This window comes from Phacochoerus africanus, chromosome 5 (assembly GCF_016906955.1).
Source record: "Phacochoerus africanus isolate WHEZ1 chromosome 5, ROS_Pafr_v1, whole genome shotgun sequence".
NCBI lineage: Eukaryota > Metazoa > Chordata > Mammalia > Artiodactyla > Suidae > Phacochoerus > Phacochoerus africanus.
The window spans coordinates 10,830,403-10,941,935 of NC_062548.1; the positions used below are offsets into that span (position 1 = coordinate 10,830,403).

The 111,533-nt window shown below is 58.8% G+C and overlaps 7 protein-coding genes and 1 long non-coding RNA gene across 16 annotated transcripts; 2 read left to right on the top strand and 6 right to left on the bottom strand.

Moving 5' to 3' along the window:
- Positions 1–6,895: 6,895 nt before the first annotated feature.
- Positions 6,896–18,573, top strand: ORAI2 (ORAI calcium release-activated calcium modulator 2). 2 transcript variants are annotated; one of them, XM_047779779.1, is made up of 3 exons: positions 6,896–7,305; positions 11,247–11,484; positions 15,412–18,573. In XM_047779779.1, the coding sequence occupies exons 2-3, from the start codon at positions 11,260–11,262 to the stop codon at positions 15,952–15,954; spliced, it is 768 nt and encodes a 255-aa protein (XP_047635735.1). In that variant the 5' UTR covers positions 6,896–7,305; positions 11,247–11,259; the 3' UTR covers positions 15,955–18,573. The 2 variants fall into 2 exon arrangements, with proteins under 2 accessions (XP_047635735.1, XP_047635737.1); XM_047779781.1 differs by lacking the exon at positions 6,896–7,305 and adding an exon at positions 7,519–7,657.
- Positions 18,574–20,460: 1,887 nt separating this feature from the next.
- On the bottom strand, positions 20,461–28,173 carry ALKBH4 (alkB homolog 4, lysine demethylase). Its single transcript, XM_047779778.1, has 3 exons — positions 28,010–28,173; positions 24,844–25,041; positions 20,461–21,336 (listed from the first exon to the last, which is right to left on the bottom strand). Exons 1-3 carry the CDS (start codon positions 28,130–28,132, stop codon positions 20,749–20,751), a joined length of 909 nt encoding a protein of 302 aa, XP_047635734.1. The 5' UTR covers positions 28,133–28,173; the 3' UTR covers positions 20,461–20,748.
- Positions 28,174–28,232: 59 nt separating this feature from the next.
- On the top strand, positions 28,233–34,420 carry LRWD1 (leucine rich repeats and WD repeat domain containing 1). Its single transcript, XM_047779777.1, has 15 exons — positions 28,233–28,429; positions 28,908–29,142; positions 29,249–29,365; positions 29,789–29,929; positions 30,156–30,260; positions 30,496–30,618; positions 30,694–30,796; positions 30,977–31,086; positions 31,298–31,505; positions 31,872–31,944; positions 32,024–32,164; positions 33,487–33,578; positions 33,720–33,875; positions 33,950–34,062; positions 34,149–34,420. The coding sequence occupies exons 1-15, from the start codon at positions 28,350–28,352 to the stop codon at positions 34,293–34,295; spliced, it is 1,944 nt and encodes a 647-aa protein (XP_047635733.1). The 5' UTR covers positions 28,233–28,349; the 3' UTR covers positions 34,296–34,420.
- Positions 34,421–34,682: 262 nt separating this feature from the next.
- Positions 34,683–38,538, bottom strand: POLR2J (RNA polymerase II subunit J). Its single transcript, XM_047779782.1, has 4 exons — positions 38,393–38,538; positions 37,168–37,257; positions 35,669–35,843; positions 34,683–34,899 (listed from the first exon to the last, which is right to left on the bottom strand). Exons 1-4 carry the CDS (start codon positions 38,443–38,445, stop codon positions 34,864–34,866), a joined length of 354 nt encoding a protein of 117 aa, XP_047635738.1. The 5' UTR covers positions 38,446–38,538; the 3' UTR covers positions 34,683–34,863.
- A 4,625-nt stretch (positions 38,539–43,163) lies between these two features.
- Positions 43,164–68,726, bottom strand: RASA4B (RAS p21 protein activator 4B). 5 transcript variants are annotated; one of them, XM_047779784.1, is made up of 22 exons: positions 68,463–68,723; positions 63,583–63,639; positions 61,883–61,996; positions 61,313–61,374; positions 60,052–60,181; positions 57,858–57,939; positions 57,117–57,248; positions 56,819–56,913; positions 54,901–55,018; positions 54,498–54,648; positions 53,781–53,845; positions 53,155–53,267; positions 52,719–52,911; positions 52,416–52,553; positions 51,657–51,801; positions 51,291–51,460; positions 49,215–49,352; positions 47,754–47,889; positions 46,049–46,169; positions 43,899–43,963; positions 43,623–43,782; positions 43,164–43,412 (listed from the first exon to the last, which is right to left on the bottom strand). In XM_047779784.1, the coding sequence occupies exons 1-21, from the start codon at positions 68,525–68,527 to the stop codon at positions 43,661–43,663; spliced, it is 2,412 nt and encodes an 803-aa protein (XP_047635740.1). In that variant the 5' UTR covers positions 68,528–68,723; the 3' UTR covers positions 43,164–43,412; positions 43,623–43,660. The 5 variants fall into 5 exon arrangements, with proteins under 5 accessions (XP_047635740.1, XP_047635739.1, XP_047635743.1 ...); XM_047779783.1 differs by having other exon boundaries at positions 43,164–43,782; XM_047779787.1 differs by lacking the exon at positions 68,463–68,723 and adding an exon at positions 67,736–67,754 and having other exon boundaries at positions 43,164–43,782.
- A 1,268-nt stretch (positions 68,727–69,994) lies between these two features.
- Positions 69,995–80,602, bottom strand: LOC125127170 (uncharacterized). Of its 2 annotated transcripts, XR_007134880.1 has the most exons (5): positions 80,428–80,602; positions 78,758–78,850; positions 75,009–75,081; positions 73,104–73,222; positions 69,995–72,349 (listed from the first exon to the last, which is right to left on the bottom strand). It is a non-coding gene; the product is annotated as an uncharacterized LOC125127170 (long non-coding RNA). The 2 variants fall into 2 exon arrangements; XR_007134879.1 differs by lacking the exon at positions 73,104–73,222.
- Positions 80,603–85,399: 4,797 nt separating this feature from the next.
- On the bottom strand, positions 85,400–97,098 carry LOC125127168 (uroplakin-3b-like protein 1). Of its 3 annotated transcripts, XM_047779807.1 has the most exons (7): positions 94,700–97,098; positions 93,497–93,800; positions 90,131–90,283; positions 89,731–89,924; positions 89,119–89,195; positions 88,775–88,895; positions 87,631–87,921 (listed from the first exon to the last, which is right to left on the bottom strand). In XM_047779807.1, exons 3-7 carry the CDS (start codon positions 90,269–90,271, stop codon positions 87,813–87,815), a joined length of 642 nt encoding a protein of 213 aa, XP_047635763.1. In that variant the 5' UTR covers positions 90,272–90,283; positions 93,497–93,800; positions 94,700–97,098; the 3' UTR covers positions 87,631–87,812. The 3 variants fall into 3 exon arrangements, with proteins under 3 accessions (XP_047635762.1, XP_047635763.1, XP_047635761.1); XM_047779806.1 differs by lacking the exons at positions 87,631–87,921; positions 93,497–93,800; positions 94,700–97,098 and adding exons at positions 85,400–86,327; positions 92,480–92,918 and having other exon boundaries at positions 89,731–89,950; XM_047779805.1 differs by lacking the exons at positions 93,497–93,800; positions 94,700–97,098 and adding an exon at positions 92,480–92,912 and having other exon boundaries at positions 89,731–89,950.
- A 5,635-nt stretch (positions 97,099–102,733) lies between these two features.
- UPK3B (uroplakin 3B) lies at positions 102,734–109,475 on the bottom strand. Its single transcript, XM_047779808.1, has 6 exons — positions 108,702–109,475; positions 108,394–108,543; positions 107,881–108,118; positions 105,744–105,823; positions 104,678–104,807; positions 102,734–104,219 (listed from the first exon to the last, which is right to left on the bottom strand). Exons 1-6 carry the CDS (start codon positions 108,781–108,783, stop codon positions 104,060–104,062), a joined length of 840 nt encoding a protein of 279 aa, XP_047635764.1. The 5' UTR covers positions 108,784–109,475; the 3' UTR covers positions 102,734–104,059.
- Positions 109,476–111,533: the final 2,058 nt, after the last annotated feature.

Below are 111,533 nucleotides of genomic sequence, written 5' to 3' on the forward strand. Positions count from 1 at the left end.
AAAAAAAAATCAATCAATGAAAAGGACTTTCCATCCAGATTGGGTCACTTGTAGTAGTTGGCATGTTGTTCTTCCAATGATATAAATCAGAGTTGAAAAAGAGGAGCGGACTCGGATCAATCCCATCAGCTGCCAGTCTCAGCATCCACATCACTGGGGTCTTGCCTGAATGGATATTGCCCCCCCCCCCGAGTTTGAGTAGCTCCCTGGCCAAATCGAGTGCCCTGGCGGGTGTGTGTGTGTGTGTGTGAGGGCCATTCCTAGTGCTCCATCCTCAGAGACCAGAGACCCAGAGCCTGAGGCTCAGGTGCCAGCGACAAGGGGGCAGCAGCACCACCACCTGGGGCAGAGGAGGGGCAGAGGGTCCAGCTGCACCCACAGCCAAGTCGCCCTCCTTTTCATCAGATTCAAGAACCTGTTTCCATGCCTGCCCTTCCGGCTGGGCCGTAACCTTACCGCTCTGCACAGGTTGATCTGATACAGCAGCAGGAAGGACTGAAATGAAAGTATTTCATCCCATTTACAAAGTAAATCTAGATGCAACATTGTATTGGAACTTAACAATACATTTTCAGGCCAATTTGCTCTGGAATTTAAAGGATACAAACAAAACCAAAACCAAACACCACCAGAAACTAGAGCCCCAGGCCTCGAATCCAGGGATGGAGCACCTCAGCCGCCAGAAATTTCTAATTTCTACCCAGATTCTGCCCAGTGGGCCTCCAACCTAGGACCTGGATGGGAGGCCAAACCATGAGGCACAGGTTTGTTACTCAAAAGATGTCTTCCAAACCCAAACCTACAAAACTTTTTTTTTTTTTTTTTTTTGCTGCAAAACAAAACTAAGCACCGAAGGTCCGAAGCGCCTCACCAAGGAAATTCGGGGCTCAGCCCTGGAACAAAAGGACAAGGCAGCCACTCAGCTCTGGATACAGGAGGGGCCGACAGGCCTCCGGCTGAAGGTCTAAACTTACCTCCTGGCTGGTTCCCCCACTTTATCCCCGAACCTACTCGATTTTGCTTGATGCACAACAGCCAAAGCGCTGAGACCCAAGGTTTGCAGCAAAGAGGGCTTGTTCACACAGCAGCCAAGCAAGAAGAGAGACACCTCAAAACTGCCTCCGGGAAAGGCAGGATGCGCTCGGTATTTAAGGGATAAAAAGGTCACGGGTGGCTCGCGCAGGCCCAGTGGAGGGATCCCTGGTCCTATCAGGTCTTAACCAGCTCAGCTCAAACCACACACAGCTGATTGCGAGCTGCGGCGCACAACTCCGCAAACATCCTATCATTGAGGCTCCGTGTGCTCGGAGGATGCGCAGTTCTTAAACGACCTTGATGGGTGAGGCAGGTGAGATGCATTTGACTCTGATCACCCAGCAGGGACGTGACAGAGCCAGCCCTTGAACCCAGGCAGCGTGACTGCAGCATCCAGCCTCCCAGCCCTGGCCCCAAAAGGCTGTGCCGCTTCAGGGGCGGCAGAGGCTGTGAGGAGCCCAAACCCAGCGGGGAGGGCGCCCACCTGAAGGCCACTCTGCTACCGAGCCCCTGAATGTCTGATGTGTGTCTGTACCCACAATAACACAGCTGTGTCGCCTTACACACCAGTTTTAAATACAGTCACTCCTCATGGTCCATGGGTCCTATTGTGTGACACCGAATTCGCTCAAGTTTATTTGTAACCCCAAAATCAATACCCGCGATTCTTTTGCTGCGGTTGGCAGACCTGAGCAGACAGGTCAAAAGTTGAGTTGCCTGATGCGGGTGGTCCCAGCTGAGGCCAAACAGGCCAACACTCTGCCTTCTTGTTTCGGCTCACATGTGTCTATTTAATGGCAGGTCTTTTTTGCATCTTTGTGCTTTTTCTTGATGATTTTTCCATCTTGCATGGTGCTGAAGGGCTGGCTGGTGTTCCTGAGCGCAGGGAGGCCGGCGTGTCTCAGAGACGCCTCCTGCGGGCCTGAGTCGTGGTGCCTGCCCTTGGCTGCGAGTTCAGCATTAGTCAATCAGGACTAGACTATTGAAAGGGTCTTTAAATACAAACACATAAAACAAGGTTGTGTATTGATCGGTGCATATGACCAGAGGCTCACAGAAACCCAGCCCCCTATTCGGTTCGGTCTTCGCTAACTCAGGGCTTGAAGCAATTGTATAGACTCTCCCCACCATGGAGGAGAGTGAACTGTGTGTCTGGAGAGCGAGTGATGCGCTAAGCAGCCCTGCGAAGGCAGAGGCCGGCGTGTCCTGAGGCAAAGGAATCGTACTTTAGAGCAACGGTCCTGGTGCCAGCAGCCCTGGATCTCCCCCGGCCCAGTCCCAGGGGAAGGCAGGAGCCTGGACCCAGCTCTCCTGAGGTTTACACTGCCCTCATCTATTCACTCGCTCACTTTCCAAAAGGCAGTTACCTGTCCTCCCTCCCCAGACCTCCCCCCGGCCCGTGACGGTCTCACAGGGACCTGGACAATGCAGAGCCTGCAGGCAGCCCCCCAAGCCCAGCAGGTCAACCCCCAGCCTGCTTCACAAGCGCGTGCATGCTCACACACACACACACACAGTGCAGGATATACCATCTTTGTCTCCTGGCCCCTTCCCCACAGCCAGCAGCCCGGCATCTCCCATCCTGAAGCAACAAACCAGAAGCCCTGTCCCCATGTTCTCCTCACCTGCCGCCCCCTTCACGTCCTCCCCCCGACCGCAGGCCAAATGCCCCCAGGGTTCTCACTGTGTTTGCCTCCGACTCTTGGCTCCCATCCCTCTCCAAGCTTTCCTCCCTGTCAACCTGCTGAAATCCTTCTAGTCGTGCCCAATCCAGCCCTTGGTAGTATTCTATCCAGTTTTTTACTCTTCTTCTAGCATTTTCTTTTCTTTTGTCTCTTTAGGGCTGCACCCGCAGCATATGGAAGTTCCCAGGCTAGGGGTCAAATTGGAGCTGCAGCTGCCGGCCTACACCACAGCCACAGCAACACCAGATCTGAGCCGTGTCTGCGACCTACACCACAGCTCACGGCAATGCCAGACCCTTAACCCACTGAGCGAGACCAGGGATCGAACCTGTGTCCTCATGGACGCTAGTCAGATTTGTTTCTGCTGAGCCATGATGGGAACTCCTAGCATTTTCTTTTCATTTTTGGCTGCACCCACAGAATATGGATGTTCCCAGGCCAGGGGTTGAACCTGGGCTACAGCAGCAACCGGAGCCACAGCAGGGACAGCACCAGGCTTTTAACCCCTGAGCCAGAGGAAGTCCTGTGAGCCCTCCTGACAGCACCGGCTCCCGGCTTGCTCTGCCTTTCTCTTGCTTCTTTCCTTTCTGCTCAACTCTAAATATTGGAGTCACCCAGAACGCAGAGATCTTATGTAACCTGTGGCTTTAAGCACAGCCTCACTGGTGTCTTCTGAGTCTGTGGCTTCAACGTCCCTTTGGAGACCAGACGTGAAGCCACCTGCGTCCCCAACGTCCCCCTTGGGTGTCTAATGGGCACCGTGAGTTCAATATAAGAAAAACTTCATTTCACCCCCAAGCATGTTCCTCCTCTATCTTCCCACATTGGCAAATTGCACCCCCATCCACCTGGTGAGCCCCTAACCTAGGAGGTGGGGGCCTCTTTGGTTCCTGGTTCTCACCGCCCCCCACGTCCATCCACTTCCCTGGGCCTGCTCACTCTCAGGGTCTCTGCCTCCTTCACCCCAGTCCACGCCACCAGTGTCTCTAACTGGGATGGATCCTGTGGGCTTTTTCTTTTCTTTTTTTGCTTTTTAGGGCCACACCTGGGGCATGTGGAAGTTCCCAGGCTAGGGGTCGAATCGGTGCTGCAGCCACCAGCCTATGCCACAGTCACAGCAACGCCAGATCCTTAACCCAGTGAGGCAGGCCAGGGATCGAACCCACATCCTCATGGATCCTAGTCGGTTTCTTTAACTGCTGAGCCACAAAGGGAACTCCCTGTGGCCTCTTTCTACTCGAGTTCCCCGCAAACCAAGGTCTTCTGCTGAGTTATGACTAACCTCTCTATCCAGAACTTTATACACGTCCCAACACAGGCCTGTTCCCCTCAAGACTGAGGACAATCAAAGAAAAAGGGGGTTGAAACTGAGCAGGACCCTGCGGACCCCCCAGGTACAAAGGTCTTTCCACGTCCCCTGTTTCTTGTTTGCAGAAAAGGGCTTTAGGAGTTCCCACTGTGGCACAACAGGATCAGTAGTGTCTCTGCAGCTCCAGGACACAGGTTCAATCCCTGGCCCTGCTCAGTGGGTTAAGGATCCAGGGTTGCCATGAGCTGCGGTGTAGGTTGCAGACACAGCTTGGATCTGGTGTTGCTGTGGCTGTGGTGTAGGCTGGCAGCTGCAGCTCCAGTTCAACCCCTCGCCTGGGCAGTTCCCTACGCTGCGGGTGCGGCCCTAAAGACAAAGAAAGAAAGGAAGAAAGAAAAAGGTCAGTGCAGTGTCACCGGGGTGCTGTGGGCCTGGGAACCATGCCTCCAGGACTAGGGGAGAGTAACTCAGACCAGAGGTGACAATGGCCTGAATTATGAGAGGGACCAGGGGGAGGGGGAGAAGAGGGGAGAGTTCAGAGACTCGAAGGGCAGGACAGGAGGCAGGGATGGCACCAGACCTAGAGAGTCACCAGTTGGGCGGGGGGTGGAGCCCTCCGTGGGACAGGTGACCTGGGGGGTACAGCAGGTACGTGAGGGAAAGAGGAGGGATTCAGCTGTGCGCAGGCGAGGCTGGCAGATTGGGACCCGCCCTGCCAGGGTGGGAAGAGGTCAGGGTTGTGGGTGACGACTTGGGAGTCATGGGGGGAATGCGGGCGTGAGGCCGGGCGGGGAGAGGTGGAGAGAAAGGGACCCAGACAGGACGTGAGCAACACCACCTGCAGCGGACAGAGGGCCAGAGGGCAGCGGAGTCCAACGGGGTCCCTGGAGGAGGAAGGAGAGTTTCCAAATGGAAGGCGGGCACAGGCAGGGCATCAGCTGAGACCTTCAGACGCAGCAGACAGTGGGCGAGGGGGAGACGAAGGCAGTGCCTGCTTCAAAGGGGGGAGAAGGGAAGCCCGAGAATCAAGAAGTGAGACGTGAAAAGGAGGCGGAGAGGTGAAAGGTGTGTCTCAGCAGGTGAAGGGGGGGCTGGGGATCGAGTGAGGAAGAGCAGGTCGGAAAACAGTTAAGACCTCACAGAGGGTGATCGTAAGTGCCAAGCCGTGGGAGTGACGGGCCAAGGGGACAGACCTGCTGGGTGGGGGGACCGGATGGTTGTCCAAATGGGGTGTTCGGCCATCCTGGATGAGACTGGGGGGAGAGAGACAGCAAGGCCCATGGGGTTCCCTGGACACGGGGCACTCGCTGCTGAGTGGTTTACTCCCAGATACGCCTCACAGAATTGGTCTTCCTCAAATGTGGGGTAGCAGAGGCCTTGGGAGAGGAAGTCGCTTTTTGCCAAGACAGCGAACCAGGCAAATGACACCCAAACCGCAGCCAAGACATCCCAGCCGAGAGGCCCGGACTTGGACTGTACCTGACCCTCCCTCCCACTCAACGACCTGGGCACCTGGTATTATGATCATTAACTCTCTCTCCTGGAGTTCCCACTGTGGTGCAGTGGGTTAAGAATCAGACTGCAGCACCTCAGGTTACCGCAGAGGCACAGGTCCGATCCCTGGCCCAGAGCAATGGGTTAAAGGATCTGTCGTTGCCACAGCTGAAACACAGGTCGCAGCTGTGGCTTGGCTTCAATCCCTGGCCTGGGAACGTCTATACGCTGCAGGTGCAGCCATAAAAGAAAAACAAACAAAAAAGAAACAAAACTCTCTCCTTTCAACATGCTGTCGTCACCTTCCTTAATCTTACAGGGTGGGGAGAGCCATTTTCTGGGTTTGGTTAGGAAACTAGCTCTGAAACGCAGAAGTAATTATGACTTAGGCTTTGCTTCTGCCCAGACACGCCAGATGAACGTGCTTGGGGGGGAGGCACGGTGGCTAACTGGCCCAGGAAGTTTCAGAGCTCAAGGGTGAGAACTCCGGCGAAGGACTCGGTGGCCGAAGGAATGTTCACCTGTGATGCAACTACTGCAGTTTATGAAATCTGTAAAGTGTTTTCTTCCTGTTTTCCAGGCCATTTTACCAACTGCTGGAAGTGTGGTGGCCACATTGTGATTACTTTTTGAGAACTTTGCTTCTTGAAAGTCAATGATCCCTTTCCTGTAGTCGTGGGGAGGGGTCGTGGGGGAGGTGGCACAGTCAGAAGCTGGGATGTCGCTCTGCCCTTTGCTAAGGCTGCAAGCAGGGGCAAACTGGCTCCTTCTGCTCTTAAGGGTCCTCCTGGATTAGAAAGCATCATTCGGTCTCTAAAATATGTCTCCAAGTATAAATGGATTTGGCTTGGCACCTACTAACATGAGTCAATGGTCAGAAAACTTGAACTGGTTGACGCAAGTGGAATTTTCTCTCGTTTTTTGTTTTTTCCTTTCGTTTAGACAAATGTGTCACGGTCCAACGCTGTTGTGACAGATGGAGAAAATCTTATGTGGGGCACACAGGAAGGATTCTGAGGGGCCCTCTGGCACGGTGGCCCTCTCTCCTCTCAGTGCATTATTCACCTGCACTTCCTGAAAAGAACGTCCCTGTCCCGAACGTCTTGGTTGTAAAACCGCAGAGCTCCCCATTCCCAGTGAGAGGTTCCCTGAGTCGCAAAAGGAAGGACGCGGCCCCCTCCGCAAGAACACCCTCTCCCCTAGCGCTCTGCCAACTGAGGACAGCTCTCCGGGTGCGAAGCGAGTGCCGCACCCGGGTTAGGACCCCGCAGGTCTCGCTGGGCCTGTGGGTGGGGGTGCAATCTGGGCGAGCAGCTCCAGGATACGCTCCGCCTAGTGCCACTGTCCACCTGGCAAACTCGGGCTGGCCGCCGGCAGCTTACTAAACGGAGCCTCTCCTACCCCCTTTCTTCCCGCAGCACCCACCAGCCGCCCGCCTACCCTGCAGTCTGATAACGGGTTCCCACCCCTCCGCGTGGCCAGGGCTCTCACTCCGGGAACCCGGTGCTCCCACTCTGCGCACAGACCCACACACCTCCGGCCGAGCAGGGCTCTCCCTGCCCTGGATTTGCTGGCCAGACCCAGGGGGGCAGAGAACGCGGAGCCTCCCCCTTCTGTCGCCGGGGCCCACGCAGCCCAGGTGGCCGGCGGGGCGGGAGAACGAGGGTGCCCAGGCTTCCGGCTCTCCTCGCCATCGCCGCTGCGCAGAGCCCCGTTGACTGCTCCCCGCGGCGCACCCAGGAGACAGGAGAAATGCGCGCCCTTCGCAGGCTTTCTCGCCGGGTAGGAGCGGGGTCCACGCCGCAGGTACCCCCGGCCTCCCGCGGGAGGGGACTCGAGCCCCACCCATCCGAGCCCGCAGGGTCACGTGGCCAAAGGCGCCCCCGCGGGCGGGTCACGTGGCCACCGCGCCGTTGCCCCGGCAGCGGCTGCGGCGGGCTGGCGGGGGCGGGGCAGCCGGCGGGGGCGGGGCCGGGGGACCCCGCGGGACGGGCGGAAAGAGGGAGGGGGCCGCGCTCGGCGCCCCGGCCCGGCCGCAGGGCCACGGGGCCACAGGGCCATACGGCCACGCCAGCGCCGTCTGCCGCGAGCCCGAGCCGGAGCGGGAGCCGGGCCGGGCGGGCAGGGCAGCTCGGTGAGTGCTCGCCGCGGGGGATCTGGCGGGAGCTATGGGGTCCCAGCCGCAGCAAGGGGGGACCGGAATTGCCCCGGGAGACTCCACGGGGGAGGGGACGGGCTTCCTCCTGGGCTGGGTTGGGACATGACGGCTGCGGATTGGGAGACAGCCAGGTGACCCCCACAACCCCGCGGGGTTCCCGGGCGGGGTACAGTGCGGAGAGGACTCGGAGGTCCTGGGCTAGGGCCAAGCTCGGGTCCGGAGGCTGCCTGGTCTTCCGAGGGGAAAGGACAGGGATGCAGGCTTACTCCTCTGGGAGACCCCGGGGACGCGGGGCTGGGCCTCCGCCCGGAGGGAGTGTGACAAAGAGAGTCAGACGTTTCTGCGTGGCACACGCCATTACTCCTGCCCCAGATGTTTAAAGGAAGTTAAGACAGGCAAACCCCAAAACCTACCCCCTGGAAATGTTTCCAATAGCCCTGCTAAGAATAGCTGATCTTTAGAACATTCCCGTTATTCTAGGGGACCTCTTTTCTCTGACTACTTCTATACAAAAACAAAACCAAAAAAGCTCACAAGGTTCAGCCAGGAGAGCATCCTCTGGAGCCTCTGCCACCTGACAGCAGGGGGAGGAGGGGGCTCCATCTCTCCCCACCCCACCCCCTGCCTGGGCCCAGCCCTGGTGTGTGAGGACCAGACTCTATCCCTCCCCTGAGGCAGGGCCCAGGGTGGGACGCTGGGGCCGGGAGGGTGAGGATGGATTTGAATCCCATCTGGGCTGCTTCCTCTGCAGGAAGTGGCTTCTCTGTTTTCAGGACCCACAGGTCCATCTCAAGACCCAGGCTCCAAGCAGACAGCCCTTCCTTCCCAACCCCTGTCCCTCTGAGGACATCTGCAGGGCTGAGGCTGCCCCGGCCACTGCCCAGAGGCCACCACGGCCCAGAGGCCAGCGTCAGCTCTCCATCTCCGCTCTCCAGCTTGAGCTCAGCCACATGTACTGACGGTCCCGGTGCTTCCCCCTTCTGTACTCCAAGCACCCCTCTGGAGGCCGCCAAGCCCTCCTGCCCCTCGCAGTTAGCCAGGTGTTGCAGTGGGCACAGAGACCCAACTGACCCCGGACTGCTCCCTCACCTGCTCCTTCCAAGCCCCTGCATCAGGGCACCCCCAGAACAGGTCTAGCACAGTCACGCTGCCTGGGCTCCACGCCCTCCGTGCATCCTGCCTTCCACCCCCATCTCCCCGACCCCCTCTGCAGCCAGCTTCCCCGCCCGGCCTCCCAGAACGCTCCCAGGTGAGCAGCATCTTGCCTTTGAGGGGGGGTCCCTCCGTGCCAGTGCTCCCTTCACCACCTGCGTCCTTGTCCCTATCCTGGCTCCCTAGCAGAGACCCTTTCCCTGCGAGTAGAGGCAGCCGCGCCTCCTCCACTCCCTCAGCCCTCCCCCCTCCCCTCCACGAAAGCAGCAGTTAGTTCCCTGGATGAGAATCATCGTGATCTCACTCCCCCCACTGGATCCTCGCCTTGCATCTTTAATGCTTAAGCGCCAAGTGCAGTCTTACCTTAGGGCCCAGGAAGCACTTATTGAATGGAGGATGGAGAGCCGGATCCTCTGAGGGGGCAAAGGTTGTGCCTTTCACCCCTCCACATGCTGGAAGCGTCTTCATCTGCCCATGGGCTCACTTCTGTGACACGGGGAGGGGGAGAGAAAAAAATGCCTTTCTAGACGATGCCATTCTGAATCATTTGGAGCTGGCCAATGGCTTGCCTGGCGAGCAGCATTTCTCTGTATGGCCCCCCAGGGAGGAGATGTTCCTTTGATTGAAGTGCTTGAAAGCAGGGCTGCTGGCTGCAGATGTGGGCGAGGGGGGAGTGACCAAGGTTCCCAAGTCGGCCCTCCTGTAAATGGCCCAGTAATTGGCATCCAGGGCAGAAGTAAAAGAGCACAGAACTGTTCCCTGGGGTCCCGTTGGCCAGTAAAAGCTGTGTCTCTGAGCCTCGCAGGAAACAAAAGGCACCCCCAAAAAAGAGGGCCCTTCCCCACCTCCAAGAGCATCCCAGACAATCCCTTTAGGGAGGGTCTGGCACGGCCGGAGCAAGTTTGGGGCATTTCCTCAGCCCCTGACCCTGGTACGCACCCTCTATCCTGCCCTCCACCCCCAGCCGTGCTCCCTGGGACCCAGGACTGCTGATCTGGCGGTAATAGCCTTAAGCAGGCTTTTCCTGGGGCCTGCGCGGGCCTGAAAGAGCAAGTTAGTATCTGATGCCAAGTGAGCTGTGAGGTGCCTGTGCCCTTGACGCCTGCCCCGCAGATTAATGAGAGCTGATCCTGAGTGCTGCTGCACGGCCGGCCCCTGGGCCACATGAGACCGCCAATCCCCTATTTGGATTAGTGGAGATTTGGGTTTAAAATCACAAATCTCGACAGATCTGCCCTTCTGATCTTCATCCTGTGCTGCTGTCAAGTCAGATGCCTACCTGGGATCACTCGAGAGGTCCCCAGCCTCCATTTCTCAAAAAAAACAAAAACAAAAACAAACCCTTAACATACAAAACAGACATGCTCATGTCCATTGGTCAATTCAAGTTTTCATTTTGCCAGAGGTTTCCATTGCAGCCTGAACTGTGACTTGACTTTAGTTATATAAACCAGGTATTTTCAGGGTGAACTGTGCTGATTAAAATTTAAGTGGGACTTGAGAAATTAGCCGCTGCTCGGAAATGTTGATTTCGTGGTTGGCACCTGGCCTTTCGAAAGCAGGTTTGTCTTTGGGTCCGGTCTCTGATGTAAGAGCCCTGTGGGGAGGGGCTGTCTTCGTGTAGAGATGAGCCCATTGGAAAGGTCATGCATCCTGCACACCAGCAGGGTCGCATCCAGAAGCGTTAGGTACTAGAAGCTTCCTAATCACTATAGCTCCCCACTCCCTGAAGGAATGGGCGCCTCAGAGGATTCCTTCAGTGCTTTTGGCCAAGCTTGGAGTTCCATTCACCCAAGAGCCATGCTCATTTGGAGCCTTTCTTTTTTTCTTTTTTGTTACCTTGGGTTTTTGGGGGGAGTTTTGGGGGGGTTTTGCTTTTGCTTTTTACGCCTGTACCCATGGCATATGGAGGTTCCCAGGCTAGGGGTCGAATCAGAGCTGCAGCTGCTGGCCTACACCACAGCCACAGTAACGCCAGATCCGAGCCACAGCTGTGACCTATACCACAGCTCATGGCAACGCCGGATCCTTAACCCACTGAGCGAGGCCAGGAATCGAACCCACAACCTCATGGATACTACTGGGGTTCGTTAGCACTGAGCCACGACAGGAACTCATCATTTGGAGCCTTTCGGAGCTCAGTGGGAGGCTAGACTCCAGCTTTGGGGGAAGGCTGGGTGCTGCGGTCCCCCGGAGACGCACCCCCGGCCTCCTTTCTGGCAGATGCTCCCCACATTCCTGTTTAGGGACAGCCTCGGAGGCCAGGGCCCCACATGCACGCACCCCTGGGTGTCATGACCCTGGCATAGGGTGTCTACAGTGGGCCTCAGGGAAGGGTCAAGGAACCTGGGTTCCGGCTTTTCCAGGCCCAGGGAAGCCTCTGGGATGCCTGAGTGTGTCTCTCCCGCCCCAGCCTGGCTCCCACCATGAGCGCAGAGCTCAACGTGCCCGTGGACCCCTCCACCCCTGCCTGCTCTGAGCCCGGCCACAAGGGCATGGATTACCGCGACTGGGTCCGCCGCAGCTACCTGGAACTGGTCACCTCCAACCACCACTCCGTGCAGGCCCTCTCCTGGAGGAAGCTCTACCTGAGCAGGGCCAAGCTGAAGGCCTCCAGCCGGACTTCCGCCCTCCTCTCGGGCTTTGCCATGGTGAGTGCACACACGTGGGAGAGGCGGCCTGGCAAGTGGGCTTTTGCTCATTGAACTCCTGTGATGCTTCAGGGAGCAGAGCACTGGCTCCGGCCCTGCCAGCAGCCAGGAGGGACTGTTAGGAAGTCTCTGCCCACACCCACCTCCTCCAAGGGGACCATTCTGGCAAGGGGACTCCCAAGCCCGGAGCCCTCAGAAAGCCCCCCTCACACACGCATAACTTGGCAAGGAAGTTAGTGGGGTAATTAAAATAGCTTCAGGATGCAGGGTTAGCTGAGGGAAAGCACGGCCCTCTGCCCACCTCAGACACCACCCGAATCTGGAATGGGCGGGCACAGGAGCTGTGGGGTTGATGGGGTGTGATCAGTTTCGCCCCACTGGCAACGCAGATGCTCCCTGAATGTGGCCTCTGGGGTGACGAAGCAGAGCCTCTGGCGGGACTCCTGGCCACGGGCTGTTTTCTTTCTGAGTCATCCCCCAGGACAAGAGTCTGTCTGGGGAAAACCGCATGCCCTGAGGAAGGGCACCTCTGCCGTTGACTCCAAAGCCCGCAGACCCACGTCCCTTGGGCAGATTGTCAGAGGGTGGGAAGGTCAGGATTCTGGATTCGGAGTGACTCTCAGCCACTCCTCCGCTTTTCCTGTTGTCTGCTTAGAGGCCCTGTTGGGCTTGAAGCAATTTTTTTTTTTTTAATGTAGAAACAATTATTTTTCCATAGCCCAAGCCTCAGTTGTCATGGACACGCAGAAAATGAAAAGCTGTCCCAGGGAGCCGGTGCCGTCACTCCCAGGACGAGGGCTGGCCCGTTGCAGGCGCCTGTCACCCTTGCACGACCTCGTGCAGGACAGGGCAGACGTCACTAGGTTTCCAGGGCAGTCAATTTAGTTTCTGTGTGTAGTTTAAAGCAAAGGCTCATTTAGGTCTTGCGTTTTATTTTTCGACACATAATTACAAAAATCGTAATCATATGGTGCATAACTTTGGCTCAACGTGGTTTTCTTCCATGGCATTAAAAAAGGAATATTTTCTCGAGCTTAATTTTAAGAAACATGCACAAGAAGTTTAGAGGTCACTATTCAAATGACCTCACAGAAGAATTAGAGCACTGCATTCAATTTTTCTGCCTGTACTGATTATTATAGACGTATTTTTTAACTCTGGCACACAAATGCTGAGAAGTATCACGTGATTTATTGCAGGAGGACTGTTTCCTTTCTGAGTGGGGCCCGGGTTGTGGAAATCACTTCCTGTCTGTGCCTGTCTTTCGAGACCCTGGTCTTCCAAACGTTTGGTCTGCCCAGTTGATGGAAGAGTCACTGTTTTTCCAAGAAAATGCTCACTATAGTTGAAGGCCACAAAAGACCTCATTAAAATTTGAAAAAGAGGGAGTTCCCATTGTAGTGCAGCAGAAATGAATCCGACTAGGACCCATGAGGTTGCAGGTTCAATCCCTGGCCTCCCTCAGTGGGTTAAGGATCCGGCATTGCTGTGGCTGTGATGTAGGCCGGTGGCTGTAGCTCTGATTCGACCCCTAGTCTGGGAACCTCCATTTGCTGTGCGTGCAGCCCCAAAAAGCAAAAAAAAAAAAAAAAAGAAAAGAAAACAAGCTCTGTGAATAAAGTTATAAAACAAAGAGTCAATTTTGGAGTCTTTTGGGACTTAATGGCAGCCTTTCAGAAGAATGAAGTGGCCTTGGAATGAGAATAGGGACCACTAGGAGGCAGGGAGGGGGCTAGTCGTTCATTTCTTTAGCATCGATGTCTTCTCTCTGTTGGGCCTGAACAGGCAAGTGCTTGCTTCAACCACTGGGGACCCATTTCAGAAGCCACACAGACCCCAGCAGATCACATCATTGCTCCGACTGCCGAGATGGGTCTGGAGGAAGCGATGAATGTGGCCTGCTGGTATTTCCACAGTGGAAAGCATGGCCGAGGAAGGGCAGGCACGTGGGCGATGGGACAGGCTCTGGGTGGAGGGCGGCTTTACGTTGCGTGTCCCCTAATTAGAACTGCAGTGCAGTTCCTTGGTCCAGCGAGCACTTAGCCTGACCTGAAGCTTATTTCTTCACCTTTACCCATCTGCTAACACAGAGAACCAGTGATCCGAGGCCCCTTCATAAAATCTTAGCATGAACACATGGAAAAATGACCTTTCGGCCTTTTCTCCTCTTGAGGTGGAACAAAACTGCTTTCCTTGTAGGGCTTTTTTTTTTTTTTTTTTTTCCTCTTTCTTAGGGCTGCGCCTGTGGCATATGGGAGTTTCCAGGCTAGGGGTCAAATCGGAGCTGCAGCCTATGCCACAGCCACGGCAAGGGCAACACTGGATCTGAGCCGCACTTGCGACGGCTTGCAGCAACACCAGATCCTCAACCCACGCGGCAAGGCCAGGTATCAAACCCACATGCTCACAGATTTTATGTCCGGTTCTTAACCCGCTGAGCCACAACCAGAACTCCCTTGTGGGCCTTTTAATCATCTTCGTCTCTTAGGTCGGCTCGCTCTGAGGTTTACACCATGCCTTTTTGTTGGGCCCTATCCTCTGTGGTCACAAGAGCCTACCTAGGCCACAAGGGCACTGAGAAAGGCCCACCTCTCAGCTCAGTAGTCTGGCTACTGACTCTTTGGAGCAGTAATCTCTGCTAAGTTTCTGTTCAGCTGTGGTCCACTAGGACCAGCTATCTTTTTTTTTTTCTTCCAGATGTTCCATCTCCACTGAAGGCAGAGTGAGGGGATAAGGGTCTCACTCTAAGAGGCGATTGTTGCGAGAAGTTGTTGTGAAATCCTTTTTGCAAACTTTTTAAAACAGAGGTGGCTCACATCTAGGAGACAAACTGAGTGGGAAAACTTCCTCTGGCTTCTTCACCTCCCAGCTACCCCTTCCTTGATGGGGCTGACTTCTTACCTTTGGGTGCCTGGAAGAAGGCCCTGGGGGAGCCGGGAGCTGGGGTTGGGTGTGGGCCGCAGGGGGAGCCATCCTGAGTGGACTGGGTGTAACCTGGGGAAGCTGGGAGGAGCGCAGTGCCCAGGCTGGACTGTGACAGCCCCTTGTGATGAGCAGGACCTGGCCTAAATGGCCATAGACACTCGCTGCTACAGAGGTAAGCTGGGGCTTCTGGTCCTTCCGTAGGCCTTTTATTCCCTTTCATTTAGAAGTCATTTTTGTTTTATCAAAGTTAATGCATGCACACAGTTTAAGTACTGCAGAAGGTCTGTAACAAACCCCAGCAGCCCCATGGTTCCACCCCCTGGAGGCAGCCACCCATAGCACCTCCATCTCCACGAATCGAATAACATTCGGGAGCTAAGGGTTCTTGACTTATTCTTTTTAGACATTGCCTGTTGGCCTCCTGTGACTGCTACTGATGATTCAGTTCTGTTTTCCCAGCCCAGCCCCCTTCCCAGCTTCCCCTCCTCACTGCTGTCCTCATTTATATGACCATTCTCTGCCTTTGGAGATGAGGCTGCTCCTTCTGGCTTTTGGCTTCAGCTGAGAGGCACCCTGTGGCTTGTGCGAGGCCATCCAGGGTACAGGTCTGAGTCCGAGTCCCAGCAGGAGCCTCTGGTACTACTTTTTTGCCTCTTGAAAGGTCAGCTTTTAGTTTTTTGAAAAATAGCAGTTGTTTTACAGCTAAGCCCCACGGCAGCCGGGCCCTGATAATCAACAGCAAAGCCCCACGTTCCCTGGGAAGTGCAGCCTCTGTCCTGGGCAGGAGCCCAGACACACCTACCGTCCAGTTCCAGGCACCTAGGGTGTGGTCCCTGCCCCACAGCGTGATTCTTTAGCCTCTTCTGCACTTTTTAGATGTTCCCTTACTGAGATCTTCTTTAGCTAATCAGAAACAAAAAAAAGCAAAGTTCACATTACTTGATGGTGAGGAGGGCGCTGTCTGCTCTGCAGCCCCGCCCAGCGTGCCCCTCTGCCTTGCAGGTGGCCATGGTGGAGGTGCAGCTAGAGACGCAGTATCAGTACCCGCGGCCGCTGCTCATCGCCTTCAGCGCCTGCACCACGGTGCTGGTGGCCGTGCACCTCTTCGCGCTGCTCATCAGCACGTGCATCCTGCCTAACGTGGAGGCCGTGAGCAACATCCACAACCTCAACTCCATCAGCGAGTCGCCCCACGAGCGCATGCACCCCTACATCGAGCTGGCCTGGGGCTTCTCCACCGTCCTGGGCATCCTGCTCTTCCTGGCCGAGGTGGTGCTGCTCTGCTGGATCAAGTTCCTGCCCGTGGACGCGCGCCACCAGCCCGGCCCCTCGCCCGGCCCTGGCGGCGGCCACACGGGCTGGCAGGCCGCCCTGGTGTCCACCATCATCATGGTGCCCGTGGGCCTCATCTTTGTGGTCTTCACCATCCACTTCTACCGCTCGCTGGTGCGCCACAAAACTGAGCGGCACAACCGCGAGATTGAGGAGCTGCACAAGCTCAAGGTGCAGCTGGACGGGCACGAGCGCAGCCTGCAGGTGGTGTGACCCCGCTCGCTTTGCGCGCCCGCGGTCTGGGGGTGCGGGGCCGCGTCCGAGTCCAGAGAGAACAAAACGCTCCTGCGTCGTGCCCGGATCCCGCCGCGGTTCGAGACCAAAGCCCCACTCCTGTCTTAATGCTGTAAGCCTGGGTCGTTGTCCCTCAGGGGATGGACGTCTTCCGTTAAACCAGAGACTTGGACGCTAAGCGCTCAGGGCAAAGAGAGGCTGAGCCCTTGGCCCTGGGGACTTCCTGAGGCAGGAAGCCAGGCTCCGAGCAGGACCGGGTGGTCACAAGTCATCCAGGAGACCTGGAACCAGCGGCCAACGGGGGTGGGGGCCTGGAGCTGGGCAGCACGTCTGAAGGTACCACTTTGCTGGGATTAGATGGGGCATAGGATGAGAGCTTGGCCTGGTGCTTCCCTCCCCGCCCTGGAGGGAGTTGGATGGCCTGGCTTATGGAGAGAAAGAAGGTGGGAGCCTGGCACATGTCAGCCCAGCAGGTGTGGTGGGTGCTCAGTGGGTGTCAGACGTGCCAGGCCCTGGGGGGGACCTTCAAGGGTGGAGGCCTGTCTGTAGGCATCCGGGTGAGGTGCCCCCTTGAAGTGGTGGTTAACCAGGGTGGGTGCTTGGAAACACATTGGGCTTACATTCTCTTCCCAGCCAGCCTAGCGCCCTGGCCACATGGACCCAGCGAGGCCACTAGGCTGGAGAAAAGGCCCACAGTCCAGAGGCCACAGGATGCCCCAAGTCTATCAGCTGCCCCTGAGGGTCCTGGCTGCACAAGGCAGGGCACTGGCCTGGGCACCAGAAACTGCCCAGCTCCCTGCTGCCTGTGGTCCCAGGTGGCGGGAGGGGACAGCCTGGGGGACTCCGTGTCCAGACAGGGCCATGGCAGCCCTGGCCAAGCGCGGGTCCTGCTTATAATGACGCAGAGCAGCGGAAGGCGACACCACGTAGAGCTCCCCTCCTGGGCCTCCAGACACGGACCCATCTCTCACTTTCACACAGCCACGCACAGCGCCAGTTCTGGTGTCTTCTCAAATGGCAGCTGGTAGACCTGAGCCCGTGTTTTTAGGCCAGACGCATACATGCTACAGCTCAGCGTATGCATGAGCCTGCCATGCCCTGAACTGCATTTACCACACGGGCCAGCAGCCGCCCGAGGGGTGCCTGCCTTCTGTTTTCACAGTCTCTGGACGTCATGCTCGGATGGCATGTCTATCCACAGCCTGGCAGCTCGGTGCGGCCTGGGTTGCCTGTGCCAAGACATCCCGGCTGGCCCGGCTGAGGCCTCTGGGCTGTGCACATTAACCTTAACGAAGGCTCTGAAATGCAGAGGCTTAGCAGTGTGAGTCATGGCATTTATGAGGAGCCTGGACGTCCTGTCCCGCCGGGAGGGAGGACAGCCCTGGTGTCTTCTGAAGGGTGTGTCCCCGCATCCTCTGCGGACCTCTGTCGTGACTTGCTTGCTCCCTAGCGCATGTCGCTTCTCTCCCGGGGCCTTGCTGCAAAGGCTCGTCTGCTTTACTGTGTTTGCAGAAGAATGTCGGCGTCACTGCAAGACATCCGCTTTTGTGTCCTGGCAGAGACAAGACAGGCTGGCTCCTTCCCAAGGCTGGGAGGCCCCCCTCAAAAGGCCCTTCCCCTGGTCTAAGCCTTTTGAGAGGGAGCCCTGTTAGGTAGGCCCACTTTCCTGGGCCATCTGATGCCCCCACCCTTTGTGCTGGACCCAGAGTGCCAAGCTCCCCAGCCTGTGGCAGGCATACCCTCTGTTGCTCCAGGCCTGTGGGCCAAGCTCTCTGGCCGGGCTGCATCAGGGTCAGATGCTAGGTACCCAGTGATAGTGCCACCCGGGTAGGAAAGATGCCACATACCACATCTTAGACACTGATTAGGAGAATAATGTTCTCGTAATTTCTGTTTTCACCTCACGAGCTCTCCCAGCTCCAGCCTTTCCAGTTCCCAGAGGTATGGGGCAAAGAGAATTTCTGTGGGAACAGAGAAGACTCTGGGCCTGGGGCCTGGTGTTTGGGGCAGGGGCAGCCTCGGGGGAGCCCCAGAGCTTGCTCCGGGGATGGACAGTAAGCCGCTGTTTGGAGCTGCGGCAGCAACTCAGCAGGGCAGCCTGGGGAGGAGGGAGGCGAAGTACAGGCTAGAAATTCCATTTCTGGAGGTTTAGCCCGACTGTTCCAAGCGCAGCGGCCTCTCTACGCTGAGAGGCGCCAGGGCCGCCCCAAGCCGGCAGGGTTTGCCCTATTTTCCGCCGAGCAGAGCTTCCTGGTGCTCATGAAACAGACACCCGCAGACGCGCGGAGGCCCTTCCTAAAGTGGAGCATGGTCTCCATTTAGAACCTGACCAGACGTTTCAAAACGCAAGGGTTTCTATTCTAGACAAACTGCCAGGGCAGACTGTACTGCAGTGTCTTCTAGGAAGGTCTATGGAGGATAAAACCGCACACGCCTGAGCAGATGGAGGCTCACCTGCAGTGCTTACCTGTCTCGTGCCGATTAACTCACATGCATGACGCCGTGGAGGCCACGCGTGGTGTGCACACCCCCTGTCCTGTGTACGGATTTTTAAAACAGCTGCCCTGGATCAAACTGAATAAACAAGTAACGCTATGAGTCGGTCTGTGCTCTCGGTGGAAGGGCACGGAGGGGGTGAAGCCCTCCCCCAATCGGGGGTCACCAGTGTTCTAACAGATACCCAGGTGAAGGGGGCGGAGGTCTCTGGGATGGACAGGCAGGGCACTCGGACCCAGACATGCTCTGCAGCTCCTGCCCAGTGCCCTCCTCTCCCCCAAGAGAGCTGAGCGCCCCTGCGGGCTGTTCCCCTTGCCAAGGGGGGCTCTCCCTTTCTGGAAACAGCACGGGGCAGCCAGTGTGCTCCTGGGGGCCAACAGGGCCCTCTGGACAGGGGTGGTTCGAGCGCCCACCCGTCCTCTGGGAGCCACTGGGGCTCTGGTCCTGCAGGGCTTTTTTCCACCGCGGGTGACTGAGACTCTGGGGTGAGGCTGGGTGTCCAGCTGGGCAGCAGAACTGCACAGATCCACCCTCGGCCGGGCAGCACCGAAGAGGAGACCCCAGAGAGTCTATGTTTTAACAGTTGCCCACTGAGGGAGAGGCCCCCTTGTAGACAATGTCTGTCCTTGGTTATTATTTTTAAGGTCCTGGCACTTTAAGCCAGAGGCTCCAAGGAATCAGGTACAAAGCAGCTGGCACAGGGTACAGAAAAGCGGCCCATCCAGGGGGTCAGACTGCCTCTGCAGCCCAGGAGGATCCCCCAGGCCCCAGGGGCCCTGCGGAAGGCCCGGGCTGAGTCTGGAGCTCCAGGTGCACAAGCCGCCCTGGACCATTCCCCAGGGAGCCCGGCCAGCCTGCGCAGGACACTGTTCTGACTCGGGTGCCTCTGGGCGGGGGACGGGGGACAGGACTGAGGCCAGAGTCTCCTCACCAGGCCCACCTAGAACCTGCTGAGCCCGCTTTCCAGCCTCCACCATCCCTCACAGGTGGCTGGGGACCTGGCTCAGGCAAGAGTCACCCTGAGGACACTCCCTGGACCGAGCTCAAACAGAGCCCTCTGCTGGCAGGGCATCTCGCCACTGCACCCAGGGCCAAGCTGCCCCAAGGCCCAGCCTGTCAGGCCCCTGAGCAGGCTGTTGTGTCTGGGCCTGCCTGGTGGCTGAGGCAGCAAGACAGGCTGGGGCTCTGGCTGGGCTTGCCCAGGCGCCAGTGTGAGGGGTGTACGAGGGCTGGTACAGAGGTCACCGGCCCGGGGAAGCAGCCACCCCCCACCCTCCTGCAGACCCAGGGAGCGGCAGTCAAGGTGTCTGCAAGCCCGCTGCCCCCACCGCAGCCAGCGGCTGGGCTCACTCGGTCACTAGAGGCCCACGCAGCCTCTCTGCTGGGTCCCTGCCCGGTTTCTCCAGTTCGAGCCCCTGGCTCCATGGTCAGTGCAGGGCGGCCAGCAACTCTGCCCATCTGACCGGTTTTAGAAAGTTCCAGAGTGACAGTGAAAACCTGTGCTTGGAACCTTTTCAGACTGTGATGGGGCCCTGGTCCCCTGAGTTTCGCTCCCAGCATGTGCTCAGTGAGCCAGGTATATTTTGTCATACATCCGCAGAAGAGGGCTGGCCACCCAGGCCCTGGGCAGCCGCCTGTCCAGGTCAGCACCTCTCACAGCACTGGTGCCAGGAAGTGAGCCACCCTGCCCTATGCTGGGGCCTGAGGGGACTCCCTGGTCCCTAGTTTTTAATAGTGTGGGGGGGGGATGTGCAGGGGACAGACTCTCAGGAGATGGCCCTGTCCCCATCACATCCCACACCCCATGGGGTCAGGCACGACCCGGGCACAGCCTCAGAAGCTGCCACCAGCTCTGAAGTCTGAAACAACAATAACCTCACGTCTTCCGCCCGTTCTGTTCTCCAATCCAGCCCGCTCCCTAGGCGAGGGGCCTGCAGGCTGGGCCGTCAAGCGACCTCATTGAAGAGACGGATAAAGGAGAAAGCAGCCTGAAGCGGGAACCATTTTTTAAGCTCGACTTACGGCACTGCCCTCAGACGGTGACAAATTAAACAACCCAGACAAGCGGCTGCAGGACCGGTCAGAGGGAACCCCACCCCGTCGAGGCAGCTGGTGAGCAGGGCTCCCGCAGCCGGGCACCAGGGGTCAAGCTGTCTCTCTCAGCCCTGGGAAGGAAGGTCCTCGTGCTGGGCGCCCCCTTCCATCCGGCCGGTTGGTCCACTCTGGGGCCGGCGCCCCCCAGCCTGCAGCGCCAGCTCCAGTCCCCAGGGAGGTGGCTCACGTGGGTCTCCCCTGAAAGGACAGCGAGATCTGCAGGAGCTCCCGCCCCAGGTCGTGCTGCCTCCCGCCGGGGCCGAAGTCGGCCGACAGCTCCCTGAAGGTGGCGCTCACGCGGCGGGCCTCGATGTGCCGGCGGTGGATGGCGTGTTTCCACTGGTGCCGCGCGGCTCCCGTCAGCACCAGCAGAGAGCGGCGGGGCAGGGGGACGGCCACCTCCACCTCCTGGCACAGGACGGACCTGCTGGGGGCCACCGCCCCTTCCACCAGGGCCTCCGGGAAGCCGGAGGGGGCCAGGCAGAGCAGCAGGCTGCCGGGCGCCTCCCGGGACATGGACAGCACGGTGGGGGACAGCAGGTTGAGGCTCACCAGCCGCTCCCCCCAGAGCCAGGCGTCGTCCAGGTGGGGGTCGATGGCCGAGCCCCGCTCGGGGCAGTAGTCCAGGTTGCACTGCTCCACAGGCCGGAAGTCCTCCAGGACGGGGTAGAGCCCCATCCTGCGCACCACCTCGCGGCTGAAGCTCGGGAGGCCTCGGAAGCTGGCGGTCTTGAGCTTCTGCTTCCGAAAGTTGACTTTGGGGCCGTAGTCCTGGAAGACGAGAACGAAAGGGAAGTGGGGAACTGCCTGCGTTTGTGGAAGGGGCGGCACACACCGGGGCTGAGCATCCCGTTGCGGTGACCAAGTCGAGCAGAGACTTCTGACTTCGAGGACCTGACATTCCCGCAGGAGGAGGCCGACGCCAGGGACATAACCAGCAAACAGGGGGCGGCAGGAAATGCCGAGGAGAAACTAAAGCGGGGGTGGTGGGGGTATGAAATGCCGGGGACATGTCTCTGCCCAGGTTCCCCAGGAAGCAGCGCCAGAGACAAGAGGCTGGGGGCGGGTGGCGTCCAGGATGTGGTGCTGAGGAGTCAGGCCTCTGGAAGGAAGAGCAGCGAGGCAGGGCAGGCCAGCCCAAGGCAGCCGTACCCGACGGGTCCACACGGGGCACAGCTGGGCTCCGGGACTATAGACGAGATCCGTTTCCACAGGACCCAGCTGCGGTTCCAGTCCCAGCTTCCCCCTCAAGACAATCAAAACCACACATCCAGGCGTTCCTGCTGTAGCACAGGAGGATCAGCAGCATCTCTGCAGCACAGGGACACAGGTTCGACCCCCAGCCCAGCATAGAGGGTTCAGGATCCTGTCTTGCCCCAGCTACAGCGTAGGTCACAACGGCAGCTTGGATCTGACCCCCAGCCCGGGAACTCCCTATGCTGGGGGGTGGCCAAAAGAGAAAAGAATAAAAAAAGGAATTCTGAGATTAAAAAACAGAACAAAACCCGCCACACAGAAACCGACGCTCGAATGTTCACAGCAATATTCACGACAGCCAAAATGTGGAAACAACCCAAGTGTCCACCAGCAGCAGAACAACGAACAAATGGCAGTCTAGCCACACAATGGGACGTTCCGCTGCCAAAAGGACCAAAGCCCTGATACAGGCAGCAAAGCGAAGAACCCTGAGAACACTGAGCCCGGTCCAAGACACCTGACTCAAAGGCCACGGACTACATAATCCCAGGCATTGGACTGTCCCAAAGAGGCAAATCCAAGAGATGGGAAGTAGATGAGTGGTTGCTGGGGGATGAAGGAATGGGGGGAGTGACTGGTAATGGGTATGGGTTTCCTCTGGGGTGATGAGAATGTTCTAGAACTAGAGAGTGGTGATGGCTGCATAGCACTGTGGATACGCTGAAAACCAAACAAGTGCCTTGTACCCTTGAAATGGGTGGGTTTATGGTAGGTGGATTCTAACTAAAAAACAAAACTAAGTCAAATATGCTTACTCCAGTAAAATGTATTTAAGGCATTCCCGTCGTGGCTCAGTGGCTAACGAATCCGACTAGGAACCATGAGGTTCGATCCCTGGCCTCGCTCAGTGGATTAAGGATCCCACGTTGCTGTGAGCTGTGGTGTAGGTCACAGATGTGGCTTGGATCCTGAGTTGCTGTGTGTGTGGCTGTGGTATAGGTCAGCAGCTGGAGCTCCAATTCAACCCCTAGCCTGGGAACCTCCATGTGCCGCAGGTGAGGCCCTGAAAAGCAAAAAAAAAAAAAAAAAAGGTTACTTAAAAAATAAAATACATAAATAAAAACCAAACCAAAACAGCACTAGGGAGAAGCCCTGGAGGATGAACCGCAGATCTGTGGCCTGAGGTGAGGGGACCCCAAGTGGAGGGTGGCTCCATCTGGAGGGGAGTCTCGCCCCTTCCCCGTCCCCACCACTCAGTGCCAGGCCGGCCGGCCCCAGAGGGCCACCTGACCCCAGAAAGTGGAGACAAAATTCAGGCTGGTGGCCAGTGCAGGGTCTTCCGGGGCATGAGAAGGCCTGTGTGTCTATGCTGAGACGGGAGGTCTGGCGGGTTGGAACACAGCAGTGACTCAATCGACCAGGTGTCAGTGGGGTCACTTCCTCCCTATTGAGACTTCAGAGGGGCTGGGGCTGCAGTGGCAGTGGGGGGTGGGGGGGTGGTCTCAGGTTCAGGATATGTTTTGAAGGAATAAAGAGCTGACAGGAATTGCCAGGGAAAGATAGAGAAGAATCTGGAAAGATCCACAGTTTCTGGCCTGGGCAGTGGAAGATGGAACTTGCCAAGATGGAGACGAGGCAGGGCTGCGGGTCTGGACCTGTTGCCACAGCTCAGCTTAGGGGCTGCAGACACGAGTGGGGAGCCCAGCTGCCAAGCCGGACCCGCCGACAACTGGCCGCTGAGTTGAGACGTGGCGGTTTTCTTGTGGGTTAAGCAAGGAGAGAGGAAATAACTCTTTTGAGAAGCTCTGCTGCAGAGACGGGAGAAACGGAGCTTCCTGGGAGGCCGGTGGGAAAGATCCGCCCTTGAGGAGAGAGGGGAGGGACGGGGACGAGGGCTTCTGAGAAGAGGGGCTGGCAGCCGGCTCGCAGCTGGAGGGGGCCTTGGAGAGAAGCTGGGCGCAGGCAGAAGGGGGACAGTGTGCACACGGGTACCCCCGTGGAGGCACCGATTCACCCAGAGAGGTGTGGTTGTCAGCGGAGGGCCTGCGGGAGGTCGGTCAGACCGCTGAGCAGGAAGAGCCTGCTCTGGGTGGAGAGCCAGAGCCGGGAGGCCGGGGGCAGGTGGGGAGGCGGCTGGACCCGCTGGGGCTGTGGCGGAGCGGAAGGGCCTGACACTGAGAGAGGGAAGGGGCGAGGGACTGAGGATGGGGGAGGCCAGGTGACAGGGGGAGGGAAAGGTGGCCGATGGCAGGTCCCGGAGGGGGCGAGGGCTGCTGGAGATGAGGAACAGGAGAGAGGAGTGGACCCAAGGAGGAGGGGCTGTGATCCCCAACAAAGAGAAGGTTCAGGATGTGGACACCTGAGCATCAGTGGCAACAGGCATGAGGAGATGAGAAACTGATGGGGAGAAAACTTGGGACGGGAGGGGGCACCTGGCGACCTTCAAGAAACTATCCATGGGAATTCCTGTCGTGGCACAGTGGTTATCAAATCCGACTGGGAACCATGAAGTTGCAGGTTCGATCCCTGGCCTCTCTCAGTGGGTTAAGGATCCGGCGTTGCCGTGAGCTGTGGTGTGGGTCAAAGACGAGGCTCGGATCCCGAGTTGCTGTGGCTCTGGCATAGGCTGGTGGCTACAGCTCCGATGACACCCCTAGCCTGGGAACCTCCATATGCCGCAGGAGCGGCTCAAGAAAAGGCAAAAAGACAAAATAAATAAATAAATAAAAAGACACAGTTTGTGAAGGGCACCAGCCCTGGGCAGCTGGGGAGAGGGCGGGAAGAGCTCAGGGCCGTCTGCCTGAGCCCACCCATGCCAGCGGGGTCTCATCAGGAAAGTGAGCAGGCCGTGCCCAGGCCCCGCCCCTTCCCTGACACACACCCCCTTCAGTAGCCTGGCCCCCCTTCCTCCCCAGATCAGGCGGGCTTGTCCCCAAGGGCCCTGGGAGGATAGTGCTTGTGGGTGGATACAAAGGAAGGCAGTGAGAGGGAGGTGAGCAGAGGGGCTCCGGGGCCAGGAGCCCGGAAGGGCCCCCCTCCGTGACTGGCCGGCCCTCCTCCCCCGGCTCTGCACCGACCTACCTGCTTCCTCCGTCCAGACTGTGAGAGCTTCCAGGGGTCACGGTCCATCAGCTGTACCATCTCGGCTTCTTCCTCCCGGGTCACGAAGTCCTCAATCAGCGTCACCCCAGGGAAGGGGAAGGCCCAGCCTTCAAAGTCGGACTCCTCGGCCCCCACAGCCCAGCCAGTGTCGGTGTAGTAAATGAACCGGTGTGTTTTCTGCAAAAGAAAGATGGGGTCCTGGAGTCCCTGGGGCCCTTCCTCAGCCCTGGCCTTTCTCACTCTCATCTGTCATAGGGAAGAGCATCTGCAGAACCATTCTTTTGTGCTCCGTTTCACAGATGAGGAGACCGAGGCTCAGCAAAGTTAAGGACTCGCCCATGGCTGCACAGCTGGGGAGCTGCCTTCGAGGCCACTATTCCTGTGTCACTGTGGGGCACCCTCTGTCGTCCTCAGGCTGGTGAGGATGGAAGGAGAGGGGCGTGTGAAGACAGCCAGCCCTGGCCAAGACCTGGAGAAACATTTCCGTAAAGATGAGGCCCCAGGGCTGTTCCAGGTGAGCAGCACAGGCTGGGAGGCCAAAGGGAGAAGCCCTTTCCGGCCACAGCGGGGGTGTCTCTGGGTCCTGCCCTACACTATGGCAGCACCTGCAGTTCAATTTCTCTCAGAAAGAGCAGAATTTGCCAGTCACCCTGGAGGAGTGCTGCGCTGACAACCTTCTCCAGCAGAGCCTTTGGGATCAGCCTCTGATTTTGAGCAGAGGCCTCCATCCCAGGCCTCCAGCCAGTAACCCAGGCCTGGCCGTTTCTGCTCAACACAGGACTGCCTACCAGGCATCTTTGCTCTGGAGCTTCCAGTAGGCTGGTCAAGACTCTGTCGGATCTACATGGACGTCTGCGGTGCTCCCTGCCCAGTGAATTCTGCTTCCTCTTCCTTTATGCTCCACAGGCATCATCAGCACCTCACCCTATCTCTGAGCCACCCTGTCCACTGTCTCTTGGCACCTCACATGTGACACATGGAAAGTAAGGAGTGATCGTGTGTGAGTTCCCAGGCCAGGGAATGAACCTGCACCACAGCAGCTGACCTAAGCTGCTGCAGTGACCAGGCCAGGTCCTTAACTGATGTGCCATAAGAGAACTCCTGAAAAACCTTTTTTTTTTTTTTCTTTCTCTCCTTTTTTTGCCTTTTTAGGGCCAAACTCGTGGCATATGGAGGTTCCCAGGCTAGGGGTTGAATCGGAGCTGTAGCTGCTGGCCTACACCACAGCCACAGCAACACCAGATCCGAATCTCATCTGTGACCTACACCACAGCTCATGGCAATGCCAGATCCTTAACCTGCTGAGCAAGGCCAGGGATCAAACCCACAACCTCATGGTTCCTAGTCCGATTCGTTTCTGCTGCGCTACGACGGGAACTCCTCTGAAAAAAACTTTTAAAGTTTTAAATTTTGGTAAAAAATATATACAATCACGTATTTTAAAAATAATATTTATCCTCCAACTTTATTTTGTTATTTTTTTTCTTTTTAGGGCTGCACCCATGGCATATGGAGGTTCCCAGGCCAGGGATTGAATCAGAGCTACACCCGCCAGCCACAGTCACAGCCATGCCAGATCTGAGCCGCATCTGCGATCTACACCACAGTTCAAACAACATTGGATCCTTAACCCACTGAGCGAGGCCAGGGATCCAACCCACAACTTCGTGGTTCCTGTTTGGATTCGTTTCCACTGCGCCACAATAGGAACTCCTTAAACCATATTTTAAATGCACACTTCAGTGTATAAAATATATCACACTATTGTGCAACCAACCTCCATAAATTTTTCATCTTGCAAAACTGAAAGTCTACCCTTTAAATTACACCTCCTCCTCGCTCTTCCCCCCCAGTTGCTGGTACCAGTCATTCTACTTTCTTTTTCTGTCTTTTTAGGGCTGCACCGCCGGCATATGAAAGTTCGTAGGCTAGGGGTCAAATCGGAGCTGCAGCTGCCAGCCTACACCACAGCCACAGCAACACTGGATCCAAGCCGCATATGTGACCTAAGCTGCGCCTCGTGGCAACTCCAGATTCTTAACCTACTGAGTGAGGCCAGGAATCAAACCCACATCCTCATGGATACTGGTCGGGTTCTTAATCTGCTAAGCCACAATGGGAACTCCCATCATTCTACTTTCTGTCTGGGTGAATGTGACTACCCTAGGGACTTCATGTAAGTGGAAACATGCAGTGTTTGCCTTTTTGTGACTGGCTTATTTCACTTAGCCTAATGTTCTCAGGGTTCGTCTTTGTTGTAGCAAGTGCCTGAATTCCCTTCTGTCCTTTTCAAGGCTGAATGATATTCCATGGCATGGATGGACCACGTTTTATTCATCCTTTCATCTGTCCCTGGATACCTGGGTTGCTTCCACCTTTCAGCTACCGTAACCGCTATGTAGCTCTTCAAGACCCTGCTTTCAATTCTTTTGGGACATACCCAGAAGGGGGACTGCTGGGTCATATGGCAGCTCTACTTTAATTTTTCTGAGGAACTGCCACTATTTTCCACAGGAACTTTCAAGCTTTTTCAAGCCTGTGGCAGTTGCTTCACTGGCTTCCCAGTCTCCTTTCCTTCCCATCCATTCCTCCCCTTCCCGGGACCTCTCTAAAATTCACATGTAACTCCCTTTGAAACCCTCAAGAGCTCGCCATGGCCCTCAGGGCAAGTCCAGCCTGCCTTCTGTGGTCAGGGCCACCAGCCTCCCTCACCTGAAGCATCACCCACCTTCCCCAGGCCTCGGCTCAAGCAGTTCCCCAGCTGGAACGCCCCTGCCGCCCTCGTGGCCCAGGATCCCTTTTTTATGAGTTCATTGGAATGAATTTCCTCCTTGCCCACTTCCATTCGAGGCCCCCTGCCCCGGTTTTCGGCCCCATCTACTCTCTTCGTGGGTCTCGTCACCGGACCCTAAAGCTTCCCGCCCCAGACATGGGGGCGCTATGTTTGCTGTCAGACTCCACACAAGTTCGGGGTGAGCTGCTGTCGAACCTCACCCACGTCCCAGGCCCTTCGCCACTCCCAGCTCACTCCTCAAAGCCGTCATCTCCTCACCCCGCTACGCCCCCCTCGGTAGGACCGCTGACCGGTCTGATTCCCGGATGAAGAATGGAGTTGTGGGCGCGGCCCTTCTCTCCCAGCCCTCACCTGCGGGGAGTGCTGCCAGGGCGGGTCACCTCCGCGTTGCCGCTCGCAGATCAGACAGGTCCGGATGCCCTTGCAGCCGCATTCCCGAAGGACCTCGGGGGCCGCCACCGCCGCAGCCGCCATCGCCGCGTCCTGGCAGCCAGAGCGCAGGCGCGGGACCGCGGGGGCCGCCGGGAGTTGTAGTCCGCGGGCGGGACACGAGGTCCGCGGGGCCGCTTCCTTCCGGTCGTCGCCGGCGACGGATTCTCGCGGCGCCACCTCCTGGACTCGGCAAACCGCTGGCGCCAGCACCGGAGTCCCGTGCCGCCGTTCGGGCCAGCGCGAGCCGCGCCTCCCCGCCATGGGCCCCCTTTCGGTGCGTCTGCTCATCCAGCGGGGGAGACCCAAGAGCGACCGGCTGGGGAAGATCCGGAGCCTAGAGTAAGGGCTGGGGCTACACAGCCTACCGCCGGGCCTGGGTCGCCGGGCGATTGGGAAGAAAACCTGGGATCTTTCCTCTCTCCCTGTTCGGCCTCGTTATCACCCTGTCGGTTCCACAGAGTCTTTAATCATTCGGCCCAAAGGCCTTCTTCTCGCTATGAGACGGGTCTGGTGGGCCTGGGCTGCTGGGGAGAAAATCTTGCATAAGGAATAGGGAGCAACCTGTTGAGATAACTACAGAGGACCTGGAAAGCGGAGACACCTCCCCCCCCCCCCGCCCCCAGAGGATCAGGAAAAGAATCCTGGAGGGGGCCAGCTGCTCCAGGTTCTAAAGAAGTTCTAAGCTAAAGGTGGGGGATGTTGGGAAAACGCGGGAAAATGTCAGGCAGAAAAGCCTTGTGAAGTGCCTGGGTTGCCATGGGTGCAGGTGGGAGGCCCGCACACCCCCTAAGCCCATCCTCTCTGCCCCTCCCCCCAGCCTGTCAGGGCTGAAACTGCTCTCAGAGCATCTGGACCCCAAGCTCCTGAGCCGCCTGAAGCAGCTGCAAGAGCTGGACCTCTCCAACAACCAGCTGGAGACGCTACCCGCCAACCTGGGCCTGTCCCACCTGCGCATCCTCCGCTGCGCCAACAACCAGCTGGGCGACGTCACTGCCCTGTGCCAGTTCCCACAGCTCGAGGAGCTCAGCCTGGAGGGCAATCCTTTCCTGACAGTAAGTGTGGGCCCCCTGCGGCTCCATGCCCAGGGCCAGCACTCTATGGGCTTGGGCTCAGCCAGAGGCTGAGGCAACCACAAGCTCTTCTTCCCTCACCCCCCAGGTCAGTGACAACCTGAAAGTCTCCTTTCTCCTGCCCAAGCTCCGCAAGGTCAATGGCAAGGATGCTTCCTCCACTTGCTCTCAGGTGGAGAACCTGAACCGGGAGCTGACCAGCAGGGTAAGGGGCGGGAAGGTGTCTCTGGTGCTTGGGAGTCGTTGGGGGCCTTGAGGAGCCAGTGATGGGAGTGAATGTTTGGAGGACACTGAGGGTGGGGTATTGCGGGGAGCTGAGCGGTCCTGAACCTGACACTGGTGCTTGGCGTCTTGTCTGTGGAGGTCTGCTCCCCACGTGTACAGTCCCAGCAGTGGGGGCTGGGATGCTTTCATGGTGACTCGCCAGCTCCTCCCTTCTGGGGCTGTTTCTCCATGTGTGTTGCTGGGGTTTGTGCAGCATGCAGCTGAGGAGGCTGTGGTTTGGGGAGGCTCCCCGGAGGTGGTGAGGTTGAGACACTTCTGGCCATGGGATTGGAGGCAGAGGTGCCACAAAGGGTCCAGGAGGGCTGCGGTGTGCCGGGCTTGAATCTGGCCCCTCTCGTGCCAGGTCACAGCTCACTGGGAGAAGTTTATGGCCGCGCTGAGTCCAGAGGAGGAGACGGAGAAGGCTCAGGCGGACTTTGTGAGGTCTGCCGTCAGGGACGTCCGCTATGGGCCCGAGTCCCTCAGTGACTTCACGCAGTGGCGGGTATGTCCTCACCCCTCTGTGCTGGGAGTCGCTTCTCCCAGCTCCTCCTTGGCTCCCACGGCCTGAGCTGCCCTGGATGTCTCTGGCCGCTAGGGGATGTGGGGGGGGGGGGCGGGTCAGGGAGGGCAGCCCTGCTCACCAGAAAGACCCTTCCCCAACTCAGGAAGCACCCTCTGCCTGGTGCCTGGGGAGGGTCTGCCCGGCTTCCTAGTGGCCTGGCCCACAGGTGCGGATGATCTCTGAGGAGCTGGTGGCTTCTGGTGGGACCCAAGTACATGAGGCAGACATCCCAGAGAGGCCCCCCAAAACCAGAGCTACCCGGGAGCCCAGGGTGAGTGTGCTTCCTTCCTGCCTAGAAAGGCATTTGGGAAGCCGGGGGCCGGGGGGCCAGGGTGGGGGTGGGGCAGGAGATGCATCCAGATGGTTCTCTCTGACCCTGATACCCTTTGCCTCCCGTGCCCACGGGCGGCTGGGTGGGGGTGCAGTCCAGCCTGTGGTGGGGAGGAAGCCCCAGGAAGATGGGTGCGAGGTCATCATGGCCTCAGCTTCCCCCGCCACCTCCACAGGCCAGGCCAGTGGCCTTGAAACGGCCAAGTGACATCCCACTCAGCCTCTCTCCCAGCAAGCGGGAGCACACCTCTCCACTGGCCCAGGCAGAGGGCAGCCCGGTGGGCTCTGACGGCAGCCAGGTGAGCTAGCAAGGTGTCGGGGCGTGTGGCGGGAGCAAGGGCTGGGGCAGCCGTGACCCCCCTCTGCCCCCACAGCTGGAGCCCCTGCACTTCCTGCAGTGCCACAGCAAGAACAACAGCCCCCGGGACCTGGAGACCCAGCTCTGGGCTTGCGCCTTCGAGCCGGCCTGGGACGAGGGTACAGCCTTGGTGGGCAGGCAGGGCGAGGCGTCTGGGAGTGCCCCCCCAAAGGGAGCCGCCCGGGTGGATGGATGAATCGGGAGGGACAGAGCTTAAAAGGTGTCGCCAAGGTCAGAGGAGGGAGCTGCAGCGGGGACTTCATAGGGGACGTTTTCACCAGGCCGACCCCTCCCAACAGGGCACACAGGGGCCACATCCCAGACGGTGGCCACGTGTGGCGGGGAGGCTGTGTGTGTGATCGACTGCCAGACGGGCATCGTGCTGCACAAGTACAAGTCGCCCGGCGAGGTGAGCGCCAGGGCCCTGCTCCTGCGGGGTGGTGGGCAAGCCCCGGCTCCGGGGGCAGGAGCGCTGGGGTCAGGGGCCGGACTTGCCACCTACTCACCAGGTAACCTTTTCCTTTGATGCGGGGCTGCGGTGCCCCAGGCTGCCTCGGCGCGCGTGTGCACACTGGTAGCTCTGCCCCTTGCTGACCGCTCCGCGTCCCGCCCCGCCCCAGGAGTTCTTCTCGGTGGCCTGGACGGCCTTGACGGTGGTCACACAGGCAGGCCACAAGAAGCGCTGGAGCGTGCTGGCAGCTGCAGGCCTGCGGGGCCTGGTCCGGCTGCTGCACGTGCGTGCCGGCTTCTGCTGCGGGGTCATCCGCGCCCACAAGAAGGCCATCGCCACCCTCTGCTTCAGCCCCACCCACGAGACCCACCTATTCAGTAAGACCTCTCCCCACGCCCCCACCCTGCAGCCTGGCGCCTTGGGGCTCCCTTCCTGGCTGCCCAGGTCAGCTCAGATTGTGGGAGGAACAATGCTTTGTGGCTCACTGACGAGGCTTTGAGTCCTGTCCTTTCTCCCAGCCTGTGGCCTGGGAGTCGTGGCTGACCTGGGTGGGTACCCGGGGCCCCAGGTGTGGGGGGCCCAGTGAGGGTGACATCTGGTGTGGGGCATGTTAGGTTAGACGAGATAAGGGTGGCAGGCCCGAAGTCGTCTGTCTCCCTGCCGGGCCCGCCCTCCCTGCCATGGGACCGCGCTCAGCCTGGGCTGCCTCCTCAGGCCACCTCCCTCCTTCCGCCCCCCTTCAGCGGCCTCCTATGACAAGCGGATCGTCCTCTGGGACATCGGGGTGCCCAACCACGATTATGAATTCCAGGCCAGGTGATGCTCTGAGGCAGGGTGGGGGCGGGGGGCAGCCCCCTGAGCCCAGCCTCACACTCTCGTCCTCGCCCGCCGGCAGCCAGCTGCTCACACTCGACACCACCTCCATCGCCCTGCGCCTCTGCCCCGTTGCCTCCTGCCCGGATGCCTACCTGCTGGCCGGCTGCGAGGGCGGCTGCTGCTGCTGGGACGTGCGGCTGGACCAGCCCCAAAAGAGGAGGTCAGAACCGTGGGGATGCCCTGAAAGCCAGTCCTCACTGCTGAGCGGCTGCCGGTCCAGGCGGCTGACCCCGGGCACCCCTGACAGGGTGATGCCCCCTGCTCGGGCAGCCACAGAGGCTGTTTTCAGGGGTCTCTTCTCAGAGCTGACCTGTCTCCACCTCCTGCTCATGTTTTGAGCAAAGGCCTCTGGGCTGTGATCACCCGGCGCTGCTCTCACCAGCAGTGGGACGTCCCCCTGTCCAGCATCCCCAAGTCTGCAAAGTGGGGACAGTAACTCACGTCCAAGGGCTCGTGGAGGGAAGGGGTATGGTTTCCAGGCAGGATTGAGGCTCGTCTGTGCCACCTGCAAGGCCCGACACAGTGCTTGGCAGGGTCCCTGCCCTCCTAGGGCCCAGAGCTGGTGGGGGAGATGGGCATCAGGACCCCGCAGGGAGGCTGCTGGCAGCCAGGAAGGAAAGAGTGACTGGTGCTCCGAGATAGGCAGGGAGGCCGAGGGGAGAGGTGACCCAGGGCCGATGGGCAGGCCTTCGGGCTCATGCTGTCCCCGTGAGGCCCGTGACAGAGTCTCCTGGGCGGAGGGATGTGTGCGCAGAGGGCCAGTGGTGGGGAGGGCTGGCCCTGGCTTGGAAAACCGGAAGGAATGATACAGGGTGGGGTGGCAAGGTTGCCTGGGCCTGGGGACAGTGGCTCTGTGGGCCACGATGAGAATGGCCTGGGAAGAACTTTGGGGGAGCGGTGGTGGGAAGGAACTGTGGCGGCGCCTCAGCACAGACCGGGACCGTTGTGCAGCTGGGTTCTGGGGCCCTGCCACACCTGGGAGTGAAGCCCTGGGCCCGCCTCCTCCCTCCCTGTCCGCCCACGTCTGCCCCCCGCCTCCTGTGTCCGCTTCTTGTGGTTGGTACTCGGCTGCCTTTCAGGCCCCAGGACCCTGGGCAGCTGCTGGGTGGCCCCTCCAAGCAGTGCGATGCCCCCGCCCCCAGCTTGGAATCATTCAGCAGCCACGGCCCACTGTCCCAGGGTCAGAGAGGACCCCTCCCCAGTCTCTTCTTTCCCAGGCCCCCAGCCCTTGGCCTAAAAACGCCCTCTGGCTGGTGGCCTGCTCATCTCAGCCCCAGGGGTGTTGCTGGGGGCCCCCCCCACTTCTAAGCCCCAGCCGCCTGTGCCTGTGAGTCCGAGCACTCTGGTGCTGGCTTCCCCTTCCAGGGCCTGGAAGGGAAGGCAGGGGCCCAAGTAAATACTGGGCCGGTACCTGACCGAGCAGGCGGCTCTCTGAGCGGGCCTGCTACCTCCCTGGCCGACCAGCTGCTCTGCCGCCCGCAGGGTGTGTGAGGCGGAGTTCATCTTCCCCGAGGGCTCCGAGGCGTCTGGACGCAGAGTGGACGGGCTGGCCTTCGTGAACGAGGACGTCGTGGGTGAGTGAGCCCAGCTCGGGCAGGCTGGCTTCCTGGCACCCAGGTGGGCTCTGGTCAGGCCTTTTGGGGTCCCAGGGCTTCTGAGGGGTTCCCGCTGTGGAACAGGAATTGCCAGGCACAGTCCTTCATTCTCCCTGCCAGCCTCCAAGGGGAGCGGCCTGGGCACCATCTGCCTGTGGAGCTGGAGCCAGACATGGCTGGGCCGGGGCAGCCAGTCCACAGTGGCTGTGGTGGTCCTGGCTCGGCTGCAGTGGTCACCCACCGAGTTGGCCTACTTCTCGCTCAGCACCTGTCCTGGTGAGTCGCCCGCCTGTCCCCTTGCCCCCCGTCCCCTGGAGCTCTGCCCACTCAGCTTCCACCTGTCCTGGCAGATGAGGGGCTCGTGCTCTGCGGGGACGAGGAGGGCCACGTGTGGATCTACGACGTCAGGCACATCCTGACACAGCGGCCCCCGCTGCCCGTGGCCCCGCAGGCCCCCACGCAGGTACGCACAGCGCTCCTCCCGCCAGGGCCAGGGCGGCCGAGGGCCCGGCGCAGGAAGCGGGAGCCCACGCCCTCTCTTCCCACCAGATCCTGAAGTGGCCGCAGCCACAGGCCCTGGGCCAGACGGTGACCAGGACTATGGTGAACATGGTGGTGGCCAACCGCACCTTCACCTACCTCACGGCGCTGACCGACTCCAACATCGTAGCCATCTGGAGGCGGGCGCGGCCCTGACTGCGCAGCAGCGCCCCGCTCCGCCAGGCGCCCGGACACAGCCTAACTTATTCTGCCTTCAAGGGGGTGGAGGGATCTTTTTATTGGTAAATGTTTTTATTAAACTCTACTATGTCAGAAGAGGAGAGCTGTGTGTGGACCCTAGCTGGTGTCCCCATTCCGAGTGACACAGGCAGGCCTGGCAGCCGAAGCGTGCAGAGCAGAAACTCTTGCAAGCACGTGGAGTTTCCGTGTCCTGCTCGAGACCCTGTCCTGAGAGCCCCAGGCTCCCAGTTTTTGTCCAGAATGAGTCTGTTCCTGCCCCCAGAGCAGCTGTGGAACAGGCCCTCTGCCTCCACTGAACGGATGGTCCCTTTGCTGTGTAGTCACCTCAGGCCACAGCTGGGCTCTTCCTTCCACATTTATTAGGAAAATAAAACCGTCTATGTACAGGACACAGGTGCGCCAGGGGCGAGGGGTCACTGGCATCTACAGGAGGCCCATGGCTGGAGGACGTGCGCTCTCCACGCGCTGCCTGCAGGGCCCGGGGCGGGGCAGCAGGTGGCCGAGCAGGACTCCTTCCGGCCCCTCACTCGATGCCTTCTTGCTTGTCTTTGATGGCCACCTGTGTCAGAGGAGGGAGGCGGCACCCGTGGCTGGGGCGGCTGGGCTGAGGAGGTCCCAGGGTCCCTGACCAAGGTCTGCCAGGAAGCTGCTGCCTTGCTGGTCCCCAGAGCACAGCTGCGAGGCAGCACACCAAGGCCCTCCACCGTGTGGGGCGCTGGGCAGCCGGCCCCAGCCACCCCTTATGTCTTCGAGGCCCAGGTCCTGCCCCCTGGGGCGGGAGGGAGTCGGTGGAGCGGAGGTGCTGCCTGGGAGCCGGTGCCTCAAGAGGGAACTCTGACAAGCCGTGGCTCCCTCCCTGCTAGATAGTCCAGACTCTGAAGCCCCCTGTGTGAACGGTTGTGACCACACCCACTTGGACTTCTTGATGGTGGGACCCCATTAATAGGAGTGACCCTTGAGACAGACAGACAAGCCCTGGAAGCAGCCGGGCCTTAGAGACCCCAGGCAGCAGGGGACAAGGACCGTAAGCACACAGGAGCCCCTGGTCACCAGGTGAGGTTCACTCCACCCGTGGGTGGACGGCAGGGCCCAGGCCTCAGCTCCGTAACCCCTCAGTCCACACTTGCTGCCCGCTGTGGGGGACGCCCCTGCTCTGTCATCACCTCTGCTCCTCCCACTCCCCACCCCAAATACATCCGCGGAAACAACCTAGGGGCCGTGCCAGTGTGGGCAGGAGGACGCCGCGGCTCTGGGCACACAGGCTGGGGTCTGCCAACAACCGGCCCTGACCCCCCGACCCCGCCGCAGCTGCGCGCCCAGCTCCTCACCCGGAAGCGCTCTTCCAGCAGGGAGAGCTCGCTGATGAGGTCCGTGATGGCGTTGGTGAAGGCCTCCTGTGGGCTGTAGTCCGGCGTGGTCTGCACGCGGATGATGATCTTGTGCTCCAAGGGGTGCGGGACTTTGTAGCCAGCGAAGAGCACCTGGGGGTCCTTCAGCAGCTGCCTGGGACACGGGACGGGCGGGGGGCGGGGAGGGTGAGCCAGGGCCCCGGGGGCTCGGGCCCCTGCGGCTTCCCAGGCCCTCTACCCAAGGCGTCTTCCTGTTGGGTTGGGGCCTGGGAGCAAAGGCAGCTGCTCTCCAGCTTCAGTCGTTCGGGTCCCCACTTCAAGTAAAACGGACACGCTGAAGAAGATGGACCATGTGGGGCCGCCTCTCCCAACACACCTACCTCCACGATGCTCAATGGCCCTCCCTAAGGAACAGGGCTCCCAGCAACCTCCTCTCTCAGGGGACATCAGGGACCCCACAGTGGCCCAGAAAAACCTCCCCAGGCAGTAAAATCCCAGCCAGTGCGCAGGAAGCCAGAACATGGAGCCCCCGAAGGGCCTCCGGTGCAGTGAATACAGGCAGCAGCGGGAGGGGCCCAGGCTCTGAGCAGTCACTGAAGTGGAAAGAGAAGTCCTCCGGGCACTTGAGGTCCTCCTCCCTGAGGCTGTGAGCGAAGCCTGCATCATGTGAGCACATGGGGTTTCTCCAGAGCAGGCCTGTCAACTGTGAGCACTGGGGGGTGAGGATGGCACAGGTGGGAACACTGTGGGGCCAGCAGGGCCCCAGGAGAGCTTTGGTGCACCACTGGCTTGGCTCTGGGCCAGAGTCCTCCAGACAGAGGGTGGGCCTCGCCAGCCCCTGCTCATGCCAGGAGGCGGGGTAGGCTCCTGCCCACGGACTCTAACTTGCAAACGTGGGAAAGACACCGCTTCACTGGTAGCCCTTCTCAGCAGCAAAACAGCAAGTCCCTGGGCCAGAGCGGCTATCACACTGCTGGCCACCCACCTGGCCAGGACTTCACCGGTGCAAATAACACCCACCAACCAACATGAGGTACCCACAGGATAGAGCACCTGATGGCCACAACCCCTCTCCCACGCCCTCCCTTATTCTACTCAGCTACAGTCTCTGGCACATCCATCTTAGAATACCATGCATCATCAAGGTCATTGTCACAAACGGTGGCAGGGTGGGTGGCCAACCCTGACTGCTTCCCCAGGCTCGTGAGCACAGCGTCCCAACCGGGCCTACTTCGCAACTCACTGCACGTTCCCTTCCTTTAGCCAGATAACTGAGCCAGCGCAGACACACGGCTACGTGAACAGATAGGGGCCAGTGTCATTTTGAAGAAAAGGTACTAGGATGTGAATTCCCAGAGCCAGCACCCAGAAGGACTGCCTGGAGCTTAGAAAGACTTGAGATCATCTGGAATTTTTGCTTGTCCTTCCAAAGAGCCCCGTTAAACACAACCGCCAAAAGCCTTTGACTTGGAGCTTACGATTTAATGATATTTCCCAGCGTGTGGTCTTCCTTGTTGATGGTGAACAAACAGGCATTGGGCACCTTGGTGTCCTTGTTGATGGTGATCCTAGGAAGAGGCAAAGGCGACAGGTGGGGGCTGGGGGTTCCCTCCTTCCCGGACTCTAAACCCTGCCCTTCAAGGCAGGCTCAGCCCCACCTCCTCCTCCTCCTCCTCGAAGCCTTTCCCCATCTCTTCATCAGGAAGACCTCTCATTCTCAGAGCAGCAGTGTGGCTATACCCCGAGCCCAGCCACGTCTGGTTCTGTGGGACTCATGCCTACTCTGGATTGCTCCTTCTCCACCTTGGCACCACTGCCATTTTAGGTCAGACAACTCTTGTTTGCAGGGGGCCGTATGATACACTGCGGGATGCTGGCAGAAGCCCGGGCTTCTACCCACTAAATGCCAGGAGCATCCCCTATATGACAATCAAAAACATCTGCAGACTCTGCCAAAGTTCTTTGGGCGGGTGGGTGGGGGGCAAAATGGCCCCCAGCTGAGAACTACTGCCTCTCAAGGGAGAGTGACAGGGATGGCAGGGGCTAGAACACAGAGCCCTGCAAAACAGGTAATTATGAGAAGGAAGAGCCAGTGCTGAGCCCGGGACTAAATACTTTACATAAAGTACCTCGTTTAATCTCCTCTTAGAGGATAACCTATGATTTAATACAGTAATAAGCCCTTTTTCTAGATGGGGAAAGTGGGCCTCGGGCAGATTAAATCACTTGCCCAAAACCACAGAGTCCTTAAATGGGGGATCCAGGAGCCAAGCCCAGTCTGCCTGAGCACTGGATTACACTTAGCTTCCTCTGCAAGCAATGAGCAGTCCCTGGAGGTTTTACACCAGCGAATGAAGATCCGGTGTAAGTCTGAGAGCCATCCCTCTGGCTGCAACAAAAAGGATGAAGGCGGCGGAGGGGAAGACCAGTGAGGGGGCTACCAGATCCCAGAATACAGACCGGCCACTTTGTTACTTAACCTCTCTGAGCCTTGGTTTCCTCTGCAAAACGGGGAGACTCACCACCGCCTAGGACTGTCTTAAGTTTGGCAGACACAGGTGTGAACCTCTCGGCCGAGCAGACGCTCGAGCAAAAGTGGCTTCTGCCCCCACGCAGCAGAGGACGGGCAGAGACTCCCCAGAACCTGCGTGCGCTGACGGTCGAGGGCCCGCCACCTTCCCCGCCCAGGCCGGTTCCACTTACTTCTTCTCGCCCTCGAAGAGTAAGAACGACTCGAAGGCAGGAGGGGCGTTCATCCTAGCACCGCGGCCACCTCCAAAGGGTCAGCTATCGCCGCCACCACCACCACCGCCGCCGCCGCCTCCCGAAACCTAGAGCCCGACCACTTCCGGGTTAGCGGCTACTTCCGGGTTACGCTAGCGGCGCCAAACCCGTGTGGGAACCAGTTAATTGCCCCCTGTCGGTCTGGAGGATCTTGCTCAGGCACGCGAAAAGCCGGCGCGAAAAGCAGCTGGTTGTTCTGCGCACGCGTGATTCCTGAGCCTCCCCTCCCGGGCTCACCTGGGGGAGCAATTTGGCGCATGCTCAGATCACTGGCGGGTGATTGGTTTTGACACCTCCTTGTCCATTTCAAGCGGAACCCTGAGCTGTTCTTTCCACTCCCGCTGTCCCTTGATCCCTCTTTGGAAATGTGCCCTTGGAGTACACAGCAGGAGGCTTCCAAATGAAGAATGGAGCATTGGGGTGGTAGAGCCTTGGTGGGGTAGGCAGGTGTGGGTGGCCACTGGGGAGGTGCAAGAAGCCTCCTCTGGGCTAGACTGTTGTGTATAGATAATCCCCTTGCCAAGGCAGACCGCTACAGGACCCTTGGCTGAGTGGTCACTGGCTTGCCAAGTGGGCTTGTAGCCTAATGAGCTTCTTGTTAGTGGGGGCAGTTGTGGCTGGAGAAGAGGTTGGTATATACAGGTGAGGACAAAGAAAAAAATGTTGCCTCATTTCAGTAAACAAAGAAGGCTGCCTGCCAGCCACTGCCCTGCCCCTGACTATGAGCCCTGAGGGACATTCGGGACGGAGAAAAACAGGGTGCTGGCCTTAGACAGTTAAGACGCGTATTGGGGAACAATTTCAATGAGCTCGGATTCTTGCATCTCCCCAAGGAAAAATACTAAAATCATTAACTTGAGAAGTCTGTCTTTCGTGATTAGCAGTAATCTTTCGATGCGTGACTACATGTTGTTTGTTTTTCAGCAAAAACTCCTAAATATCCTGGCTCCTCTCTCATCTCTTTGGAACAGTTCCTCAGAGCTAGCAAAGAGGCTGTCTCCCAGGCTCTGGTCCTCAATAAGGTCCCTGATGAAAGCTAACTCGCAAATTTCAAGTTGTACGTTTTTGTTTTGAGTCAACACAGGTGTGAGAAGAACTCGAAAGGATAAGTGTATGAGTTAGCTTTGGTGGGTTGGTATTTCTACAGTTTCGCCTAAGAGTCCCACCTGAGTGCTTTGAAGCAACAGGGGCTGTGGTTCAGATTAGCTACTGGAGGCCTACCAGCTTCCCAGTTGTTTCTTTAGGGCTGGACAACACCCAAGGGGCCCTCAAGGAAATCTGGAGCTTCCCCCACCACTTCCTGGGAAGGGCTATTTCCTACTTGAGCCTTGAACCCTGGAGTGAGAAAATGTCCTTTGGGGGAGGCCCACACCAACCTAGACTCTCCAGGCCAAGTGGGTGGGGGTGGGGGCTCTTTAACTGGGGAGGAAAAGAGGACAATGACAGTAATGATACCCTGAGGTTGTAAACTGCATCCTTCTGAGTCATCCTGGAAAAGTCCAGACCAATGATGCTGCCACTGCCAGGATTGCAGGGACCCGGGGTGATGAGGCTGGCTGGACTTCATTGGGCCAGGGATGGGATGGGGAGAGGGTTGTTTTTTCGGTCTTTTCAAAGCCACACCTATGGCATATGGAGGTTCCCAGGCTAGGGATCTGATCGGAACTGTAGCCGCCAGCCTACGCCACAGATCTGAGCTGCATCTCTGACCTACATCACAGCTCACAGCAACGCCGGATCCTTAACCCACTGAGCGAGGCCAGGGATCGAACTCACATTCTCATGGATGCTAGTCGGGGTTGTTACCGTTGAGCCATGACGGTAACTCCTGGGGAGAGGATTTTTAACCTGGCAGGGGGTCCAGTCCCTGCCACTGTGGTGGTCTATCTGCTCTAGGGAGTTCTGGTCACACTTCCCCTTCGATACCCTGACCAACACGAGACCCTGAGCTCCAGAAGTTGTCAGCTTCCCAAAGAATGTTCAGAGGCTCGATGCTGGAGCGCCCCAAGACAAGGCCAAGTGGCCATTCCCATCTTCTCCTAAGTTAAAGGGTGCTCCGCCGGCCGGGCACCACTGTGGAAGGGGCTGCTAGAACACAGATGCTAGGAAACCTTATCCAACCTCGGAAACAAGGGGAAGGGAGAGTGTGTGCCCTGTCCCATCAATGCCACAGTGAAGCACCAATGAACAGACCTGACCAAGGGTTAGTTAAATATCTAGGGCAGGGATTATCAAAATGTGAGGGCCCTGGGACCAAATCAAGTCTGCCACCTGTTTCTGTAAATCAAGTTTCACTGGATTACGCCATGCCCATTTGTCGCCTTATTGTCTGTGGCTGCTTTTGTGCTGCAAGAGTAATTGCGACCAAAACCTGTAAGCCTGGGGCTTTGCAGAAAAAGTCTGCCAAATCTCTAATCTTGGGGAATGGACCTGTGTTTGACATTAATGTTTATTCTTCAATTAAGAGCCCAGACACTGAAGTTATCTATTAACTTGTAGGTTTCTATCCCACAGAGAAGAAAACTCCATCCATCAGTTTTGTATCTATTATCACAATCTTGTTTTAACATTGCTCAGGTTCTCAAAATAGTCCACGAACCAGATTTGCCAAATGTTCAATTCCTCCTCGATGTGTAATAAATCTTTGATACATGTTCACTGTATTTTGGTGTAAGAGTCTTTTTTTTTTTTTTTTTTGGTCTTTCTGTCTTTTTAGGGCCGCACCCGTGGCATATGGAGGTTCCCAGGCTACAGGATCTAATCGGAGCTACAGCTGCCTGCCTGCACCGCAGCCACAGCAACGCAGGATCCTTAACCCACTGAGCAAAGCCAGGGGTCAAACCCGAAACCTCACGGTTCCTAGTCGGATTCGTTTCTGCTATGCCATGACGAGAACGCCAAGAGTCTTGTTTTTTTAACATATTCAAAAAATATACATCGTCGGGAATTTCCCAAGAGGAGTTTGGTGGAACTTGCTCAGATTTCTTATGGGATCGGCCCAGACTATGACAGATGCACTTACCATGTGAACTGTGCCCACTGAGGGCTTCCCAGGGTGCCTGCCCTGTAGTGAACGCCAGCCCCCTAGGCTGCAGGCCTCTGTCCGGGGGTCCAATCAAACCCTCAGGACATCTGGGGGGACCTGCCCCGGGGCCCCAGATGAATAAGAGGCTTGGCGATCCTGGGGAAGTGGTGGTGTCCACTCTCCCTGTGCAGATGGAGAGTCTGACCTTTAGGACCTGCCGTGCTGAGGGCAGGCGGGAGTCTCTTCTGTCCCTGTCCTTTTTCCAGGTGGCCTCCAAAAAGAACGTGGCATCCCGGATTGCAGGTAACTCTGCTCAGAACCTGAGAGGAGAACCTAGGAGCAGAAGTACTCACAGGTGAGGGGGGGCAGGGCCGGGCATTTAGTCATTTGAACGCCACTTCCGGCCAAGGTGGCCACGCCCACGCCAGGATCCATTGGCGGAGAGGGTGGTGGGCGTTGCCAGCAGGGGCCTGTGGGTGTGCAGTTAATCGCTCCGTCCTATTCGTCGCAGGTCCAGCAGGTGCCTCTCTCCCCTTCACACCCTGCCCTGGGTCTCAGTAGACCCTGGGGTCCATGCTTCCTTACCATGAGGTGCTTGACACCCAAGAAAATCCAAGAGGCCTGCGAATTTGTGTGTGAGGCCCCAAGGAAGTAGCCAGAGAAGCGAGCTGCTGGTGAGGGCGGGGCGCGCGGAGCAGGGAGCAGGCTCAACCACTCCTGGGCCTGAGCCCTGGGCTGTGAAGGGAGAGGGGACGCCAGGTCCTGCGAAGAGGCTCACGAGGCCCACAGATGGTTAGCATCATGACCAAGAGGCGATGAACGTCCCGGGGGCTGGCAGGCTGCCAAGGCTGTGGCCATAAGGTCACTATGGCCCCAAAAGCCATAGGGAGAGGGGAGGGGGCAGCCCCTTGTACCGTCACCCCATCGCCTCAAAGCAGGCAGCATGCAGTCTGCCCACGTGGCCCTGGGGCAGACTGGGGACTGTCCTCGGTCTGGGATTCACAGGTGAGGCTCAAGCTTGGTTGCACAAGCTTTAAAAATGTGCCGAAGAGCCGGTGCCTCCTGTCTTACCACCTCATCAGTGGCGCTGGAGGCTGCTGTGTGCCTAGGGATGGGCTGGGTGGTGGGTGGGGAGATGACAACCAGAGGAAGCCTTGCCTGGGACAGGGGGCTGGTATAAGACACTGCCAGGGCGAGGACACATGGTTATAGGTTCTTTCATCTTTTCTGGGGCCGCACCCACGGCATAAGGAGGTTCCCAGGCGAGGGGTCAAATCGGAGCTACCGCTGCCGACCTACACCACAGCTCACGGCAACACCGGATCCTTAACCCACTGAGCAAGGCCAGGGATCGAACCTGCAACGTCATGGTTCCTAGTCAGATTCGCTAACCACTGAGACATGATGGGAACTTCCATGGTTAGAGATTCTGAACCTGCCCCCGCGTGCAGTCTTCAGGACACTTGGAGAAAAAGTCTGGGGGGCTGCAGGGAGGGACAGATCAGACTCTGCAGCCTCTGGGGGATGCACCAAGGTGTGGCCAGGACAGCAGGTGGGAGGAGAGAGGAGCTCCCTGGGTCAGGGGGAGCAGAGGCTATGCTGGAGGGCCCAGTCCTCGGCCACCCCCACCAGCATCTGACCCCCATCACGACACCCCCGAGCCTCCGCAGTCCCAGCAGGTTTATTGTTGGCAATACAGCACCACGATGCTCTCCCCGGGGGCACAGACGAGGCCGTGAGGAGAGCGGGTGGGGTTGTGGCCGGGAGCAAAGGGGGTGCTGAGCTGGAGGCCTGGTCTCCTGGGCCCCACGTTCCCTCGTGCCTCTCTGGGTCCACTGGGTGTGGACCACCCTAGGAGTGGGTTCCAGCTGGGTCTGCCCTGGGCAGGAGAGGAGGGTCCCTGGAGAGTCTGGGCTGCAGGGGTGGCAGGGAGCAGCCAGGCCTCAGAGAGGAGCAGGTGCTCCTGAAGTCCCTCGGGGATGCCAGGTGGGCAACAACGGGCCAGAGTCATGTCAGCTCTGGACTTCTGGGCCCCCTGGTCCCCCGGCCCAGCACAGACCCAAGCCCTGCACTGCAAGAGGGACTGAGGTGAAAAGCAGGGTGTGCACGGGGGTCTCCCAGCACCTGGCGGGGCTTGGCAGCGGTGGGGGCGTAGGTCAGCCTCACGTCTGCAGCTCCAGGAGGTGACTGGGCTCCGAGGACGGTGAGCCTGCTGGACTGGATCTATGGGCCTCCTTGAGATCCTGCAGCACCTGGAGCAGCTGGGCCAGTGGGTCTTGGGGGGCTGGAGGCAGATGCAGGATGGGGGCAGAGCAGGCAGGGCTGAGCTAGAGATCAGGGGCCCCTAGGAGGGGCTCCCCCTGCAGCACCCCTGATGGGGCTCAGGTGAGAGGCACCTACCTTCGCCAGGGCCCGTGGGCACAGGACCTGCTCCTGGCCCCGCCAGCAGCTGCCGGTGCTTCTCCCTGTGGGGTCAGACGGGATGTGAGGGCTCCTGGGGCCCTTGCCTAGAAGGCTGGGGGACCCAGGGTGTGCTTCCTGAGCTGGGAGGCTCCTGGGAGCAGAGGGCCGACTCTTTCAAAGCGCAGGAAGAAATTCGGCCAGGTCTCAGCCCCTGGTCACCTCCTGCTGCCCCTCTTCCAGCCGCCTCCTTGGGTCCCCCCACCCCCTACTCCTACAAGGCGTGCGGGGGGGGGGGCGGTCAATGGAAGGCACCAAGCTTTGGAAACTGAGCTTGAACTGCATGGCTTCTGTTCGGGTGCGCCCTGGGGGAGAGAGCCCGCTGGGGCCGGAAAGTTGCCTAAGGTTAGCTGGCCATGAGATTCCTCATGGGACTGAGAGAGTGGCATTTCTTCTTCTTTTTTTTTCTTTTTAGGCTGCCCTCAGCCTACAGGGGTTTCCAGGTCTATAGAAGCGAGCTGTAGGTGCGACCTAAGCTGTAGCTGCAGCTGCGGCATCATCGGATCCTTAACCCACTGTGCTGGGCTGGGGACTGAAGCTGCGTCCCACTGCTCCCAAGACACTGCTGATCCTGCCATGCCACATCAGGGACTCCAAGACAGTACCATTTCAAGCACGGCTCCTAATCGAGATTCACCCTCAGGTACCATCCTCCGTGCAGGTGCACAGAGGGAGCGTGAGCGGCCTGAGCCTGCAGTTCCTTACACAGGAATTCTACTGGCTCGGCCCTCTGCTCATCTCCCTGCTCTGCTGTGGGACAGGCGTCCCTCTGCTGCGTCTAACACACGCCTCCTCCTCGATGCCTCCTAGGCCCTGTGGGCTCGTCTAGTCCCTTACCCTGCAGTTCATCTGCTCAGTCAGCACTTACTGTAACAGGACAAATCAAGTGTATGGTCATTTGTTAGAGCCACAGGGAACTAACAGTGGGGGACCAGTGGCTGGAGGTCCTGGTGGAGCAGAAGGTCTAGGGGTGCTGAGTGGCGGGGGGCCAGTGGGCTGGATGGGAGGGGGCTGGCCCAGTGGCTCTACAGCTGGGGAGGCCCTGAAGGCAGGCTGTGCTCGTCAGGACCCTGGCCACCAGTCTCACCCAGACCCAAGGTGGCTTGGGTTCGAATCTTGGCTCTGCTGCCTTGTGCTTTGAGGCGTGATAAGAGTACTTACCTGGTTCTGTGATCACTGATAGTAAATGAGCTTATACGTGAAGTGAAACTAAAACAGAGCCTGAAGAGGAGGAGGAAGGGCCAGTCTAGAGTGTGGCCAAGCAAGTGAAGGGGGCTCCAGGCGGGTGCAAAAGTCTCAGAGGCAGAGAAATGTAGGTCTCGGGGCAGAGCAGACAAGGTGACGGCTTTGTCCCTTGGGTGAAGGACAAAGTCACTAAGCATAGGGGCCCAGAGTAGGGTGGAGAGGGAACCAGGGACAGGGCCACACCATCAGAAAGAAGGCGGCTGCAGCGTGACCTGGAGGCCGCGCTGGTGACTGAGCTCCTGACGGCATGAGCTGTGGAGGGCTCCGAGGAGGTGATAAACCCGGGAGAGCGGGCGAGGAACAGGAAGGATGCCTGGCACCCCTGCAGGCCCTGGGGGCAGGCTGTGGCGGGCAGGGGGGGAACGCCTGCGTTCCAGCAGGCTCCGGGAAGCAGGGCTCTTAGGAAGCGATGCATTGCTTGATAACATCCCCATTCAGGACTCCATCCCTAGAGGTTCTGAGTCAGTGGGCTTGGGCCAGGCATCCTGTTTTGTAAAGTTGCTTCTTAAAAGCATCCTGTATTTTCTAAGCTGGAGCCAGGACTGAGAACCACTGAATTCAGCCAGTTGGCCGAGGGCAGCCCTGGTGCTCTGCAGGCACCACGGGCAGGCTGCACGGAGGAAGGGGCTGGGTCAGCCTGGGGCCAGGAGCAGCCCGGACGCTGGGCTTCCACAGCCCTGGGGACCTTCCTCCTAACGAGAACCAGCCTCGTGCTGCAGATGCGCCCTCCCAGCTGTGACCGCCAAAGGCAGGAAGGCGCGGGGCCTGATTAGAAGGGAAGAGACCAGCCACCATGGAGGAGCCCCGAGCCCAAATCCCGGCTCCGGCCCCCTCCCGGTGCGTACCGTAGCTCGGCCTCCACACCCAGCAGGTGCCGGTAGATGAGCTGGGCCTCCAGGTCGTGGTCCAGAGGGTCATTCCACTCCTGCAGGGTCACCCGGGGCCGTGTCTTATCGCAGCCCAGATCTGGGGGCAGAGAGAGGGCAGAGCTGCAGGCAAGCACTGAGAGTGCTCTCGTCCAACCTCCTGGAACGCAGATGGGGACACTGAGGCCTGGAGGCGGTGAGGGATGGACTGGGGGGGCTGGGCTCCAGGCACAGCCTGGGAAGCCTGACCCAGGGCCTGCCTGTGGTGCCCCACGCTCCCAGGGGGCAGCCCCTCAGCTTGGGTTCAGCTCTTGAGCTGTGGCCTACAGGAGTGCAGGGCATAGGAGCTGTGCAGAATAAAACTTAGGGAGCTGGACCTTTCTGGAAGGTTGCCTGCCTGGAAATGAGCTGGACCTGCCACGTGCTGGCAGAAGCATCTGCCCTCACCAAACCTGTTTCCTCCTCCACAAAATGGGATGACTGGGCCCTGCCTCGTGGTGCCTGGGAAGCCCCAGTGCACGAGGGACGAGAGTTATTGCCACGAGGTTACAGCCAGAGACCGCGGGTCAGGCCAACCAGCCAGGGACACCCTTGCAACAAGCTGCCGCTGCTCAACCTCAGATCCAGGGCTGGGCTGGAGCAGGAGGGTCAGCTTCTGAGGGCCTCAACCATGCTGGGTCCGGGGATCAAGGCTTGGCCTGGGCTGGGGGCCGGGGGCTCCACGTGCTGGGTCTCCTCTGTGGCTGGAGAGCAAAAATTTTGTAAAGCAGATAGGGATAAAGGAAGAAAAATCTTGAATGTTCTAGAACTGTGCTGTCCAAGAAGGAAGCCTAACTAGACACAGGAGAGTATTTCTGTTAAAACTATTTCAAATTAAAATGAATCCTCAACTCGGCTCCTCAGCTGCACTAGCCACATCACAAATGCTCAACAGCCACTTCTGCGGCGGGCACATTCGCAGTACCAGACGGCACAGTACACACCCCTTCTTTTCTATTTTTTTTTAAAGGTCCTCAGCTGCCAGCCTACAACCACAGCCACAGCCACAGCCACAGCGGGCCTTTAACCCACTGAGCGAGGCCAAAGACCAAACCCACATCCTCATGGATACTAGTCGGGTTTGTTACCACTGAGATACAATGGGAACTCCAGTACATACCCCTTCCATCACCACCGAAAGTTCTAGAAGACACTCCTCTCTGCCATCTGTCCAGTGCCCAAGGCCCAGGGTCCCCCTACCTCACAGCTCCAGTCTTGGGCTGCCAGTGTGGGAGGGTGTGGACCCAGGGGCCCTCTTCAACCCTCTCAGCAAGGAATCCCTGACAGGTGTTCAGGAAGACTGGTTCTCGGTCCCTGGGCTGGTAAGGGCTCCCTGTCAAAGGCGTCCGGGAAGTGCTAGGCTAAATGGCACGGGACATGGGATTCAGATCCATGTTCAGGCCTCCTCCAGGGCCTCTGAGGTACCCGCACGCATCACACCACCAAGTGCCATTTCCCAAACCACCTGATCATGGGGCCCTTTCTGCCCAGAGCACCCTCGGGGCCTGGCTGGCCTCGGGTTAGTGCCCGAAGGGGACTCCCAGCCAGGTCGGCGAGGCAGGGCTCCAGGGCCCCCCATGCAGCCAGGGGCCTGAGGCCTGTCGGGGGTGGATGTGGCACCCTGGGGCCTGGGCCTCCATCCCACCTGTCTTGTCCCTCTGGTGGCAGCAGCTCCACTTGTCTCCACGGAAGATGCCAGGGTGGTAGGAGCCCAGCAGGCCGGTGTTGTGGATGCTGACCTTGCGCAGGGCAGACAGCCACTGGTTCAGCTCGTTTACACACTGCAGGGCATGGGGGGTGGGCACTGATGAGAGGTCGCCCCTTCCAGGAAGCCCTCCGTCCTTAGATAGGCCAGGCTGCTCAGGACGACTCAGTCCCCGCTCCCTGCTCGACAGCTTTGGGTGGAGAAGGAAAGGCTGCCCTTTCCCTGGACGGATGCAGCCCACATGCCTGGGCACACGGCTTGGTGAGCAGAGCGTGGACTGGATTTCAGCTGCCAATGCCCTCGTGGCCACGCCCTTGGGCAGTCCACAACCTGCTGACCATATGTGGTGGCCCTGCTGTCACCATTTCTTCCCTGTGACTCTAGACTCTGACCTAACAGGGAATCCCCAGAGGTGGGGCCTCTGGAATGGGTCTGTAACGTCCTACCCTGTGTCCAGGACAGCCACTCTGGGGAACAAGAGAAGACCCTCAGCTCAAATGCTACACCCTTTTGTCCCTTCCCTCTCTCTCCCGGTCTCCACTGGTTCCCACGGACTTTTTTTTTTTTTTTACAGCTGCACCTGAGGCATATGGAAGTTTCTAGGCCAGGGGTGGAATTGGAGCTGCACCTGCTGGCCTGTGCCACAGCCACAGCAGTGCCAGATCTTTAACCCACTGAGGATCTGAACCAAGGCCGCGACCTACACCACAGCTCACGGCAATGCCGGATCCTTAACCCACTGAGTGAGGCCAGGGATCGAACCTGCATCATCACAGACACTATGTCGGGTTCTTAACCCACTGAGCCACAACACAAACTCCCCATTTGACACTTTAAATACTTATTTATGGCTCCATCTTCTTCCCCGGGGTAGAAACTCTATGAGATCAAAGAGTCTGTTTTGTCCGCCCTTGCACCCCCACCCCTTAGGATGGCGCCTGAAACCCAGCGGGTGCTCCATAAGTAGTTTCTAGATGAACGAACAAGTGAGTGAACGGGCTAAGACGTGGAGACATGAGAAGGGAGTCTGAGAGCAGGCACCGAGGGCCACACACTGGCACAGACGTGGGGTTATTATGTGCACATACCCACTCACACACGGGCACCAACTCACATGCTCAGAAATACGGTTGCCAGCAAACAGACGATGTGAAGCTTCCAGCCAGGGGGACGCACCTGTCCACACACTGGACCCCACCCAGACCTACATGTGGGTGCCAAGGCAGGGCCTCCCGGCCACTCAGACCCCAGGGGACACCCAGGCCATACTCATACCAGACCTCACACCCCTGCTGTGCCTGACAGGGGTGGGGGTGGAGGGCAGCAAGGGGGTGGGTGACTCGCTCCATCCTCCCTCCAGCCCCCCCAGGCCATTCCCGCAGCACCCCGCACGGCCCCCACCTTGCCCTGCAGGTAGGCGGTCTGCAGCCGGCCCGAGTCGTCCGTGTAGAGGACCTGCAGGACGTGGGAGCTGCCAAAACTCTTCTCCTCCACCTTTTCCACTGCCCGGATGCTGGAGAGCTTGATGAGGGTGCTTTTCTGAGCGGGACAAGAAGGAAGGCTCACGGTCCTGGCCGGGGTCACCCCACTTCCCCTCTCGGGGCCTCAGTCTCCCCTTCAGCAGCACCGGGGGTTGACGGAGGGGATCCAGAGTGCCTGTGCTCCCAGGAGCTGGCTCCGAGAGTGACCTCAGCTGGGACAGAGCACAGACAGCTGGTGGCCAAGCGCCCGGCCTCTCGGGGCTCCCAGCAGTCCCAGGAGGTCTGAGTTCTGGAACGTGTTTGGAAGCACTGCCTGTTGTGGACCAGGCCCTGCCCCTTTGCCCTCAATTTCCTGACTCGCCTTTATTCTCCCAGCCTGGAAAAGTCACATCCCACCTCCTGGCTCCTCCCCAACTCCTGCCACCATCGAACTTCAGGAAATGGGGCAAAGAGGCACTCTGGATCTAAAACACCCAGGTCCCTGAAAGGCCCCCAACGTGCTAAAGCTGAATCCATGCTACCGGCACCCAGACCCTATTCTTGCCCCCCCCCCTTTTTTTTTCCTGTCTTTTCTAGGGCCACACCTGCGGCATATGGAGGTTCCCAGGCTAAAGGTCCAATCAGAGCTGTAGACGCAGGCCTACACCACAGCCACAGCAACGCCAGATCCGAGCCACGTCTTCAACCCACACCACAGCTCACAGCAACGCTGGGTCTTTAACCCGCTGAGCAAGGCCAGGGATTGAACCTGCAACCTCATGGTTCCTAATTGGATTTGTTTCGACTGCGCCACAAAGGGAACTCCTGTTCTTGCTTCTTGAACGCTCTCTGGCCAGAACTCACCAGGGCCCTTCATCACTGGAATGGCTGGTCCCTGTAGCCCTCAGGTAACACCCACACTCCCCAGCCTGGCACCCAAGCCTGCCACCCCTGCTGGCCTCAGGAACAAGCAGAGAGGGGCAGTGCCATCTCCTGGGAGGAGTGGGGAAAGCTGGAGGGGAGCCCTGGGGACACATGTCTGAACTGTCCTGGGCTGGGGCTTCCCAAAGGACTGAAGAGACAGCTCGGGGCATGCGCTGCTGGTGCTGGGGTGTGTCTGATGGAGAGGAGGCAGAAATGGGGGGCTGCAGCACAGGGGGACTCACGGATGTGCACACAGGAGGACAGAACTCCCTGCCAAGGAACAGAAAGTGGCCCAGAGCAGGATGAGGGAGGCCCACCAGGTAGCCAGGCTTTGTCCAGGGGACCTGAGGATCGGCCAACTGCCCAGAATGAAAGAAGCTGGAACGCGGGAGGCCTGGGCCGAGGAGTCACCTGACCTCCTTCACCCCCTCTGTCCCCACCCCAAAGTGCACAGAGCTGGTTGGGTGTCCCTGGAGACCATCCCCCAGATCCTGGCTGACGAGGCGTCAGGATGGCCCAGCTCTGGGGCAACGGGTCCATTCAGGAAGTATGTGCTCAGCTCTTTTGGGGAGAAAAGTGCTCACGAGAGGCCAGCTCAGGGGACGCGGTGTCTTTGCTAATACCAGCAGCCTAGATCCTGCTCTGTGCCAGGCCCTGCTCTGGCCACTTAGAAAAATCATCTCAACTAATCATCAACAACCTGCTAAGGACGGACTGTGGCCTCCAATTTATAGACCAAGATTCCGAGGCTCAAAGAAGTTGAAGCCCTTCCCCAGGCGCACACGGGGCTGGTACCCAGGATGCTTCTCAGCCGCTCTCGGCTCCCCTGATCTCCAGAAGCGCCCCCTCAGTGCCCCTCCTCACTCATGCCCCTGACCACGACGCCAGGGCTGGACACTGCAGCTGCTGCCTGCCCCAGGCCCCCTGGGCAGTGGCACTTCTTTCTCATTGGTCTCAAGTGACCTCGTGGCTGACCCCAAAAGCCTGCACCCGCCTGTTTTTCCCTCTAACCCCGGCGGACCCTGGGATGGGCTCCAAGGAACTGAGAGGGGCCTCCAGGGACCTCTCGCGGCCCTCCTCCTTCCTTACCCACCTTGGAGCTGGGTGTCTTGGCAAAGCTGAGGGCCTCCGTGGTGAGGGAGAAGTGGAGCTTCTTGAAGGAGGAGGACATAAGAGGGCCCTTGCCCTTGGTCCTGTGGATGAAGAGCGGCCCCTCTTTCACTGGCGGTGCCTGCAAGCTCAGGGATCGCTGCAGGTCCAGCTCTGCCGGCCAGGGAAGGGGGGCACAGGTGAGCCCCGCGGGGGGGATGGAGAGGGCGGGGCCGGGGCCAACTTCAACAGCGGGCTGTGGGGTGAAGCTTCTAGAGGCTTCTCTAGAAGGTGGGAGGAGCCGCGGAGCAGGGGGCGGGGCCCGTGTGATTCGGCGGCTGTGGGCGGGGCTACACCGGGAAGCGCTCACCCTCTTTCTCCTGGATGTCCACCAGCTTGGCGATGAAGTCCTTTAGCTGGGCCACGCCCTGGCGCACTGTGGGCTGCAGCGGTTCCATCCAAGCCTCTTTCGCCCTGGAAGCCGGCGTGTCCATGTTGCCCACGTTCTGGACGGCCTGGAGGTATCAGCAGTTACCGCCAGGCTCTGCTGGGTCAGAGGCCCGGCCACTGCAGCTCACCGCCCCCCACCCCAAGCCCCCAACGCTCAGTCTGTGCTGTTCTCCTGTAGAAAAGGTGGCAGAGGCGACCCAGGCTCTAATCACCGACCCACTCTTCTCTTCACTGAGAATCAGGGGCTAAAGGAGGCCTTTCAGGGACTTGTAGCCGAGAGCACTTGCGCCCAGCCCATTAACTTTCCTCTGCAGGCTAAGTCCTACAGGCGGGTCGTGTCCGGATTCTGCAGACTAAACAGATTCTGCTCCAGTGGGTACCCGGCCCGAGCCGGGTGCCAGGCAGACAGGGGCAGCCTGGGAGTAAGCACATCTGGGGGTTAGAAAGCCCCAATTCACCCTGACAGGCTGTGCGGCCTCGGGCCACCTCCTTCTGCTCCCTTACTCAGGAGACTGGGTGACCGTGAGAAAGCTTTGTCAACTGGACGGCAGTGCCACGTGAGAGTGTCCGTGGCCTGCCACAGGCTTTCCTGGAGCCAGTGAGGAACGCGCTGCAGTCCAGGCAGAAACCCCTGTTCTAGACCCAGCTGGGCATCCCGCCAGTGTCCACAATCCCAGACCTTGGCCAGCAGGAGCAGGGTGCGGCTGGTGCGGGCGTCCGCGTGCCGCTCGCGCAGGTGGAAGAGCTTGGGCGCCATGATGGCAGGAGAGATGAAGCGCAGGCACAGGAAGCTGGTGACAGCGATGAAGGGCACGTTCTGGAAGCGCATGGGGCAGTAGGGGGCTGAGCCTGGGCTCTGAGAGCCCGCTTCCCTTTGGCGCTGTCCTCCCCGCTCCCCATGACCTCGCTCCGCTCCCGCCCAGCCCTTCTAACCATCGAGCCCTTCCTCGCCTCTGCCCAGCCCCACCGGCAGGGGGCGCACCTCGTCCTGGGCGCTGGGGAAGCGCTCGCGCACGCGCCGGAAGAGCTGGCGGAAGGTGGCGCGGACCACAGCCGGGCAGGAGCGAACCGAGCGACTCAGCGCGCTCAGCAGCGCCCCCAGGTGGGCGCGCAACGTCTGCGCGCTCTGCTCCAGCACCTCAGCCTCCGTCTGCGGGCGGTGCAGCCCCGAGCACCTGAATGAGTCCAAGAACCGACCCGCAGAAAGATCGAGGTCAGCGCCTGCACTCACGACTCGGGCAGGGGCCCCAGAGACACAGGAGTAGAAAGACCTCAGCCGAGACAGGGACACAGAGACAACGCACAGGTGGGGAGAACAAATGAAAGGCAGACCCAGCAGAAAGCCATAAACTTACGCGTGCAGAAAGGGCCTGACCTCCCCCACCCTCGGCGCCCTCAGGGGTCACCCCCGGCCTCACCCTACATCCTTGACCTCTACTTTGCTGGGATCCAGTTCCACGTACTTCTTCTCCTCAAATACCCTGTCAATGATGGGGCCCAGGACGCCGTGCAGATACCGCATCCCAGCCACCTGGGGGCCACCGCGAGCCGCATTGGTCCCGTCTCTCAGCTCCAGCTGCCCGCCATCTCCTAGCAGCTGGCCTCCCAGCCACCCCCGTGCACCATCTGCATGCTGCAACCACCCAGGATGGAGCCAGGCACACAAGGAGAGGGTGGCTCAACAAACTGCTGCCACGGGAATGAATGAATGAATGAATGAATGAAAGAAAGAAAAAGAAATTTGTAAGCCTTCAACGGCCCTAGACAGAAGACAGAAGATGCAAGTTTAAGTTGCAACTCTGTCTCTTGGCCTCTCTGAACCTCTGTCTTCTTATCTATAACCAAAGACAGTGTGCTGGAGTGCCCTTGTGGCTTGGCGTGTTAAGGATCTGGCATTGTCACTGCTATGACTCTGGTTACAGCTGTGGCGCGGGCTTGATCCCTGGCCTAGGAACTTCCACATGCCACAGGCATGGCCAACACATTTAAAAATAAAATAAATTAAATAAAAATAAGACTCAGACAATACACCATGCAACCTCACCTTCAGAAAAGACTCCATGGACTTGGAGGCCAGAGAATTGCTCCGGAACAAGGTGTTGGCCTCACCTACAAGTAGAGGTTCCAGTGGGTATGAGGTGGGGAAAGGGACAAGGCTTTGGAGAGGAGCACAGAGGACCCTGGGGCTGGGAGTGCTACGCGGGTCACTGAGTAATGAGCCTCCCAGCACCTCCCCACCGAGTGCCCCACTGCTGCCTCTTGCTCTTTCCTTTGCTTTGGACCCTACTCCCCCCCCCCCACTTTTGTCTTTTCAGGGCACTTGGAAGTTCCCAGGCTAGGGGTCCAATCAGAGCTGTAGCTCCCAGCCTACACCACAGCCACAGCCACAGCCACAGCAACACCAGATCCTCTGACCCACTGAGCGAGGCCAGGATCGAACCTGCGTCCTCATGGATACTAGTTGGGTTTGTTTCCACTGTGCCACAACAGGAACTCCCTCCCTCCTTCTTTTTGGCCACAGCTGTGGCACATGGAAGTTCATCCCAGGCCAGGGATCAAACCCAAGGCACAGCAGCGACAACGCCGGATCCCCAATCCCTGTACCACAAGAGAACTCCAGACCCTTCTTCCTCCTGACTGGACCCATGAGCCTCCTATAGGAGGATGTCAGGATTTCTCCCCTCCAGCCTCCCTGGAGTCGTTGGCTCCTGGCTTCCCGCCCCACCAAGCCCTCCACAAGTCACTTCTTCCCAGGCCTCACTGGTGCGGCCCAGCTCCAGCTGAAAGAGCAGGTCCAGGAAGTCCTTGGCCAGACCCTGCCCCAGGAAGAGCCTGAGCAGCGTGCTTGCCACATCCTGGCGACACTCTGTGCTTGTCGTCTCCTCTATGAGTGGGATCAGCTGCCCTGGGCCCTGCAGGAGGGAACAAGGAGAAGCAGGGCTGCAGGATGCACAAGCGAACCCCAACCCTTCACTCCGCAGAGGACCATGGGGGTGGATGGGGTGCGGGGCGCTTTCCCAAGGGACGGAGGGGCCCTGGGCACTGGCTGGTTCCTCACCGCCCTGACAACGCAGAGTTTTGCTCTTCAGAGTGGGTTTAGAAGGATAGGGAGGACACACATGCTGTCCCTGGACCCACCCACTTTCCCCCAGGGGCCCCCTCACCTGGGTGCCCAGCTTCACCTCACGGCACAGCAGCTGCACCAGGGGCTGGTAGCAGCCGGAGGGCAGCACCGTCTCGTCCCGAAGCCGCACCTCCAGCTGCAAGGAGCCCAGGTTGCCCCTGGAATGGGCGGCCTGTGACCTCTCCACCATGGACCCAGGCCACCCGGGGCCGCGCCCCATTCCCACTGGCTCTGTCCTCCCTGCGGGTCTCTCCACGCACACTCTCCCCTCGGTTTCCTGCACCGCCTCCCCTCCTGTCCTCTGCCCGAGCTGTTCTCTCTGTTTGGAAAGCCCTTCTGACCTCCATCCTCAGGGAGCTTCATCTGCCTTCAAGGCTTGGCTCCCTGCCACCTCTAGACTCCCGTGGACCCCAAGCTTCACCCATGTGTGCGTGTCGGGCCCCCCAGGCCTGAGTCTCTGGCAACAGTGCCTGCAGGTCTGTGTTTCAAATGGGAACAAATCCCCAAACCTCAGGACGATCTGCCAGGGGGACCTGAGGCTCCAACAGGCTCAGCAACCTGCACGCGAGACCCAACTTCCAGGCTCCCCTGCTCTGATTCCTCCTGGGGAGGCTGCTGCCTGAGGCTTTAGGGTCTCTAAGGCCCCCGTGCCCAGCACAGCTCGGCTCGCTAAGCAACCCGTGGCCTCACACACAGTAGAAGCTGGTTGAGATCGCTGGGGCTGGGTCCCTGGAACCACCTTGGAGCTGGACACAATGGTCCGCCCTGCCCCCGCTCTGCTGAGGGCGGGGATGGGGACGTGTGCGCCCCAGCAAAGAGCCAGAGCTGACCCGGCTGAGGTGGGGACACTGCGGGTCCTCCATTTCCGGGCTGGGTGGTGGGCAAAGAGGCCAGAGGGCTTCCTTGTTAGGGCTGCCAGATTTACTAAATTAAAAATATGAAATACTCAGTTACATGATTTTTTTTTTCTTTTTAGGGCCTCATCTGAGGCATATGGAAGTTCCCAGGCTAGGGTCGAATCAGAGCTACAGCTGTACCACAGTCACAGCAAAGCCAGATCTGAGCCGCATCTGCAACCTACACCGCAGCTCACGACAATGCGAGATCCTTAACCCACTGAGTGAGGCCAGGGATTGAACCTGCATCCTCAGGAATGCTAGTCAGGTTCATTACCCGCTGAGCCACAATGGGAACTCAAATTAAATATTTTTAAGGAGTTCCCGTCGTGGCACAGTGGTTAATGAATCTGACTAGGAACCGTGAGGTTGCGGGTTCGGTCCCTGCCCTTGCTCAGTGGGTTACCGATCCGGCGTTGCCATGAGCTGTGGTGTAGGTTGCAGACGTGGCTCGGATCCCGCGTTGCTGTGGCTCTGGCGTAGGCCAGTGGCTATGGCTCCGATTCGACCCCTAGCCTGGGAAACCCACATGCCGCAGGGGCGGCCCAAGAAATAGCAAAAAAAAAATTTTAATATGTTTGTCTCAAATATAGCATGGACATAACACTAAAAAATTATTCATCATTTACTTGAAATTCAGTTTTACCAAACTTCCTGTATTTTATCTGGCAACCCTCCCCCAGAAAACTGGGGGAAGAGTCAGAGCCATGGCTCAGGGACACTGACTCAATCTGGGGACCTGAACTCTGATCTGAGGTCTGCAGAGAAACCCTTAAGTAAAGGAAAAGGGTCTGAAGGCTTTTTCTAGAATTTGCCAGAAGGCGGAAGCAGGAGGCCTGCACTGCATTGTGCGGACAGGGCTGAGTCCAGGACTGTGAGGGGGGGAAGAGGCCGGATGCAGCCAGATGGAGAAGGACGCCGGCCCGCTGGCCAGGGCCAGGAGAAACCTGGGGCTGCATCACCCACCCCTGGCCAGCACACCTGCCTGCCTGCCAGAGCCAAGCCCCAGCCTCCCCGGGGCCCAGAGCCCGCCAGCCCTGCCTCCAAGGCCCAGGCACTCACTCTTCCCGCTGGCGACTCTTGGACTGGTCGGGCTGCAGCCGGAACCAGCCCTCCTCCTGCTGGGCCGCGCGCAGTCTCTGGACGTTGACCACCACCTGGGGGCGGGGCAGAGGCATGGGGGTGGCCCGCTGGGGCCGGGATCATCAGGTCTCTTCCTTGGCAACTACTGTTTTCTGGAGGGGGGCTCTCTTCCGAGGGTCCCTGAGCACCCGTGGCTGGCCTCCCAGGCGCCCCTCTGTGGGAGGGGACGGCTGGCATGGAGGCTGGGCAGGCTCGGCCCGAAGGGGCGGGTGCTCACTTTGCCCAGAAAGTCGTTGCGGCTGACAAGGTCCCAGTCCCAGGCCTCCACGCACAGTGCCTCCGCGGCCCCCTCCTCCAGCTCGAACTCAAATGTCTCGTTCCAGCGTGGGTAGCAGGACTTTTTCACGATCTGCCCAGAAAGGGTGGGTGGGGGCAGGGTTGACTCCAAGGGGCTCCCCAGGCTCAGCCGCGGGCAGAGCCACCCACACACCTCCCTGGGTTTCCCCGCAGGGGCCCCGATGCTGCTTCCCCTCCTGGGTCCAGACAGAGGCCCCTAAAGAGCAGAGGTAAAAATTTCCTTTCCAAACCCCTACTCATGTGTCAAGTGGGGAAACTGAGGCCCAGAGAAGGTGAAGCCCTCATCCAAGGCCACACAGCAAAATGGGAGCAGGTAGCGCTGAGAACCCAGGTCTCGACGCCCTCCAGGCCAAAGCGGAGTCCCCACCTGGCTGTTTCCCAGCGGAGAGAAAAGCAGCGTGGGTGGCTGTGGAATTTGGGGATGAGCCCCAGGCAGGCTGTCTCGGCGCATCCACACCAGGAGTGAACGGCGGCCAAAGCCGCAGCAGTTGGCACCGGAAGGGCGGGGACTCACTATGTACCCTCCAGTGGCGCCCCGCTTTTCGGAGCCTCCTCCCTGAAACTGCAGGTCCAGCCTGACCTCCCAGGGGATGGCGAAAGAGGGAGGCGGCGACGGCCCCGCCAGAGCCTCCCTACCTGCCGCGGCCCCCAGCCTCCTCACCGAGGTCTCGTGCGTCCGGCCCTTGTAGCGCACACGGACAAAGGGGTCAGAGGCACCGTTCCGGTCCTTGGGCGCGAGGTCCCTGGGAAGGAGCAGAGCATCCGCTTGTCACCAAGCCTCGCTGGGGCTATCACCCCACCACCGCGGGGTGACCACACCAGGCTGGGGAGGCCTGGCTCACCCTGGCCACGGCACACTGTGTGGTGTGGGCGGTGCTTCTCCTGTTTCTGGGCCCTGATTTCCACCATGTTCACCCTGTGGGTGCCCCCGTGGACCCTCACCAGGCGAAGGGTCCTCCGTGGCTCCTGGTGCCTTGGCAGCTGCCGCACCTCCTCTGGCAGGTGGGGGGGCAAGGCCATGGGCACCCCTCCCCCCACCGCCCTCTGTTCCCAGGGCAAGGGCCGTCTCGCCCAGCTCGGCTTCCTCATCAGTTCAGAGGAGAGGATACCCTCTTCCCGAAGGTCTGTCCCCACACCAGCCAGCCCCTCCTTGAGGGGGGCCTCGGCGAGCAGCCCCGACCATCATCCCGCCCGCTCTTCATAGACGGTCCTTTTCGAAGGTCACGGTGCCCCCAGCTCCGAACTGTCTGTGTTAGAACCACGGAGCCCACCCCACTTCCATTCCCTGTAAATAGTATTTTCTGCTCTCTTCTGTTTTTTCCATTTAATGCCTCCCATGACCGCTTTTCTTTCCTCCTCGGAACTGCCTAATAAAATTCCAGAGCGTGGCCTTGAAAATCTGCCCAGAAACATGAGGAGAAAATGTTCCTTCTGCCTCTGCAACAAAGGCAGCTCCTCGTGGGGGTCGGAGCCGAGGACAGTGGGGGACGCACCCTCACACGCCAAACAGAGGGCTCGTCACTGCGGCCCAGCCCAGGCACTTGCGAAGAGGCCAGGCTGGCCAGGCCCCGAGTCCCCGGCGGGCTGGGGAGCGTGTGTGCACATGTGTGAGCGCGGGCGTCACAGGGAGCCTGGCGCCAGGCGAGGCTGCGGAAGGAGGCGGTGGGTGGGCAGGGGAAGGATGGCGCGTGAGGATGACAGAGCGTGAGGGCGTGACCAACTCTGCCCAAGTTCACCCCCTTCCCCTCCGGCTCTGCCTCTTCACGTCCAGCCCTGGGACAGAAAATAAACCCCGGGGAGCCACAGGCCTCATTTTCAGGAGGGAGAGCTTCCTTCCAGAGCGGCCAGCCACGCCACAGCTCATCCTCCACGGGTGCCAGCTGGCTCCTGGGTGGCAGACCGAGGCCGGGGGGGCCAACCCCTCCCCAGAGGCAGGCAAGGACCTGGTAGAGGTGGGCAGGAGCCAGAAAGGAAGGCGCTTCTCATGGAGTGTGTGACTCACACTCAGCCCCAGAAGGGAGTGGAGCATGCAGCTAAAAATACCCTGGTGGGGGTTGGGGGGTGGGTCCCTGTCCCAGGTGACAGGCTCACCTTCCCATCCATGTCACACTCCCTCCTGGGGAGAACCCCACCCCTCCCATCAGGAGGTTTTCTTTTCTTTCCTTCCTTCTTCTTTTTTTTTTTTTTGGTTTTTTAGGTCCACACCTGTGGGCATATGGAAGTTCCCAGACTAGGGGTCGAATTGGAGCTGCAGCTGCCAGCCTACACCACAGCCACAGCAACACCAGATCCCAGCCAAGTCTGCGACCTACACCACAGCTCATGGCAACGCTAGATCCTTAACCCACTGAGCAAGGCCAGGGATCGAACCTGCCTCCTCATGGATACTAGTCGGGTTTGTAACCTGCTGAGCCACAACGGGAATCCCCCCATCTGGAGGTTTTCAGCAAATCCTTTCACCACCGCCCCACCCCATGGAGGACCAGTTCATATTGAAATTAAACTCAAGGGAAACCCAGTCCCGGCCCTGGGGGTGTATGATCAGGGTTCAGGGTCCCCTGCATCCGTTACCCCCACTGCTCTAGGGCGCCTAGATATCCAGCATTAGAACGTCATCCATTCCCCTAAGAAACACACCCTCCTGCGTGGGGTCACCTGGGAAACACCATCAGATTGGAGACACCTCCCCAACCCCCTCCCGCCTCCTTCCGCAGCCTCGTCTGGCGCCAGGCTCCCTGTGACACCCCAGAGCCTGCTCTCCTGGAAGGAAGAGGGAGAGGGGGCCCGGCATCCACAGTGGGTTGCTCTAGTGTCCAGGGGCCCCACTGCCCGGCTGCCCGGCTCCCACGGCTCACCTGGCCTCCAGCACCGAGCAGCGCAGCCGGCAGCCCCGGGTCCCCGACACCACCTCCAGCCGCAGGTGGATCTCGCCCTGCACCTCCTCGTCCGGGTCGACCTCCATCAGATGCGCCCACCCGCTGAAACCTGAGGGGCCGTGGCTTAGCCAGGGGCCTGGCCCTTCACCCCTGGTCCCACCAGACACCATGGGCCCCTCTACAACCCGCTCGGAATCCCCTCACGCTCCCCTGAGGCAGGGGCCGCCGTGCCCAGGGACGGATGGGGAAACTGGGGTTCAGAAGCTGAACAGCGGCAGCCAAACAAGCCTGGATTGAAGTCCAAGTCCAGGACCCCCTGGATCCTTCACTACTGTGTCAAACTGCACGTGGTGGCCCTGCCCCTGAGCCCTGCTGGGACCGGTCCCTCTGCCTCAGTTTCCCCATGTGAAAACACGGGGAGAGTGACCCTCGCTCAGGGAGGACCTAAGCCCAGGCGGGGAAGTGACAAGGGAATGGCATCACAGGGGTCCCTGGACCCCGAGGGGCCGGCTGGGGTCACAGGCAGGAGAGGCTTCTGGCCTGGCAGGGGCCAAGAGGCTCCGTGAGTCAGCAGAGTCCCCCACCCCCCAGGCCTCACAGACAGGAGCAGGTGTTTGCCGGGGTGGCTCCTTGCGAGTGCCAGAGCTCAGGCCAGCCTGAGGCATCTAAGAGCTCCTGGTCTGGACCTTCACTGGCAGATGGGGACTCAGCCCAGGGGAGGCAGCACCTGCTGCAGGTCACACGGCGAGCCTGGGGCAGGGCTGACCCCTCCAAACATCGCCAGCATCCCCAGAGCCATCAGGGGCTCTCCAGGCTAGCCCAGCTCTGGGCAGACCCTTCCGACTTAGGACACTGGGACCAGGCTGAGGGGACCCCTGGGGTACAGAGCCAGTGAGACTGGGAGGAGGGCTCCCCACGTCTCAGCAATGGTCCATAAAAGAGGCCCCTTCCTCTGCCTGCAGTTCCCACCACCAGCAGCCCCTCTCTGCCCTGGGGAGGGGGATGCGGTCCCCACAGGGGGGCAGAACGGGGCCCAGAGGCCGGGGTGCAGGGGATGGAGAGGGCCGCAGCCCTCCTGGGGGGGGCAGAAGTGGCTCTTCCAGAGCATGGGGGCCTGAAGGAGCCCAGAGAAGGGGTCTCAGAGTGGAGGATGGGCTGGGGCTGCACAGGCCAGTGCGGGGAGAGTGGAGGGAGGCCGGGGGAGGAGACGCAGGAGCGGGTGCTGTCCCAGGGACCTTACCCTTAGGGTGAGAGGCCAGGGTGTCCCTGGTCAGGCAGACCTTCCCAATAACGTCGTCCCGGCTGGAGGGTGGAGAGGAAGCCAGAGCTGGGCAGGGCTCTGCGTGGCGCCCGGGACCCTCCTCCCACCCAGTTCAGGGCCCCTGTGGGGAGCAGGGGGGCTGACACTCTGGTCGCTTATAGGGGCCTACAGAGCAGGACGCGTGACCCTTCTCTGGCCCTCGATTCTGGACACTCTCATGGGCACGGGATAGGTTTTTGCACGTGGACTGACACGCGTGCCCACGAACATACCAAGCTCTTCTCTCTGGGTACCCATTTCCTAGCTCACACCCTTGTGTGCACATAGCCCAGGGCACACGTGCGTGCGTGACAAGGCGGGCACGCAGTGAGTCCATACACACAGACACCAAACGGCCAAACCCTGGCCCTCCGAGGCCCTCCCGCGCTCCTCCTCCCTCCAGGCTATAAACAGCACGTAAAGTGACCAGCATTCCCAGTGGTGAAAAGGGCTGGGGAGGGACAGATGGCCAGGTCCGGGCCCCAGCTCAAGAGGGGGGGGTCCACCCACCTGAGGGCATCCTCGTCCATGACATAGAAGGCCACCGAGTGGAAGGTGGGGGGTAGGTGCACCTGATACTCCTCGCCCCAGAAGGGGCACAGGGTCTTCCACACAGTGGCCGTCCTGCAGGAGAGGACTGTCAGCTCCTGCCACCTGCAGGCCCCTGGGTGGGGCAAGGCGGGGCTTTGGGGCTTAAGCGCACCTTTGCCTGGACCCTCCCCCACCCCCGCCGCCCCATCCCTGGAACAACTGCGCTGCTGTGTGATGATGCTCCGTGTTCTGGACCCCACCTTCCACGCCCAGTCAATCCCCCCCGACCTTTCTCTCTGCCCTGGGTGGGGCACTGGTCGCATCTATCAGGCCATTTCCCAAGTGGGGAAGCTGAGACCAGATTTGCCAGTAGCTAGCCAGAGGTCACACAGCAGGACAGCAGCAGGGCCAGGACCTGACCTCTCAGCCTCCAACTGGCTCCTGATGCCTCACAGACTTGCTGAAGGTGGGGCAGGGGGATGACCAAGCTGACTCTGGGGCCAGACAGTCTTACCAGGGGAGCCTGGGAGCCAAGGTCCAGGGACTGACCCACAGAGGTCTTATATGGGCAGAGCCTCACTCACCGCCGGCCACCCCCCACACTGATCCCCAGGGCAGAGCCTTCAACTCAGGGCTCTCAGCAGGCTATTGGATGGGGGAAGCTGAAACCCCAAGGACCCAGATGAAGGCTCAGGGAATCACGGTCAGCCCCACCATTTCTCGGACAGGTCACTTGAACTCTTGGGGCCTTGGCTTCCCTGTCAGCGACACCATCAGAGCCAACATGCATCTCTCCCCACCGTGGGGTCCATGCTCGGGAGAGAACCTGGAGAAAGGTCCCTGAGGGCGGGTGGGAGGAACTGGGAGATGGGCAGCCTTGGCTAGTGGTCAGCAATGGGCACTCAGGTGGGCAGAAGAGCCAAGCTGTGAACTTTGAGACAAAGGCCTGGGTGAATGAGGGGACCAGACAGCAAAAACCCTGCCCAGAATCCTCAAGCCTAAAGAGAGAGAGAGAGACGTCCAGGGGAAGGGGTCCTTCTGGGTGCGGGCTGGGAACCCCCAGACTGGAGAGGGGCAGTCTTTCTGGGGGTCCCACTGTGGGGCTCTCTCAGGGAGTTGGGGGACCCCCCCGCATCAGATCACCGACGGGGGGGGTGTCAGCCGGACTAGGTTTCCAGTCTGGCTTTGCCACTTACTCGATATGTGACCTTGGGCTAAGTTACTTAGTCTCTCCGAGCCTCCGTTTCCCATCTGCAAATGGGATGCGATGCTACTGTATGGAGCTCACTGTAAGTATTAGACAGGCTGGAAAAGGGTGAGCCCAGGGCCTGGCAGAGACAGCGCTTCCCAAGGGACAGCTGTTGTCACTACTCATCATCACCATCTGTCCCTTTTGCGGGCTGTGAGGGTTGTAAGAGAAACAGAGTCGAGGAGAGAGGACCTTGGCTGAGCGCCCAGCCCGACGTAGCGAATCCCTCGATGGGCGCTAAGGTGAGTCATTAGCAGGACTAGTGGGTCTTTCTTACCTCCTAGCAGGTTGTCAGGGCCTGACCCGGCCCCAGGGACTCAGTCCTCGCCGTCTCCAGGAACGTTCCCCCTGCCCCGCCCACAGGTGCGTGAGCAGGAGCGGCCACGCCCACATCCCCCTCCCTCCCTTGGGGGCGGGGTGGGGGCGGTACCTGATGATGGGCTCGTTGTCCACCTTCACGATGCAGTAAGGGTCGCTGCTGCCCGTGCTGCAAGAGAGGAGCGGGGCAGGGCTGGAGGGCGGCCCGCCTTGGGTCCCCGCCTCCCTCTGCCAGGGGCTCCCAGTGACCCCAGGAAAAAGACAGGCAGGAGTCCTGGGCTGGAGCTCAGAGGCTGCTCAGGGTGACACGTGGGCCCCCACCCTTGATCCCGGAGGGGAGGGGGCTGCTGCGGGAAAGGCGACACCTGCACACCGCTTCTCCCGCTCAGGAAAGGATGCCTCTCCTTATGGCCCACTCCCAGCCGTCCCGCGCTGCCCCGACCCGGGAAGGACAGAGACAAGAGTCACAAAAGCCCAGGGTGAGCTGGAGAGACCCCCTACCCTCAATACACAAGACAGCGCTTGGCGCTCTCCTCTGAGCCTTGGTTCCTGCTGTTCCTCCTGCCTGGAATGCCTTCCTGCTCCTTCCAGGACCCCTCCTCAGCCCCCTCCCCGAAAAGGCCTCTCCTGTCCCAGAGGCCGGGAGTAAGGTCTCCCCTGCCTTCCCATGCCTGCCTCCCCAACCCCAGAACTGCTAGCCATGCACCGCCATCAGCTACCTCCCCTGTCTGACTAGGAGCTACCTGAGGGTGGGGACCCCTTCTGTGTTCACAGGTCTTGGCACAAACCGGGATCCCATGAGTGTTTGTTGAGTGAATGAATGAATGAATGTATATAACCATTAGCCTCAAGCTTCGGGTCATCTGAGAAAGAAGGAATGGGGAAGGCAACCCAGGATGGCTTGAGTCTTCTTGTCCCTGTTGGGGGGGGCGATTCCTGGGGTTCAGGGCAGCCCCAGCCAGGTCCAGGGCCCGTACTGGGCAAGAAGTGGGGCTGGACTGTCTCCAGCAGCGTCCTTCAGGCTAGGTGTCCATGAAAAGGAAGTGTCTTTGCATGCTGGGATTGGGGAGTTCCGAGCCCAGCTTCCCTTCTCAAAAGGGGATCTTCGCTCAGAGGAAGCTACTGGAGACAAACGTCTCCAAAGGTCCTCCTGACACTGATGAGAAATGTCTTCCAAGGCTCGGTTGCCCACGCCCTCCTCCCTGTACAGTGAGACCTGGAGTGGCAGCTCACAGGGTAGCCGCCCTGGGTTCCTGATATGATGCTTGGCCGGGCCCCTGGGAGGTGTTTTGAGAGTGTCAGCACCGCCCCGGACTCCTCGCTTTCTGCCTATAACCTCGCCCCCACGGTTCAAGAGCCCTGTTGTCCTGAGGGCCCTTGGGACATCCCAGCTCGCATGCCACCACCACTAAGCCAGGGACTCCGGTCCTCAAGGAAGCAGGCCCCTGTGCACCACTGGAGCTGGGCTGGGTGGCAGGGCCCAGCAGCTGCACATGTATTTGAACAGGGAACTCAGAGGAAGGAGGAGAGGTCAGAGTGGGCTGTGCCCCAGTACAGGTCCTCTGCCCTGCTTCTGCCTCCTGGCCTGCCCCCCCCCCCGGGGGGGGGTTCCTGGGGGCCAGCGATCTGTTATTCCCTGTAAGCCCAGCACTGCCCACCCTCAGCTCAATGAATGAATTTCCACTGAACAGTGAGGTCTGGGGCTCCTGCTACAGGCAGGGTCGCTGGTATGGGCAAAGGCCTGCGGGCAGGAACAGACCTGGTGTGCAGGGCTAGCCATGAGCTGGGAGGCTGGATCAGAGGGGCGGAAGGGAACAGTGTCAAGAAGGGCCTAAGGCCAGATTTAAGGACCTGGGCCCAATGATGGCGCCTGGCCAGCTGTTGGCATGTGTGCCCTGCCCAGGGCCCTCTGCCCCGATGAGGTCCCTGGGCTGGCCCCCTCTCCCACTCTTCCTTCCCCAATCCACTTGCCACTGCTGGCCCAGCCTGGCTCCTTGTGGGGCCTCTATATTTAGGGCCTTGGCAGTTTCCAGGCTGTGGAAGGGGGAGGACCAGGGCAAACCCTGAAATAGCCCTGGGCCCATCCCCAGGGCCACTGGGCGTGGGAGCCAGTGGGTCACCAGTCACCATGAGACTCAGCCCCTGCCTGGGTGACCCAGGCACCCAAGGATGGGAGACAGTGGGAGGAAGCAAGACAGAGACGGGCAGGCTCTGGAAGCTGTCAGCGAGAGGGAGCACAGCTGTGCCCTGTGCCCTTAAGGGGACCAAAAAGCCATGAATGGAAGTGGCAGCCAGGCAGGTGGCTACTATGTGATGCTGGCCCCTTCTCAGAACTGTCTCAGTCAAGATGGGCCACCATGGAAGAAGGTGAGCTTCCCGTGCTCAGGAGTGTGCAAGCCCTGGCTGGAAGGGATGTTGCTCAGGAAACAGGCTGGGGGCTGAAGAGGCCCAGTGGCGCAGGCTCACCACTACCTCCACCTCCAGCACTCAGGGAGGGCCTCCTGTCATCTCAAACCGCTGCCATGCCAGAGCCGAATGCTTTGCATGGCATTTGCGAGGTTTCATCCCCACTGAGCCCCACAGCAAGCTTGCAACCTGGGTCCAGCTAGGATGCTTGGGCTGTCAGCAGCAGGGTGCATCTGAATCCTGACTTCTTGCCTTACCTGCTGTGTGGCCTTGGTAAAAGATTTCTGCATCTGAGCCTCAGTTTCCCCATCTACAAAAGGAGCTTATCTGCCTAATAGGGCTAATAAAAGGATTACATGAGAAGGACCTCAACACCTCTGAATCTCCCCTACTGTGGACCAGGTGTCCCTGAGGGCACCCAGAATGCCGAGATGAATGAGTCACAGTTCCTGCCCTCACAGTCATGTGGTGCAGGCAGCCTAGGAAGGAGCAACTGCTACCAAGGGCTTTGTCCTAACTCTAGCTGACCCAAAGTGCTGGAGGGCACGGAACAGGGGCAAAGAACCCTGCCCAACGGCACCAGGGAGAGCCTGGAGAGGAGGGGAAGTTTGAAAGGGGTTCTGAAGGATGAATAGGAGTTTTCCGGTGGACACTGAAGGGGAGTACTTGAAGGCAGAAGATCCACATGTGCAAAAGCAAGGCAGTGAAGGCCAGCAGCCCAGATGTGAGGGGCTGAGGTGGTTGGTGCTGGTTCACAGCTGGATTTAAGAGATGGCTGATGGGTCAGAGCTGTGTACATCAGCCACCCTGGGAAAGACAAAGGAAAGCAGGTGGGGGGAGGTGAGCAGGCAAGAGGGCAGGGCAAGGAAGGCGTTCTGGAGGCAGAAATGACAGAACTTGATGGCCCTTGCCCTGAGAATGGAGGTACCTGGCCGAGTCGCCTGGCTGTGCAGAGGCAGGACAGGGAACCAGGCACCATGGCTCTCAGGTAGGCAGAACCCAGTTTCACTGCCCCAAGCTGGTGAGAGCCTAGAGTCTGGCCCTAGAGCCAGCGCTGCCCGGATGGGGAGGGAGGCGACAGACGGAGGGGCTGCTCCTCCCAGCCACCAGCAGCCAGAGGAGGCCAAGCTGACCTAGATACCCATGCCAGCGTGGGGCTGCTTAGAGGCTGGGCCTGGAGGCTGAGACCCTTCTCAGAGCTCATCTGCCTTCCCATCCCAGAGACCACGATCCCAGCTCCCGCCGCAACTTCCCCCACGCAGGGAAACCCACCGTGAGCCAGCCCGCCTGGCACCCTCCCTCACGCATTGCCATAGCAACTGCTGAGCCCGGCCTCATCAAGCCCAGGGGGCCTTGAACTGGAACTGCTCGCGGCGCCGAGCATGCTGGGAAACTCACCAGGGCCACTGTGCTCCTGAGGGAGGTGCCCTTGCCCCTCCTCCTGCACCACACTCCCCTAGGCCACTTCTCCGCATCCGGGAGCCCGCGGAGGAGTCCGGGGATGTAGCCCAGCAGACTTTGGACCCTATGCCGCCTCCGGGTTCCCCCGCCCCCTCCTCCAGGCAGCCAGCACCCCTCAAGCTTTGTACTTTCCACCACTCTTATCTGACAGGGATTTCCACCTCTGTTCACGATAGGAGAAACCGAGGCTTCAGGAACAGGGAGCTGCCTGAGGCGGCATATTCCCAGCAACTGGTAATATACTGAACCAGCAACTGAACCAGCTACTGGATCAGGCGGCTCGGCGCTGGCACCTACTGAGGAGGGTGGGACAGGGAGCCATGGAAACCTCCTTAAATCTGCAGGGATGAGGGAAAGGGCTAGATGTCAGCGCTTGTTAGAAGACCTAGACTCAAGACCTTGCTCTGCCACTTGGAGCCAGCAGTTCACGTCTCCAAGCCTCAGTCTCCACATCTGTAAAATGGAACCGTGAGAAGGGCCGTGCTAGGTGGTTGTGAGGATTAAAGACAATGGCTCAGGTAAACTTGAGGGCACAACAGCTGCTGGTACCCAGACACTCCATCCCGCAGGGATTCTGGTCTCCTGACCTATAGGTCCACTTTTCAGACCAGCCCCTCCCTTCCCAAATGCACAGCAGGAAGCCCCAGGACCACCCCTGGGCCCCAGGGCATTTCAGGTGCACACTCCCTGGTACTAAGGATTCCAGAACTGCCAAGGAAGGACCCCGCCCCCCGTTTCCAGGACGGCCCCCACCCCCTCCAGCCACACCCCCGGTAGTGCACGGAGACGTCTGCCCTTCCCCACCTCCTCCACGCCCAGCTCCATCCTACCAAAGCCCCTTCCCCTCTTGAGCCGCCATTCTCTCCCTCTCGGTTTACTAAGCCTCCTGCCAGATCCCTGCCGTTCGTTCCTCAGTCCCCAGCTCTTGCCTGTCACGCTCGTCTGGTGCTCTTAGCAAATCTCACTGCCCCCATTTCCCTGCCAGTCTCCTACTGCAGCCACACGCGCCACACCCTCGCCGTTGCTCTACTTACGGGCGGGCCGTGTGGACCCCAAAAAGGTCAGGGATAAGGGGCAGCGTCCCTCCCCGGAAAGTTGAGGTTCCCGCCCCCAGCCCCGGCTCACATGTCCTTGGCGGGCAGGTTCTTCCCCTCCACGATGCGGATGGACAGCGAGCTGCGCTTGGCCATCGCGAGTCCGCGACGCAGGGTCCTGGCCCAGGGGAGCCAGACGTCAGGGTCCAGTACCAGCCGCAGGCGGACAGGCAGACGCTGGACTGGGCGCCGAGGGGGGGCGGGCCCCACAGAGAGGGGGAGCTAAGCGCGGGGGCGGGGGAATCGCTTCCACTTCATTCACCCCCGCCCCCGCCCCACGTGCCGGGGGACGCGGACACTGCGTCCGGGCGGACCAATCGGCGTCCGGGGCTCCCATGGTGGGCGGGGCCCGCCCGGACCGCGGCGCTCATTGGGCACCTGGGGCGGTGTAGGGGCGGGCCCGGCGCGGGCGGGAGTCGAGGGGCGTGGGGCGCCCCTTGAGGCGAGTGGAGGCGCCGGATGCCCGTGGACCTGCGCCACGGGTCCGTGTGGGCGGCGGGCGTGGTCTGAGCGCCTGGCTGTGGGCCTGAGTGTGCGCTGGGAGGCGTGGGCAAGTGGCAGCGATGCTCAGGCGGGGTCATGCGAGGAGGGCAGCCCTGGCCACCAGAGGCTGAAGCGTGGGAGGCCCTGCAAATGTGTAAATGGAATGAATGAATAATCCGGTGAACTTTGTGCAAACAATAGGAGGATTTGTGTTAAGAGTCGCGTGGACCCAGAGGAGGTGAGGAAGGGCAGCCCAGAGGTTTGAGAGAATCTAGAGATTGTGGGGGCCAGTCTGAAAGACCTAGATTATTTGGGGGATCCCGGCTGGGGGGAGGGAGCTTCCTCAGCTGTCTCATTTATGCCTTTTTCATGCCCAGAGTGGGAACCTGGATGAGGGGCTCCGGTTCACAGAGAGGAAATTACTTGCTGGAGGTCACACAGCTGGCCCCGGGCCTACCCAGAACTCCATGCCCGACCGCAGGCCTTACCACTGGGGCACGATCCTTCTCCCAGTCTCGGCGCCCAAAGCCGAGTTTCTAGAATTGTTTCACTTCCCAGATCTAGAGGTCACAGTACTGGGGCTGGCACAGTGGCAACTGGCCCTAGGCAATTGGCATCCCTGGAAGATATTTCCCCAAGCATAACTGCAGACCTGGGGCCCAGCCCCAGCACTGCCTCTCCCTTGCTGGGTGATGTTGGGTGGCTTCCGGAACCTCTCCAAGCTGGTTGCATCTCATTACCTGCAGAGAGGGCACAGTGACACCTGCCAAAGGCACCCAGGACACACTCTATGTGGGGATGCCTAGCACAGGTTCTGCTTTCTCTTACATTGTGTTTTCTCTGTATACTGCATGCACACTTTATGAAATTCGAAAACAACTGAAGGTTTACAGTGCTTTCAATGAAAAGTCAGTCTCCCCTCCCAGCCACACAAATTCCCTTCCCCGAGGCATCCGCTATTCTTTTTCAAAAGCAAGTTTTAATTGTAATTTTTATTTATTTATTTATTTATTTAGTCACGCCTACAGCGTGCAGAAGTTCTGGGGCCAGAGATCAAACTCTTGCCATGGCAGTGACTGGAGCCATAGCAGTGACAACGCCAGGTCCTTAACCTCCTGTGCTACCAGGGAACGCTGGCACCCATGGTTCTTGATTCCTACGACATCCTCTGAACAGTTTCTGCTTTCAGCGCATCAGCAGACACATTTTTTTTTCCTTTGATACACAAATAGCTTAGTGGTTACATCCGGACTTTGAGCTATTGTATCTTTGAGAGCCGTGCACATCCGTACACAAAAAGCGCCCCCGTTCTCGTTGCCATTTACCCAGTTTCATCCTGTGTGAGGCTACCATCCTTCATGTCTTTGATGTCCTCTGTTGATGGATGGGTAGGTTGTCACCATCGTTTGCTTTCACCAAACAATAGCACGGCTCACACGTCATTTTGCCTGTGAGTACACAGAGCCAAGGATAAATTCCTAGAAATGGAATCCCTGGGCCAGAAGACATGTGCGGGTGGGACTTCCGTAGGCTTTGCCAAATTTCCTGCTGCAGTGGTTGTTCCAGTGTACACAGCCGCCAGCAGGCAGGAAAGTGCCCGCTCCCCCGTCCTGGCTAGCACGCTCGTTATCGGTCTGTGATCTTTGGCTAAGTGATCAGCGGGAACATAATTGTTTCTCCAGGTACGTGGGACTGTTTTTCCAGGTGGTTTATCAGGGCCGTCATCCGCCATCCCCAGTTACTGAGATCTGCCCTCTCTGCCTGGTCATCCCTCAGCCATGTGCCCCGCCCGAGTGTGGGTTGGGTCACTCGAGGAGTGAGAAGGAGCTTTGTTGGCTTCTTGGTAGATTAGGAGCTCACCGTCCCCCACTCCCACTGGGGATTGTACTGAGGTCTGGTTTGTGGGTGGGGGCAGAGATGGCCTCTGTCAAGGCTAGCGTTTGGGTGTTGCTGTAGGCTCTTCTCTGCCCCTAGCCTGGAGACACACACCAAAGCCGGGCCAGAGAAGCCAAGGCTGGGCTTCTTTTGTCTGCTTCAGGACCCAGTCCTTGCTTACCTCCAGTGCTAGGGAGCTTACTCCCTCCAAAACAGCTCTGTCCATCTTCAGACTATTCCAGCCCTGAGCAAGGCCTGGACCCCCACCTCCTGAGCTGCCAGAGTGGCCCTTAGGGCCTAAGCTATCATTGTTCTCCCCAAAGCCTTCAGGCCTCTGAGCCCCAAGTTAGGCTCCTCTCCCCCTGACTCTGAATTCTAGATCCCACGCCAAGCTGATCAGTGTCCCCTAGAGAGGCTCCACTTTCCTGTGCTTCCTGCTACACAGAACAGACATGAACAGAGAAAACCCTCCCTTCTTCTGGATACTAGAGCTTTAATGATGCCATCCAATATCCCTTAGCTTTGGGGGGCCACACCTCCCTGGTTTCTGGTTCCTGCTTTCTGACTAATTGAAATAGAAAAGGGTTCACTAGCGGCTACTGAGTGTGTCACAGATTCTCTGGGAGAGCCAGAGAAGCAGGCTCAAAGGCCACACCTAGCCAGGAACAATGCCCCAAATCACATGCCAGAAGTGGCTTGGTGCACACACCCCCACCGTTGTCCCCCTGGCCAACCCTGGATGCTGGGTGCTGCCACCACAACTGCTACACAGCTGCCTCCCTATATCACCACGGAGCTGGGAAAGCCGTGATGGCATTGCCAGCATCTGTGATGGGAGCAGGGGAGGCCCTGGACAGAGGGAGGGCGTTCGGGTGCTGGGCACCCCAAAGGATAACAGTGATCCCTGCAGGGTCTTGAACTGCTCCACGTTGCACTCCAGATGATGTCCCTTTAGCACTCATGGGATTCCGCCTGGACTCCAGGCACCCACATCGTTTCTCATTTTGTTCTCCTGACAGCCTGGGACTAGGTGCCGTCACCCAGCTTCCCTGAGGTTTCTGTGGTCCTGCAAACCTCCACTTCAGAAGGAGGGTCTCAGGCTGTTCCCACCCTCCCTGCGAGGCCCTTCCCTCTGCACTGTCTGGTCTCTGGCTCTGCAGCCTCAGAGCACCGGGACTCCTGGATCGGAACAGGGTCGATACAGAGGATTCAGCCAGGGAGGAGAGCCAAGCTTCCAGCATGTTCCCAGAAACCCAGTCTCTGGGGAGGGGGTGAGTCAGAGGAGGGGAACTCAGCCTGGCTCCACCATCAGTCTAGACCCGCCATCTGTGGCAGGGGGCTACGCAGGGGACCCCTTTCCTGAGCAGATTGATCACGGCTCTCTTTTCCTATTTCCTTCTTGATTCAGTCATTCTTGCACTCCGGCATTCACTCAGCCATCTGCTTCTGCATTCAGCATTCACTGGCCCGTGCTGGGCACCGGGGATCCATGGGAAAACCAGCTGCCCTCAAGGGGTTCACAGTTGAAGGGAAGAGATGGACATAGAAGAGCAGGTAGGTCTACAGCAGAGAAATGAATGAAGAATGAGGAGGAGGGAGGGGGCCTGGACCCTTCAAAGAGCAAGTGACACATGAGCTGGGTCTCAAAGGATGTGCAGGATCTAGTCCAGGTGGGAAGGGAACCTCCCAGGGGAGGGGGCAGCCAGAGCAAAAAAAGTGTGCAGCCAGGAGTTCCCGTCGTGGCGCAGTGGTTAACGAATCCGACTAGGAACCATGAGGTTGCGGGTTCGGTCCCTGCCCTTGCTCAGTGGGTTGACCATCCGGCGTTGCCGTGAGCTGTGGTGTAGGTTGCAGACGCGGCTCGGATCCCGCGTTACTGTGGCTCTGGCGTAGGCTGGCAGTCTACAGCTCTGTTTAGACCCCTAGCCTGGGAACCTCCATATGCCACGGGAGCGGCCCAAGAAATGGCAAAAAGACCAAAAAAAAAAAAAAAGTGTGCAGCCGTGGGAGTTCCTGTTGCGGCTCAGCAGTAAGGAAACTGGGCTAGTATCCATGACGATGTGGGTTCCATCCCTGGCCCTGCTCAGTGGGTTAAGGATCTGGCATTGCCATGAGCTGTGGTGTAGGTCACAGACAAGGCTCAGATCCAGCATTGCTGTGGCCGTGGCGTAGGTTGGCAGCTGCGGATCCGATTCGACCGCTGGCCTGGGAACTTCCATGTACTGCAGGTTCAGTCCTAAAAACAAAACAAAACAAAACAGTGTGCAGGCTGGGGTGTTCTGGAAAGATTCAAGAGGATGGAGGCTTTTGGTACCTGAGACCAGAAGGGCTGATGGGAACCAGCCAACGAAGGGCCTTGATGGTGGAGGGCAAATCTTGGGTGTTTTCCTGGGCAGGGTTTGGAGCCAAATAGTGACATGGACACACCTGGTGCTGGAAATTCAGTAGGTTGACGTTTGGAAATGTTAGCATGTGGGTGTCCTTCCCCCCACCGGACCTTCCTGGGCCTCTAACCCACGTGGTCAGTTGAATGGAGTACCCCTGCCCACATATTTTTAGGGACCCACAAAAAATGTTTCCGTTTCTTTTTAGAATCAGAAGAAAAAATGGAGATGCTAGCAATGAATACCTAACAGTGAGTTCAGCCCGGATTGCATCCGTCTTTATACCCAAGTGGCCATAAATAGAAGGTTTAAGATCTTGATCCACGCCAGCAAAAGTGCCCAAAGCTCGTGAAGGTCCCAGGGTCCCTGACACAGGACAGGAGGCAGCACGTGGGTTTCAAAGAATGTCTGTGAAATTCGTGGCAACTTAGTAACATTGAAAGAAAAAGCGAGTTGCGGATTCTGGGTTTTTGGGCATCAGAGGAGACTTGGAGGGGCCGAGAGGACCGACTACCCCTCCAGCCTCTGCCAGGGATGGATAAAGAGCCTTAGACAAAGGTGAGCCCCTGGGTGCTACCCCAGGGAGGGGGTCAGATCCAAACTGGCTGAGATGAAAAGTGAGCTTTGGATCAATGTTCCGTTGAATGACAGGAAAATAAAACTGTATTTCTGGAGCTCCTGAGCTTGTGTCCTGCATGCCTTGCCCATCGCATAGAATTGTTTTTGGACTTGCATGAGCCAGAGCTCCACTCCACACCCCAATAAACATTTAAAAAGACACCCAGGAGTTCCTGTTGTGGCTCAGTGGTTAACAAACCTGATTCCTAACAGCTCTGATTGGACCCCTGGCCTGGGAACCTCCCTATGCCATGGGTGAGGCTCTAAAAAGCCAAAAAAAAAAAAAAAAAACCACCCAGTGCGGGGTGGGGGACATGGAGATAGTCGCGGCACAAACTTCCAGTTATAAGAGAAATAAGTCCTGGGAAGGTTGCGGGCAGCATGGTGACCAGTTAGCCGCTTTCAAATACACAGTACAGTGTTGTTGAGAGAGTAGATCTCAAAAGTCCTCGTCACAAGGAAAAAAATCCTAACCCTTCATGGTGACGGATGTTAACTAAACTTACTGAGGGAGTCATTTCACAATATAGATCTCTATCAAATCATTAACCTGGAACAAACACCCTGTTGCGTGTCAATTATTATCTCAGTAAAACTGGAAAATAAATAAAAAGGCACCCATGCCAGGTTCTCAAAAGATTAAAAATAGGGTTATCATAGGACCCAGCCATCCCACTTCTGGGTATACATCCAGGAGAACTGAAAACAGAGTTTTGAAGAGATATTTGCACACCCTTGTTCATTGCAGCATTTTTCACAGTAGCCAAGAGGTGGAAGCAATCTCAGTGTCCACTGATGGATACATGGATATATACACACAGTGGAATATGAATGAGCCTTTAAAAAGAAGGAAGAAATTCAGGAGTTCCCATTGTGGCTCAGCAGGTTAAGAACCTGACATAGTGTCTGTGAGGATTCGGGTTTGATCCCTGGCCCCCCTCAGTGGGTTAAGGACCTGGCCTTGCCACGAGCTGTGGTGTAGGTCGCAGATGCGGCATGGATCCCGTGTTGCTGTGGCTGTGGTGGAGGCCGGCGGCTACAGCTCTGATTAGACCCCTAGCCTTCGAACCTCCATATGCCGTGGGTGCGGCCCTAGAAAGAAGGAAGGGAAGGGAAGGGAGCCCAGACATTTGCTACGATATGAATTACCCCGGAGGACATTATGCTAAGTGAAATAAGCCAGTTACAGAAGGCACATAATGTGTAATTCTACTTACATGGGGTGTCTTTTTGTCTAGTGCAGTCACACTCAGAAACAGAATGTGGAGCAGTGGTTGCCAGGGTTCTAGCCTGAGAAGGGGAGACGGGGAGTGGTTATTTAATGGGTATAGGGTTTCAGTCTTGCAAGACGATAAACTTCTGAAGATCTATTACACAGCAACATAAATACACATCATACTGTTGAACCGTACACCTAGAAATGATTACAACGACACATTTATTTATTTATTTATTTTTGCTTTCTAGGGCCGAACCCACGGCATGTGGAGGTTCCCAGGCTAGGGGTTGAATCGGAGCTACTGCTGCCAGCCTACACCACAGCCACAGCAACATGGGATCCGAGCCCTGTCTGTGATCTACACCACAGCTCACAGCAGTGCTGGATCCCCAACCCACGGAGCAAGGCTGGGGAATCAAACCTGCAACCTCATGGTTCCTAGTCAGATTTGTTTCCACTGTGCCACGATGGGAACGCCACAATGACACATTTTATGTTACATGTTTCTTGTTTGTTTTAGGTAGAACTCAAGGCATATGGAAGTTCCCAGACCAGGGATCGAACCCTCACCACTGTTTCGACCTGTGTCGCAGCTGTGGCAGCCTTGGATGCTCAACCTGCTAGGCCACAAAGGACCTTCCAACAGGGTTTTGTTTTACAATTTACAAAATACAAATATATCCCAAATTATATGCATCTCTTTAGCTGTAAAAATATTTGAAAAGAATTTTATAACTTGGCCGTTGAAGCTCTTGGGGTTCAAGGAACTCATTTGATTTGCTACAGGCTTTGACTGCTCCACAAATATCATGCATTCTTAGGAATCTTGCAGATCCTTCCAAGTGAGAAATATGTGACCTAAAATTGTTTTCATACACGGTGACACATCCTAAAACGCTACATTTAACAACGGGCGAAGCTGATATCATGTTACATTTAGAAGAAATTTAAGTAAACATTTTGCTATTTAAAAATTTTTTGTGCAACTATATAGAAAATAGATAACTAACAAGGACCTGATGCCTAGCGTAGGGAACCCTACTCAGTGTTCTGTAATAACCTATATAAGAGTCTGAAAATGAATAGATGTATGTATAACTGAGTCACTTTGCTACATACCTAAAACTAACACATTATAAATCAACTATACACCAATATAAAATAAAATGAAAAATGAAACATCAACAGGGAGTTCCCATTGCAGCTCGGTGGTAATGAACCTGACTAGTATCCATGAGGATTCGGGTTCTATCCCTGGCCTCGCTCAGTGGGCTAAGGATCCAGCGTTGCCACGAGCTGCAGGGTAGGTTCCAGACCTGGCTCGGATCCTGCGATGCTGTGGCTGTGGTGTAGGCCAGCAGCTGCAGCTCCTATTTGACCCCTAGCCTAGGAACTTCCATATGCCGCAGGTGTGGCCCTAAAAAGCAAAAAATAAGAATTAAAAAATATATACATATATGTATTTTGAAGCCAGTGCCCTCCCCTTCCTCAGATCTCAAGGATTTTAATGAGCTGGATGTCCCATGTCCACAGGGCACCCTGGAGGAAAACTCTCCTTTCCCAGAGGACAGGCCCTCTTGTACTGCCCTTCTCTCCTCCCCGCCTTGGTCAGCCTGGGAGGACAGGGCCTCCAGGGCAGTGCTGTGAGTTAGAGAGAAAGCCAGAGAAAGTGGGCCAGAGGAAGAAGTAGGGCTGGGGCGGGAGCCAGTGGATGTGCTTAGCGCAGCCCCACGCGGAGGTCAGGGGGCCCAGCCATGGACCACGAATGCCAGGCACCGAGCTCTGGACTGAGCCCAGGGCCACAGGGAGCCCTGGCAGGGTCCGGGCCGAGTGACAGCAGTGTGTCAGGAAGTATGAACTGGCCAGTTGTGAGATGCCTGGAAGGGGCAGGCCGAGAAGCAGGCACAGGCCATGGCAGCACCGGATCCGAGCCGCACATCTTCGATCTACACCACAGCTTGGCAGCAACGCCAGGTCCTTAACCCACTGAGCCACAATGGGAACTCCAAGGCCAGTGGGGTTCGGTCCCCAGCTTCCCCCTGCCCTGCCAATCCCAACACCTCTACCTGCACCATTTAGACAGAGAGCATTAAATACAGTTTTAAAACTGAGGCCTGCCGTAAAGAGTTCAAATGCTGGCTCCACTACTAGAGCAGGACCTGCTGCGTGATTGTGGGCAACTAACTCAGCTTCTCTGGGCCTCATTTGGCTGATCTGTAAAGTGGGGCGATGGTGGGCACCCCACAGAGTGGTTATGAATGGAGCCTGTGGATGTCAGTAGACCTCAGGAGGCACAGATCTATGCTAAGAACGTCGGGGTCATCCCCTCAGTCCCCACAGGGGCCAGGTCCTGTTCCTGTCACCCCTTTTATGGACAGGAAGCCAGAGACCAAGCCCTACTATGTGCAGGCCGTGCCTCAGCGCCCTGAATCCTCACCGCAACTCTGGAGTTACATCTGCTTTTTTTTTTTTTTTTTGCTTGTTAGGGCCACAGCTGCCTGTGAAAGTTCCCAGGCTAGGGTCACAGCCACAGCCACACCAGATCCGAGCCGCATCTGTGACCTACACCACAGCTCACGGCAACGCTGGATCCTCAACCCAGTGAGTGAGGCCAGGGATCGAACCCGCATCCTCATGGATACTAGTCGGATTCGTTAACCAATGAGGCACAACAGGAACTCCCACATCTGCTTTGGAGACAAGGAGCTGCAAGGTCACTCAGACGAAGTCACCCACTCCTAGCCCGCCCCCTCCCCTCCCCCGGGAGGACAGAGAAAAAGACCCTGCTTAGAGCAAAAGACAAACAGGTGGGGAAAAAAAAAAAAAAACAGAAGCAGAGAGAGACAGACTGGAAGTCAGAAAAGGAAAAGTCAGAGACAGAGGGAACATTCCAGACCCCAAGTGAGGTGGAGTCAGAATGAAGGGGAATGTCCCCCCATCTCCTAAGGGAGCTTTTTTGTGGGGGGGGGGGTGGGCAGGTCCCTCAGGCCACGCCAAGGTGGCCAAGAATGGCTTTGGGCTGAAGGCAGATGGGCAGAGGCAGGCTGCTGATCCACGTCCCTGAGGTGTCCGGGGGGTCCCAACAGTGAGGGAGCGGGGCTGCCTGAGTCCCCTTTCTCTGTGGCCTCCCCAGAGCTGTAGTCACCTAAGCCCCTCAGCCCCAGCCCCACGGATGAAAGCTGCCCCTTTGCAAAGTGGGAAACAGGCAAGAGAAAACCCAGGGGCCCTGGGTGTTGAAACGTCAAGGCTGAGAACCAGCATCTTGGGCCCAGATCTCTGCCCTGGTCTTGGGAGCAATCAAGGGCACCCTCTTCTTGTGGAGGGTAGAGATGTTCCCAGAGGGCTTCCTGGAAGAGGTGGCACCAGGCTGGACCTGAAGAAGTAGGGCTGGGGCTGGGAGGTGGGGGCCAAGGGGCCAGCACAGCTTTCCAGACAATCCTGAGCAGAGACGGTCCAGGGCTGGGGGGAGAGGGGGGTGTAATTCCAAGGAGACCCTGGCCGAGGCTCTCCCCGCTCCAAGGCGGGGGACAGGGCTTGGCATGGGGCCAGCACAGCCGCAGCCAGAATATAAACCTGCTGTGGCTTCTGGCGCCACCACCTCCCCACTCCAGCTTGGGACAGGACCCTGGCTGGGCTGACAGGAACCAGAAGCCTTGGAGCCACGGGGGTGGGGGCAGGACATGGAGGCGGCTCCTGGTTCCCAGCCCGACTCCTGCTCAGAGGGGCTCCTGCTCACCCTTCGCTCACCTGTTCAGAGCGCTCCTCCGCGGACACCAACGTCTCCGCTTTCACAGCTGCCGGGTGCCCGGTGTGCGTTACTGAGTTCAAACTCGTACTGCGCTGCAAGACAGGCCAAGAAATCGAGAGGCGAGTTGCTGGCATGAGGAATAGAGGCCATTTGCAAAGCCAGCAGACCGAGAAGTGTCCTAGAGAACCATCTTCCCCAAGTCGAGCTTTTTTTTGTTTTGTTTTCTAAGGCCACACCCGTGGCATATGGAGGTTCCCAGGCCAGGGGTCAAACTGGAGCTATGGCTGCCGGCCTACACCACAGCCACAGCTCGACCTACACCACAGCTCGTGGCAATGCCGGGTCCTTAACCCACTGAGCGAGGCCAGGGATCGAATTGCGTCCTCATGGATGCTACCCAGATTTGTTTCCGCTGTGCCGTGACAGGGACGCCCAAGTCAGATTTATTTTATACTAAACGGGAGGGGGGTAAAATTCTGGTTCCGGCCCGACTCGAGGGGAGGGGTTCATTTCTTCCTTCTGCGGCCCTTCACAGGTGGGCCTGGTCAGGAGGTTTCCTGGGAGCTAAACAGGGTTTTTTAGCTTAATGCTCACTACCTGGGAGGCAGGGTTCCCAGAGGTGGGCCATTATGTGTAATAATAGCTTATAGGCAACATCCCTTAAGTGGTTAATTTCTGAGTACAGAAATTCTTCGGTAATTTTTTTTTTTTTTTTTGGCTGCCCCTCAGCATACGGAGTTCCAGGGCTAGGGATCCGATCCAAACCTCAGGTGCAACCTAAGCCAAATCCTTAACCCATTCTGCCGGGCTGGGAATTGAACCTGCAGCCCAGTGCTCCCAAGATGCCGCCAATCCTGTTGCACTACAGCAGGAACTGCAGGTTCTTCCCTATCACATGGGCACTTGGGACCCTGGTCTCTGGGTGCCCTCTAGCCCTCACCTCACTGGGGTGCCTTAGCCACCCCCAGCAGGGTCCCCAATGTCCCTCCTAGCGCTTCTGCTTCTGCTCTGCTGGGGACCTTCTGTGTGACGGTCTCTTCTCTCCCCTGCTGGACCCCACACAGCCTCTTTCAGACCCATGACTCTGGCCTGAGCCTGAGTGAGAGGCAGCCAGGCTGACAGTGTGCTCAGGACAGGGGGGACCAGGCCTCCCAGGACAGCAGACAGCTCCCCACACCCTAAGCTCCGGGGCGTCAGAGGCCTCTGTTCCCGCTGTGGCCACAGCAGCACACAGTGCTGGCCGCCTGCTGAATAAACATGGGCTCCCTTTCTCACAGTGAAGCCCACCGATGGATCTTTACACATGAAACCTGAGAAACCAGCACTCAGATCAAGATCTAAAACATTTGGGAGTTCTTTTGTGGCACAATGGGTTAAGGAGCCAGCATTGCTGTGGCTGTGGGATAGGCCTCAGCGGCAGCTTCAATTCATCTCCTCGCCCAGGAACTTGCATAAGCTGCAGGTGCAGCAGTAAAAACACATAAACATTTTAAATTAAAATTAGAAAGATCTAGAACATTTGCTGCCCCAGAAGGCTTCCTTCTGTGCCCCAGTCCAGGGACAACCTTCCCCTCCATTTGATCTCTCTGTGGATGGGGTCACACAGGGTCAATTCCTCTGCGTCACGCTTCTCTCCCCCAGTGTAATAACCTCCAGGACCGTCACTCACGTGGTTGCCTGGTCAACCATCCACGCTTCGTCATTGCTGAATAGTGTTCCACTGTGTCAATGGAGCTCCCATGATGCATTTCACCTGTGGATGGACGCCTGTATTGTGTCCAGTTTGGGTCTGTCACGAATAGTGCTGCTATGAGCATTCTTGCTTCTTTTTTCTTTTTTCGAGCGGCACCTGTGGGGTATGGAAGTTCCTGGACTACGAGTTGAATCAGGGCTGCAGCTGCCAGCCTACGCCACAGCCACAGCCATGCCAGATCTGAGCCATGTCTGCGACCTAAGCAATGCCAGATCCTTAACCCACTGAGCAAGGGCAGGGATCGAACCCACATCCTCACAGAGACAACCCTGGGTTCTTCACCTGCTGAGCCACGATGGGAACTCAAGTTTTGTTTTGTTTTGTTTTCTCTTTTATATGACTCCTGCTGGACGAGGACACCCATTTCTCTCTGTAGGGGAAATACTGTGAATGAAACTTCTGGGTCTCAGGGGCAACAGGGGAACACGGTCTCCTAAGCAGGTCAGTTCTTACTGTCTCTCCGTGGGCATGTCTCCCCTGTCCCCAGCCTCTCCCCCACCTCTCTCCAGTGGCCCAGGAGCAGAAACTCCAGATCCTTCAGTCTGGTTTGGGAGGCTGGACAGCGCTCCTGGCCTCATGCCCACCACCCTGTGGCCCATGGGCGGTTCTCACAGTGGAAGTGCCTGCTGGGTTGGTCAGCAAAGGAGCTCTTTCCCCGGAGGGCACAGGACTTCCTTCCTGCAGGCAGGACGCACTTTAAGACTGTCTCCTTGAACCTGTCCCTCTGTCTCAGCCACCTTCCCCACCCCCACCCCCACCCCGCCATAGGACAGGGGCTGTGGCCAAGCTGTTTCTGCCCCAGTGCAGCTCACAGCCCCGGGAGGATGGCCGGCAGCTGGGTATGCCTGACAGGTGGGGTGGGCAAAGACAGCCCTGAGACCAAGGTTCCCACCTTGGGGATTGAGCCTGGAGGTCTAGTCTACCTGCCCTTTTTTTTTTTTTTTTTTGTCTTTTTAGGGCCACACCCACGGCATATGGAGGTTCCCAGGCTAAGGGTTGAATTGGAGCTGTGGCTCCTGGTCTACACCACAGCCATAGCCACGCAGGATCTGGGTCACGTCTGCGACCCACACCACAGCTCACAGCAACACCAGATCCTTCACCCACTGAGCAAGGCCAGGGATCGAACCCCCATCCTCATGGATACTAGTCGGGTTCTTAACCCACAGAGCCATGATGGGAACTCCAGCCTGCAGCTTCTCACCACTCGGGGGCCCTCCTGCAGGCTTGGCATGCCTCCGGGTCCAGGTGGACTAAGAACCTGTTCTTCCCTCTGCCTCGGCTTTGATTTAAGGCAGACCAGCTGGGACAATGTCCCGGCCAGCCATGGCCACATGGGCTGCCCTTCCCAGGCCCTGCGAGTCCGCCTCCCAAACAACCCAGGCTGGAGCAGGTCCATGGTGGGAAGAAAAGGGGTCTCCTGGCCGCTTGAGGCCAAGAAGGCCTCTGGTCAGTGTCTGTGACATTCTCGGAGACGCCTCAGGGGCCTGGTGGCTGCGCGGAAGGGCCGAGCCGCGGCCCTGCGGCGGCAGGTGAGCATCCCTGTGACCAGAGATGCTGTCGCCCATCCTGCTCTTGGCCCTCAGCCCAGACTCAGGTTCCCCTCTTCCCAGAAGTCCATCCCCCTTGAGTGGTGTTACGTGCTTAGATGCCATTAACCTCCTGAACCTTCCAGAAAGGCGTGGAAACGCCTGGCCTCATCTCCCACAGAGGAAGCTGGGGGCAGGAGTGGGAGAAGGACAGAGGACCCCCCTGGCCGCTGCCTGGATCAGAGGCAGGGGTCAGGGAGCTGTGCACCCCTGCCTCCCCCTCAAGGGCCCTGCAGCCCCCTCCCCTCCCCTCCAGCGGAGTTCTGAACCCCCACCCCCGGCCCCAGCCCAGCCCCCGCTGGGTTCCCAGGTGGTACTTGCCCCGTCCGCATGGCTTCATCTGCGAAATGGGGCTAATCCTGGGATTGCCCAAGGACTTGAGGGCTCATGGGTGTGAACTATCCAGGCCTGTTCCCGGTGCCCAGTAGGGGCTGGACAGGGTCAGCCCCTCCTCTGAGTCACGGAGCCTCTGTGTGCAGCCTTCACTGGGTGGTGGGGGATTGGCCAGGGGGTCTGAGTCTCCCCATCTCTGTTTCCATTGCTCCCCATCTATCTCACTCCCTTCAGCCCTGGTCCTGGGGATGGATGGGGAGCCAGCTTTGTGGGCAGCCAGGAGATATGCTCCAAGTCCTTGAGATTCAGAGCAGACAAATACTTGCAGGGGGAGTTCCCTGGTGGCTCAGAGGGCTAAGGACCTGGCATTCGTCACTGCAGTGGCTTGGGTCACTGCTGTGGCTCGAGTTTGATCAGGAAATTCTGTGTGTCTCAGACACAGTCAAAAAAACCCAAAACAAACCAAAACAAAAAACTTGCAGTGGAAGGAAGTCACAGGTGGCCACAAAGTTGCTCAAAGTGACACTGGAGCTGGGCTTGAAGACCAGGAGGATTTGGGCTCCAGGTGAAGGGGGTGGGAGGTGGGAACAGCAGCAGGAGGACAAAAGGAACAGCATTTGTGAGCCCTGAGCCATCATGATGTCACCGGGACCTGACCTCGGGCCTGACTCTGGGCAGCTCAATCCCCCCTCCCCGCCCCCCAACAACGCCCCTGTAAGTCCCCATCCCCAGTGCCCCTGCGGTCTCCAGGGGCACCAGGGACACCCAGTGGGTCCTGGGAGGGGAGAAGGCCACGCCCTCCGCCTGGACTGTCCTCCTGCCCGGCGCCTCCAGACGCAGTGGCCAGCGCTCTGGAGAGACCCCGCCCTCAGGTCACACCCTTGCAGCTTTGCGCCCCAGGCGGGAAAGTGCCCCAGGGAGCGGAGGCTGACGGGGGTCAGACCTGGAAGCAGCCCCCCTCCCAGACTTCAGACCAGCTGGGCCTTCCTTTCCCGGGGCCTCGCAGCGCCCCTGCCTGCCTAGGTCTGTACCCTTCTGGATGAGCCAGCGTTCCCAGGGGAGCCCCAGCTCCATGCCAAGGAGGGGGTCCAGGTACCACTGCGGGGACAGGGGGCCACAGGCAGCAGGGACAGCCGGTGTCTGGAATGGAGCCGGGGCATGGAGGGGGGAGCCTGGAGCAGGAGGGCCCCCGGCGACCCCCTCTAAAGCTGCCAATTGGGGTGACGGCTATGAACGGTCCCCGTTCCCAACACACATCCTCTTTCTCCCTCTTCTTTCTGCTTCATGTGCACCCTTTTCCCTACCGCGCCTGAACCTGGAGCAGAAGCTGGCTTTTGTGATTTTCTTTGTGTTTACTGAGAAATGGTCATGCCCATCTCGGGCCGGCTCAGAAGGCGTCCCCCCCCCACCCCGGAAGTGAGAGAGTTCCCATGGCCTGTCGGAGGTAAAAATAGAGACAAAAGATGAGTGAGAGGCAGAGAAGCACAAGAGGGGAACACAGAGAGAGGGAGGGAGAGAGAGAGGAGAGGGAGCCAGAGAAACAGGGCAGAGAGAGGCAGCGGGTTACAGCGGGTCCTCTGCCCTGATCTGTTTGTCCATGTATCAGGCTGACAGCTGATGGCGTGTGGCCCATTGGGCATCACTTCATGGCTCAAAGCCGCCATCCCTGAGTCTGTTTTCCCAGGTTTGTGCACCCAAGAGCTGGAGTGTGGAGCAGGTCGGCATCCTGCACCCACTCCCAGGGGTCAATGTCACCCCACCTGCCCCTGCCTCGGCAGTGGTGTCAGCATCTCCATCCTGTAACAGCCCCCTCATCATCTGTGCAAGCCTGGCTCCTGCTGATGCAGGGCTGGCCCCCGGGGCCAGGACCGCAGTCAGTGACTGCCCGAGTGTGGGAATGTATGAGTGGATGAGTGAGGGAACAGGGAGGGACCGAGCCACTGCCCGTCTCCTCCGTCCTGTTTGTGCATGAGAAGGCTGAGCAGGGTCGGGCAGGGTGCTGGCCTGTGGCTGGGGCACAGACCCTCCCAGGGCCCTGGCAGCATCCCGCACGGCTCTCCCTGAGAGCAGGTCCCGTGACACTTCTCTGGAGCCGCCTCTGCTCCATAGGGATCTCGGTCAGCAGCTTTATGGGGCCAGCCGCCCTGGCTCGGGCCTTCCCCTCCAGCCGGTCCTGGACTCCCAGGCCTCAGAAGAGCACAGGGAATCAGGCGCAGGCACGGCTGAGGCTCCTCTGGGAGCCTGGGGGCAGGGGGATGGGGACATTCCACCCACACCGTGGGCAGGTCCCAAGAAGCTGGCTTAAACTTTGTGGCCAGGCTGTGTGTACCTGTCGCGCAAAGTGGTGCTTGTCCCTTGCAGGGGCCTGTTGTCGGGGACAGGGGTTGACTGGGATGTCTCCAGAACTCGGCTTGGGGGCTGGAGCACCAGGGAACCAGGAAGGGGGCTTGGGGCTGGGGGCGACTCTCGATTTGGCTGTGGGGTGGCAGGGTGGCCTGAGGGGCCTCTGGGATACCTGGTCAGAGGCAGCTGGGATCCCCGTCCTCCACGGCTTGGGGATCAGCTCCTGCAGAGCCGCCTGCCCACCCCTACCCCGACCTTGTGCAGCCTTCTGTCTGGGACAGGAATTTGTGGCCCCCTGTCTCTGGTCTCGGGACCACAAGGGTGAGGGAGGGTCTAATTTCACAGGATTGGCACGAGGGCGGCCTGTGCCCCCTCCGTGATGTGATACAATTAGAAATACAGGAGTTCCCACTGTGGCACAGTGGGTTAAGGATCAGCTTTGTCATAGCTGGGGCATAGGATTGGATTCAATCTGTGTCCCAGGAACTTCCATGTGCCATGGGTGGGTGTGGCTGAAAAAGGGAGAGAAAGAGAGAAAGGAAAAGAAAGAAAGAAAGAAAGAAAGAAAGAAAGAAAGAAAGAAAGAAAGAAAGAAAGAAAGAAAGAAAGAAAGAAAGAAAGAGAAAGACATGTTTAGTCTTCGTCCCAGCCTCCTGGCACAGAGCCCTTAAAACCCTTGGGGTTTTCTGAGTCCCGGGGTGAGAGGAGCATCTTTTGTTTTTCATAAGACGCCCATTTCCACCATAGGTGTTTATGCTCACGAGGTCACTCTTGATGCCCCCCCCCCAAAGCTTTTGGCTAGAACCAACCATTTGATTAAAAGGCTGGAACTTTCAGTGTGACCCCCACCCCACGAGCAATCTCCAGGGAGGGCCCTGGGGCTGGAGATTGAGTTCCGTCATCAATGGCCGGAGATTCCATCAGTCCTGCTTCTGGGACAGAACCTCTGGCAAGGCCACAGGGTTGGAAGAACTTCCCACAGAGGGGCTGGGGGGGGTGGCGCACCCAGAGAGGGCGTGAAAGCTCGGCACCCCCTCCCCAGCCCTTGCCCTGTGCCTCTCTTCTGCTCTTCCTGAGCTGCGGCCCATATCTGAATCCAGTAACAGTAAGCGAAGTGCTTGCCGAGCTCTGGGAGCTGCTCTCGTAAAGCGTCGCGTCTGGGGAGGAGGGGACGGGAACCCCCATTCATAAGCACGTTGAACAGAGGTGTGGGTGCCCCAGGCTGGCTACTGGCATGAGGCGGGGGCGGTCTTGCGGGCTGAGCCCTTTACCCACAGGCTGTGCACCGACTCCAGGGAGTTAGGTCAGAACTGAAATCAATGGTGGAGACGCAGCTGGTGGCCAGAGCGCTGGAGGATTGGTTGGTAGGAAAAGAGCCCACACCTGTGGTGTCCGAAGTGCCGTGAGTGAAAGACAGATCATAGCACCAAGTCCATTCTCGGCCTTTCTCAGTCCTGCTCTGGGCCCAGGAGGCTGGCACATGGACCACACCACACAGACCCCCTGCCCTCCCGGCTCTGGTTAGGAGGGGTCCGTGGAGGCACCAGCATCCTGTCAGAAGGCCAGAGGAGAAGGGTCGGGGTCTTTAGCCCCGGCTCCCTCCCTTTAAAGCCCCCTGCTCCTGCCAGGCAGCCCCTTGCCCATGGCTCCTGCTCAGTGGCTCTGGAAACACCCCCGCCCTTCAGGGCCTGGAGCGCTCATGGCCCCATCAGCGCCCCAGGTTCCCTTAATATGCTGCCCACACCTTTGTCAAAGCTCTCAATCGCCCTCTTAGACTGCGTGCCATCTGTTTCCTGCCGGTGCCCGACCTATACAGGGTGTTGGTGGAGTGCCGGGCTGTAGAGTCACCCAGTTTGGCCCTCGCTTTACACGAAGGGAAAATTGAGGCCCAGAGAGGGTAAGTGATTTGTCCAGGGTCAGCCAGCCCCAGGGGCAGGGCTCACGGCTGCTCTGAAAAGGGCATGGAGAGGTCAAGGCTGAGCTGGGCAAAGGCTGGGCGCCCCCTGCCCCCCTGCACCCCCCCCAGGCTGGTCCCGAGAGCATCTCCTTCACAGCAGGAGCCGGATATGTCTGCGCCAGCTTAATAAACCCATTAGGGCCACTCGCGCCACCCAGACATGGGCATCCAGGCACCCAGCCAGTGCCCTCCTTCCCTGCCCCCTGCCCCAGAGGGCGAGGCCCTCCACGTCACAAGGGGTGGCTCCCAGCCTCCCTGCTGCTCCTCACCCGCCCTCCAGCCGCCCAACCTGCCCACCCGGTAGTCCCAGTGGCTTCCAGGCCTTCATACACGTGGTTGCCCCCGCCTGGGTCCCCTTCCCAGGCCCACCTGGCACAGTGTGGCCCCTTCTCCAAGCTGCACCTCCCCAGAAGCCTCCTCCAGCAGCCCCTCCACCCCCCCACCAGCTCCCCTCTCCTCTCCCCACAGCCGTGCTTGACTTGAGGCTGAAACCTTGCCTGGCTCATCTCTGGCCCTGGGGGCCCTGCCCGGAGTGGGGCTGATAATGACGAATGTGCGGGGCCCTGGACCAAGTTCAGGGCCAGAGTCAGCTCTGGGCTGAGCCCCCCACCCCCGTGATCCACCCCCAGAAGCTCTAGGTCCTCCAGTGGGTGGGAAAGAGGCCACAGGGAGGAGGCTGGGGGGAGAGGCTGCAAGTGCTGTGATCACCTCCTCGGCTTAGCTCAGCGAGGCCACAGGAATCAGCCTCACTTGACAGACAGGGCCATTGAGGCCAGAGGAGAGGCTGGCCCTGCCTTGGGGGCTCAGTTGGCCTAGGACCCTGGGCTCCAGCATGGTGCTGCATTCTCCTGAGAACCCAAGAGGAGCCGGGGACAGGGGTGCAGTGACACAGCCATGCAAGGGGCTGTTGGGGACATTTATTTCTGGGGGTCAGGCCCAAGCATACGGCTAAGGACATCCTTCCTCCCCCTTATGTGGAAACACTCTCTCCCAGGGCTCGGAAGCAGCAGGGCCGGCCCCCAGCCCAGGCTCTGCCACCTTGCCTGGGGGGAGGCTGAGGGGCAGAAGGGGGGAAGCCCTCAGGAGCCCCCCTCGGCTGGAGGGCTGAACGTGTGGTGGGTGTTATATCTTCTCACGCGCACCAGCTCCCCTGGGTCCGAGATGGGCGTGCTCCCGCGGGTGTCATAGCTTGTGGGGCAGGGCGGGGGGGGGGGGAGGGGAGAGGGAGAGACCCGTGAACACAGGCCCTGAGGGAAGTCCGGCGGCTGCTGCCTGGAGCTGGGCGCTCTAGTCCCCCACGCCTCGCCAATCCAGCTTGCCTCCCTGCCCTTGGTCCTCCCACGCCCTCCTGCCCCCCCTCCCCCCGCCCACCCCCCAGGATGCCCCCAAAGCATCGTCTGCATTTCCCCTGCTCCAAACAGCCATGGGCTCCCTCTGGCCTTGGGATACAGCCCTTTTCCTTAGCTGGGAATCAGGGCCCCGGCCTTGCCTGTGAGGCTTCTGCCCCAGACCCTCCCCCACCTTCTTCCCTCCCCCTTCTCCCCAGATCCTCCCCAGGGACCAGATGTCCCCTTTCCTCTAGGAAGCCTTGTGGACACCCCCTTCCCACCAGGCCCCAGCATCTGAGCTCTGAACGAAGTCTGGAGGCAAAGCTCGGTGCTTACGCTAAAGGTAATTCACCTCCACCTGGAGGGACCCATCTCTGTCCCCTGCCCACAGTTCCATCTCTTGCCACCAGGGGGCAGATGGTGCACACTCAGAAAGCCCCACCACCCACCCCCGCCCCCAGGTGTCAGGCAGAGGGAGGGAGGGAGGGGAAGGGGTAATGCACACACACCCAACATACACACAGGTTCTGGAACCTTGGGGAGCCCTTGATCAATGACTGTTACCCTTATTTGGCCTTCAAGGAAAATCCTTCCCGCTGGGCTAGCAAGTGGGAGCTGGGCTGGGGGCCTGGGCTGCGGGCAGGAGCAGGGAGCGAGGCGGCCCAGATCCGGGACCCGGGCCGCCCAGGGCAGTCTCCAGCCTGTCCACTCACCAAGTGTAAATGAGCAGGGCGAGGAGGGCGGTGAGGAGGACGGCCAGCAGGACCGACAGGATGGCAATGATGACCACGGCGCCTGCACTCTGAGACCCAGGGGCCGCCGGGAGTGCCTTGGCTAAGGGGGGTGAGGGGAGAAGGGAGGAAAGAGGGCTGACCTGAGAAGGGGGTCCAGGAACAGCCTCCAAACCAACCACCTCACCCCCTCCGGGCTGGGGGTGGGGGGGCTCCTGCAGACAGCAGGATGGTGACTCCCGGGCTGGCCCATCCTCCCAGCACCCCTTGCCTGGTCTTCAGAAGCCCCCAGCCCTGGTGTTTGACCTACACCCTTGGCCCCATACCTTGCTGCAGGCGGGTCTCACTGGACCACTCTGTCTCAGCCACGGGCCCCCGGTCACTCATCACCAGGAACTTCACTCTGAACAGGAGACCCAGCATGAGGGTGGGGGTGCCCAGGACCTGAAACCCCAGCCCTGGTGCGTGTCAGTCTGGCCCCTTGACTCCCAGGGCCTGGCAGGGGGCAGGGGACAGCCCGGAATGACAAGCACAGCTTAGAGTCCAGCCCAGCTGTGACTCCCATCCCAGCTGCGACATTTCCCAGCTGCGTGGCCTTGGGAGCCTGTGTCCTCACTTGGGAACGTGTGTGGATGGACCAGACCCCCCAGCACAGAACATCAGTGGGTGAAGCCCAGAATGGGGGGAGACGGGCTGGGACCCACTCCGCCTGGATGGGGAGAGGCTGCCCGCGTGGTCTGCAGGGGAGGACGGGGGCCCTCTGTCCAAGAAAACAGGAGAATTCACTCCAGCCTCTCTGACCTCGGGCTCTTGTCCCCTTGGCAGAAGTGGAGCCCAAAATGCAGGCAGCCAGCTGGAAGCTGCCCCAAGGATTCTGGGTGCCCCCCACCCCTCTGGATGCCAGCAGGAAACCCCCCCACCCCAGCCTGGCTGCTCACCGGTAGGGGCCCGGGCCGGGCAGCGGGTGGTTGCAGCCCCTTGTCCTCGGGGAGCAGCGGGTATTGTTGCCAACACGGAGGACCTGGAGCTGGTGGCTGGGCGGGCCGCCTGGGTAGAGTGCCCGGTTGGCCCTCAGTGTGAGGTAGTAGCCCCTCTGGGGGAGGTCGGCGGGGACCGGGGTGTCCTCCATCCTCTGTGGGGCAGTGAAGTTCTGGGTGGCTGAGGGTGGCACCATGGGTCAGAAGGTGGGGGCCGCATGGGCAGGGCTCCACGCCATCCTGCCAGACAGCCCTCCGGCCACATCCCCGCTCCCCCCCATACCTGCTTCTCCCCTCAAGCCTGCCCCCCATTTCACAGAGGGTAAAGCCAGCCTGTCCACCACTCCCTGGCTGCACCCACCGTTGCTGTGGGCCACCACCAGCCAGATGGCATCAAAGTCAGAGATGTTGAGGTGACTGAACTGGCCCCTTGGCTGGTCCAGGGTGAGGGTGGACTGGGTGAGTCTCCCTGCCAGGGTGGCGCTCGAGAGCTGGGGCACATAGTTGATGCGCTCTGGGGTGGGCAGGGCAGAGAAAAGGGGCTCAACAGGATGCCCGAGGCCTACAGCCTCGTCTGGGTGGGGGGCCATGGTCCTGGAAGCCCCCATCTGAGGGGGGGTGAGGGCTTTTCCTGGGGACCCTGCTCAGGTGTGAATCAGGAGCACTCCACGGCATCCCTGCATCCAGCCCCTGGCCCTGGCTGGGAGCCTCTTCGGGGCGGGCACCATGGGAAGCCACGGGGAGGCCTTGCCCCCTGAGTCCCTGGGGTCTCAGTGCCGGTCAGGGCCCGAGAAGGAGGTAGATGGAGGCACAGGAGCCTCCCGCCCCCGCCAGCTGCAGGCACAGTTCTGGGGAGGGTCTCTTAGGTCTTGTTGGGGAGTGACTCAGATTTGGGGAAGTCTGAGCCCAAGCCTGAGCTCTAGGCTGGACTCAATTCCCACTACTCACAGTCCTACCTTGAGCGGCTCACTACTCACTACCCACCACTGACTACCCACCACTGACTACCCCCACTCACTACCCACCACTCACTACCCCCACTTACTACCCACTGCTCACTACCCACCGCTCACCACCCATTGCTCACTACCCACTACCCACCGCTCACTACCCACCGCTCCCTACCCACCACTCACTACCCACCACTCACTACCCCTGCTCACTACCCACCACTCACTACCCGCACTCACTACCCACCACTCACTACCCACACTCACTACCCCCACTCACTACCCACCACTCACTACCCACCACTCACTACCCACACTCACTACCCCCACTCACTAGCCACTACTCCCTACCCCCCACTCACTACCCACTACCCCCCACTCACTACCCACTCCCCACCACTCACTCCCCACCACTCACTCCCCACCACTCACTCCCCACCATTCACTACCCACCACTCACTACCCCCACTCACTACCCACTACTCACTACCCACCACACGCTACCCCCACTCACTACCCACACTCACTACCCATTACTCACTACCCACCACTCCCTACCCCCCACTACTCCCTACCCTGAACTCTGACATTCTCCGGGCCTCAGCCCCCACTTCTCAGCCCCCTGAGCCTCACCCACTTGACCCAGGTTTGTTTGCTTGATGAGGTAAATGAATGACTTGGGGGTGTGGTAACACAGGAAGGTCCTCGCCAAGACCCCAGGCCCCGACACGGCCTCCGGGAAGCATCCTGGCTCCTCCTTCCCCATTGTGCTCGGCACCTCCCGCCCCACAGCAAGGCTCCCTGCCCTTCTGGAACCTGATCCCTCTCAGCCCTGCAGCTGGACAGCTCGGAACCTCTGACTCCTCCCAACTCTAATGCTGAGGCCCTGGGCACACTCTAGCCTCAGACCCAGGAGAGCAGCAGAAAGGTGAGGCGGGCTTTACGGAAATCTCCAGAACCCACTACCACTTTCAGTTCAGTTCAGTGTGATTCATCTCCATTTAATTCTGCTCAGCACCCAGAGTTCAGGGCTAGGACTCCTCTCTCAAGGCTCCCAACTCTAATGCAGAGACCCTGGGCACACTGCACACAGCAGGCACTTAATGTTTGCTTAATGAGAGGAAAGGCATGGAGCAAAAGAGATGTGGGGTGGGGGGCCGCAACTCTAAGTCCCTCCAGTATAAGAGCCCGAAAGTAAACGATGCCGGCATCCCTCTTTGGAGAGCTTCCTTTTGGGGAAAGTCTCATCCGTGAGGACTTCTTTTTTTTAATGACCGCACCCACGGCAGGTGGAAGTTCCCGGCCAGAGACTGGATCCGAGAGACAGCTGCGACAACACCGGATCCTTTAACCCGCTGCACCTGGTTGGGAATTGAACCCACCCCTCCACAGCAACCCAAGCTGCTGCAGTTTGGTCCTTAACCCATGGTGCCCCAGCGGGAACAGCCCTGAAGACTTCTTCAAACCTCTCCTGGGGACAGGAAGGAGGGGAGGAGGCGAGCCATCTGGTGGGAACTGGGCTCAGGAGTGGGGCGGGGGGTGAGGAGCCCAAAGAGAAGGAGGAAGCACTCCCCACTCCCCCACCTTGGGGTGAGGGGACTGAGGGGACGGCTGTCTGTCTTGTGGCCTCTTCTGATGGGCTGTCTCCCTGTCCCACCTGAGACCCAGTCCCCTTACCCAGGGCTGGAGAGGCAGCTGGGCAGTGGGGTCATCCTCTGAAGCTCGGGGCACAGTGGGCACCCGCCCCACCCCTCACTCACCCAGGCCCGTGCCCAGCTGGAGGCAGGTCAGCAGCAGCAACGGTGGCATCAGCAGCAGAGACTGTCCCCTACTGAGCCCCATGGCCAGGCAAAATGTCCAATTGTCTGTCTGTCTGAGGGTCTGTCTGCAGCATCCACAGCCCTCGAGGCTCCACTGTCTGTGCTGGGCTTGGGGAGACTGCTTCTGGCACCTCCTGCCGCCCCTCCCAGGTGCCCCCTTCTCCCAAACAACTGGTTGGACAGGTTTGGGGGCAGAATCTGCGGGCCCCAAGGATTTGGCATCGCCAGGGAGGGGTCTGAACAGAACAATTAGCTGCAGCTGCCTGAAGAGCTGGGACACCCCACCCCTTCTCCAGGAGGGCCTGGCCAGGGAGGGGCCGCCAAGGAGGAGGCAGCGCTGGGGTCCCGGCAGCCCCGTGACAGTCCTGCTACACCTCATGGATTTTCCTTGTCCAAACAGTCCCCCAACCTGGCAACCAGGGCTTCCCCGCACCCCGCTCCCCCTGCCCCTGTGTGGAAGGGAGCTACCCTCATTTCCCGGACGAGGCATACAGAGGGGAAGATCATCCGGTCAGGGCAGACCGGAAAGGGGGTCACCCCTAAAAGCAAGCTTGGGGGCACGCCCTGCTGTCCCCATGCTGCCAGCCCCTGGGAAGGGGCTTCGCCGACATGGCCTCCCATCCTCCTTATCCAGGTGACCGCCCTCTCTCCTGCATCTCCGACCCCCTCCCACCTGGACCGAAGCAGCAGCCCCTCAGCCCCGCCACACCTGACCAGAGCCACCCTCCTAAAGCGCAAACACCTTGAGGGAGCGCTTAAATTGTTCTAAACAATTCGCTATAAATATTCTTTAGTGATTCTAATGCATTTGCTGTCCATCACCTAATATACGGTGTACTGGATTGCCAGCCCACCTGTTACTCCCTTTCTTTCCAAAAAGACTTAACGCTGTGCACATTTTTTATGGCGGGTGAACTTCGACAAAGGAAATGATTCCTATCAACACTATGTTACTACCTGGTAGATCTTTGGCGACCAAGTGCTAGCAGATAGTTCCAGACGTTTCAAGACTGACCATGACTGTATGTCACCAGTGCGCTGGTGGTGACAGGACAGGCTTCAGAGGCAGGTCGTCCTTTAGCCACGGGACGTGGAGGTCGAACAGGCAGAGGTGGAGCAGGTGTGGGGGTCTTTGCGAGGGCGTGGCCAGTGCTGCTGGGCCCGGATGCAGAAGAGAGTGAGGACACCAGGGGTCCAGTGGGGCCCAGGCTGCAAGTCCTGGGCACACCCAGCCCTGGAAAAGCTCCTTTGTCTCCCCAGCCTGTCATTAAAGAAGTGGGCACACCTGGGGACATGGAACGCCTATAGAACAATGAATGCCATGCACCCCTAGATTCAACAATTGTTTTTTTTTCTGATCACATCCGCAATATGTGAACGTTCCCCGACCAGGGATCGAACCCACGCCACAGCAGCATCCCAGGCTGCTGCAGTGACAATACTAGATCCTTCACCCACCGAGCCATGAGAGAACCCCCGACGGTTGTTAACATTTTGCTATATTTTCGCTCAAGCCTCTCCCTCCCAGATATGTATATATATATACTTGATATGTTATTTTTATATATAAAATATATATTTTATGTTGTGAGCCACAAGGGAAGTACAATATATGTTTTCATATAATACATATTAATAAGTATATAGATTTACTGTTATCCTCTCACTTTTTATCTTTGCAAAGACTGATGGATGAAAGCAGACACAGCGACATGGGAAGAGCTTCATCCTTTTGAAAGTACAGTCTTGCTCATCGACTCCTTCTTAGAAACCCAGAAGCGGGCAGAGCAGGCATTCTTACTACTGATCTCATTATCCAGTTGAGAAAACTGGCCCCCACAGGGAGAGAAACCGGCAGCCCCGCTAACGGCCGGGCCTCAGGAGGTCCGCGGTGGGGCTGGAAATCAAGCCCGCGTCTTCTGAAACCCAGGCAGGACGCCCTCTCTCTCTTTGCGTCTGTGTTTCACGGAGGGGCTGCCGGAGCAAAGGTTTACGTGTTTCCTTCTCGGTTGGCGGCACCCTGCCTTAAGGCTCCGCACGAGATCCTGCTTTTATTTGTTTTTTTATATTCTCTCTTCGTGCCCATCTCTACCCCCCTCCTGCCCTCCCCCGCAGGCACCCGCCCTCCTGGGCTTGGCAGGTGCCTTGTATCTTACTCACGGCTGCCCTGATAGAGACTGCGGTCTTTGTCTGCGGGACCCAGCACACGGAGCAGCCTTTGTTCCCTGAAATAACGCCAGGGTGGTAAAGGTGAAATGGGTGTTTCTTGCTTTTTCTAACCACCCCCTTTCAACCATACCTGAGTGATTTCTGAAAGCCCCTAGATAACCGCAGGAAGGGGGCTGGTTGCCAAGGGAACCAGCCGCATGATTAGAGGGTTAGACCTTTGGGTGGGCGGTATCGCTCCTACCTGTGGGGAGGGGAGGGGGGCTGGAGGTTGAATCATCAACAGCCAATGGGTTAATCAATCACCCCTACGTGATGAAGCCTTCACAAAAACCTCAAACACTGGAAAAAACCTAAAATGCTGAAAAATCAGTTCTTGCCCTCCTGATCTGAAATGCCATTTTTATTACATGCCACAGACGTAGGCAAACCTCAGTGCTCCTTCCCAGTGTGATCTGGGACGAGGTCACATTTGCACCAGGGTGTCCATAGCCACAGTCCACCTGGGGCTCCAGCTGGCTCCCTTTGGCCCCCCAGGCCCAGGTGTGAGGGCTCCTTCTCGAGCCTCAGGGCTTGAGGAGCCACCCCCTGGCCCTGCACTCGACCTGGGGCTGCTGCAGGTGACCCAGCGTGAATGGAGTGGAGCCAGGATGCCCAGATGCTGCGGCGCTCCGGGGGAGGGGGGAGACCCACCAGCCCTGGGGGATAGTCTCCTCCCAAAGAGCTACCTTGCCGTGTAGCTTTGGGGTGATTCATGGGACAGGGTGAGGCTCCCACCCACCCCCTCACACAGGGCAGGCGGCTAAATGTTCCCAAAGGCCCGCCCAGCTCCATGGAAACCATCACATCCTGTCTCCAAGGAGGGGCACAGAAAGCTCTGGGCGCTACCAAGGGCTGCAAGGCTCTTCCCACCCACCCCAGCAGAGGGAGGCCCCAGATCCACAGCCTGGGACTCAGAGCAGAGAGGGAGAGTGCTAGTGACTTGATGACGTCCCCTGCCACCAGCTCGGCCTTGGGGCCACTCACCTAACAGACACCTGTCTGCTACTAGCGAACAAAAAAGTCCCCACAGTTCACGGACCCCCACCCTGGGCCCGAATCTCCCTGCTACACAGTGGTCTGGCCTCTTCCAGGTCCGCCTGTGCCTCCCTCAGAACAGGCCCCCTCTCCGGTCCAGGGAAAGAAAGCCTCACACCCCCAGCAGCACAAACCAGGAAGCCCTTGCAGTAGGAGAACGCCCCCTTTGAGTGCACTCCCCCAATGCAGGGCCGAGAGGCAGCCACCCTGGGTCATCCCTGATCCACCCGAGCCTGGCGTCAGGGCCTTCCTGCTGGGGACACTGGGCAGCTGGAGGGCACAGCACTGAGGTCTTTTTTAGTTGTTGCATTTGGGGCGACTGTACACACGTGGTTTATTGAGCCTCTGCGATGTGCCTCTTGCTCATACCAAACGCCTCCGAAGCTCTGAGGGTGAAAACAATAAACGCTTGATCACCTCCCGAAAGCCTGTAGGTGCGCTGGGCTCTGCTGGGCATTTCTTCTGCTCCGTCTGCATCACCTGGAGTCCCTCACATGTGGCGACACCCAGCTGGGGCTTCACACACACGGCTGGGGTGGGAGGAACAGCGGAGGGCTCCCCTCCAGCCAGCTCATCCATTTCCTCTCCAGGAGGCCGCTCCTTGCTCAGGGGTCCAGCCAAAGCTTCTTTACACGGCATGGAGAATCCCAGGAATGCCAACTGGCAGCTGGCAGGTCAGAACATCGGAGCAATACTGCAGCCACAGTCTGTGGCCAGAGCGAGCCCTGGGATAGCCCAGGTTCAAGGGACTGGAGATGCCCCTTGAGGCGGGTGCAGCGTCCGTGTAGGGGTGGGTGGAAATACACGTCCATCCTTGGAACAATCCACATAGGTCCCGAGGTGGCGGGTTTGCTGGGGTCAGTGCGGCTGGGGGATTAACTAGTGATGGAGAGAAGAGGGAAGAGGTCCTTGAGGTTAAGGGGCATCACAGAGGGCGTAGGGCCGTTCAGGTTCATGTCTGGACTCTGGCTTTGACCTTAACAGAGATGAGAGGCCCTGCAGCGTTGGAGCGGAGGAAGGGCATGGCCTCGGGCTGCCGTGCGGAGAAGGGGCCGAGGCACACTGCTCTCCCGGGGCGGCTGTAACAGGCAAATGGGTGGCTTAGAACAGCAGAACCTTACTCTCTCAGGGCTCTGGAGGCCGGAAGTCTGAAATCGGGGTGTCACAGGGCCACGTTGCCTCCGAAGTCTCTGGGGAAGAGACTTATTTCTGGTGGCTGTGGCCTTCCTAGGGGCCCCGGGCACGACCCTGATCTCTGCCTCCGTCTCCACACGCTGCTCTCCTCTCTGTGTGTCCATCTCCGTGGCCAGTCCCCCTCTTCTTGGAGGGACGCCGGTTCCTTCCCGGGTTTGGGGCCCGCCCTAAGGCAGGATGGTCTCATCTTAACTGCAAAGACCTCATTTCCAAATAAGGTCACATTCCTGCCTTCCCAAGAGACATGCATTTGGTGACACTGTTCAACCCACTAGGGGGTTCTGGGGCCCTGCTGCAGGGTCCAGAGGAGACAAGCGTGGTGGCAGGAGGACCCTCCCTAAATTCATGCGCCCCCCCCCGGGGGGGGGCTGCACAGGAGCCTCCCCTTCACCCCTTCGTTTTTCTGAAGCTCAGAAGCCCTCTGCCTGGAGCCCAGGCGGCTGGGCCCACCCAGGGCTGCAGTGTAATGCTGGGGGACAGAGCTCTGGCCACTGAAGGCCTTCCCCCAGCTCAGCCTGCCCCTCCTCACCTGGATGAGCTCCTGGGCTGGCATTCAGGACCCTCCACGCTGTGCCCCAGGCCAGATCTCCTCCCTCCCAAGCCCCCAGCTCCACACCCACCTCATTCAGCCTGCTGAGCCCCTCAACAAACCCACTGTGATGCCTGATTCCCTCCCTTCTTCCCTCCCATCCTCAACGAAAGCGCCTGCTCAGATGCCACCTCCTCCAGGAAGTCCCCCTGTGTCCCCACACCACCCCCAGCCTGGGCCAGATGCTGGGCAGTAGGCTCTGCCACTGCCTTGTTACCCCATCACAGGCCTTCATCTTACCCTGTCCTTTCTGTGCCCAGGTTGTGTCTGTCCCCAGTGCTGCCCAGCAGAGGACCCCATGCAGAAGGGGCACCCAGAGATGTCTGATGATCTGAGCCCACTCTCAGCCCCCCACCCCTCCTGCCCAGTCCCCCTGCCCCAACCCCTTCTCGCCCCCTGCACTGGGGGCGCTCCCATTGCCCAGGCTGTGGAGTCATGGAGTTGGGCTCAGTCAAGGACGGGGCTCAAGAAACAGGAAGTGGAGGGCAAAGCTGAGCCCCACGCTTCCATAAAATACTCGTGAGGCTTTGCGCCACCTCCCCTGGTGGGGGGCGGGGGGGTTAGGAGGGGAGGGAGAGGCCGGGATGATTAATGGGACATTCCTCTCAGGCCCCCGGGGAGAAGTCTGGGAGAAGAATGGTTGTTAAGGGCAACACATTCTTCCTTGGATAACTCTAGCCTGCGTCACCCACAGGGAGTGGGGTTTCGGGGAGGTGGAGACCAGAGTGCCTGAGCGGCAGGAGCTTAGAGATGTCACCCATCTTGTAGGGGAAACTGAGGCCGGCCAAGGTGGGCAGGGTTGCCTGGTGGGGCTCCCCCAGCAAATGAGGCATAAAGGGGGAGCCCTGGGCTCCTGTCTCACTCTGTCCCTAGACGGGAGGGGCATCCAGGCTGGGACCAGCGAGGGGTGGGAGAAGTGGTCTAAAGGGGAGGGCCGGGGCCCTGCTGCAGGGAGGGGAGAAGGCACCCCGGAAAGCTGAGCCGGGCCCCTCCTGCTCCGAGCCTGTGCACACGCCCTTCCTGCTGCCCATGAGCTCTCATCACTGACCTCTGCCCTGGGCTCCGCCCCCATCATCGCTCACGTCCACGACACCGCGGTGGTCGGTGGATTAGTCTGCTCCAGCCAACGGGGCACAATGCCACGGATCAGGCTGCTGAAATAACAGACCTTATCGCCTCACAGTTCTGGAGGCTGGAAGGCCAAGGTTACATCAGCAGGGTGGGTTTCTTCTGGGGCTGCTCTCCTTGGCTGGCAGACAGCCACCCTCTTGCTGCATCTTCACAAGGTCTGTCCTCGGCTGCATCCCTGGGGTCCCTGTGTCCTCATCTCTTCTTGTTTTCTTTTTAGGGCCTCACCTGCGCCGTATGGAGGTTCCCAGGCTAGGGGGCCAATTGGAGCTGGAGCTGCCGGCCTACACCACAGCCACAGCAACGGCCCGCAACTGGATCAGAGCCATGTCTGCCACCTACACCACAGCTCATGGCAACACTGGATCCTTAACCCACTGAGCGAAGCCAGGGATCGAACCCACATCCTCATGGGTACTAGTCAGGTTCTTAACCCACTGAGCCACGATGGGAACTCCCATCTCATCTCTTATAAGGACACAGATTGGATGAAGTCCCGCCCTAAAGGACTGACTTCATTACCTCTTAACTTTGTTATCCCTCCAAAGACCCCCTCTCCAAACACAGGCACGCTCTGAGGCACTGGGGGTTGGGGCTTCAACACAGGAGTCTAGAGGAACAAGCTTCTATCTATAGTAGTGTGTGTGCCCACTGTCGCCCTCTGTGTGGGGGCCACTCTAAGGACAGGGCCAGGACCTGAGCCCTCTGCGTGGCCTGGAGGGTGTCTGGGCTGGGTCTCTAGGTCTGCAGTCCTGCCCAGCAACTGCCCCCTCCCTCCCCCGCACCTCTCCTCCCCCTCCCCCACCCCCATCTGAGGGACACGGAGGGGCAGCCAGGCTGCAGAGTGAGCAGTGAGGTGTGGCTGTGTCCCTCTGCTCCTGTCTCATGCTGGCCCCTCCCAAGGAGGTAGTGCCTGCCCCACCGTCCACCACAGGCCCGCTGGCTCCCCAGGCTGCCGTGGGCAGGGACAGGAGGGGCTCCGGGGAGCCCAGGGGCACAAACGCTGGGGGCTGTGAAGAAGTCTTAGCGCATAGCGAGGCCCTTCCATCTCCGGGAGCACAAAGTCAAGCCTGAGCTCCTCCTCTCTCCCGGTGCCTGGGGACGGCCACGTTTCTGGGGGTGACAGATGGTGGCTGTTCTGACTGCCTGGCTCCTGCAACACCCTTCTTATGTCTGGGACACGGCTTTCCTGCAGTGTGATGTCTTGTGAGAAGCACAGAAGGGGGTCTCTCCTCAACACAGACTCGGGCCCCTCACCTTCATCCAGGAACCCTTCCACCCCATGGCGGGCACCTGAGTCTGCACCTCCCACTGTAGCAGCCAGAGGGTGGGACTTGCCAGGTGCCCACGCAGCCAGGTGATCACAGGTCACACGCACGCACACCAAAGAAGTGGGCGTCACCGGCCAGCCCGGTCTGCGAGATGTATTCGCTTTTTATAAAGCATTTAGTGGACAGTCATTAAGCACCTACTGGGAGTGGAGCACTGTGTAAGCTCTTAGGGGCATGCACCCTCATGAGCAAACCTGGACCCTGCCCTCTGGGAGTTTACAGCTAAGCGGAAGAGACTCAAAAGCTCAGTTTAAAATGTCCAATTACAAAACAGAAAGAAAACATGCTGAGAAAAGAACGTGGCTCTAGGAGAGCTGAGGGGTCAGGAAGGGCTTCCTTGAAGAAGTGACAGTGGAGCTAAGGAATGATCGAGAGGAGGGAGCCAAGTGGAGGAACGTCCTACACTGTGGGGAAGGCAGGTGCAAATGCCCTGGGGCAGGAGGGGCTAAAGGGAGCAACAGCAGGATCATGGGGCCTCAGGACCGAGATGACGAATCTGGGTTCTGTTCTCGCAGGAGGAAACCTCTGAGAGGCGTGACACCAGTAGGTGTATAATCTGGTTGGTCCCTCTGGAAGCTGGGACAACGAGGGTGAGGGGTCAGGAATGCTGACGAGGGGGAGACCAGCAAAGGGGCAGCTGCTGACGCCCCAGCGAGAGACCGGGTGGCTGGCCTGGGGACTGCAGGGGTGCTGGGGCAAAATGGATGGCTCAGAGGCCCAGAGGAATCAAGTGAACCAGAGGGTGAGAGGGAGGGAGGGGTGGCGCCTGCCTGGTTTCCACCTGCTGTCACCCTTATTGCTTTGATTTTTGGTTCCATGAGTCACCTGCAAGTCACCACCCCGACAATCACGGCTGTTTTTTCCTTTTTAACAGTGACCTTGTTTTTAACCAGTGAGCCATTATGTTACAGGCCAATGGAGCTGGAGGCACTTCCCCAAATATAGCCCTAGAGAAAATTTAAAACATTATTTAATAAAAGATTCTCCACAATGTGGTTCTCACTATGTGCCCTGCTCAAGGCTGTCACGAGCGGGCCCTAGCCGGGCTGGGGTCTGGCTGATGACCCTCTACAGCGTGACTCAGGCAGAGGGCCCTGGCACGACTCCCCTGGGCCCAGCGTGACGGTGCCTGTGCTGGGCGATGACCCATCCTGCCACCCGCTCTCTGTGTGGACTCGGTGACACCCGGGCATGCTTGCCAGCACAGCCCTGGGGCAGAACGCCCACAGCTGAGCAGGCTCGTGGTGGCCTCCCACTGACCAGGGTCAGCTTCCATCTTTGTCAAATATTAACAGTTCATTAGTGCTCGTGTGGACTTGGCCAGCCGCTAAGATGACGTCCCCAGAACCCCCTTTTCTGGGGAATCTGCTCTAAAGTTGGGGTGACAGAACAACCTGCAGAAGATAAAGGGCCCCCCTTTGCATTCACACCCATCCCCACACCAGAAACCTGGACACGGCCTCTCCTTCTGGCTTACCTCCCACATCAAAGTCCCTGATTCTTTCAGCCACCTGCTGAGTATTTCTCAAATCCATCTCCTCCTCTGCAGCCTGCTTCGGGGCAGATACCATCTGCCTGGAAGACCAGGCTGGCCTCCCTCTAACTGGTCCTCCAGCCCCCAGTCCCTGCTGCCACAGCCCTGGGCACCTTCCACGCCACCGTGGAAGGCGATTTACAGCTGACCTCCTGAGCGCTCCCTCTCCTCCTCCTTCCTTTCCTTACCTTTGCCTCCTGAGACTTCTCTCGCTCCTAGGAGGTTCCCTGGCCCCCCCGTTGCCTCTCCCGGACTCCCCCCCCCAGCCTCCACCCACCATGTTGCAGTGTCTGTTCAGAGCCTGTCTCCGGGGTCGAGCCCACGTTGGCCCAAGGGGGTGAGAGCAGCTCCTCGGAGGGCTTGAGGGTGCTGTCCAGAAGTGAGCGGCAGCCCCAGGCACTCAAAGGACGTCACAGGTCCTAGAATCTGCACAGATGCTGACACTAAGAGCAAGCCACAAAAAGACCTGGACACGCAAGAGCTGGGGGCAATTTCTGCTTCTGGCTGATTCAGCTTGGGGCAGGTTCATTCATCTTCTCACTCAGCAAACACCACTGGCCGCCTCTTCCTCCCCACATACCTCTCCTGGGCAGGGCCCACGCTGGGCATCCTGGACTTTGAGGGCCTCCTTGTCTGGTGTTGGAGCCAAGCCCGGGCAGGACAGAGTGAGCAGTGCTCTTCGGGGCAGCCTGCGCGGGTGAGGGAGCTTTTAACCCTCCTCCAGTTGCAAGAATCCAAAAGGGACCTGGGCCCCACAGTAGCAGAATTTCAAAGTGGCTGCCCAAGGGGCTGGTTCCCATGGCCAGGTGTCACCCAGACACCAAGGCCTGAGCTCCTGATGGTATTAGAATCTGCTTCTGTCTGCACCTGGAGGGGGTCTTGTGACTGGTGGGGGTGCAGGCTGGATGAGAGAGAGGCCACCAGGGACCAGGGGATCATGGGTTGAAAGCAGGCTCCCTGAAGTGTTTGCCTGGGAGGGAGCCCTGCTTAATCTGGGGTGGGGAGGGAGGCTTCCCTGCCCCGCAGGGGCCTCTGGAAATGAGGCCACCCTGAATGTTACAGTTAGGGCTAGCAATCAAGGGGCCAGGCTCAGGACGCCGGGGACAGGTGCTGGAGCCAGCCTGGGCCCCGCGTGTAAGTGCTCCTCTCCCAGAACCAGCCCGCGCACCACTGGGACGGAGGAGCCAGGCTGCATTTATTCATCTCCAAAAGGGTGGGAGGGACAGGCTGGATGCCCTCCTCCGGGAGCCTGTGTGCTGGGAGCCACAGTCAGAACAGACGGTCCAGAGCGGCCTGGGGACACATGGTGCTGTGACCCTGGACAGAGCGCGGTGGCGGCGGGGGCGGGGGGAGCAGGGAGAGGTTATTGAGCCTCACTTTTTCCATCTAGAAAACGGTGGCAGCTGTGCGGACCGGACTACAGACACACTGTAGATCTTCAAGCGGGAGTGTGACTGCTGATCCCTCTGCCTTGGCCAAGGAAGGACCTGGAGCCCTGACCTCCAGAGACCCCGCTGAGCGGCGGCCGCTTGTGGACCTCGGGTCATTGGGAGGGACGGACGCGCTGCTGCGCTTCGGCGTGCGCACGCGCAGGACCCTACGGCTGTGGTGCACTGGCGCCTCCTTGTGGCCGTAGTGGGAACCACCGGCCTTGCCGACGAACGGCCGTGAGTCTGAAGCCTGTCCTCCTGGGTGATGGGCGCTGGTGGACCCCAGAAAGCCCCGGATCTCGATGGTGTGTGACAATCCAAAGGCGTGATAGCCCCCCAAAAGTAACATCAGGACATGTGCTTATCTGAGGCCCAGAGCAGTGAGTGAGCTCCCCAAGACCAGCAATGGGCTCTCAGAGAGTACCCACGTCTAATACTGTGTGTGGCATGCAGCAGGTGCTCAGTAAGTGCTGTGGAGGGAGAGTGAGGGGATAAGTCCATGAGCCATCTGTGTGCAAGGGGCTTAGAAGTGGTGGCCAGACGATCATAACATACTTTCTCTTTGATCTTCCAGCCGGTGAGAGCCACCCTCAGAAAGGGCCAGTGTCCGGGGACAGCAGAGGCATCTCTAAAGGCTTCACTGCAGCCCCAGCCACTGGATGGATGAGAGAGAGGGACAGACGGAGGCTCAGGCCTCACAGACCCCATGATGGGCCCAGCCTGGCCCCCTGCCCAGGACAGAGCAAGATACCCGCAGGCCTCTTCCTGGGGCCTGGAGCCTTCCTGTCCGGGCATTCTCTCCACATCTCTCCACGCTGCCTCAGCCTCGCTTGAGGCAGGCAGAACAGAGGCAGGGATGGAGGTGGGGGCCAGCCTGACCACAGCCCTCCCCTGAATGCAACCTCACTGCCTGGGGAGGGGAAATGAGAAAGCCAGAGGCAGGGCTGGGCTGCTAGTGGTGGGATTTCAGGCCGGGTGGGAGGGGCCGTGGGGGAGGGGCACGTGGGCGCAGGGGTTGCGGATGGGGTCAGTGCACCTCTGTGCCCCCACCGCCCAGCTATATGGGCCAGGCTAGGCGTTGAGGCTGGGGAGGGGTTCCAGGCCAGGCTCGCAGCCCATGGGCAGGGTGGCAGCCTCACAGGGCGGGATGTGGTGGGTCATGTAGCGCTTTCCCATGAAGGAGCCGATCCGCAGCTGCTCCGGGGCCTCCTCAGACCACCACGGGCTGGAGCTGCATGGGGAGAGGAAGAGGTGCTGTGTCTCTGCCTGGCAGGGAGGGCTGGCGAGCTCGCCACTCCCAGAGCCCTCCTCCCACAGCCTCCGACCTCCCTTTCTTCCCTCGTAGAATCAGCTGGAGGCCTGCCTCCTCCAGGCGGCCACCCTGACTAGCGGTGTTGGTTCACTGAAATGACAGAGGGCTCCCTGGAGAGAAAACAAGGCCTGGGACAAAAGGGCCCTGGGCAGAGGGATGTGGCCCCTTCTCTGAACCTGTCACCAGAGGAGCTGCTGGACCACTTCCCAGGGCCTCCCAGGTGAGAGATGCTCAGTGGGGAGGCTCCCGGCACCCCCCTGAACAGGGCAGGGCCCAGCTCAGAAACACAGGGCGTGTGGAGGCTTCCAGGTGCTGGGGCCAGTGAGAGGGGTGGGGCTCTGGGTGGGAGAGGGGCCCTCGGGGGTGTCACCACTCACCAGTGCACGGTGGAGGCTGCCAGGAAGGCCAGGAGCAGGAGGCCGGCCAGAGCAGAGAGGATGGAGGTGATGACGACCATGCCACCACTCCGCCGCCCTGGCCACGTGTCGATGGAGCCTGGGGACTTGCCTGCACACACAGTGGCTCTCAGAGGCTGCCCCTGGGCCCCAGGGCAGTCACCTCCCTACCATGCTCACACCTAATGCCAAGCACTGCCTCACATCGCCAGCCAGCCTCCTGAGCCCACCATCTGTCCCTCTCAGCTGGGCATCTGTGCTCTGCCAGCCTGGACCACCCACCCCTCCAGCCTCTGCCTTGGTCTCACCTTCTGGGCTGTTCCCACCAAATGTACCTACCCGCTCCCCATGGCAGGCAGAGGGGCAGCAGAGCTCAGGCATGACCATGTGGCTGCCCTGCTCCCTGGAGCCTGGCATTTAAGGCCCTCACATGACAAGACCCACCACTCCTGCCCACGGTGCCTGCAGCCCACATCCCCAGCACACACCCCCTCCACGGGACACTCTGGCCTCTGATGCAGTCCTTGCCTGGTGAACCACTGGCCCCTCGGGGCTCTGCTGAGGGAGGCCTCCCACGACCGTGGCCCTGACCCGACGCCAGCCTCCTTCCCGCCCTGGCCCTTCTCTTCTGCCCAGCAGTGCTGGTCATGAGCTTGGCTCCCTGAAGGAGGGCAAGACTGTTTCAGTCCACAACTGGGCTGGGTCCTGGGCACCTGTTGTGGCTCAGCAAGTTAAGAACCTGACCAGTATCCATGAGGATACGGGTTTGATCCCTGACCTCACTCAGTGGGATTAAGGATCCGGCGTTGGCAAACATTTGGGGGTGGACAGAGCTGCTGTCTCTGCCGCTGGGGCTGATCCTGAACACGACCCTCCAGCATGAAGATCTGTTTGAGGGGTGGGATGGACTTGGCTATTGCCTTCGGGCCCCCAGTCCCATGGCAGCAGGGGGAAGGGCTGGCTGAGCTTGACCGCAGTGCAGAAGGCTACCAACCAGTCCACGCGGGGCAGACCGGACCCAGAGCGCCCCTCCCTCCGCCAGTGCTACCTTGCTGGAGAGCGATGGGGTCAGACCAGCTGGTCTCGGCCTGGGGTGAGCCCCTGGAGTCCAGCCGCAGGAACTTTACTCTGGAGAGAGAGAAGGAAGGGTGAAGCTCCGAGCCTCAGCTGCTCTGGGCAGGGTGCCCACCTCGCCCAGGCCCCTGGCAGCTCTTGCTGGCCAGGCTGTGGGCCTTTCCAGGCATGGGGGGGTGGGGCACACTGGGATCGGCCTTGGCCTGGCCCATTCTAAGGACCTTTTGAGACCTCTGGCCACAGTGACCTCTGCCAGCAGCCCCAAACCATCTGAATTGTCACTCTCCAGATACCCTACCTGGCTCTGGGGCCCTGGTTACTGTCACCTACAAGGTGCCTCACGGTGACTCAGTGGGGCCATGGTGCTGGGGGCCCCTGACTGTGGGGAGTCTGTGAGGCCATGGAAGGCCCCCCGTGTGGCGCGCACCCAGGAAAAGACTCAGGGAGGGAGGGTGTGATCAGGGTGCACCCAGAGCTCAGGCTCACGGGCGGGGGCTTGGGTTGTATCTTTGTCTGTGGTGGGGAGCCCTGGAAGGTCTCCCAGCAGCTGGGGACCCAGGCAGGCTGGCACTGCTGGGAGCTGGCTCCGGTGGCTGCTAGGGGTGGGGCAAGAGATGTAACTGGAGGCTGAGACAGGAGTGGTCACAGGAGGGGGAAGGGGAGGGGGATACGGAGGCCTGGATGGAGGCTACCCTTGGCCCCGCCTTTCCTGCGCCCCCTGCGGGTTCTCCCAGCAGCACTTGGAGCTCCTGAGGACATCTGGCCCTGTCCCCAGAGGGGTCTGGACACCTGCTCTCCCACCCTGGCCCCACCCCTGACCTTGACAAGCCGCTGGGCACTCCGTGCCTGCAGCTCTGCCTGTAGAGATGGGTGGCAGCCTTCTCTCCTGCTTCCCTGCCTCAAACCCACTGACTGGATCTGAACTCAGCCCCAGGCTTAGTTTCCTGCCAGTTGCACCTGTAGGAGGGACAGCAGGGCGGGGCTCAGCCCTGCAGCATGCCCCCTCCCCAACCCCCCGCCCCGTGCTGGAGCCTGCAGACCCCCTCCCACCGCCACCCTCATCGGCTCGTCATGCTCACCACTTCCTCTCGGGCCTCCTGGAAGGCCACATTCTGCCTGCCCCCCAGCTGCTCCCGGCCCACAGAGGAAGACGCCTAGAGGCTCCTGAAATGAGGACCTTGCTTGGCTTGCAGCCAGGAAGGGGTGGGGCCAGGGCAGAGGCCTGGGTGAAAGTGAGCAGGGCCCTGGGGGGCTCCTGGGTGCAAAGTCTTTCTGTCCCCTATTTCTTGTTTTTAGGAAATGGGCCTCATTCAGCCTCCAGGGTCTTCCCTGAGCTCCAAGGGGCAGGTTCCCTGGAGCACCGATCAGGAAGGAAGGGGAGGCAAAGACACAGGAACAGATAGTACAGCCTTGGGGCAGGATCCTTGTTCCCTGCAAAGTGATACACAGAATGACGCGGGCACCTCCTACACCTCAGAGAAACGTTAGATTCCTTATGCTTCTGTTAGAAATGAATAGTTTAAAAGCGAATGGTTTGGAGCCTTCCGTGTGCTTCTCCCTCATTTGACTGCACCCCTAAACACCAGCACCCTGAGTGCAACTGCCTGTGGGTTAAGGGCTATAAACACATGATGCTTTTCAGGAACTTTCCTAGTTTGTTCTAATCTCTGATCAATATGCCCTCTTTGCAAGTATTATTCTAGGCAAAATCAAGATGCAATAATCCAGAAGACCACTGCCAGGACTCCCGTTGACACCCCAGCTTCGGTGACTAAGATTCCCGGAAAGAAAGAATGCAGATTTGCCCCAACCCTGATTCTCATCTGACACCCTGTTTTCCTCCCTTTAGACTATAAAACTCCCTGCAATTCTTCCCCAAAGGCAGGCACAGTCTTTAAGGCGTCAGCCTGCTATGGCCTCCTTTGCCTGGCAAAGCAATAAAAGCTTTTTTTTTTTTCCTTCACCCCCAACTTCGCCTCCGCGTTTCTCCTCAGCATTGGTGGACAGAGGCCGAGTTTCAGCAATATGGTGAGAGATCTGGGGACAGCCCTGGTCCCCCAAACCCATCTTCCAGCACAGCCCTCTTCAAGGGTCCAGGCCGGGCGACCCACCTGTAAGGTCCAGGGCTGGGGAGGGGGGAGTTGCAGTAACGTGGCTGATGGAAGTCAGCAAGGCAGCCAGCATCGTTGCCCACCCTGAGCACAGGGGCGCCCCCACTGCCACCCAGTGGGTCCTCACAGGGCAGCTGGTCCAGGGTCAGGGGCAGCGTCATATAGTAGCCATCTGTCAGCAGCTGTGGGGAGGCTGGGATCTCAGCCAGTGTCTGTGGGTTCTGGAAGTCCCTGGAGGCTGCCAGAAGGATGAACAGACAGAGGGGCTGGAGGGCCGGAGAAGACCAGACCTTCCTTGTTGTAGCCCCTGGCGGCGACGGCGGGGCCCAAGTCCTCCAGCCCTAGCCCATCATGCCTCAGAGCCCAGAGGGCCCCTCCCAACATAAGTCAAACTTTGTCACCTCTCAGAGCACCCTCAGGATAAAGTCTAAACTCCCAATTCACACCCAACTGTGAGGGGCCTCCCAGGGCCCCACGGCCCCACCCGCCACCCAGACCTGCACCAGGACCCACTGTTGCTGAAGGCCACCACCAGCCAGATGGTGTCGGCTGCACTGGCGTGCTGGTCCAGGACACATCGCGGCTGCTCCAGGGAGAACGTGGTGGCCGTGACCTTCCCTTCCAGGTTCCAGGCCGTTATCTGCGGCTTGTAGGGGATGAGCTCTGTGGCCGTAGAAATAGGTGTGAGGATCCAGGGCCCACCGACCCTGGGGCTGCCTCTCCCAATCAGACGGGGTGGGCTCCCTGGGTCCAGTCCCTCCAGCAGGTGCACCAGCCCCTTGGGTCTGGCCAGACGTACCCATCCCAGGACCCTCACTCACCGAGGCTCATGCAGGGCTGGGTCCAGACCAGCACCACGAGGGGCAGCAGCCAAGGGTGAGGCGGCCTCCAGGGGAGCCCCATGACAGCCTTCAGAGCACCCACCGGGCCTTCCTCCACATCCGAAGCCTGGGGCTGGTCTGGCAGCCTCCAGCCACACCCCCTCCCCCAACACCTCGGGCCTGGAGGAGCTGGTTAGTCAGGCTGCCTGGCTGGCCAGGGGCTTGAAAGACCTGAAAATGTAAGTGCACCCCCACCCCTCCTCCCAGCCCAGCCCACCACGGGGAGGGAGCTGGGCAAGCCAGTGCCAGTCCTGAGGGAGCAAGGCTTCCAGACCCGCAGATGCCAGGTCACCCCAGAGGCCCCTGTCTGGATGTGGGTCCCACCCAGGCTTCCAGCCCTGGGAGGAGTCCTATCTCTGGGCTCAGGGCCACATGCCTGAGATTCCTGCACCTCAGGTGCCCGAGCCTCTCTGGAGCCTTTCATCCAGCCCCTGGAAGGAAGCAGGCTGCCCAACTCACCTGGCTCCAGCCCCATCACAGCCCCCTGGCCCTGCGGCCATCTCTGGGCCCTGCGGCCCTCTCTGGACCCTGCGCTCCCTGCACCAGGCCACATCCTCCCTCATCCTCAGGTCCTTTGTCCAAAGGAGTAACGTGGAGTCCGAGAAAGGGCTGCAGACCCTGGACAGCTGCCAAGTCCCCTGCTTATGTTGTTCCCATGGGTTCTCACTATATATATAATTTTTTTGTTGTTGTTAAGATGCAATTCACACACCATAAGATATTCCTTAAAAATGTACCATCTGGAGTTCCCTCGTGGCTCAGTGAGCTAAGGATCTGGCGTTATCACTCCTGTGGCAAGGGCTCAGTCCCTGGCCTGGGAACTTCTGCACGCTGCCTGCTCGGCCAAAAAATAAAATAAAAATGACATAAAATGTATAGCGCGGTGGTTAGGGGGGTGTTTGTTTTTGCTTAAACAAGAAGGGTTTTATTTTTATTAACAATTCTGGAGGAGGACGCCTGTGGGCAGGGGCTTGGTCAAATGCTGATAGAGTCAATGTCTGAGATTCTCTTGACCTTTTTCTCATTGTAGCAAGACAGCTGCTATAGCTCCTGGCATCACATCCTCAAGTATGGAGAAGGGAGGAACAGGGAGGTGTTACCCAATCCATCTCTTCTATCAGAAAAACAAGCTTTCCTAGAAGCCCCTGTAGACTTACTCTTACATTTCATTGGACATAAATCACCAGATTCCAGAACCTTTGCATCACCCCAAAAGGAAAGACTACACCCATTAAAACAAGCACTCTCCATTCCCCTCCCCCTAGCAACCACTAATGTACTTTCTGTCTATGGGTTTGCCTCTCCTCCCTCTCTCTCCTTTCTTTCTTCCTTGTTTTTTTTGGCCACCCCATGGCATATGGAGTTCCCCAGGCCAGGGATCAGATCCTTAAGTCACTGTGCCAGACCGGGGATCAAACCTGTGTCTTGGTGCTCCAGAGATGCCGCCAGTACTGTTGTGTCACAGTGGGAACTCCTGCCTGGCTTCTTTCACTTGGCAGAAATGTTTTCAACGCTCATCCAGGTTGTATGTATTCATAGTTCATTCTTTTTTCTGGCTGAACAGCATTCCATTGTACAGATAGATCACATTGCATCTGTTCATCAGTTGTTGGATATTTTGGGGTTGGTCCCACTTTTTGGCTATTACGAACATTTCCATGAACATGAGTATAAGTTTTTGTGTGGACATGTCTCCAGTTCTTGGATATATTTATCTAGGAGTTTAATTGCTGAGTCACATGGTAACTACATTTTTTTAAAAAAAATTATCACTTATTTTTTGCCACACTCATAGCACGTGGATGTTCCTGCACCAGGGACCTAACCTGAGCCACAGCAGTGACAATGCCAGATCCTTAACCCGCTGTGCCACCAGGGAACTCCCTGATAACTACTTTTTGAGGCACTGCACTGCACAATTTCTCCACACCCTCATCAACATTTGCTTTTTTTCTTTCCACTGCACCATTTTATTTGCATGTATGTATTACACTCCTAGAAAAAGGACCCAAGGAGTTTCCCTCCTGTGTGTTTTCGTCTTGCTTCTCCATGGTGCATGACGCCAGCTGAGGAGGTCCGTACAATGCAGCCAAACCGATGGGGTGGGAACAGGTTATTCTGCCACTTTTCTAGATCTTTGAGTTGCACATCAAACCTGGGGCTGATAACACCACACTTATTTCGTCTGCCTGGGAGGTTCACAACCACTTTCCCAGCTCTACGATCACTGACGCCTTCAAATCGGCCAACGTAACCAGGCTTTGTCATCACGGTTAGAAACGCAACGATGATGTTGGAGCACGACCTGGTAAGAAGCTGGCCTGTGCCTCTCTTTTCAGCATTGTTGATGCTCTTGAGGGCGTCAGCCAGGACACTCACATGCACCAGTTGTTCGCATGGAAAGATGGGGGAAAGGGCTTTTTTTTTTTTTTTTTTTTTTAATACTAACTGCCTTAGTGGCTATGAGGTAGTATTACTTTGTGGCTTTGATTTGCGTTTCCCTCATGACAAGTATTTTTCATGCGCTTGTCAGCCATCTGTATGTCTTTTTCAGAGAAAGATCTATTCAAGTCCTTTGCCCATTAAAAAAAATTGGGAATTTGTCTTTTTATTGGTGAGTTCTAAGAGTTCTTGACAGAGTCTGGATATAAGATCCTTATCAGGTATAGGATTTGCCAACATGTTCTCTCATTCTGACTCTCACTCTGCTGTCACGGTGGAAGCTGGGGGCGGCGGGGGGCGGGGGGGAGGGGGAGGACCGGCACTCAGTGC

Bases quoted from the DNA above. Each gene is read 5' to 3' on its own strand.
- ORAI2 (XM_047779779.1), top strand. From the start codon at position 11,260: ATGAGCGCAGAGCTCAACGTGCCCGTGGACCCCTCCACCCCTGCCTGC. The intron at 11,485-15,411 runs GTGAGTGCACAC...TCTGCCTTGCAG, and splicing joins TCCTCTCGGGCTTTGCCATG to GTGGCCATGGTGGAGGTGCA.
- ALKBH4 (XM_047779778.1), bottom strand. From the start codon at position 28,132: ATGGCGGCTGCGGCGGTGGCGGCCCCCGAGGTCCTTCGGGAATGCGGC. The intron at 25,042-28,009 runs GTGAGGGCTGGG...TTTCTTTTGCAG, and splicing joins CCTGGCAGCACTCCCCGCAG to AAAACACACCGGTTCATTTA. The intron at 21,337-24,843 runs GTAGGTCGGTGC...CTCGTCTTCCAG, and splicing joins AGTCTGGACGGAGGAAGCAG to GACTACGGCCCCAAAGTCAA.
- LRWD1 (XM_047779777.1), top strand. From the start codon at position 28,350: ATGGGCCCCCTTTCGGTGCGTCTGCTCATCCAGCGGGGGAGACCCAAG. The intron at 28,430-28,907 runs GTAAGGGCTGGG...CCCTCCCCCCAG, and splicing joins GGGAAGATCCGGAGCCTAGA to CCTGTCAGGGCTGAAACTGC. The intron at 30,261-30,495 runs GTGAGTGTGCTT...CCACCTCCACAG, and splicing joins GAGCTACCCGGGAGCCCAGG to GCCAGGCCAGTGGCCTTGAA.
- POLR2J (XM_047779782.1), bottom strand. From the start codon at position 38,445: ATGAACGCCCCTCCTGCCTTCGAGTCGTTCTTACTCTTCGAGGGCGAG. The intron at 35,844-37,167 runs GTAAGCTCCAAG...CCCGTGTCCCAG, and splicing joins CTGGGAAATATCATTAAATC to GCAGCTGCTGAAGGACCCCC. The intron at 34,900-35,668 runs GTGAGGAGCTGG...CCTCTGACACAG, and splicing joins TGCTGGAAGAGCGCTTCCGG to GTGGCCATCAAAGACAAGCA.
- RASA4B (XM_047779784.1), bottom strand. From the start codon at position 68,527: ATGGCCAAGCGCAGCTCGCTGTCCATCCGCATCGTGGAGGGGAAGAAC. The intron at 51,802-52,415 runs GTCTGGGATTGT...TGATACCTCCAG, and splicing joins CCCTGCTCCTGCTGGCCAAG to GCCGTCCAGAACGTGGGCAA. The intron at 51,461-51,656 runs GTGAGCGCTTCC...CCTGGCCGGCAG, and splicing joins GGACATCCAGGAGAAAGAGG to AGCTGGACCTGCAGCGATCC.
- LOC125127168 (XM_047779806.1), bottom strand. From the start codon at position 92,918: ATGAGGTGTAGCAGGACTGTCACGGGGCTGCCGGGACCCCAGCGCTGC. The intron at 89,951-90,130 runs GTGGGTGCAGCC...TGCCACCCTCAG, and splicing joins GGTGGTGGCCCACAGCAACG to CCACCCAGAACTTCACTGCC. The intron at 89,196-89,730 runs GTGAGCAGCCAG...TCTCCTGTTCAG, and splicing joins CCCGGCCCGGGCCCCTACCG to AGTGAAGTTCCTGGTGATGA.
- UPK3B (XM_047779808.1), bottom strand. From the start codon at position 108,783: ATGGGGCTCCCCTGGAGGCCGCCTCACCCTTGGCTGCTGCCCCTCGTG. The intron at 105,824-107,880 runs GTGGGTCGCCCG...CTCTCTCTCCAG, and splicing joins CCCAGCCCTGGACCTTACAG to AGTAAAGTTCCTGCGGCTGG. The intron at 104,808-105,743 runs GTAGCACTGGCG...CTGTGTGTGCAG, and splicing joins CCCCATCGCTCTCCAGCAAG to GCAAGTCCCCAGGCTCCATC.